The sequence below is a fragment of the Brachycentrus maculatus genome, unplaced genomic scaffold (assembly GCF_059751285.1).
Source record: "Brachycentrus maculatus isolate JH-2025_06_01 unplaced genomic scaffold, ASM5975128v1 h1tg000247l, whole genome shotgun sequence".
Taxonomy (NCBI): domain Eukaryota; kingdom Metazoa; phylum Arthropoda; class Insecta; order Trichoptera; family Brachycentridae; genus Brachycentrus; species Brachycentrus maculatus.
Genome location: NW_028280998.1, coordinates 421470 through 565648, shown reverse-complemented (window position 1 = coordinate 565648; position 144179 = coordinate 421470). Strand labels below are relative to the sequence as shown.

The 144179-nt window shown below is 35.4% G+C and overlaps 5 protein-coding genes across 7 annotated transcripts; 3 read left to right on the top strand and 2 right to left on the bottom strand.

Moving 5' to 3' along the window:
- Positions 1-9442: 9442 nt before the first annotated feature.
- Positions 9443-52518, top strand: LOC148306167 (uncharacterized). Its single transcript, XM_088265512.1, has 4 exons — positions 9443-10435; positions 14354-14626; positions 49414-49651; positions 50358-52518. The coding sequence occupies exons 1-4, from the start codon at positions 9865-9867 to the stop codon at positions 50593-50595; spliced, it is 1320 nt and encodes a 439-aa protein (XP_088121638.1). The 5' UTR covers positions 9443-9864; the 3' UTR covers positions 50596-52518.
- Positions 52519-58788: 6270 nt separating this feature from the next.
- LOC148306166 (acetylcholine receptor subunit alpha-like 1) lies at positions 58789-70560 on the bottom strand. Its single transcript, XM_088265503.1, has 8 exons — positions 70302-70560; positions 65759-65952; positions 64817-64926; positions 64062-64293; positions 62569-62670; positions 61495-61723; positions 60853-61031; positions 58789-59117 (listed from the first exon to the last, which is right to left on the bottom strand). The coding sequence occupies exons 1-8, from the start codon at positions 70381-70383 to the stop codon at positions 58944-58946; spliced, it is 1302 nt and encodes a 433-aa protein (XP_088121629.1). The 5' UTR covers positions 70384-70560; the 3' UTR covers positions 58789-58943.
- A 1404-nt stretch (positions 70561-71964) lies between these two features.
- Positions 71965-85605, top strand: Amnionless (amnion associated transmembrane protein). 2 transcript variants are annotated; one of them, XM_088265500.1, is made up of 8 exons: positions 71965-72219; positions 74872-75032; positions 78534-78723; positions 80768-80993; positions 81418-81657; positions 82115-82283; positions 84499-84628; positions 85356-85605. In XM_088265500.1, the coding sequence occupies exons 1-8, from the start codon at positions 72058-72060 to the stop codon at positions 85470-85472; spliced, it is 1395 nt and encodes a 464-aa protein (XP_088121626.1). In that variant the 5' UTR covers positions 71965-72057; the 3' UTR covers positions 85473-85605. The 2 variants fall into 2 exon arrangements, with proteins under 2 accessions (XP_088121626.1, XP_088121627.1); XM_088265501.1 differs by lacking the exon at positions 81418-81657 and having other exon boundaries at positions 71972-72219.
- A 651-nt stretch (positions 85606-86256) lies between these two features.
- Positions 86257-128193, bottom strand: LOC148306164 (cilia- and flagella-associated protein 44). Of its 2 annotated transcripts, none has more exons than XM_088265497.1 (37): positions 127252-128193; positions 126308-126470; positions 125585-125739; positions 125332-125495; positions 124923-125053; positions 124689-124826; positions 123446-123622; positions 122722-122967; positions 121966-122097; positions 121129-121323; positions 120054-120196; positions 119129-119250; positions 117929-118118; positions 116698-116961; positions 115744-115852; positions 114496-114665; positions 113260-113469; positions 111467-111577; positions 110289-110466; positions 108954-109151; positions 107113-107313; positions 106078-106186; positions 105456-105579; positions 104314-104536; positions 102234-102429; positions 100649-100814; positions 100057-100195; positions 98651-98862; positions 96823-96957; positions 95898-96030; positions 95712-95816; positions 94311-94418; positions 93365-93510; positions 89966-90088; positions 89012-89150; positions 86928-87198; positions 86257-86551 (listed from the first exon to the last, which is right to left on the bottom strand). In XM_088265497.1, the coding sequence occupies exons 1-37, from the start codon at positions 127947-127949 to the stop codon at positions 86265-86267; spliced, it is 6711 nt and encodes a 2236-aa protein (XP_088121623.1). In that variant the 5' UTR covers positions 127950-128193; the 3' UTR covers positions 86257-86264. The 2 variants fall into 2 exon arrangements, with proteins under 2 accessions (XP_088121623.1, XP_088121625.1); XM_088265499.1 differs by lacking the exon at positions 86257-86551 and adding an exon at positions 87993-88086 and having other exon boundaries at positions 87054-87198.
- A 135-nt stretch (positions 128194-128328) lies between these two features.
- LOC148306163 (histone H2A) lies at positions 128329-135394 on the top strand. The gene is made up of 3 exons (XM_088265502.1): positions 128329-128538; positions 131778-131985; positions 132694-135394. Exons 1-3 carry the CDS (start codon positions 128517-128519, stop codon positions 132872-132874), a joined length of 411 nt encoding a protein of 136 aa, XP_088121628.1. The 5' UTR covers positions 128329-128516; the 3' UTR covers positions 132875-135394.
- The last annotated feature ends 8785 nt before the right edge of the window (positions 135395-144179 follow it).

Genomic DNA, 144179 nt, shown 5'->3' with positions numbered 1-144179 from the left:
AGTGATCACTTAAACCAGCCTATGACGGTCGTCAGCCCCGTAAATGCCCAGACTTCCATATTCTTCTTCATCTTTGATGAGATGTCAAAAAATAATACATTATTTTAAATTACCGCAATCATTATCTTTCATTGAATGTCTCTGTTACACGTACACCTCTCAAACTATTTAAATCTACGTTTCAAAAGTTTAAAGATCGCTTTTAAAGACCACCAAAATATTAATGCATTGGAGGAAGATTTATGGTTTAAATGTTAAATGTTTAATAAATGTACATTTTAAAAAATTATTTCTATAATTGACTTCGGCCATAACTAAATAATGTAAATACACATGTATCCGAGTAGTTTTATTTTCATTTCACGTAAATTGAACTAGCTTGAAGAGATTTCCTTTTATTGTTTTTCTTTGGCAGCATTCCAAATGCTTCTATAAAAATATGTAAGCTTTTTGAACGCTGTAGAAGAAACAGGAAAACCCAACATAAAACTTTTTTCAAGATAGAGCTATACTTAACATTACCACTTTAAAATACCCAGTCTGTTATGTCTATGTACTTCATGCATACATATACACACACACACACACACATATATATATATATATATATATATATATATATATATATATATATATATATATATATATATATATATATGTATATATATAAAAAAAAAATATATATATATATATATATATATATATATATATAATATAAATATATATATATATATATATATATATATATATATATATATATATATATATATAAATATATATATATATATATATATATATATATATATATATATATATATATATATATATATATATATATATATATATATATATATATATATATATATATATATATATATATATATATATATATATAATATATATATATATATATATATATATATATATATATATATATATATATATATATATATATATATATATATATATATATATATATATATATATATATATATATATATATATACAAGCCTGACGATCAAGATAACACTGTGTTGATATGATGCAGTGTCCTATGCATTATTATTGCGTGCGGATAAGAAGAGAAGATTACAAATGATACAGCAAAAAATCAAATAATTGAAAAAGGATCATAAATTTACATATATATTATGTACATAATAATTACAATTCACCATAATGTGCCCCCAGTGAGTTTTCCCGTGCCGAGGGCACATTTTACTGCAATCAAATACGGCATGGCCGAATGATGCGATCAATTTCAGATCGACCCAACTCCATTATCCATCTATGAATAACTCTTTTATATTTAGTTTATATTTTTAATGGCTTAATGGATAATAAGTTTATATTTTTAATGACTTTATGGATAATGGGAGCAGGTTGTTCAACTTTATTTTATAATACTCTAAGTTCTTTTGACTAAAAGATGTGTGTGTTAGGTTTCATTTGATCTTGCAGTTCTTCTTTATGGTAACGCACTGCAATTCAGCAGTGCGTTACCATAAAGTGTGTTTGTTAATTGTGACTTGTGTGGTTCATATGTACGAGTATAAATATAGTATTAATAAGGTATCCAGGTATCCTATGCGTGCAGAGGCTGCTGGAATAATTATTTAATTTAATTCAAGATTTAGAGAAGCTTACGAGTTATAGAATTGGAGAAGGTATTAGGGAGTAATCAGTTGGAGGGGGCGGCGTGGGAACATTCCGCAGCCTCACATTCCTGCATACATTACGAGGATTGGACCAGAAACCCTACTGTATACACAATTAGCTAAAAGAAAAACCCACAGTTAATTTCTTTCATTTCATATTTTTTTAAATGAAGCGATGAGAATGTTAAAAATCTACTAAATAACAATGCAATCGAAAACATTGAAAATGATGGAAGATAGTATTTGTCAAGAAGCAGGCTGTCTGTCATGAGCAATGTTTAGTGTTGCGTATGTTGCTGTTACGTACAAAAAATGGCGTTACGTAAAACAGTAAAATAGTTTGATAACATGTAGTATAAATTAAGAAATATTTTAATAAAGTAAAATAAGAAAAATTAAAGAAAAAAGTGAAATAGTAGAGTGAGAGTAGGAGACCATTGAATATAAAATTCTTTGAGGAATTATTCATTCATACACAGGACGACTCATAGGACACATCGCTCAGTCCTTTCAGCAACGTCATAAATATCAAAGAAACTTGATTTTTCAGGAGATCGTTTTTAAAGTTTAAAAATATAATGAAATGTTTTAAAAATAAATATCAAGCAACTTGTTCAATTTTTTACTGTGCAAAAGATCTTTTTAGGTAAAACCAGAAGGTTTTTTCTCCATTTGAAAAATATTTAGTATATTTAAAAAAAATAATTAAACAATACCTTTTCTTCAAAATGCAAAACAACTGTAGCAAATAAATATTATGTTAAAAATATGCAGCTTTCGCTGGGATGTAGTACATTTTCTAGGCGTTCCGAAGACATGCACAACTGAAAATTTACGATTTTTTATATATGACGTTGTTGAAAGGAGTGAGCGATATGTCATATGAACCTTTGAGGCTGCAAACTTTACCCCAAGGTTTAGAAAAATAGTTAAATAAATGAATCAATCATCTCATCAGATTTCCAACTCATAATTTACGAGAAGATTTCACTCTGGTGTACAATTTAAAACGTAAACAAGTTTTATTTAATTGTTTTTCATGTTAAAAATAATCGTTAACCAATTTCATACAATAAACCCACGAATAGCTTAAGTGGAATCCTAAGACCATACTCACAAATACAGAATTCAACCAATGGCCGACCGCCGGAAAGGTAACACGTCTTTCCACGCTCGATTTTTTTAAAATAATGTATATTGGATATTGGTATGTTTTTTAGAATAAATTTATAAAGAAAAAAAAAATTAACTCCTTACTTTTCAATAGCTTTTTTCTTTTCAAAACCATATAATTTTTTCAAAGAAAAACTATTTTTTTTCAATACAAAAACGGAGTTTAATAAAATAAGAATTACCTACGTTAAATGTTTTCATTAATTGATTCGGTAGTCACTTTGTGGTAAAATCTATAAATTTTTAATTAATGTATTACTTAGAAAATGATGCTTACGGTGTTTGAAAATGATGCGGAATGCATCGAAATACGTGTCACAGTAGATTTGAAGAAAAAGTGGTATTTACGTAAAATGTTACCTGGGTTTAGAGAAAATTTAGTTGCTATTTAACGAATACATACATGCCTTAAGAAAAATAGAATTAGGAATATAGAAAAAATGAGAGAAGAACTCAACTAGTTACCAATAAAAATGAGACTTTTTTATATTATGCTAATTTTTAAACATATTTTTTTAAACGTTAAAATGCTTATATTCTTTAAGAATAAAATAGTTAGAAACAAAAAAAACATATAAATAAATAAGACTGCCATTAAAAAAAAACAAAATCACAAAATTGTGATATATTTAAGGGTTAAAAATGTATGATGAGATGCCAGAATATATGAAAAATGAAAAAAATCAGAAAGAATTTAAAAATAAATGCTTTGTGTACTGTAAGAAGATAATATATATATATAATGTAAATTAAATCTAAATAATAGTTTGTGTTAAATGTAATATAAGATAACTGCAGAAAAAAACAAATCCGTTTATATTAAAAAGGGTACCATCGATGAATGGGTCTCTGCGGTCAGATTTTAAGAATTAAATGTGTTATTAGGGCCCGTTTATATTTTCCCGATAATGTATTTCCTCCATCCGCTGGGAGCGTCGGATAGCGACCTCCTTTCTGGGAACGGGAAGGCAGCAAGCCGGAAGATGAGCTTTCTGATATCATTACCGATGGTCGAACAGTGATCACTGATCGCTGACCGCCAGCCTCACGCGGAGAGAGGAGAGATCACTTCAAGGAATCGCCGAACCAATTATAAGGTATGTACTGCCATTAATCTTATAGGAATTCCTAGAATCGTCCTGGCGGTATTAGATGAATTATAGGCTATGGCGATGCCTCGTATAACGCACGTAATTCGTTAGAGGAGAAAATTCGTTATGTGAAACGCGTTTTCCATAACAATAAATGTTAAAAAAATATTCGTTCTGTGGCATTAAATATGCTACTGTAACATAAAAAATATATGTATATAAGGTGTTTCAACTTAATATGAAACATCTATTGTTATTTTTTTTTGAAAGCAAAAAGTCTGAGCTCAAATAAATACCTTACTAATTTCTCAAATGGTAGCACCACTATCTGCTATAATTCCAAATGATGCATGTGGAAGGTAAGCGAGATCACTACATATATACAGGTTTCAAAAAATAATGTCATATTGATGATCAATAATAGGCAGAATCGTTAACATAAGTGTATAATGTGATCGCTTAAGCCAGCCAAATGCCACGTTATGACAGAACTTACGAGCTCTGATATGCTCAGACTTCCATCTTCTTCCATATAAAAAAACGATACATATTTCATATCAAGTTGAGACACCTATAATATTGATTTGTCATCCGTAGCGTAAAAAAACAATTTACTGATTTAATAAATAATAATAATATTCTTAAAAAAGATTCTCACTTTAAAAAAAAAAAAATTGTCATGTCAGATTTAGATGAGTTTACCGATGCTTACAGGTACAAATCCTTTTATTCCATCCTTTGCTTCTTGGTTGTTGGCTTCATGAAAAACCTTTCCAAGGTTGTCTATTTTCAAGAAATGTGCCTTAGCTGCCTAAGATTGTAGGCAGCTAAGGCACTCTTCAAGAAAAGTGCCTTAGCTGCCTACAATCTTGGAGCGTTCGAGTGACGAGATGAAGCCCGCCAATGTACATATTTTTTTTCTGTACATAAAGTTTAAATAAAATAAAAATAAATACGATACAGTCCGTTGTAGAAGAACAGAAAGTTCGCTGTGTCCAGCGTTCGTTACGCGAGGCATTCGTTATGCGAGGCATCACTCTTTTCAGAAATAGTAACCACTAACCCGATTTGATTGATCCGCTATTTATGTGTAGGAATCGCGAATTCTTTATACCACCTTGAAGTTTGTAGCGGGAAGATAAAATGTTGGATTTTATTAATTTACGTTAACAAGTTGACAATGACATAATCAGAAATTGGATTGCTTCTTAGTATTTGGTATAAATCACAGCAGGCTGTATTGAATCATCATTTTAACCTTTTATTATGTTGATTCGCCGCAGAGAATTACACAACTTTTGGCTATAACCTCTATAATCTTTTGCCATAAATGGTTATTATACATATGTATAATAATCCCTGAGAAGTGTCAGGGACACAGTAGCGGGAGTGGTATGTGTTGCTTCAGTACAGATACCACACTGGGATGGGCTAGAGGCATCGAGAGGCAGGCTTCCGGGAGAGGCTGATGAAGAAATCCAACCTAATCATAATACTGCTTGTGGAGCACATATGGGGACTGGACATGTGGCAGCACTGAAGCTTAATGCTGCGATTACAGCGAGCTGATTTTCTCACATTTTCTCACATTGATTTTCTCTGGTTTCTATTCCATATGTGGTAATTGGCCTTACACATGTCTTGTGTATTCTTATTTTGCTATCAATATTCATGCGCTTATACTCCCAGATTTTTTCTCCGTCTGGCACCCCGATATTGCAGCCGGTTTATTGACCTGTCGTAGAGTCTCATCATAGAGGTTGCCAGTGCTACCGAAATCATCTTCTAATCCTACTTATTATATACTAAATTACAAATTTATTTACTGATATATGATCTTTTAAAAACATTATTATAAGTGAGATGAGAGCTCTCCGATCTATAACCGGAAACACGTTGCTCGACCGCGTAAGAAACACCGATATCCGGTGCATGTATAAGTAAGACGGAAGATATCGTAAGGTGGAGACGACAACAAAGGCGACACTAGAATGAGCATGTAAAAAGAATGTCAGAAGACAGACTTTCACGTACCGCCCTTCAAGGTAACCCTGAAGGACGTAGACCCCCAGGCAGACCCTTGAAAAGGTGGAGAGATAGAGCTGGGAGTTAACATCCCAACAGGCGGCGGCACTGACAGGTCCTATGGATCTATAGAAAGAAGAAGAAGAAAAATAAGTACTTATATAATTTATATTTGAAGCATTAACTTTGTGATTTTCCATTTTACAATTAAAATGTAACTTTGTTTTTAAATCACCATAAATATTATATTACAACTTAATTATAATATCTACCGGTTCCGAAGCTTACCGCTTCTTTATCAAGACTGATTAATACTATATAAATCAGTCTTGATAATGAAGCGGTTAGCTTCAAAACCGGTAGACATTATAGTTACGTCATATTAAAATATTTAAAGTGATTTTAAAACAAAGTTATAATGAGTAATAATATATTATAAATGTTATTTTGTGATTGAATAAAACATATTTTGGCACATAGATCGACAGTGCAACACACCTGACTGAATCATTTCCCCTCTTCTCTCATTTGACAATTGGTTTAGTTGAACGACTCCAAATCCTAAGCTCTGGAGACAGCTGCTGATGAAAGAAAAAGAGCACTATACTTGCCTTCTCACTCATTGTCATTGAAGACACGTGACAACATATTATTTCGAAAATCACAAATAAATTCAGACAAAAGTAAATTAAACAAATATTATTGTAGTGAGTTAGTTATTTTACGTACTGGGCGACGCCTGAAATATGATTTTCATTTATTTTAACTCTTATAATTCGACCAGTTACTAAACCACAGGTCGGAAGTCATGTAAATACCATATTCTTCATCATCTTCAAAATGCAATGCCTCCGTTAGTAGGTACAGTCTGTTTACAGTTACCTCTAGTTTTTTATTATTATTTATTTGGCAGTATAAATAAAAAAAAACTAGAGGTAAAATCGCTGGGAACATTTTAAAAAATTATTTATTTGGCAGTATAAATAATATAAAAAAAACTCTAGGTAAAAAAATGTCATTATTATTTATTTGGCAGTATAAATAATAAAAAAAACTAGAGGTAAAATCGCTGGGAACATTTTAAAAAATTATTTATTTGGCAGTATAAATAATATAAAAAAAACTCTAGGTAAAAAAAATGTCAACATTTGTAATATAATTTATTTGGCGGTATAAATAATTAATAAAAGTGATTTTTACACTCTTATATTTATTCTATATTACCCTGGACTGGTGCCTGAAGCGGAGGGCTGAACACCTTTCGTTCATGTGTTTAGGATCAAGATAACACTGCGTTTATATGATGCAGTGCCCTATGCACCATTGGGTGTAGAAGAACAAATGCCAAATGTATAAATAAATATACTGCTATTTTAATTATTAATAGAGAATGGTGTACCACCACTGGTGACTGGAGATTCTCGCGGCCTGTAAGTGGGCTATGAGGAAAACCTCTCGATAAATGCGCCTCCCCTCTCCTATCCACTACCCCCCCTTCCCGCACTTCCTGGTACAGCGGAACCAGATCTGCACATGACACTAGCGAGCGTGTAGCCTACTAGAGCACTGAACCTCACACACTCTCACGCGCGCGTACCACGCGACGGCCGCATGGACGGGTTGATAGATGAACTAACCCTTAACCCAGATTCTCAGCCACCAAACGCCAGCCATTGACGTAATCATATGAGAGAAAGGGTTAATAATAAACAAGACTGGGTATTTACAGGGCTCATATATATATATATATATATATATATATATATATATATATATATATATATATATATATATATATATATATATATATATATATATATATATATATATATATATATATATATATATATATATATATATATATATATATATATATATATGTATATATATATATATATATATATATATATATATATATATATATATATATATATATATATAATAATAATAAAACCCTTATCCGCACCCCAATGGTGCATAGGGCACTGCGTCATATAAACGCAGTGTTAACTTGATCGTTTCCACATGAAGGAAAGGTGATCAGCCCTTCGCTTCAGGTACCAGTCCAGGGTAATATTGAATGTATATATATATATATATATATATATATATATATATATATTATATATATATATATATATATATATATATATATATATATATATATATATATATATATATATATATATATAAAACCCTTATCCGCACCCCAATGGTGCATAGGGCACTGCGTCATATAAACGCAGTGTTAACTTGATCGTTTACACATGAAGGAAATGTGATCAGCCCTCGGCTTCAGGTACCAGTCCAGGGTAATATTGAATAAATATGACAGTGAAAAAATCACTAATATCACATAATTCATATGTCACTTCGTGTGTAAGTTTTCGGCAGTATCTTTGGTGGGTTTGAGTAAGATTTTTACTTAGCAGAAACTTTCATTCATTGAAGTGAAATCTTAACGGTGAAAATACATAGTAAATTTTAAAATATATGAACAGTCTAAAGAAAATACAGGAACAATTATTAATATGGTGAAATTAAGGCTGAGTTCTAAAATTCAGAACGCGAACGGCCGTGCTAGGGGTCGGACGTATTTTACGCGCATTTTTTTTAGAATATACATTGGATTTAGATTTTTTAGAATATATATTTAAAAAAATATTTAAATAATTTTTTTAAACTTCTTACCTTTCAACAACTCTTATTCAACTATTATTTTCAAAATATTCTTATTTCGAAGAAAAACTAATTTTTACAATACTCAAACGGTATTTTAAGCAAAAAATTCAATCACGTCAGATTTAACCTGGGTTTAAAGAAAATTAAGTTATTTATCGTATATTTGACCTTAATGGAGCCAAAAAATTGTCTCCTAAAAGAATAATTTTTATGCAAATATTTGTACATACTCAATATATTAATGTTGAAAATATAGCTGAAATCATTGCAATAAAATTGGATGCGACACAAAATAAAAACAAAAGTAAATAAATATTAGTCATCGCACACACGTAGTCATGTGTAAATCCATCAATTAGACAAGACTCACGAATAAATTAGTAGAATGTAATGACCGCACATATTCTATGGAGATTGTTTAGCACGAAACTGCATTGCGGTCATCTAAAACAACATTCAAATTTCCCGGAAAAGGCCTCGGGCTTTCCCACCGCGCGAGACCAATACTAATGTTCCCCCCTTCACTCTATACGCCACTCTCTGCAGTCTCTTCCCGGGAGATCACACAGGTGTGTAGAATACACTCATTCACTCATTCATAACACCGCGTCACGACTTGCCTTTCGCGTTAATATTCTCACCAAACCCCGAAAAAAATAGGTTAAAAAGCTACAATAAGGTTAGTGTTTGTTTCTCTGCTGAAATATGTTTAGTCGGCGTATTATATAGGCGCCGGAGGCCGGACTAGAAGGAAATAATAATAGTTAGCAGCTGTCGATGAGGCTCGAGGAGCAGGTGCCTACCGCGAGCGTCCAGTACAGTCACACTAGCCGTGAGCTCCTTACGCTGTCCAATACGCAATGCCTATAAAAAAAAAACGTATCGTTTATGGACCATGGAGTAAAACGAGACTCGTGACTCGTATATGACGAGGTGCCGCGTAAAAGAGCGAAGAGAATACGCGGATGTTCGGTGTTCGGAAGCTCTCGAAGAATGAATCATATCTAGGTACTCGATATAGCGGAGGAAGTGATACGGGCAGAACGCACTCCTCTCCGGACGGTGATTAACTGTCTCTCGCGGCTCCGTCACTACCTCACCGCGAGGGATGAATCAGCCGCCGAGAGCCGAGTCGGTCGGCCATCAGGCAGTCGCGAAGCGATCAAGCGGCAGCGCGGTCATGTCGAGGCACTCGTCCCGCTACTGAGGGCCACACGGGCGGCAGCCATGGCAGGATGGAAGGCCGGGCCAGTCCTTGGGAGGGCGAGGAGGAGGAGCTGATGCTGCTCCGGGGCGTCTGGGGGGCCGGCGGGGCCCCCGCCCTGTTGCCGTCGCTCACGGGGCAGGACATCTTCGGGGACCGCCAGGACGTCTTCGGGGACCGCCAGGACGTCCTCGGGGACCATCTGGACGTCCTCGGAGACCGTCAGGACGTCTTCGGGGATCATCGAGACGTCTTCAGGGACCATCGGGACGTCTTGGGGGATCGGCAGGACCCGGAGACCTCCGAGCAGTGTTTCGGGAACATGAGCGCGTACTGTGATATGGACTTGGCCAGTGATAGTGTCAGATACTCGAGTGCTTCGGAGGCGTGTCCGCCGGCGTACCGGCGCAGCGTGTCCTCGCAGGAGACGCCGAGTCCGGGGGCGCCCAGCGCCGCCTCGTCCGGCTGCAGCCGGGAGCCGCCGGAGCCGCGGGCGGGCCCCTCGGGCTCCGGGGCCGCGGAAGAAGACGCGGACGATTCGAGTGGGAGCAGCTCGGACGAGGAAGAAGAGACCGCAGGAGAAAAGGTCATGGTGCCTACAGGTCAGTTCAATAAATTAAATTTATTATTTATCATAATTCTCTTACACCAAAGTTTTTTTGCAGATTAGGTGTTTGTTTCATTCATCTATTTGGCAATCGCTTTGTGGTGATGTCTATCCATTTTCAATTTTCAATTAAAACATATTAATTATTTTTTAATGTGCCCTCGGTACGGGAAAACTCAGTGAGGGCACATAATCGTAATCTGTAATCTGTAATTATGCATATGATGATATTAAATAAATAAATTAATCGTTACGATGCGGAATGCATCGCAACACGTGTCACAATAAATTTTAAGAGCCTATTTTATTTTTCGATTAAAATTTAACTTAATAATTGTTTGTTTTTTGATTTTTGTAATAACGAACAAACAATATAATATTAATATTATTGATTTTAATTATAATCTACTGATAATTTCACAAAAGTTTTTTTATAAAAAAATGATATGACTGGTAGTAATTTACGAAAATTGGGCTATGTAAATCAATAAAAATATTTTGAATTGCAAATATCTTGGAAATTATAAATGAAAAAAATTAGAGATTTTTTGATAATTTTTCCGATTTGAGTATTCGGTGACAAAAAGCTCTTATTATGAAAGATATATTTGTTTGAATGAAGTACTTGTTGTTTAATATGATATTTATTTTGGGTGACAAAGCTTAATTTATTACGTAAAAAATAACATAATTCATAATTTTAGTGTGTGTTAATAAAATTGGTACGTTATATTAAATGGTATCTTTAAAAAAAATTATAACAACCAAAATAAGTTCCGACGGACAAGTGTCAAAATCAAATAACTGAGGTATGCATTTGCTGAAAGGGAGATATTTAAATTCATAACATTTTTTTGGGTTGGATACACACATTTTCGAAAACTTTTTAAATATATACTCTTTTGTTTTTTATTGTTTTTTTTAATCTGTCATTTACACAGCTCATTATAATAAAACTTACATAAACATCAATTTATTTTGTTAATTTTTGAAATGTATACATAAAGAGATAATTATTGCCAATATTTTGATTGAATTCAAATAATTGATTCAGTTCTTATTAATTATATACGCAAATAATTAGTAAATATCTTACCTCTAAATGAGCCTGAAATCTAACTACAGCTTATGTGACATTGCTAATCATATTCCTATTTCATCTCCAACTTTATGGTAAAAGTTTAATAGCCTATACCTACTTGTGAGTGGGTTTACTATTTATGATTGAATTTACTATAGTTTCATGTAATTATAAGTGAAAATTACTGAATTTAACTCTTGAAGAATTCCTGAAAAAGCCCGGAGAGAATAAAGAGTAAAAAATTATTACTGAAAATTCCCGAAATCTTGAAAAATTGATTTCAGGATCTGATGACCTTATTTTTACATCACGATACCAAAATGTCCCGACGGGCCTCGGGGTAATATGGAAATTAATAGTTTACAATGAAAATTTGTCAAATTAGTGCTACTGCTGCGCCGATTTAAAAAAATATATATGAGAAACAGCTTTGTGATATTTTTATAATTATTTTTAAGTCTTTTCAATAAGCTATTATGTTTCATGGATATAAATTAATTTATCTCTTATTTAAATTAAATAAAATCCGGTCTGGATAAGCTTCCTTAGATTTGTGCAAGCGAGTCCCGTTTAAGTGTATTAGGTATTCTTTATATTTTTCCATTTTTTTTGCTTTGTGACTTTTTGATTGTTAAAACTGTTAAATGTGTAATTGAAAAGTTACATTTGAAACTCGTAACTGAAATAGATCCTTGAAAATCCACTGGATAAAATTCTAGAATACAAAGTGAAATTTTAATTATTTTTCTATGTATCTACAGTAAAATTTAAAAAAAATATATGGCACATCTGTAAAGTGATCAATTTGCCTGATTGTGACAGGTTGCAAGCCCTATAAATACCCAGCCTTTTTTATTCTTTTTCGTCAGTATTGAGATGTGAAAAATGTTAAACAAATATCCGCTGTGGGTAATTTAGAAGCAAGATCAGCCTGAAATCAACCCCTTTTTATAGATAGGAGTTGTATTTATTAGTTACCTTGCTTATTATGTTTTTATTTCTTCTTGCTAAGAACATGTTATATTTTAATGTGTTGGAAACAGGAAGGATAATCTAGTGTGGGCAATCAGGAACTTCACAGCATTTGCTTATTGCTAGGAGAAAACCACGTAATACAACTCCTTAGGAGAAGCCAGCTTATTGATTGTCGTCAACAGAGCTCTACTGCTTGCCCCAATTAAAATTTCAACGCTGCCATCATTCATAGTTTATAAAACTAAGTAACCAACCCCTACGCCTTCCATTCCACTAGAAAAGGGTTTAGAATTTTGTGTCCTAGCTAGGTTTATAGCCGATTGTTTTTTCCTAGAATTTTCACTCATGAATTACATGAACTTATAGTAACTTTAAGCATAAAGAGTAACTCCAGTCACGAGTAGGCATAGGCTATAAAAAGTTGAAACCTTAGTAGGGTCACGATAAGCGTTGTTACAGCCGTAGCTAGATTTCTGATTTACTTGGATAGGTATTTTTAAAAAAATGGTAAATTAAAAAAAATTAAACTTCATGTACAGAAAATAAATAAGTACCTACATTGGTGGGGTTATTGTAATATCTTGAACAAACCAAAAACAGGCTAGTAATATTGATCAAAACGTTTGATACCATATATAGCTTTTTGCAATAAGAGGGTAGATAGTGCTTGAACATTTAAAAAAACATAAATTACATATTGATGATAATAAGGAAGGCAAAAGAAAAATGGAGTTTAGGGAAGGAGGCAGAGGGAAAAACTAAGGGAGGAGGTTTGATGGATAGTTAGGATTCTTATGATAAATAGTTTTTTTTACGACATTTTGAGTGTGTCCAAATACTTGTTCACAAATCGGGATTATCTCCGATCAGGAGTTATTTTTTATATTATTTTTTGACATCTCAACATAGATTAAGAAGAATATAGAAGTCTGGGCATTTACGGGGCTTACGACCGTCATAAGCTGGTTTAAGTGGGCAATTAAATTTAAATGATCACTTAAACCAACATTGACGGTCGTAAGCCCCGTAAATGCCCAGACTTCTATAACCTTCTCCATCATGTTGAGATGTCAAAAAATAATGCGATAAATAGTTATGTCTCAGACGTTTCTTAAAAGTTAGGTTTACGGTAGCAATGTCTTTCACCATTTTTATCATGTATGATAGTACCTGATGATCCCGGGAACTCGCTCGAAGGTTTAGAGATAATAAACGAGTTCCAGTTCCTTGGATCTCAAATCAGCAATGAAGAAACTTGTGAAGGAGAGATTAGACGTCGTATCGCCATCGCCAAAAGTGCCATGTCTAAGCTAGACAAAATCTGGAAAGACCGGGGTGTGAGTAACAACACCAAGATGAAGCTGTCAGGAGCTTTTCTCTATGCTGCGGAAACATGGACCATAAAAGCAGCAGACAGGAGACAAATTGATGTCTTCGAAAAGTGGTGTTGGAGGCGCATGCTCCGAATTCCATAAACAGCTAGACGCACCAATGAGTCCATTCGCCAGGAACTACGCTTGGATGGCTTGTCTCTGGCCAATATCTGTACCCGACGGATTCTCCAGTTCTTTGGACACGTTGCGCGTGGCAACGAGGATAGCCTGGAACGACTAGTTGTGATCGGTAGCCTGGAGGGAAAGAGAGGGAGAGGAAGATCCCCCACACGATGGACCGATCAAATTAAGGCAGCAGCAGGCACCTCAGTAGTTGGAGCGCTACGTGCAGCGCAGTCAAGGGATAACTGGAGAAGAGTCATTGCTTGAGAGTCATTGAGAAGAGTCAACCCTCAGCAATGAGGAATAAGACGGAGAAGAAGAATAGTACCTGAAATCCACCATTGTAATCTCTCTGTTCCAGATCCTCGCGAGTGGGACGCGGCGCACGTGCGCTCGTGGGTGCGCTGGGCGGCGCGCCAGTGGGCGCTGCAGCCGCGCCCGCGCGCGCGCCGCTTCCCCACGGGCGGCGCGCTGCTGGCGCTGCGCGGGCCCGCCCTGCGGCGCGCCGCGCGCTCCGGGCGCGCCGCCCGCCTGCTGCGCCGCCATCTCGCGCTGCTGCGCCTGGCCGCCACGGGCGCGCCGCCCTCCGACACGGACGACGACGAGGAGGACCAGCCCGCTGCCGGCGACAAGGGTGAGTCCGCCCTTCCTATTATCCCACTCGTCTCTCTCAGCGCGGAAGTTTTTTTTTTAGGAAAACCAAAAGCTACATGACAGTAAACAAAAAAATTGACACAAAACCAGTTACAGGTTTTCACAAATATATCGCTGATTCCTTTCAAGAACGTCATAAATAAAAAAAACTTGATTTTTTTGGAGAACGTTTTTATAGTTTGAAAATATAATACAATGTATTAAAAAATATTTATTTAAAGCCACATATTGAACTTTTTACTGTACAACAGATCTTTTTAGGTAAAACCTAAAGGTTTTTTTCTCAATTTGAAAAATATTTAGTATATTTAAAAAAATAATTAAACAATACCTTTTCTTCAAAATGCAAAAACAACACTTTCTGTCCTGTAGCGAGTAAATAATAAATTAAAATTATGCCACTTTTGCTGGGATATAGTACATTTTCTAGGCATTCCGAAAACATGCACAACTGAAAATTGTCGATTTTCGATTTCTGACATTCTTGAAAGGAGTGAGCGATATACATGGTAAATAACAAACATTCATTTACAAACAAACACACTCACACACATACGCTCATATGGACGCACTACACACAGATAAAAAGATATTTAAAAAACAACAGTTTTTACCGAAATGGCAGCGCCATCTGTTGAAAGTACGCCATCAAAGTGGACACCATGCTTCTTGACAACAGCGGTCACCTAGCATTTTCAATGTTTCGCTTGCAGTGTTGCTTCAAAGATTTGAAGTATTTAATTGTTTGAAATTAAACATATTAGCAATTAATCCGTTCTCTTTCCTTCATTTCCATTTAATTACACTGAGCCTCAGCACTGCATGACTAAGAACAGGTGGTAGATAAATATTTAAACTTGCTTCAGCGGGCTTTGATCTCAGTTTTTGCAAAATAATATGTTTTGTAAAACATAAAATTTAATGTTTGATTTAAAAAAAGGGCATATGTTCAGAATAATTAAACAAGGCACGTGGCTTAAATTGGATAGTATTAACATAAATCCTTTAAGCAATTTTATATGTTTAAAGTGTATAATTACAGTGGGAAAATTTGATTTAATTAAGGTAGGTACAGGGTGGCGCAAAATTAATCACCCTATAGGAAGATGTTATACTTTTGCAAACGGCGTCGTACGTGAATAACATTTGAAATTTGTGAACTAGACAGCAGCAGTATACGAAAAATTGATAAAAGGGGCACAGACTTGTATCAACACTGGCGGCAGCCACTTGACGGATATCATATTTTCCACTCCTCAGTAGTAAAACGGAAAAAAGTAATTCATCAACAAAACTGGATGATTTATTTTGTGCCAACCTGAATCTGTTTGTATGCTGCAGCTGTCTAGTTCACAAACGTCAAATATGATTGAAAAATTGTCGTAAGAGACACCGTTTGCAACCATTTTGACATCTTCCGATAGGATGATAATTTTGCGCCATCTTTTATCAACCTAGTATATTTTACCTAGTTAAGTATTATACACGATTATGATTGACGTATGACGCAATTTGAACTTTTTTTAAAATGCTTCCGATAGGGTGATTATTTTTGCGCCACCTTGTGTTACCAATGTTAAGTATATTTTATTTGATTTAATTTGAAAATTTTACAGTACAGGTACATACATTCATTTACAACAATGAGTAACAAAGAAAAACAGATATTTGTAACATTCCATTTACAAAATTTCACATATCGCTCACTCCTTTCAACAACGTCATATATCAAAAAACTTGATTTTTCAACAGATTGTTTTTAATGTTTAAAAATATAATGCAGTGTATTAAAAATTAATATCAAGCCACTTTTTGAACTTATTTACTGTGCAACAGATCGGCTGTCCAAACTCAAAACACAGTAAGGGACATTTTTTTTGTCGTACGTTTTTTTGCATTTTTGGACTAAGTAGATTGTACCTAGTCGAAAAATGCAAAAAAAACGTCCTACAAAAAAAATGTCCCTTACTGTGTTTTAAGTTTGGACAGCCGAGGTCTTTTTAGGTAAAACCTGTTTTTCCTCCACTGGAAAAATATTAAGTATATTTAAGAAAAATAATTAAACAATACCTTTTCTTCAAAATGCAAAAACAACACCTTCTGCCCTGTAGCGGGTAAATATTAAGTTAAAAATATGCCGCTTTTTGCTGGGATATAGTAAATTTTCTGAGCATTCCGAAAACATGCATAACTAAAAATTGACGATTTTTGATATATGACGTTGTTGAAAGGAGTGAGCGACATGTCGTTAAATATAAATACTTGGAAAAGGGGCGGGAGGAAGAAAAAGGGGAAATGGGAAAGATCAAAGCTCACAAGACAAATAATGTTAAAATTGGGACACACCACGATATAAATATCGACAATGACAATGTCGAGTAGAACATCAAAATTCCCATATTTATCGTTGATCAATTTTGATGAACGATAAATATAGGAGCCTTGTTTAGAGTTTGTTCTACTCGTGGGAAGCGCTAAGGTGTCGGTTGTCCTGGTGATTTGACCTGGTACTCTAAAACTTATACCTAGTAAAGTATTATACATGATTACAGTGGCGGTACTTCCCAAAGCCCGCTTGCCTAAAAACTCGCTTGCCTAAAAACTCCAAATAAAAATGACTAAAGCTAGACCAAATGATTAAAAATATTTAATTAATGTGTGACTGTTTTTAAATTATCGTGCGCTCATATGATTATTAAACACTATGCATGCCATTATATGGTGATGGTACTTATTGGTAATGGTTGATATCTGAGGAAGGTATTTTATTATAGTGAACATTTTCTTTGTTTAAAGGTGATGGCTATACCTTACAAAAGTTACATGTATGCATATTTTTACAATGATTACAATACATTGTTTATATTTATAATACTTTCTGGGTGCTTACTATACTGGGAATGATATGAGGTGAAGAAATTATAGGTACATCATTTATTCACGTATGTGAAAATAAAGGGTTTGCCTTACTGGTAAACCCTAGGCACGCCACTGCATGATTATCATTGACGTATGACACTATTTGAATTTTTTTAAACATCTTTCGATAGTGTGATTTATTTTGCGCCACCTTGTATTACCAATATTAAGGATATTTTACCTAGTAAAGTATTACACAATCGGGATAGATTAAAAGTATTACAGGCTGAAGCCCCGATCTCCGCCTCTTCCTGTCCGATCTGTGGTCGATATCGCAATAAATATTGTATAAGTAATAATACCGCTTTTTTTAAGGCGCCACGTTTTTTCCTCTAATCCGTCGCGCGTCGGGCGCAAAAACAGCCACCCACCACACTAAGTAACCTACTGATTCAACATTGCATAATAAATACAGTGACTCATACTTCAGTAAGACTGAAATTGTCAGTCTATATTAATCTGTTTATTAATTTATTTTTGCATTTTGACATCTCAATAAAGATGAAGAAATCTATGGAAGTCTGGGTATTTTCAGGAGTTACGGCTTGTGATAGGCTGGTTTTAAGTAAACTGAGTTTTTATTTATAGGTTTGGCGTTTACTTTGTAGAACTCCATTTTAATTTTTTGTATTAAATGTAAAATCAAATTGTGATTTTTTGAGTCTACTAAGTATTTTACTGTTAAAAAATGCCATAACAGCGGTCTATGGCTGGATTGGGAAATATTTTATTTAGCAGATACCTTTTTAATTGGGTGTATGCAAGATTCTAATCCGATTAATTTTACATGATGGAAAACGTCTGAAAACATGATGGTAAATGTTACACGTGTGTAATGTGATCACTTAACTATTATATGACAAGTCATAAGCCCTGTAAATACCCAGACTACCATACTCTTTTTATCCATGTTAAGATGTCATAAATGTAAGAATAAGTATTTGGACACATTTAAAATATTGCGAACTGACAATTCATGTTGATATATATATATTTATGTATATATATATATATATATATATATATATATATATATATATATATATATATATATATACATATATATATATATATATATATATATATATATATATATATAAATATAGATATATATATATATATATATATATATATATATATATATATATATATATATATATATATATATATATAAATATATATTTATATATATATATATATATATATATATATATATATATATATATATATATATATATATATATATATATATATATATATAAATATACATATGTATATTACAATTAACATATATACGGATAAATCACTGTTTAGTAAGCCTTACGGTCTAATTTAACATCAACAATTTTTGTTTGATATCTTCCGCCCACCGCAGACTCATTATTCAAGTACTAGATAATATACTTTTAAGTATTTAGTGACCTTTGTGAAAACGTAGTTTCGCGAGTACTTACCTCACTCTTTCCTAGAACTGTGAACAAGGCATTAATATACGAACGGTGCCCGCCGCTTATTAAGTAACGCAAATTATATTAGTAATGCGAAATCACAACAGCTCATGCAAAAATAGTGTTTCAAAATACTATACTTAATAACTAGTTGAATTTTAAAACTAATGGGTTAACGACTTCCGGTCGCTTAGATTAAAACTATAATGGTTATTCTATAAATAAAACTATATGTTAACCTACTAAAGAAATAAAAAATAAATATTAAAATTATTTATTAATTTTTTCATTAACTATGTAGACTTAAATTATGATTAAAATATAGAAATAAAACGGTTTCGAATGTTGCATACAAATAAAAGGGTGTCTGTCTTTCTAAATTTAATCATAGATGACTGTTGTGAACTAAATCATGGAACGTCATGAGATTGACCATACGTGTATATGTATAACTTCCACAATTTGAGTAGTGTAGTTGTAAGTCATTGGTAGAATGGTAAATGTTACACGTGTGTAAAGTGATCACTTAACCAGCCTATGATGGGTCTTAAGCCCTGTAAATACCCAGACTTCCATATTATTCTTTATCTATTTTGAGATGTTGAAAATGTTAAAATAAAACACTTAAAATACAGTTTTTAAGTTTATTAATGTAAACACGACTAGTTTCGAGAACTACAGTCAATACTACAAAGATAAATTGTATGATAATGCTTGAAAATATATTATATAAACCATGTAGATACCTACTTCAATTATATCGAACTTTTTTTCATCCCAAAAAAAATTTCACGTATTAAAAAAAGGTTATACATATTATCGAGGCTAAAAAAAGGTCCGGTTGATTTTGAAAGTGAAAAAAAAAACTATCCGTGTAAAATGTTACCGGAACGCCGTTCCACCGCATTACGTGGAAAAAAAGCCCTGCATATTTTAAATAAATGTAAATAAAATACCTTCTAATTAGTAGAATTGAGTGTTATTTTTATTATTTAATTATTTTTATCATTGTATTATTTTTTGACATCTCATCAAAGATGAAGGAGAATATGGAAGTCTGGGCATTTACGGGGCTGCCGACCGTCATAGGCTGGTTTAAGTGATCACTTTACACACGTGTAACATTCACCAATTCTACCCATTATTGACAACCACACTACTGAAATTCTTGGAAGTTCTATATATAAACCAATTTAGAAACCTTGTTCTTGAATCACTAGAACTTCACTATTGGTGGACATCTATTGGTGAGATGTAAAGAAGCTTTTTATTAAGCAGAAACCCTTATAATGTCAAAAAATAATATAAAAATAACTCCTGTAATTAGAGATGATCCAGATTTTGTGAACAAGTATTTGGACACACTCGAAATTTTGTAAATTTTTATCATTGTTTTTATCATACATACTGTATATTTACAGTTTATATTTCCAATATTGTGTCCTCACTGGGATTTCCCGTGCCGAGGACACATTTGAACACACAATACTTATATACTATTTTTAGTAACTTGTCTGTTAACAGTCATGATTCATGCTATCACGAATGATTCGGCAAAGTGATTCTATTAACATCATCTCTCGCTACCTCCATTATACAATTATCGATAATTCTTTTATGTACATTTTCATTTTTTAATAAATCTTATGGACTATAAGACCTCAACCTTTTAAACGATTTAAAAAAAATAAAATATGTGTTTATTGTTATATGGCAAAGCCAGGCTAAAAAATACTTTAATATTTGTAAAACAGAACTGACCATTCATTAAGATCCCTGAAAATCATCAACTTAACATTCTTCTTTTTCCTCTTCATCGTCATAAAACATAATTTATTAATTGTTTCGGCATTAACTTTGTGGTAAGACATGTTACAATGATTAAAGAAAACACTTGTTTTTATACCACTTGAGTTTTATTAAAGACTACTAGTTTCAGAAGCTAAACTTCCATCATTCAGGTCTGAATAATAACAGTTATCATTCAGACCTGAATGATGGAAGTTTAGCTTCTGAAACTAGTAGTCTTTAATAAAATTCAAGTGGTATAAAACAAGTGTTTTCTTTAATCATTGTCATAAAATATCACATTAATAAATTGTAGTGTGTTATTTTGTACTAAAAATGCACGTTTGGTGGACTTTATTTTTTTATTGTACGACGATTTTTTTTAAAATCTTAGTTTAAATAAAGAATAAAAATAAAAATATATTTTTTGTTAAAATATATTTAGTTATGTGAATACAATCTTGAAATTCAAAATGCGCTCCCTCAGATGAATGTGTGAAAAATCATTGTATGACAGAATTAAAAAAAGAAGATATGAGAAAGGAATGTAAGGCTGAACAAGGGATAATTGAAAAGATTAAGAAGAGTTCTTTAAGGTGGTATGGACAGAACGAGGAAGGCCGAATAAGACTTGGCACGATCAGATCAATCAGAACCTAAAATTTGGTTGCGTCAAAAGTCTGCGTAATCGGATGGCATGTGTGACTAAATGTATGGATATGAAGGAGTGTATGTCAGGATAGAAGAGTGGGGCGTTCCATCCTCTCTACCTACCCCTGCGGGGAAACGGCGTGATGGTAGTAGTAGTAGTAGTATACATATACTAATGTGCAAACGCAAATAGCCGCAAGTTAAAAACAGTAGTTTTGAGATAAATACGTTTATAGTAGACTTAAAATGATGCTTTTCGCCAATACATGAATCAAATTCATACAATTTTGCGGCCACTTGGATAATGAATATTACAGAAAACTTGGCACAATCAGGTATGTCAAATACTTGAAAGTGGCCGGGTCAGGAGTCGTAATAATCGTCGGGTATGTATGAGAAGATGCATGAATGTAGAAGAGGCAAAGAATGTTTGCAAAGACAGAGCGGTGTAGCGTTCGAATCTCTCTGCCTACCCCTGCGGGGAAGTGGCGTGATGGTTAGTTAGTTAGTTATGAATGCTTTGAGCCGTATTACGCCAAACAGCCGCAGCTTGAGTTACGGCAAGTTGCCTTTACAAATAAGTATACATGAACGTGAACTGGAAGGCTTAAAACTTAATCAATAAAAAAATAATGACTACCTGCATATTCGTATCATAATACAATGATAATAATGAATTGGGTGATCAGTACTAGGCGTTGGGCGCTGGGCGCAGGGTATTGGGCACTGGGCACTGGGCCCAGGCCGGCACGTCTCTCCCCCCAGTAATTATTCAGGAATGCCAACACAAGACGGCATTCCAGTAGTGTGCGAATTCCAAACCAATAATGGGGGGCAGACTCAAATTCCATTCTCGAATCGTTACATTTTTATTTCGTGCTTAACTAAATCATACGTAGTTATTTAATTATTTTTTTGCGGTACGCATTCGAAATTGATGACGTCATAATGTACAGGATGGTACAAAAGTTGAATACATGACATATCAATGATTATTTTTAGAAAATAGAGAATTTTGATGGCGGAGAAAATACAAATACATTCGTGCACAAAAAGTGATCTTGATAATTAATATTTTAACAGTCATTTTTTATTTAATTGGTTCGGCAGTCACTTAGTGATATCTATCAATAATTGAAATATCTATCAATATTTTTACTAATAAATTATATTGTTAAATCTGTATTTTTTTATAATTTAAATTTCACCGGTAAATACCACTACTTCTCACATTTTTTCCAAATTACAACTCCTAAATTAAGACTTAACTTCACATACGGTGTTCGTAAATGATGCGGAATACATCGAAACACATGTCACAATAGATTCTAAGAAAAAGTGGTATTTACCCAGTGAAATTTAAATTAAATATATCTTTATTTTGGCGCGGTGATCAACTTTCTGAAAAACACCGAACGTGAATCGTTCCTAGAGTCATTGGTTCATTGTAGCTAAACATGCTTGCCAACAATAGTTAGTACATGAAATTCTCATGTAAGGTACAGATATATGTACATGCTACTAATTAAGCATGCTTAAGGCGAGTATGCCCTCTAGCTGTATGTATTTGCTTGAAATAAGCATCCTCGTTTACATACGTCGATACCAGCATGCTCATAAAGTAACCTGTTCAGACGCGCTCAGGGCGCGCTAATAAACGTACACATGCTACTAAGTAGAATTTGCGCAATAACAGCATGCTTTTTATTTGGGGATTTATAGAATAGTTACATAAATCAAGTCACTTACTTAAAATGAATTACACAAAGTACTTACTTATCCAGTTACAAAATACCACAATTGAAACTAACTAACTAGCTAACCATCACGCCGCTTCCCCGCAGGGGTAGGCAGAGAGAATCGAACGCCACACCTCTTTGTCTTTGAAAACATTATTTGCCTCTTCCGCATTCATGCATCTCCTCATACATACCCGACGATTATTACGACTCCTGACCCGGCCGCTTTCAAATATTTGACATACCTGATTTTGCCAAGTTTTCTTCGGTCTTCCTCTGCTTCTTTTTTCAACTACATTCGCCTCGTAAATTTGTTTGACCGTTCTTTCCTCACTCATACGTTCCACATGTCCAAACCATCTCAACACACCTTTCTTAATTTTATCAATAATGCGATAGTGAGAAATACATATATTTTTTCATTTATATTTATATTACTACAATAGTAAATTTGAGAAAATACCTGAAAGAGAGACGGAGAAACGGGAAAAGAGGAAGATCGAAGTTAAAAACCAAGACGAATTGTATGAAACTAGGAACACACCAAGATATAAATGTTGAGTTACAATGTAGGCGATCTCAGCGCTAACAATATTTGTGGTAATAATCAGCATGTGTATCTCGACTCTAGACCTTTACACCAGTCCAGTCTACAGACAAGTGCTTATAAGGAAGTAATTTGGATTGAGTCACACATGGCGACTTCCCCATCACCGTTCCCGGAACTCTGTTCGACAGACTCCGAAATAACATCATTTATCGGTCCATTCATACTTTGTATCACTCGTAACGCTTCCGAGAAGCCGCTACATCACGACATGGTTAATATTGAATATCTGACAACTGCTAAATTCTGCTCATTGTGAAACGTCTTCGAAATTTCTATGACGCACTTGTTGTATTTGTTGTTGCAATGATTCTTGGCAAGTGATCTGGTTCACCACATTACAAAATTAAAAAGAATTGAATTAACTAAGAATCGTAAATTTAAAACTTCATTAAAAGCTCAATAAAGATTAATGTTATTTATTGATTTGGCGTTTGATTGGCAAAACTCCATTTTATTTTATGTACTAATTTTTAATGATTAAAGAAAACACTTCGTTTTTTACCACTTGAGTTTTATTATAGACTACATGTTTCAGAAGTTAAACTTCCATCATTCAGTCTGTATAATAACATAATTATTATACAGTTATTATACAGACCTGAATGATGGAAGTTTAACTTCTGAAACATGTAGTCTATAATAAAACTCAAGTGGTAAAAAACGAAGTGTTTTCTTTAATCATTGTAACATGTCTTACCACAAAGTTAATGCCGAAACAATAAATAAAATAATAATTTTTATATCAAACACATATTTTTTGAGTCTACTAAGCTGTATTTTATTAAAAAACACATTTGAAAATGCCACAACTAGGCGAAACAATTGTCACAATATTAATTTTTATGTATATTTAAATAAAATACAACTTAGTAGACTTAAAAAATCTGTGTTTGATTTATAAGTTATTACTTAAGATTACTGTTGATGGGAATGTACAAGTGTCTCATTAGAATCTAGACAATCTGTCATTGGCATTCAAGTATTTTTTTTATTCATTTAATATATTTACATTTTTATTTATAACATAATACATTTGAATCATTTATACATATGGAGAACTTTTATATTTCGATTCGCTGTGCCTCTCCATAAAAGAGACTGTGCTCTTGTGCTTGGAGAGGGACTTACACTCGTGGTTTAATGTTATATAATAAAAGATATAATAGTTTTTTTTTTTATATTTTTTCAAGATTTAAATGTATAGAGCTTTAATTTTTTCTTAAGTATTTTTATATCATCTATTTCATTTATTATTCATATCAATATTTATTGATTTTTATTGCTTATTTCAATATTTTTTGTTTATTGAAGCATAATAATCTGAATATATTTTTATTGACATCTCAACATAGAAGAAGAATGTGGAAGTATGAATATTTACAGGGCTTACAACCTGTCATAAGCTGTTTAAATGATCACTTTACACACGTGCAATCTTCACCATTCTACCCATGATTGACAATCAATCACACTACTAAAAATTTTGGAACTCCTACATATATCATTAATCTTATGACGGTGTATATATGATTTTACAAGAACCATCTATGGAGAATTCTTAACATGAGCAAATCTTTAATTCATAGTACAAAAGTCGGGTTGTGGTCCCGTGGTTAGTGTCGCGGACTCTTCATTCAGAGATTCTCGGTTCGAATCCACTCTACCACAATTTGATACCTATTTATAATAATTAACCGCTCAGGTTCACAGAAATACATAGGATGTAATTGAAATATTTTTGAAAATAATAAAAACACAAATATATATTTCTCTTTTCAATTTCATAAAACATGGCACGATCAGGTATGCCAAATACTTGAAAGTGGTCAGGTTAGGAGTCGTAACAATCGGCGGGTATGTATGAGGAGATGCATGAACGTGGAAGAGGCGAAGAATGTTTGCAAGGACAGAGTGGTGTGGCGCTCTATTCTCTCTGCCTACCCCTGCGGGGAAGCGGCGTGATGGTTAGTTAGTTTTTTTTATTTTTTATTTTTTTAATTTCAATATAAATTTTAAAAAGTACACAAAATCGATATTTATTAATATCTCAATAAAGCTGAAGAAGTCAATTGAGTTGGGGCGTGGATGTCTTAGCATTTTAAAAGCTGCTTTAAATGATTACTTATTTATATTAAAAAACATGAATAAAATATTATTATAAATAACTCTGGGTAAAAAAAAATCAGCGCTGGCTAACAATAATTTGGACATATTCTCAATATTGTGAATGAACTGGTATAAACAAGTAAAATAAAATTTAAAATTATAATTTCATTTCAGACGGATAATTTATTATACAACACAGTATATATTTATTAATATAGTTATTATACAAAATGTGTAACAAAATATGGTTAATAAATCAATTGGAATGATTTACTCAGTAGGCACGAGCATATTAACGAGGAAAAAAATGAAATGGCCATATAATTAACTTTATTTATCGTTTTGTTTGTGATTACGCATATTTAAAGATGTACATGAACTTTAAAAATGTATATTTAATGTGTAATATACGTCTTAAAAGACTGCTTTGATTCCGTTTGCGTAAATAAAAGTAAGAAATATATAAACCGTTTTTAAAACACATGGCGCGCAGAACGTGTCTTGTCATCGTTATGATTATGGTGCTATTTCGGAGTAAAACAATTTCTAATGCCAGTGTGTAAATTACATTTAGTGAATGAATTTCTTGCGCAACTGACAAAATACAACTCACACACGCCGAAGGTCAACGCGAGAAGTCGTGAATAATGTTCGAATAAAAAGATATGAGCGTTTCACCTTCCGACAAACCATGAATGAACGATGCGAGATGACGTATCGCGCTTTCCCGCCAAAACTCGATGACGTTCCCGCGCTTGACGCACTATTTTCCAAGAAAAGCGAACGCAACCATTCCGGCCATGAACGATTAATTTGAAAAGTAAATACGAGATAACAAAAAAAACTTATCATCAGTTCGATGATTATATCTAATTATACTGCTAGTTAAAGCCTTTTGATAAAGTGACTTAATTTGCTTATACGCGTTGTGTGTTGCCTTTTAATGAATGGTTCGCGGCCTTCTTGCTTGAATGGTACAAGGCCATTGGAAAGCAAAAAGGTTCGGCGGTTAAGCGATGTTTTGTTGCTCTACCACCTGTCTACCTGTAATACCAGGAAGTGTGTTTTACTGCATTTTTTATGAAGTGCCGTAAATTTAGCATCCGTTAAAAATAGAATGTACTTAATCAGTCTTAACCGCGGCAAATATAGCTCTTGATTCATGGAAATTCATACATTTTTTTGATAATAATTATTACGTAGATAGTGTTTATTGTTTTTTTTTTTACTAACAATCGAACGGCTTTATTTATTATACTTGAAGTACATACAAGTAAATCAAAGAAATCCTATCTAATACCACTTTTGGTGAAAAGAACTTTAATTGTTATACATACATTGTTGTATAATAAAGTTGCTTTTATTCTATACCCATAAAGTCAAAGAGCTATGAAAAAATGGAAAATGCAGGTGGGTAGATCTGAAATAGATAGCTTCATTCGGCCATGTTGTTTTTGATTGTATGTTATAAACAATTTTTTTTTCATAAAATTTTGTATAGGTATACATAAGTGTTGTAAAATGTGCATAAGTAAACCCATTAAGGGCGCATTATTGTATTTGTAATTTGTAATTATGTATGTGATAAAAAGTAAATAAATAAATATATAACGTGTCACGAAGTCTGGGTATTTACTGGGCTTACGACCCGTCATAGGGTTTATTTATTTTTTTAATTTTTATTATTTACAACTTACATATAACAAATATAAGCTAAAAGTCATCTACTACTACTACTACTACCATCACGTTTTAACGTTACGTTACTACTACTACAACGTTCAAACCGTTTCGCCGCAGGGGTAGGCAAAAAGGATGGAGCGCCACACTCTTCTGCCCTGAAATACACTCCTCGCCTTCTTCACATCCATACATCTAGTCATACATGCCCTCCGATTACGCAGATTTTTGACACCAACAGATTGATCTGATCGTGCCAAGTCTCTTTCTTCAGTCCTCGTTCTGTTTTCCCTCTCACATTCGCCACATATATTTTGTAATTTATGTTTTTTAAATGTTCAAGTACTATCTACCCTCTGATTGCAAACGGCTATATATGGTATCAAACGTTTTGATCAATATCACTAGTCCGTCTTTGGTCGGTTGGAAGATATTGCTTTTTAGCAATAAGCCCGCCAATGTACTTTTTATTTTCTGTACATGAAGTTTAAAAAAAATTAAAAAATTAATATTTCCTTAGCCATTCTCTCGCTATCCATTCGCTCCACATGTCCATACCACATTAAAGCCGTCTATAAATTTTTTAATAATGAATATAATGGAATACAAAATAATCGGTTATATATCAAAATGTCTTGGGCACTTATGAATTTAGGGGTGTCAAATCATATGAAGGGGAAGTGTCTAAAGATATCCCATATAATTAAGTAGAAAATTATTCATGTGATGAAAATATGACATCCCCTTGTATCAGGTAATAAATCACTTCGTATACAACCACTGGTTGGGTCCACGTTTAATGCCCAGCAATAAATAAGATTCTTCAAACCCTTATCCGCATCCCAATGGTGCATAGGGCACTGCACCATATAAACGCAGTGTTGTCTTGATCGTTAACAAATGAAGGAAATGTGATCAGCCCTCCGCTTCAGGTACCAGTCCAGGGTAATATTGAATAAATATTCGAGTGAAAAAAAAACTTATATTTATTTAACCTCCCCGGGCATCGAACCCGGGACTTTCAGAACGGTATATATACAGTAATGTATGTATGTTGTCCGCCTCCATAGTGTAGTGGTTAGCGCGCTAGGCTACCATGCTGGAGGTCCCGAGTTCGATTTCCAAGAGGGTCAAAATAAATATTTGTGATTTTTCAGTCTAATATTTATTTAATATGACTTTGGACTGGTACCTGAAGCGGAAGGCTGATCTCCTTTCCTTCGTGTAATTAACGATCAAGATAACACTGCTTCTATACGATGCAGTGCCCTTTGCACCATTGGGGTGCAGATAGGGATAAGGAGAGAATGTATGTATAAATACATATGCATAATATATCTGACTTGGGACAGAAATCCGTTGGAAAATACTACAATATCCCCTGTACTGTATATATCTTTTAAAGGTATATGAACATGGTACCCGTTCGCTAAATTTAGTTACAATTTTGCAGTAATGACTATTTTCTAGGAATTTTCATCTACAAACATAAAAACTTGTGGCGCCACGTCTCTAAAAATAATGCATTCGATTAGAATATTAAATTACCTTCGCAGAATATTACATTCGTCATAGAGACTCCCACGTAGGTACCTAATGCCAACCTTAAAATAATTATTATGTAATATGTAAAATATGATGATGATGATTATTATAATATTATTACACCATATCAGCTCCCTATGTGGAGCATATGGAGTCCACAAATTGTCTCCAGGCTTTCTGTCTCCCTTGCATTTTAAGTTTTTAAGTTTTGACGCGAGCTGTCGACGAATTGTCGGCAGTGGTCGTCCTGGGCGGCGCGAACCTGATGCCTTGTAAAAGAGACAAGCTTGATGGCGGCTCTCGGGAGGCATGCGGAGGACATGCGCATAAGCATAAGCGGCTCATTATTAAAAATAGGTATCAAATTGTGGTAGAGTGGGTTCCAACCCAGAAATTCTGACTCAAGAGTCCGCGACACTACCCACGGGACCACAACCCGACACAATATATGTTATTTCTCTGGAACCACTCAACCAAATCGGCTGTCCAAATTTAAAACACAGTAAGAGACATTTTTTTGTAGTACGTTTTTTTTGCATTTTCGGACTAAGTAGAGTCTACTTAGTTCATAAATGCAAAAAAAACGTACTACAAAAAAAAAATCCTTTACTGTGTTTTAAATTTGGACAGCCGAAAAGGTCTTATGTTAGTTTGGTCCTAATACGATTTCCATTTTTTTTGGTAAGCCTACGACAGGTCGTAAGCCCTATAAATATCTAGTATTCTATATAATTCTTCTTCTTTGTTGAAATGTCAAAATATTGTATCATATTATACATGTGTAATCGCCCTTCAGGTAGTAAGGCCCTTCTCGTAAATTATCAGAATTTTTATGATTATTTTTATATTCGACAAAGTTAGGACACGCTGGATTGATAGCTCTTGTTTGATTCGACTTATCATCTCGTTACTGGAGACTAGTCACTGAATGATGTAAAGAAACTGTGGTAGGTACTTGAAGAAGTAGTCACTTGAGATATACTAGGAAGAACGGAAATGTATCATGTTTGATTGATAATGAATCAGCCAAAAGTGGAGATGAATCGTGCTCCGTCTCAGCATGTGCTACGAGTATTTGGCAATGTGCAGTGAGGTGAGAAGTGACGAGGATGCCATAAAAGTGACATTTCAAATTACTTGTGAATCGAATTAGTGAAGAAAGGACAGTTAAACAAATTTATGAGGTGAAATAAATTTAAAAATAAATAAATAATATGCCTTTTATACATGTTCATTGAAAATAAAAAACATAAAAAATAAATAAAAAGGAAAAAAAAACTATTATATCATCCATAAGAATAAGTCCCTCTCCAAGCACAAGAGTTTGGTCTCTTTATTGGAGAGGAACAGCGTAACTAGTATTACGATATGTTAAAAAGTAGAAATGTCTAGCAAATGAATTAAATTATTATATTTCTTGGAACTTTATTAAAAAATAATAATAATAATGTGGCTAGTAATAAAAGCAGAGGAAGACCGTGGAAAACTTGGTATGATCAAGTATTTCAAATACTTGTAAGTGGTCAGGAGTCGGAATAATCGGCGGGTAAGTATGTAAATATTAGTGATTTTACACTTTAATATTTATTTCATATTACTTTGGATTGGTCTCTGAAGCGTAGGAGTGATCGCCTTACCTTCATGTAAGTAATAAACAGGATAACAACGCAGTGCCCTATGCACCATTGGGTATTGTAAGGTATTATTTAATAGTTTTTTTTTAAATATACTAAATATTTTTCAAATGGAGAAAAACCCTTCAGGTTTTACCTAAAAAGATCTGTTGCACATTAAAAAGTTAAATAAGTGGCTTGATATTTATTTTTAATACGTTTTATTATATTTTTAAACATTAAAAACGTTCTCCTGAAAAATCATTTTTTTTGATTTATGACGTTCCTGAAAGGAGTGAGCGATATACATACTTGCCCTTTACACTTGATACTTATGACTGCTCCACGCTGGGCAGTTTTTATTAAAAATTGCTACATTTATTTTCCTGTGACTGTTTGTACATTTTTTTCAGAGTTGTTGATGTTTTGTCGAGTGTTCAACGTCTTTTAGCAACGGCTTTTCAGAAGCTGAGACATCCGGCAAATCGCATAAGAATTTAGCGCCACATTCTTGGCGGATGACTGGGTGTATTGTGGGCATACGGCATGCCTCTCGCTAGGCAAGGATACATTCGTTATAATTGTCTAGGTAGACCATTCTTTAATGTGTGGAGTATGGATAAAGATTAGATCGCATTCCTCCGTGTTGTGGAGGCTATGGGAACTGTGTGTGTGATTAGGCACGTATGTAATAAGTGGTTATGAGTATTTGAAACTAGGTTAGGTTAGTTTAGGTGTGCTTCTATATAAAAAGCTCATCAATTTTGATAGACGTTCAATTTTAAATTACATGAAATTTATATTACCATGTTAATGCTGAGATCTCGAATGTTCAAATTATAACGCGATCGGCTGTACTAGTGGTTAGACGTCTGTCTGCGCTCAATTTTTTAATCAAAAATATACATAGGTACATTGAAATTTAACTTTTTAAAAAATATATACAGAAAAAATACTTTAATAATTTTTAAAACTTCTTTCCTTTCAGTGACTCTTTTTTTTTCAAAACCATATATTTATTTCGAAGAAAAACTTTGTTTTTCAATACAAAAATGGTGTTTTAAACAAATACAATAATTCAATTGCGTCAAATGCTATCTGGATTTAAGGAAAACTAAGTTGCGATTTTTCGTAAGTTGGGCCTTATTCATTAGATATATAGCTGACGGTAAAAATAAATATAAATTGTTGAACGTAAAATTTGAAAATTATTTTTATATTACCGCAGATTTCAGAACTTTTACTTTATCGTCTGATACAAGCCAACTGTTTCCATTTAAAAATAAAAACAAAACAAACAAAAAAACTTGAAACACGCGTCACAATCTGTCGAAACAATACAAAGAAACTACCGTGTTAAAAAATGATGTGGAACGCATCGAAATACGTATCGCAATAGATTTTAAGATATAGTGGTAGTAAGCAATTAAAACAAATTATAAATTAAAAACAAAGAAAGTAATCGTTCGATCGTAAACATATCTCGATTATTAATAATTCAGTCCTCGAAATGCTTTGAATAAAATAATTTATATTTGAAGCACTAACTTTGTGCTTTTCCATTTTATAATTAAAACGTAACTTTGTTTTAAACGTAAAATCACTAAAAATATTTTATTATAGCTTAATTATAATGTCTACCGGTTTCGAAGCTAACCGCTTCTTTATCAAGACTGAGTAATACTTTAAGAAGCGGTTAGCTTCGAAACCGGTAGACATTATACTTAAGTGATTTTAAAACAAAGTTAGATTTTAATTATAAAATTCGAATAATCTTTAACGAATGTTTCATATTCCCGTGGTAATATTGCAGTTCAAGTCGCATCGTTGCTCTTAATGTCTCGTGTTCGCGGTATTCAAGTGTCATGATCTCTCCGAGTGTTGGCACAAGTAGAGGGAGGGAGGTATAATAATATGATTTGATGCCGTTTCCTGTGGAGCCCGGATTTCCCGTGTCGGGTCACCTCTCACATAAATATCATCCCCTACCCCCACCCTGGCCCCCTCCAGATACCACCGCCGACCCCCGCGGCGCGGAATAACTTATCCCGGTTTCACCATCAAAGTAAAAAAAACTGATAATTAAGTTTCGTAAAATCAATTACGAGCACTCAACCAGTATGCAAATTGATCAGATTATTTATATTTCAACATATCACTCACTCCTTTCAAGAACGTCATAAATAAAAAAATCGTCAATTTTCAGTTGTGCATGTTTTCGGAATGCCCAAAAAATGTACTATATCCCAGCAAAAAAGGCATATTTTAAATTTAATATTTGCCCGCTACAGATAATGTTGTTTTTGCATTTTGAAGAAAAGGTATTGTTTAATTATTTTTTTAAATATGCTAAATATTTTTCAAATGGAGAAAAAACCTCATAGTTTTACCTAAAAAGATCTGTTGCACAGTAAAAAGTTTAATAAATGGCTTGATATTTATTTTTAATATAATACATTGTGTTGTATTTTTAAACTTTAAAAACGTTCTCCTGAAAAATCAAGTTTTTTTTATTTATGACGTTCTTGAAAGGAGTGCGTGATATGTAGATGATGAAGAATATAGAAGTTTGTGTATTTACAGGGCGTTCGAACTGCCAAGGACTGGTTTAAGTGATCAAAAACGTGTAAATAAGTAAGAATAATATGGAAGTGTTCGTATTTACAGGGCTCACGGCCTGTCGTAGGCTGGTTAAGTGGTTACTTTATGCACAACATTCTACCTTTGATTGAAAACCACACATCTCAAATTTTGGAAGTCATACGTATATGATCAATCTTATGACGTTCCATAAGTTCACAACAACCATGTATGATTGGATTTAGAAAACTTTTATTTAGCCATTACACCTTTGCTTGTACGATAACTTAACTAGGTTGTAGCCCTTGTAAATACCCAGACTTCCATATTATTCTTCATTTGTGTTGAGATATCAGTATAAAAATAGCTTCTAAGTGGTGAAATCCAGATATATGAACAAGTATTCGGACACGCCAAATATGTTGTTGATCAGTCCATTTAAATTAAAGTATTTTCCCATTTCGATGCGTCTTTGTTGTCCAGACTGCCCGGCATTGGCAGTCCTGCAGAAACTGCATTTGAAAAACTGGCCCTTCGTCCTTGCGGGGGGTCAGGACCTTAAGCCCTTTGACTCGGAATTGACTCATTATACCCCATCATTCACTCACCCCCTCTCCTGCACCCTGAAGGGAGGTTCACTCCCCTCGCCATTCTAGAGTCAGTACCCACCTACAGACGAAGACGCCCCCATCTCCTCGTCTCCTGGTATTTTCACCCACACCGTTTGGAGTAGGCTAGCATTTCTTGAGCATTTAAACGCCTGTCCACGCCCAATGGTGCACAGGGCACTTCTTCTTCTTCTTTCTGTGCCACTTCTAACGAAGATCGGCGATCATCATGGCTATTTTCAATTTTGATGCTGCAGCTCGGAACAGAGATTTGGTGCTTCTGCCAAACCATTGTCTTAGGTTTTTCAGCCATGATGTCCTTCGGCATCGAGTGTGAGTTCTTCGCCCCTCAATCTTTCCTTGTACGATTAGGTGGAGAAGACGATATTTTTCATTTCTCATGACGTGTCCGAAGTACATCAGCTTTCTCTGCTTGATGGTTAGTTAATAATAATCTCGTTCTTCTTCATCTTTTTATAGATCCTCAGGATCTGTCTGTGCTTCTTGGGATGTTGACTGCCGGCTATCTCTCCACCTTTTTGGAGGTCTGCCTGGGTGTTTCGTCCTTCAGGGTTTCCTTGAAGGGCGATACGTGGAAGTCTGTCTTCTGACATTCTGTTAACATACTCATTCTAGTATCGCCTTCGTTGTCGTCCCCATCTTCCGTCATTATATTCTTATAAGAATAATGCAACACGAAATTGTTTTAACTGATTTATTATTGTTTTTTTTTGTGGGAGCATAACACGAGTATGTTAAAAATGACAAAGAAAACTGACAAAGAATACTTGGGGCAGGTTGAAATAATCGGCGAGTATGTGTGAAAAAATGAATGAATGTGGAAGCGGTGAAGAATGTTGAAGAACGGTTCCCTCCCTTGTGGGAAACCAACGTAATTAAGTCTCGAAGAACGTATTTTACAATTTTTTGTTGATATTTATAGCATTTAATTTGTGGTTAATTATTTTTACATTTTAACTTTTTTTTACAAATATGTAAATAATGTTAAAATATAACCAGACACCACGATTTTAGTCTACCGGTTTCGAGACGTACCCGTCTCTTCATCAGGACAATCGCTTCACCGCCATGCAAACAATACTACACGTTACTAGCATAGCACTATTAACACACTTACAACTACACAAAATATTGATCACATGCATCCTCGGGTCGACCAAAAAAAACATAGAATTAATATTTTGTGGACTTGTAGTATTGTTTGCATGCTGGTGTAATAATTATCCTGACGAAGAGACGGGTACGTCTCGAACCGCTAGATTAAAAGTGAGTGGTCATCATAACTAAAGATTTTGTAAAAAAAAATATATAATTTTTTTTTCAAAAGATTTCATTTGTTTTTTTTTTATTAACATTTTTTTTTCAATTTCATACTATTTCTGTAAGCCTACGCGGCTTATTATTAAAAATAGGTATAAAATTGTGGTAGAGCGGGTTAGAACCCTGAAACTCTGACTCATGAGTCCACAATACTAACCACGGGCCACAAAACGACACAAAATTTACTTTCCAGATATCATTGTATCAGTTTAATCAATACATGTTGAAGTTCCAAGAATTTGAGTAGTGTGGTTGTCAATCATGGGTAGAATTGGTGAATGTTACACGTGTGTAAAGTGATCACTTAAACCACCCTATGACGGTCGTAAGCCCTATAAATGCCCAGATTTCTATATCCTTCTTCATCTATCGATGAGAAGTCAAAAAATAATAGAAAATAATTTATGAGAATTGAAAATAATTTTATTATTATAAAATCAATTCAAGCACCCAACATGATCAGTCCATTGACATCTCAACATAGATGATGAAGAATATGGCAGTCTGGGTATTTACAAGACTTACGATCACTTTATACAGTGTAATATTCACCATTCTACTAATGATTGACAACCACTTTACTCAAATTTTTGGAACTCATGTATACATCATTAATCTCACGTCATTTAAATACTCTTATTAAAATGTATTAAGGATTCCCATATTCTTCTTCATCTTTGTTGAAATGTTCAAAAATAATATTCGCCTTGCTTGCTTTGTCTAGCAGGACAAATTTACTTGACTATTGCACTCATAGTGTTCAGTGACCACCACTTGAAGTGTGACCTTTAGAGTCATGTTAACTAATTTATGAGTGGAGTCTGACCGCAAGAGTTCTAGGAAGAGGCTGGGCGGGGCGAGGGCCTCCGGGGGCGGAGCGGGCGGGAGGGAAGTGGGCGTGCCGAGAGAGGCTCCGCCTTAAAGAAAAGCTCCCGTACCATGCGGAAAATGTGCTTTTAATGCACGTTCGCGTAGCTTTATTATTCAACATAAATAATATTTTTTAAAATTTTATTTATTTATCGTTTTAGTAGTGAGATTTTTTCTTACATGTATGCTAAAATTACCGAAGACTTTTTTGGAAAATTGTCCTTTTTATTAGGTTTGTACAAAAACAAATATATATCTTTCTCAAATATTGACCGATTTTAGTATTTCATTCATGAAACTACTCAAATAATAGTTTCACTGGGTAATATGCACACTTAAATATCGTGGGTATACTAGCAAAAAACGTTAACTCTAAAATCCGAGTGTGAATAATCCCTTTTATTTAAAGCTTTTAGCCTGGATAACATACTCGCTATAAAGCTTAAAGTTGAATTTTCTTTATAAACACACACATATATATATATATATATATATATATATATATATATATATATATATATATATATATATGTATATATATATATCTATATATATATATATGTATATATATATATATATATATATATATATATATATATATATATATATATATATATATATATATATATATATATATATATATATATATATATATATATATATTATAAATATATGACATTTTAAACTACTTTGCTTATATTGCCAGTTTATAGAACGTTAAAAACTTTATTATATGCTTCATTAAGTCAAAATTACATTCTTTCAATTTAACGTTTTTTACCTGGACACCCACGATATATTAAAAAATGATATTTGTGAAAAAAATATCCTTTATTATTTATAAGAATCAAACGTGTTTTTATATACCTGGTTCCAACACTGATGTATGGAAGTGAAGCACGAAGGTGGCAGAAGAAGGATGAAAGCAGAGGTGAATGCAGTCGAACTACGATCTCCCAGTGCGACAAAATGATGTGTGATGTTCGAATGGCGATATAAGAAATGGATGCAAGGCTGAGTTAAGCATTACCGATAAAATTAAGAATTGTTTAAGGCATGATATGAGATGGTTTGGGCATGTGGAACGAACGAGTGAAGAAAGAACAGTAAAAGAAATTTATCAGACGAATGTAGTTCGAAACAGGAACAGATAAAGACTTAGGAAAATTAGGCATGATAAAGTATTTCAAATATTTGAATGTGGTCAGCTCAAGAGTTGGAATAATCGGTGGTTATGTACGTACGAGGAGATGCACGAATATGGAAGAGGCGAAGATTGTTCGCAAAGACGGATTGGTGTGATGCTGTATTTTCTCTTCCTACCACTATTCCGTGTCTGTCTGCACTATTCCGTGTCTGTCTGCACTATTCCGTGTCTGTCTGCTGTGCTGGTCGGGGTTGTGGGCGTCTGTGTACCGGCCAACATCGGGTCGGAATTGGATCTAGCTGACTAACTTGACTAAATACTAATCCCTTTCACTGCCTACACCGGGGTAGGTACTTCTAGAAAATTTGGTGATGGATTTACAAACTTGTATTTATTTAGATTGGCAGTGACAGGGATATTGAAAGCTTTTAAATGTAAATCCACAGTAAAATCGGAAAACAAATTTATGTTGTTTCACATTTTCAATAAATTTCGCAACTTAGTTTAAAAAAAAATGCTTTGCAAGAGCAGATCTGTCAGGAAGCCTTGATGCTGCTGTATCAGATCTGGCCATGCGGTGGGACAGCTTTCTTCCTACCACAGCGGAGAAGCGGCGTGATGTTAAGTTAGGCGGTTAGTTTTTAAAGTGGTTAAAATATGAAAGAATATAAAATATACACCCCCGTCGGCTTAAAGTAAAGGCGGGAACATCATAATTGCTTCTTGACACTGTCTAATCCAAGTACAATATTGTAGAACCCCGTTCCACCCCTAACGAGGTCAATTTGCCCTCCCCGAATCACCCCACTCGACCCACCCTCCCAGCGGGACTTCGTCATATTGTTTTCCTGATGAGACAGAATCACATTGCTCTTCTAAACACTGAATAATAATTGATTACCCCCGCCGACGTGGAGACATCCAAAATACATTGTAAATAAACTTTCCGCCCTTAAATTTGGTTTTTAATTAAAACCCATACAACATTTTGAGCGTATCCAAATACTTGTTCACGAATCTTGATTATCTCCAATTATACGAGTTATTCTTTATATATTTTTTGAAATCTCAACAAAGATGAAGAATATAAAAGTCTGGGCATTTACGGGGCTTACGACCGTCATAGGTTGGTTTTAGCTTGTAAGCTTAAATAATAGAATGAAAGTGATTATCAATTATAATTTTACCAGTTAATTCATTTATAACATTTTGAGTGTGTCCAAATACTTGTTCGCAAATCTGGATTGTCTCTAACTATAGGAGTTATTCTTTGTATTTATTTTTGGTATCTCAACATAGATGAAGAAGAATATGGAAGTCTGGGTATAATAAGAAATGGAAGGATATGAAAAAGGCAGTATATGACAGAAGGCTGAAAAGAAGAAGAAGAAATGTTTTTTTTGTGGATGAACAGATCTGACTCATATGTGGATCGTTGAATGATTTGAATGTTTGATCACTTCTGAAGCCCCAAACATGCTGTGCTGTGATTAATTTATCTCTCTGCTTGCCTTACTAAGGGTTCGTTCTTCATTAATTGGCAACTTGCGCTGTTTGTTTATTTTAAATTTACATGAACGCTACAGCTAGAGCCAATAAAAGAGTATAAATGTATATATAATATAAATCTTATGAAAACAAAAACAACAAAATTACCTACGAAACACACAAACACACATATAACTATCTATTTCCATATATTATAAAAAATATTCTATTGTGTTAATTGACACGAAAAGTAATTGTTTAGTTAAATCGATGTAATTGTTAATGTTACTGTAAATTGTTAAACGCCTTCGTTGATTCCTCACGAAAAATTGCCATACAATTTGCCCAATAAATAAACTAATAAAACAAAGTTATGAAGTTTGTACACATGACGAGTTTATAAAAGTACGTACATATATTATAATAATACGCATATCGGAAAAATATTCATTTTTAATTTATTATTTAATTTTTACTTTTTACGAAACATACATTATTATTATTTGTGGAACGAGTGAAGAAGGTACGGTATTTTTTTTAGTTTGAGACTGATCTTGACATGATCAAGTATTTCAAATGCTTGAAAGTGGTCGGTTTAGGAGTCGGAATAATAGGCGGACATGAATGAGAAGATGCATGAATGTAAAAAAGGCAAATAATGTTTTGCAAATACACAGATTGGTGTGGGGGGTTGTAATTTATCTGCCTACCCCTGCAATGAAGCGGCATTATGGTTAGTTAGTAAGTTAAAATGGAATACAAGAAAGTTTAAAATATTTTTCAACAGAAACCAAACGAATTTCGAATTTTGAATGGTACTTACACCATGTGTTTGCATAGGTACACATTATGTAAGTACCATTCAAAATTCAACGTATAGAATACGTTGTTTTATTAAAAAAAATAATTGTCATTTTTAGATGCCGAAAGCCACAATTCAAATATCAACCGCGACGTTTTCAATTGTAGGCAAGTTGCGAGATTTGCGCTTTTTAATATTTCCATTTGAGCTCCGCTGCAGTACGAGGGGAGCGCTGGGACTTAGTCCGTGAGCTCGCGGAACCAATAAAATGGTAATTCAGCCCTCCGCGCCATCCACCCCTGGTCATAATAAAGTGTGCCGGATTAGGTCGACTTTTGATTGAGTGAATATCCAATCATAATACTTATATGGGATTTATTACGGTGACAACGTGCTTGTGAAATTATTGTCAGCTAAAATATTGTATATACTTCACAAATTTCACAACTGATGGCGCCACTATAGCGATTCTTCCATTTCTATTGGATAATTATTATAGAAAGGAAATCGAGACAATTGCATGTAACTTTAAGAAAATTAATGCAATATGGATGTTCAATAACAAGCATGGTGAACGTTAAGCCAGCCAAATGGCAGGTCGTAAACCCTGGCACACTAATAATCACCAATCAGAATAAACACCAAAATTATATACTTAACTTGAAAACAATTTTTCCTTAAATAATAATATTATATTGATTTGAAAAAAAAGGAATTTTAATTTGAAAATATTGTTGAACTTAATCATATTTATGGTAATATACTGATGCCTTCCTTGTTTTCGTCTTCTTTAGTAATTATAAACTATTGTTATTCCATCTGGATGTGGTTGGCAATAGAAGCAGAGGAAACACGAGGAAATCATAGCAGGAGATGTAAGAATGTGAAAGAGCCAAAGACTGTTTAGAAAGACTTTGTTAGTTAGTAAGCTTTATTTTTAAAGGTATGCAAATAAATTATTAAGCCGATTGGTGTGGCATTCTATTCTCTCTGCCTACCCCTGGAGTGAAAAGGCGTGATGATTAATTAGATTTTGTTTGATGTGTTTCTGTGTGATAATTCCGATGAGAACAGCTGTAGTTCTCGAAACTTGTCTTGTTTAAATTAATATACTTTTATACGTGTTAAATTGTTTTATTTTTATATTTGAATTTTCGTGTTTTTCGACGAACTTAAATTCAAATCAGTATATAAAATAGCTGTAAATTGTGATGTGTGTGCTTTACTGGAATGTGCTTTCTCGCGTTATGTGAGAGTAATTCTTACATAAATGCATTTGTAAGGATTGTTTTAGCATATATTCCTCTCTTTTTTGATTTCTCGTCTGTTACTAGAGGTGTGAGGGTAGCTGCCCGTTAGTTAATTGTCTTAGTGCAAGGGCGGGGCTGGTGGGCGACGGGGTGCGGCGCGGACGGAAGGGCGGGGGGGGGACCGGACGTGAGGCGCCGCCGGAACTTCCGACTCCTCACTAGTGAACTCCCCGCCGACCGGAAACCTCCTGCTTTGCTGACAATTCCGGCGCGCGAAAACGGAAAATCGGGAAAATCGCTCGTCGCGAAAACTCTAAAGTGTTAATGTGAGAATTGAGTTTGATTCAAAGTTTAAAAAAAAATTCATGGCATATATATTTGTTTCAATGATTGTATAGGTATTTTAACAAATATTTATTGAATTAATGACAATGTGAATTTTAGTGACATAAATATAAATTATAGCAGTAGTACGAGTTTTATCGTTTAGAAAATAGTGAATTGAAAAAACATACAAAAATATTATGAATCGTATCATTTAAAAATAAGAAGAATATAATAATTTCACTTATTGATTCGGCAGTCACTTTGTGGTAAAATCTATCCATTTTTAATATATGGTGTTTGAAAATGATGCGAAATGCATCGAAACACGTGTCACAGTATATTTTAAGAAATATTAGTATTTACTAAGTAAAACATTAATTAAAAAAGAATATAATATATAGGGCAGGATGAGAATCATTTTTATGTGAGACACAAAGTTTTCCTTCGTATAACATTGACTCAAAATTGGTGATTTTACTAAAGTTGACTATTATTTTATTGAAAATTAATGAAATAGAAATATTTATAAAAAAATCATATTTATAAATAAGACGTTTAAACAAATGTCTTCGTTCAAATTCTTGATTACTGTTTTTGACATCTAAATAACTGGTAAGTGGTGAATACCCAGATTTTGTGAACAAGTATTTAGACAAATTTAAACTAAAAATGTTGTGAATTCTTGTTCGATTTTTTGTGTTAAAATATATGCCTCTTTTATTTTTATGAAAATAGGATCATTAAAAAATAATACGACGATAAAAATATTATATTAATTAAATTTGAATTTTTATAACTAGTTCAAAGTTCAGAGAGAAAACAGAACGAGGACGACCGAAAAAGAACGATCAGATCAATCAGAACTTAAAATCTGCCGGTGTCAAAAGTCTGCGTAATCGGAGGGCATGTATGACTAGATGTATGGATGTGAAGGAGGCGAGGAGTGTGTCAGGAAAGAAGAGTGTGGCGTTCAATCCTTTCTGCCTGCCCTTGCGGGGAAACGGCGTGATGGTAGTAGTAGTAGTAGTAGTCAAAGTTCAAGTCAAAAAATAATTTAAGGAAGGATTTTTTTTGCTTAAATTTTTTATCTGTATCTAATATATACGTTTTGAGTGCGTCCAAATACTTGTTCACAAATCTGGGTTTCACCATTTAGGTAGGAGTTCTTTTTCATTTTTGACATCTCAAAGTAGATGAAGAAGAATGTGGAAGAATATGAAGTCATAAATTAATAAATTAAACCCTGAAGAGGGCAACACGTTGTCGCCGAAACTAGTTGGTTAATAAAAATGTGAGTGGATCAAAACACAAAGTATTTTTATTTCTCGAAATAGAAAATGAAGTCATTCAAACTATTGTGAATTTGCTTTAATTATATTTTGACATCTCAACATAAATGAAGAAGAATAAGGAAGTCTGGGTATTTACAGGACTTACAACCTATTATAGGCTGGTTAAGTGATCACTTTACATGTAAAGGTGTAATAAAAGGGTCAATGCTGTATAAAAGCTTTTTAAATCCAATCACGGATGGCTTTTGTGAACTTAATCATGGAATTTCATGAGATTGATCAAATATGTATGACTTCCAAAATTTGAGCTTTGTGTAGTTGTCGATCATGAGTAAAATATTGTGTAAAAATTGAACGATTCTGACGAAAACTAATTTTATAGTTTAAGAAAAATAAATTAAAAGTTTTTAAATGAGGATAAGTTGAAGTTTGTAATGAGGAAACGTTGAAATTTCTAGTAAGGATAAGTAGCACTTGCTACTGAGGATAAGTTGAAGTTTCTAATGAGGAAAAGTTGAAGTATCTAATGAGGACAAATTGAAATTTCTATTGAGGATAAGTTGAAGTATCTAATAAGGACAAATTGAAATTTGTAATGATGATAAATTGAAATTGCTAATGAGGATTACCGCAAGCCTTGTACCGTGCTATAGCGTGGACAGCGCGCCAGGTAGTCGTGCCGGGCCTCGCCCGCCGATGGAGTGAGGGCGGCTCGCGGTGGGCGGGCCATGCAGCTGGGGGCGGACAGCAGCGGGCGGCTGTGGCTGGCCGCGCGCCGCCTGCACCCCTCGCACCCTTTATACGGAAACCGCCCTTCGCACTTCTTCGGTAAATGAGCCAATTGTTTTCCGTATCTACCATCCACCTTCCGTTATGCTATAACATTTTTTGACATCTTAGTTTAGATGAAGAAGAAGGAAGTCTAGGTATTCAGCTGTCAAACACTGCTTTTTTTTATTTTTTGTTAAGCCTCCACTCGATTGCTTCAGTTATTTTAAAATATATATTTTTTCCACAACATTTTGAGTGTGTCCAAAAACTTGTATTTGGACAGAGTCAAAATGTTGCAAATAAATTATCTGGTCAAATTATAAGCTAAAATGATAAAATGTCATATATCAAAAATCGTAAATTTTCAGTTGTGCATGTTTTCGGAATGCCCAGAAAATGTACCATTTTTCAGCAAAAGTGGCATATTTTTAACTTAATATTTACCCGCTACAGGGCAGAAAGTGTTGTTTTTGCATTTTGAAGAAAAGGTATTGTTTAATTATTTTTTTAAATCTACTAAATATTTTTCAAGTGGAGAAAAAACCTTCAGGTTTTACCTAAAAAGATCTGTTGCACAGTAAAAAGTTCAATAAATGGCTCGATATTTATTTTTAATACATTTTAATATATTCTTAACCTTTACAAACTATCTCTTGAAAAATCATGTTTTTTGATATAAGACGTTGTTGAAAGGAATGAGCGAATTGTGATATGAAACCCACAACCACACAAATGTATATAAACTTACTTTTATTACTTTTATTTGACCCTTTTCTCAAATTCACTCCTCTTTTTGAGTTGTTTTCATTGATTTATTCTCATCTTTGAATCTCCTGAAAAATAAAGTTTTTTGAAATATGACGTTGTTGAAAGGAGTGAGCGAAATCTCGGATTAAGAAAGCTTTTACGTATTTAGTTGAGACCCTCTTATTTATATGGATCTAATATAATTTAATATAATTGCATGGATCTTGATCCAGATTATTAAGACGCTGGATTTTTTTTTCATATTGGTGAATGGTGAAGGTTGTTGAATGTTCAAGTAATGTCAAGATGGCGAATGTTACACAAGCATACAAAGTGATCACTTAAGCCAGTCAAATGCCTGGTCGTAAGACCTGGGATGCTCAGAGTTCCATCTCCTTTCACATAAACTATTATATAAACGTTTCATCTCAATTTGCGACACTTAAAATATTGATGATTAACAGTATTAATTATTTCCTTGATCGTTCATGACTGTTGCATTCTGCAGCTCTCTCTAGTAAACCTTACATATGCCGTAGGGCTCTCGGAGAAATGGCATTCTTTCTCACGTTGGTATCTGTGATTTGGTGACTCAGTCAGTATAACGGATCTCCTCATACTCCTGCATTCCTTTCTGCTCTCCGTTCTACGCAGTGCGTCACTTTATCCACCTTCTCCGACCGCTTAAACGCATAGCCAATATTTAATACTGTAATATTGGTAAGCACGCCTTCTTTTTTGCTGTAATTATAGCCATTTATATATGTGGCCAAATTGGATACTTATAAGTGCTTTCGTTTCGTGTCCGTCTGCAAACATTCTTTTCAAATGTGAATGTTTAAAGAATTTCTAAAGCCACATTTTGAGGTTGTCCAAATACTTGTTGACAAAATCTGGATTACCTCCAATTACAGGAGTTATTTTCATATTATTTTTTGACATCTCATCAAAGATGAAGAAGAATATGGAAGCCTGGGCATTTACGGGGCTGACGACTGTCATAGGATCATAAGTGATCACTTTAAAGCTTATAATTTGACCAGATAATTTATTTACAATATTTTGAGTGTGTCCAAATACTTGTTCACAAAATCTGGATTATTTCCAATTACAGGAGTTAATTACAGGAGAAAATAACTCCTGTAATTGGAGATAATCCAGATTTTGTGAACAAGTATTTGGACACACTCAAAATGTTGTAAATGATTAATATATATTTGACTTCTCTCGTGCGATTGTTGCTCTCCTACGGTTTTTTAAAACTTTTTTGGTCTATAAAACCTGTGTGGCGTTCTATTCTCTGTTAGTTAACAGGAAACCATATTTAGCGATGTCACATGGCACTAAAAATTAGTCATAGCACTCAATGTGGCGGACGAAAATCCATATTAATAAATAAACTTGTGGTTAAGAGAACATTTATGGTCGTAAATATCCCCGCCTACGCCGGGATACTTCGAGATTTCGTTACAATGCATTGCTTGGAAAACAAATTTGAGGTTGAACCCTCATATGGCCTCCTATTGGCGGATGGACCGTGTTCTATAAATGGATTTTTCTCTCTATGTGGGGGGAATCGCGGTCTGCCTTGTCGTGTGTGGTGTTAATCCGTTTTTTGCGCGTGTGATTAATAGCGTAAAGGCCCATGAGTGGGCGGTGAGTAGGTATAGGCATGCCTAGCCAGTACCTATTCTAGTCCTCGGGTACCTTTTTCATTTTTTAAATTCATTAATTGTTAAAAAAATACATGTATGTATGTACATGTATGTACATTAATTTATAAATTCACATATATAATAGTTAATTATGATTTGGAAAATTTATGTAACTCTATTTTCGTAAAATGTTACTTCAAGGGCGCCTATAAAGACGTGGGTAATGATAATGGTAGATAAAAAAACATTTTTTTCTTTATTTTAAATTCTTTTGCATTATACAAACATGACATAAATTCAAATACAAAAAAATATGAATAAAATATAAATACAAAAAAAGATCCCACAAAGGCATGGCCTGTGTGTGGGTAAACAATATAATTTAGGTCATAGTAAAAAACACTGGCAAGAATACAATAGGTTTTATAAGTAGAACTAGAATAATAGTGTTAATATAAAATAAGAAAAATACAAAATACTTGACTATCAGAAAGCAAAAATATTTTCAATTTTTTTTTCAAATAAATTAAAAACATAAAAAAGATGAAAAAGTAAAAAGTTAGCAAGCATGTATTACATGGGTGATACGTCTATAAGAAAAAGGAGTTTAAATCTGTCCCTTCAATGAACAATCTAAGCAAAATTTTAAATCTACACAAACTTAGGTAATTAACATCATACAAATAGTCTTTGTGGAATAAATTGAGTTTTGGAGCTATGAAAAATGAGTGTCTTTGCGCAAGTCTGGATTTACAAAAAGGGATTTCTAATAAATTATTAATTCTTTGGCTAGATGTATTATTATTTTTAGGAAGTAAATGTTGGCGCATGAAAACGTATTTTAGACACTGTTGGCAATAGATTTCTCGTAGCTCCAAAAGTTCAACTTCCTGAAATAATTGGTTGGAAGGAAAAGCTGAATTTTTTAAAGCCTGATTTTAAAAAGTTTTTGGACTGTTTCTAAAGGGTTGATACGTATTTTTTTCTCGCGGTGATCCAAACCACCTTACGTGAATGTGGTAGTGAAGTTCTTTTTACATACTTTTTTATTATTTTTATTTTAACATAATATGCACACAAAAATGAAAAACCTAAAAACTTAATTGTTTACCCATTCCCTTATTTCGCCTTTGCTCCATATTTTTGTTTACCTCCCCGGCAACAAATTGGAAATATTCGAAACTATGTATTGAAGTGTTCTACTACAAAATTATTTATTGTTCACTCTTGAGACCATCAACCCTTCGCTGTGGGTGAAGCGGGTATCATAGTTGTGTACTAGATGATATTTATACTTTTTACAAGTTTGTTGCTGAACTATGATATCCAACTTGAAGTGACTTGATATGGTCGTATAACAATTTTACATTATCCCTTTGATTAAACATTATCTTATAACAATATAACGAAATATTGCAGAATTTCACAATTTACAAATTTGTTTTCGTAGGATGACCCCATGACTTTATTCCATATATTAAATTGAAACTAACTAACTAATTAACCATCACGCCGCTTCCTCATTCTACGAATAGAACGCCACACCACTCTGTCTTTGCTAACATTCTTCGCCTCTTCCACGTTCTTGCATCTCCTCATACTTACCTGCCGATTGTTACCACTCCTAACCTAACCACTTTCAAGTATTTGGGCATACCCGATCGTGCCATGTTTTTCTCGATCTTCCTCTGCTTCTTTTCCCAATTACATTGGCCTCATAAATTTGTTTTACCGTTTATTCCTCAGTCATTCGTTCTACATGTCCAAACCATCTCAACGCACCTTTCTTAATTTTATCGATAATGCTTATCTCAGCTTTGCATTCCTTCCTTATTTCACTATTCGAACATCTATCATACATCGTTTTGTCGCACATTCTTCTGAGAGATCGCATTTTGACTGCATTTCGTCTACTTTCATCCTTTTTTTGCCAACTTCATGTTTCACTTCCATACATTAGAGTTGGAACCAGGACTCCGTTGTGCACTGCCAGTTTAGCTTCCGCTAAATCTGGATTTTACTAACGAAGAGTATAACCTATAATGAGTAGTTTGGTATGTCATTAATGAGTAGTTTGGTAGGTAATTAAAGAGTAGTTCTGTAGGTAATTAATGAGTAGTTGGGTAGGTATTTAATGAGTAAGCTTATCTCGACAGGATGTACTGCCGATAGTGTCTAGACGCCACCAGGAGACAGATCTAAAAATACCGGCTAAAATTTCGTCACTGACCGAAATATTTTCTTCTCAATTCGTTGGTGGTTGACGGTGATTAATTTGGATGTGCTTGAACTGGAACTATTGTCGGGTCGAGTTGCATTTATTGCTAAATATGGCACGAGAATTAAAAAAAAACTCTTCTTTCCAAAACACATGTGATACTGCTACGTGTAAGCGGATATATGATGCATTTATTATTATCTTATGAATAATCAGTGAATTGTGATGTAAATTCGCACAGAGAAGCTCAGAAAATGATATGTTTGCTTCAGCACACATACATAAAACTAACCAACTAACTAACCATCACGCCGCTTCCCCGCAGGGGTAGGCAGAGAGAATAGAGCGCCACACCACTCTGTCCTTGCAAACATTCTTCGCCTCTTCCACGTTCATGCATCTCCTCATACATACCCGCCGATTGTTACGACTCCTAACCTGACCACTTTCAAGTATTTGGCATACCTGATCGTGCCATGTTTTTCTCGGTCTTCCTCTGCTTCTTTTCCCACTAACATTCGCCTCGTAAATTTGTTTTACCGTTCTTTCGTCACTCATTCATTCCACATGTCCAAACCATCTCAACACACCTTTCTTAATTTTATCGATAATGCTTATCTCAGCTTTGCATTCCTTCCTTATTTCACTATTCGCACATCTATCATACATCGTTTTGTCGCACATTCTTCTGAGAGATCGCATTTCGACTGCATTCAGTCTACTTTCATCCTTCTTTTGCCAACTCCATGTTTCACTTCCATACATTAGAGTTACACACATACACACATACATGCAACGGATATTATGCAATAAAGCTGCAACCATTCTCAATAAAATTTAAAATAAAATATATTGCCTATACCCAAATTAACCAGCTGCCTGATATATTGCAAGTGGCGGGTATCGAACCCGCGACGCCAGTTTCGCAGTCAAGCCTCTACCCAACTACGCCACGGCGTCTATGGGTAAAAGTCATGTTAAAAAATTAGATTAAATTTGGTTAGTACGGATAAGAGATCCGGAATAGGATTCAGGATAGATCTCTGATTTGAGGGTAAGTTATTCTACGCTGCGAAGGCTCTATCACCAAAAATTGTATTGGCACAACATTTGTGTTATGATATATCGCTCATTCCTTTTAAGAACGTCATAAAACAAAAATTGTCGATTTTCAGTTGTGCATGTTTTTGGAATTTCCAGAAAATGTACTACATCCCAGCAAAAGACGCATATTTTTAACTTAATATTTACCCGCTACAGGGCAGAAAGTGTTGTTTTTGCTTTTTGAATAAAAGGTATCGTTTATTTTTATTTTTTTAATTTCCTAAATATTTTTCGAATGGAGAAAAAACATTCAGGTTTTACCTAAAAAGATCTGTTGCACAGTAAAATGTTCAATAAGTGGCTTGATATTTATTTTTCATACATTGTATTTTATTTTTAAACTTTAAAAACGCTCTCCTGAAAAATCAAGTTTTTTGATTAATGACGTTCTTGAAAGGAGTGAGCGATATGTAGATATGTACAATATATAGTAGTACACAAATTTTCAAATGATTGCTCTTGTTACAGACCCCTACCAAGCGCTGAATGCGGCGTCGCACCGCCTGGTGTCCGGGGGATCGGGGCAGATCCAGCTGTGGCAGTTCCTCCTGGAGCTGCTGGGGGATGCTGCCAACGGCGGCTGCATCGCGTGGGAGGGCTCCGAGGGCGAGTTCCGGCTGGCCGACCCTGACGAGGTGGCGCGCCGCTGGGGGGAGAGGAAGGCCAAGCCGAACATGAACTACGACAAACTCAGCAGGGCTCTCAGGTGAGTGTAATATAGGTCTTCCTCTATCTTCTGCACATCTCCGCTTAAAGCGTTGTTTTTTCCAGGCAATATCCCACACAAACACGCTACCACATCTTATAGAATTTTTTCTCTCCAAAACATACTCGATGGTGGATGACAATCTACAATAAACTCGTAGGGCTCTGAGATGATTGTGCCAACTCGTTCAGTCAATTTCATAATAAAGGTCTTTCTCTATCTTGTGCACATCTCTAGCGTATAGGATCCTTCCGGGTAATATCCCACACGAACCTCGACAAAATTTCCGCATTGCAAATACCTCGACGGTGGACGACTAACTACAACAAAATCCTAGGCTAAAGATAAGTGTGACGACTCGTTCAGTCATTTCCATAATATAGCTCTTCCTCTGTATTCTGCACATTTCTCGTTTATAGCGATCTTCTGGATAATCCCACACAAATACACTACCGCGTCTTGCCGATATTTTTCTCCCATTTTAGAATTGTAGATAAGCCTGGTGATTTGACTGGGAACTCTAAAACAAATTGGTTCTAGCAATTTCGGCAAGTCAATGTGCAAGTTAAGCAATTCATAAAATAGGATCACATTTGCTGATTTTTTGTGGGTATCCAGAGAGTTAAGAAGATCGCAGGGTCTACATTATCTGGCCTACAAAATCTGTAGTCAAGATTCTTTCGAAATAACGAGTTGACAATTTCAGGTACTACTATGACAAGAACATCATGAGCAAAGTGCACGGGAAGCGGTACGCCTACAAGTTCGACTTCCACGGGCTGATGGTGGCGTGCCAGGCGCAGGCGGCTGGCGGCGGCGCGGGGAGCGACGCGGCGCTGCTGGCGCTGCCGCCCCCGCCGCCCGGGGGGCCGCCGCTGCTGCCGCCTCCCTACTGGCCCTACCAGCCGCACAACTTCTCGCCGCACTCACACTCCTACAACTAGGGGATGGACAGAGACTGTGAATCTGCGGAGGGCGAACCTAGCCGAGACGGCTCGGGGAGTGACGAGGGGCTCTTGGCGCTGCTGCCCCCGTCACCCGGGGGGCCACTGCTGCTGCCCCTTTACTAGCCGCATAATTTCTTGCCGAACTCACATTGTTAAAACTAGTGGATGAGCAGACACTCTGAATTTGTGAAAGACTAACCAAGTAGTGACGGACATTGTCAAACAAATAAACTGATTTTTTAGTCAAAAAAAGAAATCAAAGTATCAAGTCGATAGCCCATTGCAAGAATGGGAAATATTACATAAAAAACATTGATTATGAAGGTTTATATGTGGTGTGAAACTCAATTTTATAATCATTTAACTTTATTTTGGCATTTTCAGTTCAAATTTCACTTGAAAAATTCCACTTTCTCTTAGAATCTATTATGACGCGTATTTCGATGCATTCCATGTCGTAAATAAAACATTTTCTCCACACTCAATTATATATACATACGCATACTTTTCCAATAATTTTTTTCAATAAACCTCGTATAATTCCGTCTCCGTAGTGTAGTGGTTAGAGAGAGTGGTTTGCTAGCATGCGGTTCTAGTTCGATTTCCAGGGGGGTTTGAATAATTATGAGTGATTTTCACTCTAATTTTGATTTATTACTACGCAGAACTGGTACCTGAAGCGCAGGACTGATCACTTTGCCTTCATGTAATTAACGATCAATATAGAACTGTGTAGATGTGTCGCAGTGCCCTATGCACCATTTGGTGTGGAATAAGGGTTATAAGATTAGAAGAAGTATTGGTAATTTTAATCTTTGATAATAGGAGTGTATCATTTCTATTGAATTAATGATATTTTAGCTGAGATATGACACTTTAGCTTGTTCATAAATATGGACGTGATTTAAAGTATACACATGTATTGATTAAATTAAATTACACGTTAAAAAGACATTTCTCCAATAACGTAATTTCTGAAAAACTTCAATATGGATGATTTTGATATATTTCATTTATATTTTAAACAAATTCCTCGATGAATATAATGTTGAAGATCATGTTTTTTCAATATTTAAAATTAAGTTACCAAATTTTAAATTCTATTTAAAAAAGTTATTTTTCAACCCAATAAAAAGTGGAGTTAAAAAAAGAGTTTAAATTAAAAGCGTATTCCTAATAATTAAACCATTTTAATATTATGCTGGTGTTTAGCTCGAAAAATCATCTAACTAAGGATTAAAAAAAAAGTTAAAATAAAAGTATATTGGTAATAATTTATCCTTTTAATATTATGCTGGTGTTTGCTGTGGTGCTGGCATGAAATAATCATTTAACTGGGGGTTAAAAAAAGAAAAAAAGAGTCAAAATTAAAAGCATATTGCTAATAATTTAGCCAGTTTCATTAAACATTTTTGACATCTCAACATAGATGAAGTATATGGAAGTCAGCGTATTTAAGTAATAATAAAAATAAATAACAATTTGGATGATTTATATAGCGCCATTTTCGTAAAAAAACTACCTCAATGGCGCTCATACAGGTATGAATTATGATATGAAAATTATAATGAGAGAAAATTAAAACAAATATATTAATGAAAACGTCGTCAATCGGCTGAGTCTGGAGGCAGGAAAGTGGAACCGCCGTATTGTTGCGCTTTCTTCTCGGTCTTCTTGGGCTGGAGCATGGCCAAGATGCTGGACAGGACGCCTCAATGTGTAATGGTAATGCCGAAGAGCAGCTTGTTTACAAATCTGGGTTTCTCCAGTTGCTCCTAACTGGAGAAACCCAGATTTGTGAACAAGGATTTGGGCACATCCTACAAATTGTTAATAATTATTAATATTATGCTAGTGTTTATTGGGCACGAAAGATCATTCAACTAGGGATTAAAAAAAAGAAACAAAGAGTCAAAATTGGTGTTTGCCACGAAAGAATCATTTAAATAGGGGGTTAAAAATAAAATAATAAAAGAACCAAAAATAAAAAGAATATTCCTAATAATTTATTATTGGTGTTTGCCACGAAAGAATCATTTAAATAGGGGGTTAAAAATAAAATAATAAAAGAGCCAAAAATAAAAAGAATATTCCTAATAATTTATTATTGGTGTTTGCCACGAAAGAATAATTTAAATAGGGGGTTAAAAATAAAATATTAAAAGAGCCGAAAATAAAAAGAATATTCCTAATAATTTATTATTGGTGTTTGCCACGAAAGAATCATTTAAATAGGGGGTTAAAAATAAAATAGTAAAAGAGCCAAAAATTAAAAGAATATTCCAAATAATTTATTATTGGTGTTTGCCACGAAAGAATCATTTAAATAGGGGGTTAAAAATAAAATAATAAAAGAGCCAAAAATAAAAAGAATATTCCTAATAATTTATTATTGGTGTTTGCCACGAAAGAATCATTTTAATAGGGGGTTAAAAATAAAATAATAAAAGAGCCAAAAACAAAAAGAATATTCCTAATAATTTATTATTGGTGTTTGCCACGAAAGAATCATTTAAATAGGGGGTTAAAAATAAAATAATAAAAGAGCCAAAAATAAAAAGAATATTCCTAATAATTTATTATTGGTGTTTGCCACGAAAGAATCATTTAAATAGGGGGTTAAAAATAAAATAATAAAAGAGCCAAAAATAAAAAGAATATTCCTAATAATTTATTATTGGTGTTTGCCACGAAAGAATAATTTAAATAGGGGGTTAAAAATAAAATAATAAAAGAGCCAAAATTAAAAGAATATTCCTAATAATTCAATCTTTCAATGTTATGCTTTTGTTTTATTTTTTAATTATCAAATTAGTTATACTAAAAGGTACTGAAATCAATTGCATTTAATGCTGGGCTGAAATTATGCTTGAAACATTTTCAGTTCAGATTCTTTGTTCCTTATTAAAATTATTTATTGAAACTTTTTACTTGTGATTATCTATTTAGTTTTAAGATAATTGTTTAGAAAATAGTACCTTCATAATATTATGTGCAAACCTGTAAGTTAAATTAAGTTTATAAATAGTGTAAAATCTAATAAAATATAATTGTAATTTAGTGTAATTTTTCATGTAATATATGTATATTTCGTCTGTTATATATCGAAGCATCTCTTCAAATTTATAAGTGGATTATATTGACTCTTGATATATCCGCATTCAAGGATTTTGTATACCTGATCATATCATCCCTTTTATGACCTTCCTAGAATTCTACATCCAAGAATAATAGCAAATCTGTTTTGCGAATCATTCATTCGCTTCACTCGTCTAAAATATTTTCCTAAATTTATATGCAATGCCACCGTGAAATATTTAACATTTGATGAAAAATTACACTGGCCAACAATTTGCAGCTTTTATTTTGTAACTGGCATGAAAACACCTGATCTTTATGCACTTTGCATAGCTGAATTAAAAAACAAAAGAAAAAAAAATGGAGCAAGTCAGATTTTTTACTTATGGATATTTTTAATTCTGATATTGACTAAAGTTTATCTTATTATTTATGTATAAATACATATATATATATATATATATATATATATATATATATATATATATATATATATATATATATATATATATATATATATATATATATATATATATATATATATATATATATATATATATATATATATACAAACATATATATATATATATATATATATATACATATAATGCTATCGTATTCAGTATAATTGAAAAAATATTTCCATTGTAACTCCATAATAATCAATACTTTTTTGAATCCCTTAGACTTTAGACTAAAACATATCTAGATACCAACCACTATTACGGTTTCAACGTATGGGGTCCATACAAACAATACTATGACTATAACATAACTTGACGTGATACAAGCTTTAGCCATATAATATAAGTAATAATTTAATAACTTTGAATAAGAACGATTAACTTAGTCCAAATCAGTCATCAAAATTTCAGTTACAAAATCATTGTTGACCAGTGTTATTACACATCGTTTAGACGCACATTTCAAAGTAAAGATAGCATTTCGAAAATATTTAATCAAATTCCATTTTTTTATAGCACCATGTTTTACTTCTGTATGTCGACATTTTTAATTCCAATCTCAATTATATATGTAAGAAATTAGTTTTAGAAATGCATTGTTTATATATTTTAATGATAATTATAGAAATTTTTAATAATTTTCCCTTGGTGGTATAGGATTACCTTCGTAAATATAAGAAAAAATATATTTGTATTATACGTTTGTACAATAAATTGTGAATTTTTTTGTATTTAGTTTTATTAATTATTTCATTAATTGATTGGCAGTCACGGGCATTTGTGGGAATACTCGTATCTATACATATTAAATTTAAGTTTTACTTGGTAAATATCATTATAAATAGTGGTAGTTTACCAGGTAAAACTTAAATAAATAAAAAAACACTTATTATATTGACACCCTTTTAATGACGGTGTTTGTATCCATAGACTACTAGAGTATAATATTATGGTGGATATTTAGATCCTTTTAGGTATTAAGTATAAATTTTATTGTAGAATAAACTTATTTTTGTTCATAAAAAGACTTTGATTTTCCTCCCAACTTTGAGAAACCACATAACATATCGAGAGGTAAGTACTTTTCTTCTTCAAACCCTTATCCGCACCTCAATGGTACATAGGGCACTGCATAATATAAACGCAGTGTTATCTTGATCTTTAACATATGAAGAAAAGGCGATCAGCCCTCCGCTTCAGGTACCAGCCCTGGGTAATATTGAATAAATATTTGAGTGAAAAAATCACTTATATTAATTTGATACCCTGGGAATCAAACCCGGGACCTCCAGAACGGTAGCCGAGCGTGCTGACCGGAAGTGGACAAGATAAGTACTACTAGGTAACTCTTGAAATAAGGTTTGTTGGAAAATTGAAGTACATAATCGCAGTTTATAAATCAGTTTTTGTATTTTTATAATAAATAAAACAAACACTGAATTTTTTCATGATTTCAATGCGTTTTGATATAAATTTAACGCATATATAGACCAGGTAATAGTTATATGATTTCGATAATACCTATTTGTAAATAACCCTACAATACGCTAATAGATTACTCCTTATTATTTCTAATACAATTCGTGAAACAAGTCGTGATGATAAAATTTTCAATTACGTAAATAACCTGAAACTCATAAATTAATAATCGGGATATCAATCCTTATTTACTCGCACTGCATTTGACTGCGAGCAGCCGCTAGACTTATGAATTGGAGATTTTGAATGAGTAAAAAGGTAGCAAGGTCGATACCATGCAACACATAAAGTATAACAACACTTATATCGTAGTCATACAGGAGAAAGTGACCAAGTGCATTTCTTCCAAAAACGTAATCATTGACTATTTCATATATTACTAGCTTAATATTACCCTGAAAAAAATCCCTAAGGATTTTAAACTATTTAAAGTATAATATATTGACTTGTTAAAAATGACTAACTGCGTAGATGTTTATTTTCTTGCCAAGCAAAAGTGACTTAAATGGCCCTCCTGAACATTTTACGTTTTGTTAGTTGGTCACTTTTTCCTGTACGATAACCATATTAACTTTATCCTTTGAGTATATTTCTACTAAATATTATTTAATGATGATGATGATATATTGAACATTTTTTTCAAACACTTTATTAATGTTCTGACGCACTTAATACGTCTGCAATAATAATTTAGTAATTATATTTTTTATTTAATTTATTTTTAAACTTTAATGATTGTTTGAGAGTATCAGGAGCCCAAAACAAGGGATGGATGAAGCTCAACGAAGGCCCCGAACAATCCATACTGAATAAAGCACCTCTCACTTATCTAAGCGATTCTTTTACTGTTCTCATTTTGTTATCAGATATCGCCATGTATTGCTCCAGAGGCGGCAAACAATTTCAATTTCAATCTTTAAAATAATATATTTATATATGTATATATATATATATATATATATATATATATATATATATATATTTATATATACATATATATATATATATATATATATATATATATATATATATATATATATATATATATATATATATATATATATATATATATATATATATATATATATATATATATATATATAATGGAAGAAGAGAAAGAGACATGGCTACATTTTCAAAAAGAGTAAACAGAGTGTTGAGAGACTTTTACCAGAGAAATATTTTTTTAATGTTATGTATTAGAAAGCTGTCAGAAGATTATAAATAAGATAAAGAATAATTCTTATAAAATCTACTAGTCAGTTTCAATTTTTAAACAGGAAACAATATAAAAATAAAAACGGTGATTTTTTAAATTCATTTGTAAGTATGTACGTACATTTATTCACTATTCGTACTGTTTTAAAACATATGTAAAATCGTTATATTATTGGCCACTTAAACCAGCCTATGATAGGTGTAAGACCCGTGAATACCCAGATATCCATATTCTTCATTTACATTAAGATGAAAATTAGAAAAAATATTAAAGGTTCCATACAACTGGTGTATTCTATCAAGTGAAGGAAAAGTATTGTATTCCAAGTTAGTTTTCACATACATATCTCAGATCTTGATCTTTCATCCCCTCCTAGTACTTAAGCCGTATCTCCTGCAGCCCGGGTAGAAATAATAATTGTTTCCCGCCCTTAACAGCTTGACCGCTCTCCCCCTCAGATCTCTGAGCTCCTGATAACGTTATTTTCCTGAATCTACGAACTGCGAAGAGAGGGAATGAAAAAAATGCAGAAAAAGTGACTAGAATACCTATGAGGCATGAAACTGTTAAATATCTGGACATTTGATGGGATTGAAATTGGGCGGTAAAAGGTGATCACCTTAAACGTGTATTTACTCACCATTCAGCGATGATTGACCAATCATATTATGTACGTTTCAGAGATTGTTATGTAACGCATCTTCGATTTGTCATTGTGACATTATTTCTGTATGGGTATCGCTTTTAAAAAAATAGATTTAAGTTTTGAACGGAGGTTTCTGGGTAGAACCGCAGTTAATATAATAAAATATCGACTATATAGTACAGTATAAAATTTTATATTTGTCATTTTTGGAATGAAAAAATAAGTAAAACTTTATTAGACATCCAACACAAGAATTATAAAAAAGTATAAAGTTACAACGAAAATAACTATTCTTTTTTTTTCAAATGTATTAATTATAACGAATTGATTTACGTTTAAATTGATTTTCAAATAAAATACATAGAGTGTCGGTAATTTACTAAAAAGAGGAAGATTTAAACGCATAAAAAAACTAAAACTCCTTTCTTTGTGTGGAGTATTCATCATTCTCTTTTCTTTTTATCCTCATTCAAACCCAATGAAGTCACTTAAGTGTGTGATTTTAGTTGTATGATTTTAGTTGTGAGTTTATACAGGATATGCGTTTCCCAGGATATCTCTAGAGTAATAGAGTGATAAGCGTAATGTAGGGGACAGTCCCAAGGGAGCGAGGTGTGAGGGGGCATGAAGGAGGCAATAAATAACCCCCTGACCCTCTACCAACGCCTGTTGCTTTGCTGACCCCACTGGTCACAGTAACTGGCTTTCGGCTACTTTGTCCACCAAGATTTACGGAGGATTGCATTTGTATGAGGAGATTAAGTGCTAAAAATTAAGGAAGTCAGTAACTGAAGGGGTTGGTGAATTTATTTCATACATTTCACCCTTTATGCGAGTAAATGGGGTGAAATTTTCCTCTTTTTTCAGTGTTTGCCTTAGACATTTTATGAATTTCAGGGGCGTGCATTCTATATAGGCAGAAAAACAGTGACTAAATCACCATACTACGTAGCTTTACAGCTTTCAAAAATATCTCATGATAGTTGCCTTTATTATTCACCTCGCTTTTAATACATATATCCGCCTCCGTAGTATAATGGTCCGCTCTCGGTTACCATACTGCAGATCTCGGGTTCGATTCCCAGGGGGGGGGGGGTCAAATAAATACATGTGATATTTTCAATCATTTATTCAATATTACCCTGGACTGGTAATAGAAGCGGAGGGCTGATCACATTTCCTTCATATGTTAACGATTAAGATAACACTGCGTTTAAATGCTGTAGTGCCATATGCACCCAATGGGGTGCGGATAGAGCTTAGAAATAGTAGCCTTGGTGCATGACAGAATAAAAAGCAAAACCTTCTTGTATTGAAATTTTATTTTAGAATTTTCAAAAGAATAAAAATGGCTTCACCTAAAATGTAATAATGATGTGTATGGAAGAGTTAATAACTTGGCGACGCTTCAATGGTCGCTGGTCTGTTGAAGGGAGGAGTTGCCATCCGTGTGCAAGGTTCAGCAGCCGTAGATGATGATCAGCAGGATGAAGACCAGGAGCAGCACGAGGCCGACTATCCTGTCCACGAAGGTGGCGAGCGCGAACCAGGCGCGGGAGGGGGGCGGGGAGCTCCCGGCACCCCCGTCGCCCTCCGCCCCTCCACCGGAAGCCTGCAGCTCTTCACTGGTAGACTAATAAAGTTCAAAATAATTTACATTTCGACATCTCAACATAGATGAAGAAGAATTTTGGGGGTTAGGGGTCCCTTAGTAGGGTTACTAACTTTTCTAACTAACTTAGTAGGGTATGGAACATTTCTTCTAACCCTTATCACAAACACTGCATAATACTACGTCAATACTGACGCAGTGTTATCTTGATCGTTACTTAAATGAAGGTAAGGTGATCACTCCTGCCCTTCAGGGACCAGTCCAGGGTAATATCAAATAAATATTAGAGTGTAGAGGTACTAATATTTATTTTCCCCACCCCTGGGAATCGAACCCAAGACCTCCAGAATGGTAGCCTAGCGTGCTAACCATTACAATACGGATGCGGACGCACACTAGTTAGTATTAATATACATGCCCCGCTGACAGAAAAGGGACTTTGAAATCATTTTTATCTTTGGCCACTAAAAACTGCATGATTGAATTACCATACAAAGTTGACAAGTCGAATAGACTTTACCGATAGAAGATTAAAGAAACAAATAAAAAAAAGTTTTTATATGGATAGGTCCAAATAGAAAATAGTTTATATAGTCGATCTGGGAATGAAGCAGGATCTTTCGTGAAAATGAAAGAAGAAGAAAAAGCATACTATGCAGGAGAATTTCATTGATACAGCTACCTACTGATAGTACTCAACTGTTACGGGACTACTGCCCAAACCCTTAGTGACAGTTTTTTATTAAGTTTTTATTTTTAATTTTTAAATTTAAAAACATATTTCATACATAAGTCATATATCGCTCACTCCTTTCAAGAACGTCATAAATCAAAAAACTTGATTTTTCAGGAGATCGTTTTTAAAGTTTAAAAATATAATACTATGTATTAAAAATAAATATCAAGCCACTTTTTGAACTTTCTACTGTGCAACAGATCTTTTAAGGTAAAACCTGAAGGTTTTTTCTCCATTTGAAAAATATTTAGTATATTTAAAAAAATAATTAAACAATACCTTTTCTTCAAAATGCAAAAACGACACTTTCTGCCCTGTAGCTGGTAAATATTAAGTTAAAAATATGCCTCTTTTGCTGGGATATAGTACATTTTCTGGACTTTCCGAAAACATGCACAACTTAAAATTGACGATTTTTGATTTATGACGTTCTTGAAAGGAGTGGGCGATATATAATATTCCCGATGAGTAATTTCTATTTCTCATTTTGGGACATGGGATCAAGGTTAACAAAACTGGAACACAAATAATAAAGTTAAAAAAGTAAAGAAGAATATGGAAGTCTGGGCATTTTCGGAGCTGACGGCCGTCATAGGCTGGTTTAAGTGATCACTTTACACACGTGTAACATTCACCAATTCTACCCATGATTGACAACCACACTACTCAAATTCTTGGAAGTTCTATATATATGAACCAATTTCGAAACATTGTTCTTGAAAACTAGAACTTCACTAGAGACATCTATTGGTGAGATGAAAAGAAGCTTTTTATTAAGCAGAAACCCTTATATAAGTATGTGAGATCTGAATCCTGGATTATATTTATCACATAATATGACGGTCGTCAGCCCTGTAAATGCCCAGACTTCCATATTCTTCTTCATCTTTGATGAGATGTCAAAAATAATATTATTACATATATCCTGCAATGTTGCATATTAAAAAAAAACATATAAAAGGACAGACAAGGTTTAGAGGAAATAGAGGGTTTCCCATCCTTAGATATCAAGCAGCTTACGTCATGTCCGGTGTGCGAGGCGTGCAGGGAGGGCGCCCCCATGAGGCGCGCGGCTCGGCACGCGAGGGCCCGCTTGAGGGGCCACGGCAGCGCGCGGCGCCCGCGAGCCAGGTTCAGCACCAGCACAGAGGTCACGGCCGACACGAGCACCAGGTACAAGCTGCCGCAGTACAGGGTCACTGAAACCGCAACCAATATTTTATTTTATTTGAAAAATTACAGAGCAGTTACATAAATACATTTATATTAACAAGTAACAAAAACAGGTATTTGTACCGTTCCGGTTACAAAATTTCACATTTGTAAGTTAGTGAAATTACCTGGAGGAGGGTCGGGAGGCGTTATAATCAGCCATATTTCCAAATATATCGAAATTTTTTACCTATATGTGAATGAACCTGAGACCATTGCATATATACAGGTTCCAAGAATTAGTGCAAAAGTGCATGTTCAATAATGGGAAGAATGGTGAACGTTACACAAGTGTATAGAGTGATCGCTAAGCCAGCCATAATTTGTGTTCCAGTCTTGTTAACCTTAATCCCATGTCCCAGAATGAGAAATAGAAATTACTCATCAGGAATATTATATATATGACTTATGTATGTAATATGTTTTGAAAAAAATATATATATATATTACCTATGTCCGGGGAGTACTGCGTGGACGGCAGCCGGTGGCCGAGGTAGAAGAGTGCCAGCGCGAGCAGCGCGGGCGGCGCGGCGGCCAGCAGCGCGCGCGGCGCGGCGGCGCCCGGGGACGCGGGCAGCGCGTGCGCCAGCAACGCCAGCAGCACCGCGGCGCCCGCCTGCGCGCGCAGCACGGCCGCGCGCACGCCGCCGCGACGCCTCACGCGCACGGCGTAGTCCACCTGGAAAACGAAACATACGTAAACATACACAAACGGGAAAGGGGAACAGGCCTCCAGATGGAGACAAATCTGCGGTCGAATTGCGTTCCAACGCCTACTAACTAAATTTTATGCAGTCAACTGTGTCGGGCATTGTGTCGGGTCGCATAAAATTTACAGACGCGTCGTCTCAAGTTGAGACACATGTAATATGATAAAAGTTTAGTTAGTTTGGTTAGTGTCAGATTGTGGTCCAGTGGTTAGTGTCGCGGACTCATAAGTCAGAGTTACTCGGTTCGAACCCACTCTTTAACAATTTGATACATATTTCTAATAACGAGCCGCTTAGGCTCGCATAAATAGTATGAAAAATAAAATATTTATGCAAATAGTAAAAACACAAATATTTCTCTTTTTAATTAAAAAAAACTATGCAGTCAAAATGCGATTTATGCGACATTGATATATATATTGTGATGTGTCTCTTGTTTCGTACAATTTGTGTTTGACTTGAGTTTTGATCTTTTCTCTTTCCTCCCAGCTGACAGATGCCGTGGCGTAGTTGGATAGAAATTCGATTGCAAAACTATCGTCACGGGTTCAAATCCCGCCAAATGCAAAATAAATTCAAGATTTATTTTCAATTGGTTAGCGTTAGTGATGTATTTTTCACATTTACCTTCCCTATCCTTACGTGGACTTTTTGTTGTTGTTAAGGAATAATCCGCAAAGGATCTACTTTTAGAGGCTTGTAGGTAGATACATATCTAAGAAGAGATTTTGCGGGTTTTTTCCTTTAAAAAGTCCACTTCACAAGAGATGGATAGTGGAACAGACAGAAACGAAGACATCAATGGGTCACTTACCTGAACATATGGAGCGTCTTCACAGCAGGCGTACATCTTCTCCTGGCGCTCGAAAGTAACTTTCAGCAGATCCCACTCGGTATTATCAACAAAGTAATCACTCTGAAATGAATGAATGAATAAGATAAAATACATCAATTTAAATCTGGTTAAAAAACGCAATTAAACGAAAAAATGACACGGAAATAAAAATTCAAGAAGGCACGAAGCGTTAAAATTTAACAAACGCAAGTTTACAATACTTTGTGAGTAAATTATTTGTAATATTAAAAATATTATCAACTTTGTGGTATGGTAATATAACACCCTCCTGTATATTTTGAGTGTCTTGATAGTAAGGCCCAATAAACGATAAATCGCAACTTAATTTTTTTAAAACCGGGTGGACAACAGTTGAATTATTTTTCTTAAAACACTGTTTTTGTTAATAGATTTATATTATCCACTGACACTTCGTGATGGAATTGCATTTTTAATTTATTATTAGATTAAAACCAATATTTTAATCTAATAATACCAGTCTGATGATGTCGGTAACGATGAAACCCGGTCGCTGGTCAAATAAAAAAACTGTTTTTGTATTGAAAAAACAAGTTTTTCTTTGAAATAAACATATGGTTTAGAAAAGAAAATAGCTATCGAAAGGTAAGGAGTTAAAAAATGAAAATATTTTCTTTTCAATATAAATTTTAAAATTCTAATATACGAGTATACGGGTGGCGCAAAATTAATTACCCTATCGGAAGATGTTATCTTTTTTGCAAATGGCAAAGTACCTCAATTTGAAATTTGTGAATTACATTACATTGGCAGCTGTAGTAAACAAAAAAAAACTTAAGGTGGCGCAAAATTGATCATCCAATTTTGGTTTTTAAATAACTTTTATACCAAATAAAAAAATGAGTAGGATGATAATGGAATTTTTTAATTGGACCTTTTCAATTTTTTCTGTTGAGTGGAAAAGATGATATCCTTCATATGGGTGCCGTTCGTATTGATTCACATTTGTGCCCGTTTGATCAATCTGTTTGTATACTGCAACTGTCTAGTTCACAAATGTCAAATATGATTGACGTACGACGCTATTTGCAAAATTATGACATCTTCCAATAGGGTGATTAATTTTGTGCCACCCTGTATTCTAAAATAAAAATTGTGCGCAGTCTGGTCGCCTTCTGAATATGTAGGTTTGAGATCTCACCTGTAGAGCGTTTGTGCACAACAGGAATTTATCGTCCGGTAGTCTGGTTAGCATAATAAAACGGAAGATTGGCTTGTGCTTTTGGCCGTCTTTCTTCGGATCGGTGCGCTTGATCGGTGCGTGATCACGGTACGTGTGAACACGATCACGCTAAACTGCGTAGTTGCTTTTATTTGAAAAAAAACCGGACTGCCGGACAGTAAAATTCCGTGTAGTGCACAAGCGCTCTTACGGGTTAAACACTTTTGTGTTTAAGTGTCGTTGTACAAGCGTGAGTGTAGCAGCTACTCACGTTGACAGTGTCGTCGTCCCCGTAGAAGTTGCCCGAGAGCAGGTTGACCTGGATGCCGTCGTAGGTCCAGGAGCCGAAGGTGAAGTAGCAGACGTGCTCGTCCTGCGGCCAGCGCGTGAGGTCGAGGTGGCAGAAAGCCGTGAGCCGGCTGGGCGGCACCCACAGCACGGACCCGTCCCAGCTCACCAGGCAGTGCGTGTTGCCGTACTGGTCCATCGTGTTGCCCGACGCGCTGGACAAAACAAGGACCAGCTTCAAGAGATATAAATGAACATAAGTCGCAGAGAAGCGGAGTTGCCGTACTTGTCTATTGTGTTGCCCGACTCGCTGGACAGAACAAGGACCAACTTCGAGATATATAAATTAATTTACAATATTTTAAGTCTGTCCAAATACTTGTTCATAATATATTTACATCTCACCAATAGATGTCTCTAGTGAAGTTCTAGTGATTCAAGAACAAGGTTTTTAAATTGGTTCATATATAAAGAGCTTCCGAGAATTTGAGTAGTGTGGTTGTCAATAATGGGTAGAATTGATGAATTGGTTATTACACGTGTGTAAATTGATCACTTAAACCAGCCTATGACGGTCGTCAGCCCCGTAAATGCCCAGACTTCCATATTCTTCTTCATCTTTGATGAGATGTCAAAAAATAATATGTAATCTAGAAATATTATGAAGATATATAACAAAAATTGTAAAAAAATATTTACTATGTTACGATAATAAAAATAAAATAAAATCTCCATTACCTGTTGTATTGCACGACATCCGGTTGCCAGATTTCGTGATCAGCCACGTGCAGACTATGGAGACCCCCATAGTCGGAAGCGTTCCACTGCAATTTATCATCGTTCCAGGCCTGCAACGTTTCAATTTACATTTATTATCATTTCACATACAAATGAGATATTTTCACGTATAAAAATCACGATTAAATCAAAATAATTACAATAAATTAATATTTCACTGCCAAAAGACGAAAAGCCACATACTTTGGCCATATATTCCGTGGAGAAAAATATGCCCCTCTGCAGCTTTTAGTGGCAGACGAGGCTTGGGGCGTAAAAGAAAGTCATGGCTCAAAAATCTTCGACAGTTCGCTCACTCCTTTCAACAACGTCATATATTAAAAAACATGATTTTTCAGGAGATCGTTTTTAAATTTTAAATATATAATGAAATGTATTAAAAATAAATACCAAGCCACTTATTGAACTTTTTACTGTGCAACACATCTTTTTAGGCAAAACCTGAAGGTTTTTTCCCCATTTAAAAATATTTAGTGTAAAAAGTGTTTAGTGTTTCAAAAAAATAATTAAACAATACCCTTTCTTCAAAATGCAAAAACAACACTTTCTGCCCTGTAGCGGGTAAACATTAAGTTAAAAATATGCCGCTTTTGCTGAGATATAGTACATTTTCTGGGCATTCCGAAAACAAGCACAAATGAATATTGACGATTTTTGAAATATGACGTTGTTGAAAGGAGTGAGCGAACTTTGGCAACTTCATAAAAGTTCAAAGTTCATAAAGCAAACACAACAAAAATGCTTTGCAAGACTTCTCTTCAGACCTTCGTTTGTTCGGAAGCCTAGATGCTTCTGTATCAGATCCGGGAATGCTGTGGGACAGTTTTCAATGCTTTGTGAGATTCCCAAATACAAAAACAATGGGAAAGGATGAAAGATTACCATTTTAATCCATCCGTGAATGGTCATAACCGCGTTGGCGTCATCCAGTTCCACGTGGTAGATGGCCAGGCCGAAGGACACGTTGGTGGCGACCTTGTGGTGCGACGGCCTCGCGAACTTGTCGTATCCCGCCAGGATGGTCCTCTTCAGGGAGTCTGTGTACGTGGAGTTCCAGGGGGCCCGAACCGCCGGGTCTGTTGGGGAACAACGGCTACAGAATCAGATGGAAGAACCACTACTTGCCTTGGATTGGACGAGACATTTTTTAAAATAGAATTTACAATATAATATAATTATAATTACCACACAAGTACGGCAAAACGATGTATGATAGATGTTAGAATGGTGAAATAAGGAAGAAATGCAAAGCTGAGATAAGGATCATCAATAACATTAAAAAAGGTGTGTTGAGATGATTTGGACAAGTGGAACGAATGAAATAACGGCAAAACAAATTTAGGAGGAAACAAAACAAAAAAAGAAGCGGACGAAATTAGAGAAAAACTTACTCAGGAATACTTGAAAGTGGTCAGGTTAGGAGTCGAAATAATCGACGGGTATATGTGAGGATATGCATGAATGTGGAAGAGGTGAAATTTGCAAAGACAGAGTGGTGTGGCATACTATTCTCTCTGCCTACCGCTGCGGCGTGATGGTTAGTTAGTTAGTGTTATTTTTATAGCAATGGACATGCAATTAAATTATTTAACATGTCGCTCACTCCTTTCAATAACGTCAAATATCAAAAAACTTGATTTTTCAAATTTATTAAAAATAAATATCAAGCCACTTACTGAACTTTTTACTGTGCAACAGAGCTTTTTAGGTAAAACCTGAATGTTTTTTCTCCATTTGAAAAATATTTAGTAATTAAAAAAAATAATTAAACAATACCTTTTCTTTAAAATGCAAAAACAAAACTTTCTGCCCTGTAGCGGGTAAATATTAAGTAAAAACTATGCCGTTTTTGCTGGGATATAATACATTTTTTGGGCATTCCGAAAACATGCACAACTGAAAGTTGTCGATTTTTGATATATGACGTTGTTGAAAGGAGTGAGCGATATGTGCATACATCAGTGCTCTCTCATTTTCGTGCTTTATCTTCTGTCATGCGATTGTTATTCTCCCACGCTTTCATAATGTTTCTCTAACGAAGACGACAGTGGTATGCACATGCGAGGATAATGAAACCTTTCAGACTCCCCCAAGGTAGAGGACTTCTGCGCAGACCACCAAAGAGTTGGATTGACATCTGGAAATCGACATCGCAGGAGGCTAGTTCCTCTTAAAAACAGGCCACAAGGCCTACACCAAGAAAGAGAATACAGATTTTTGACTGATCATTCTTCTGCAATACTTAGTTCCATTGTCCTGAGAAGGTGTCGGTGATTGTTGGAACCTTGTGTTGTATAATATTTAGTGGCAAGGCAAGCGTCGCCTGGCGATGAGACGTATTGTAAGTTGGTTAGCTCTAATAGGACACATCCTGTCTAGCTCGACTCCTTCTGGCTGTTTATCCACTCCTAGAGCCCTCCCGCTCCTCGCTCCTCGTCCTCAGCTACTGCTTTGTCAATATTGTATCACCCGTGAAATATTATGATCAGATCCTTGAGAATGGACGATGACAGACATAAATCTCAAACCATTTCAAGCTAGCTTTTTATTGATATTGCAACATAGATGTCTATCAAGATGAATATAAGGATGTCTTGGTATTTAGAGAGATAACTTAGATTATTATTGATAATTCAACACACTTATATTAAGAATTCAATAAGAAAAAGACTTGGAAGTTAAGGTAAAGTATATAAATGTATGTATGTAGGTACGTATCATAAAATATGTAAAGAATAAATCTATTATTTTATTATTTATTTTATTCACAAATATTTCAATTTCATACTATTTCTGTGAGCCTAAGCCGTTCATTATTAGAAATAGGTATCAAATTGTGGTAGGATGGGTTCGAACCGAACAAAGAGCTTTGGCTTAAGAGTCCGCGACACTAACTACATCACACATCGCTCAATCCTTTCACCAACGTCATATATAAATAAAAATAAAAATTTTCAGGGCATCGTTTTTAAAGTTTAAAAATAGAATAAAATGTATTAAAAATAAATATCAAGCCACTTATTGAACTTTTTATTGTGCAACAGATCTTTTTAGGTAAAACCTTAATGTTTTTTCTGCATTTGAAACATATTTAGCATATTAAAAAAATAATTATAAAACACCTTTTCTTAAAAATGCAAGAACAATACTTTCTTCCCCGTAGCGGGAAAATATTACCTTAAAAACATGCCAATTTTGCTGGGATATAGTACATTTTCTGAGCATTCTGAAAACATGCACAACTAAAAATTTACGATTTTTGATATATGACGTTGTTGAAAGGAGTGAGCGACAGGTGATTTCATTTGATTCGTTTCTGCGTTTTAATTTTGTGGTTCTATGAATGTTTATATTGGTGATTTTCAAAAATATTTTGGTGTTATTAAAACGTTATACACAAGCCATATACAAAACGTACATTGTGTACAGTTGGAAGATAGTATGTTTTGAAATCCCACTAAATTGTAATAATTACTATGTTTTTTATATGTACCAGAATGTGGGAGATATAAATTATTGCTGATAGGTCCTTATCAGCAGGACGGAAACAGATCCTCACACTAAATAGGTATAATGTCATATTTATATTGTGCTATGATTATCAATATAATTAAGCTTGACTCTGTGTGCATTTTTTGCGATACATTCTACTGTCACAAAATTTTCGATGAATACCCACCCATAAAATTTTAGAAATACTATTATCTTTACAATTCCATAGGATTTTTTTGAAGGATAAAGTAATTTTAAGCGAAAATTGAAGTCTGGTTACTTATAGGTCTTATAGCCTGTCATTGCCTTGTTTTAAGTGATCACCAAATAAATATGGGAGAAAAACACTTCTATACATTATTCTTATTCTTCTTTATGTTCGCTACCTACATAGGTGGAGCATATGGCCAACACGAGACGTCTCCAAGTCACTCTGTCACGCGCCATCTCCTTGGCTTCCTCCCAGGTCAGTCGGCGTCTCGATGTTCCGCTGAGTATAGTCGGTGAATGGTCGTCAGCGGCCTTCCGGGGCGTCGGAATCCTCGGGGTTGGAAGAAGAGTCATGAGGGGTTAATGTTCTCAGTTGGCATTCTGAGGACATGTCCCTACCATGTCCACCTTCTCCTCTTTAGGACTTTCAGTATGAGGGGCTGTTGGGTTCTTCTCCACCCATCGTCATTCCTGACGAAGTCATACCACTTTACACCCAGTATTCGCCTCAGGCACTTATTTTCAAAACTTGCTAGTTTCTTGCTTTGAGCTTTGGTGAGGTGCCACGACTCATACTTGTACAGCAGCACTGTTAAGATGCAGGCGTTAAAGAATCGTCAAAACATAGTTCCTTCTATTTTTATTTTGTTGCCGGCGGAGGTTAGAGGTTAAATAAAAATATGGCCCGAAGGCAACATAAAAGTATAGGTAATCAAGACCAAGAGTTAATATTGTAATTTTTGTATGATTAGTAATTAATTGTATAATTCAGGAAGGTGTCTTGAGATGGTTTGGGCGTGTGAATTGAATGAGTGAAGATAGAATAGTAAAACAAATTAAAAGAGGTAAATGTGATTGGTAATAGAAGCAGAGAAAGACTGAGGAAAACTAGGCATGATGAAGTATTTTAAGTTATTGAAAATGGTCAGGTCTGGAGTCGGTATAATCGGCGGGTTTGTATGAGAAGGTATATGAATGTGAAGAGACAAAGATTGTTTTAAAAGACGGATTGAGATGGCGTTCTATTCATTTAGGAATTAATCTCACATAACACAAGAAAGCGCTTCTTAGCAAAGCACACAAATCGCAATTAACACACTTTATGGTAACGTACATAGAACTGCAAGACACATCAAACAAAATCTACACATTCCTGTTTTGGTAGAAAGAACTTAGATTATTTTGCATTAAAGTTGTAAAACCTGCTTCATTATCCACAAAGTCATTGATTACCGAAACTAAGCATAAAAGAGCTATTCATTAATAGATCATTCGGTCATGGCGTAGTTGATTTACACAAATGATGTCGTCACAAATAATTTTCTTTAATTTTTAATGAAACTTTCCTTAATAAATAAAGCTTATTCTTAAAAATCTGGTGTGACACGTGTTTCAATGCATTCCACATCATTTTCAAACATCGTGGAATTGCGGAATCCATCGAAACACGTGTCACAATAGATTTAAAGAAATAGTGGTATTAGCTAAGTAAATTTTAAATTAAAAATGGATAGATATTACCACAAAGTGACTGCCGAATCGATGATCAAATGAAATAATTTTCTTTAATTTAGTTATATGAATCAATATTGTAAAATGTGCCCTAGACATGGAAAACTCAGTGAAGGCACATTATTGTAATTTGTCATTTTATATATATGATGGAATTTTAATAAATAACTAAATGTGTTAGATGAAAAATAAATAATAAAAAAACGGGTACCTGATTTGTCATCACTAAGAGCTGCTTTTGCCTGATAAGCCAAGGAAAAGAGTATCAAAACTCCAAGAAGCGAGAACTCCATCCTGTGAATATCCGAATGCAGGATCGTACACTCCAACTCGAAGAAAAACGTCTTAAATAATACCCATTAACCTAGAATCTACGTCCAATTTTAATAATTATATTTATGGATAGTGAATAAGTTAGTTTTGGGAACACTCCAGCGAGGTCCTGCTCAATCCTATGGAATGAAAGGACTAAATGAATAAAATGGCAGGACTATTATCTGGAGTGGGCAGTGTGGGACGTATGAGAGCGTTAATACGCCCGACTCGACAGTTTATTGTCATCAGACATAGATGTTTGTAAACAATTTGGATCAGAAAATAGCTCGTTTATTAAATAAATGGGTACATATGAAAATGTGATTTATTAGCGCTGAGAGGGGAGGAATACAGAGTAACTAATCATACAATAATAATAAACTAACTAACTAACTTACCATCACGCCGCTTCCCCGCAGGGGTAGGCAGAGAGAATCGAACGCCACACCACTCTGTCTTTGCAAACATTCTTCGCCTCTCCTACATTCATGCATCTCCTCATACATACCCGACGATTATTACGACTCCTGACCCGGCCGCTTTCAAGTATTTGATATACCTGATTGTGCCAAGTTTTAAGTTATAATGTATATCGCTCACTCCTTTCAAGAACGTCATAAATCAAAAATCGTCAATTTTCAGTTGTGCATGTTTTCGGAATGCCCAGAAAATGTACTATATCATAGCCAGAGCCATATTTTTAACTTAATATTTACCCGATACAGGGCAGAAAGTGTTGTTCTTGCATTTTGAAGAAAAGGTATTGTTTAATTATTTTTTTTTAAAATACTAAATATTTTTCAAATGGAGAAAAAAACCTTCAGGTTTTACCTAAAAAGATTTTATGCACAGTAAAAAGTTCGATGAGTGGCTTGATATTTATTTTTAATACATTGTATTCTATTTTACAACTTTAAAAAGGCTCTCCTGAAAAATCAAGTTTTTTGATTTATGACGTTCTTGAAAGGAGTGAGCGATATACTTATGTACATTTGAGTTATCATGTACAATAATATATAAGTTTTAAGTTATGTGCAATAATAATACTTAAAGTAATAATAATAATAATAAAAAATAAGTAAATAAATAAAAATAATAATTTTGAATCATTTATATAGCGCCATTTTCGTAAAATACCGGGTAGTATGTATTTTACGCAGACGTGAATAATTACATTTTTCGCATCTCAACATGGCCGATCACCTTTCTTTCGTGTGTTGATGATCAAGATAACACTGCGTTTATATGATGCAGTGCCTTATGCACCATTGGAGTGCGGATAGAGGTTTGAAGGAGAAGAGATCCGACCTTACTTATTTGTTATTTTCAGAATATTTTGAGTACTTCGGAATTTAAGCGGAGCAAATCCAGAACTTGTGGACAAAAATTTGTACATACTTAAAAATATTGTGTGATTGAAACCTTATCAACGCATTATTTTCCGCCCATTGGGCATCTGTTTTCATAATCACGTTATTAAATTTGATTTCATACGATGGATGTATGTATCAGTTATCATAATTTAGACTTGCGATTGAATTGATTGGAATTTAGTGATCAGTTGAAATTATTCAGTCGCAAATGAAGGAATTCAGTTTTTGGTCTGAATAAATTTGCCATTTTTGATATTGTGTTGAGATTTTTTTCAAAACATGTTGGTGATTTTGTTGATGTTGCTATGTGCTACAGGATCTCACCAGTTGAAGAAGATTTGGATGCAGAATTTGAACTTTGACAATCCTGCAAATTGGAGCCCTCGAAGGATTCCATGTTCGGCTGATCGCATTGTATACCCCAAAGACACGGTGTCACATGTATGTCAGTGTGCCTATATATTTTTGGAATTTTCCAACTAGTGGAAAGTACATCTAAAGATATAAAACAACGATGAAACTGTTCGGCTGTCCAAACTCAAAACACAGTAAGGGACATTTTTTTTGTAGAACGTCTTTTTTGCATTTTTGGGCTAAGTAGATTCTACATAGCAAAAATGCAAAAAAAAATTACTATAAAAAAATGTCCCTTACTGTGTTTTCAGTTCGGACAGCCGTGTTATTATAACTATTTAAATAACTGTTACGACTACTCGGCTATCCAAACTCAAAACACAGTAAGGGACATTTTTTGAGGTACAATTTTTTTGCATTTTTGGACTAAGTAGATTCTACTTAGTCCAAAAATGCAAAAAAACGTACTACAAAAAATGTCCCTTACAGTGTTTTAAGTTTGGACAGCCGTACTGTTTGAATAACATTCTATTTTAACTTTTAAAAGAACTATTTATTTGACTGTTTAAATAACTGTTGAAATATTTTCTCTCGATCTTTATCCGCACCCAATGGTGCATGGGGAACTGCATCGTATAGCAGCAGTGTTATCTTGATCTTTAAGAACACGAATGAGAGGTGATCAGCCCTGCGTTTCAGATACCAGTCTAGGGTGATATTAAATAAAATTTTGAGTAATATAAATTCTTTTACGTTTATTTTGATATTTATTTAATGTTATATAAATTACGAGGCAGGGGTTGAAAACCATGATTTCAGTTTTTTTTTGACAAAATGAATTTAAGCAGTGTTTCATGATAATATTTACATTATTTATTGTAACTGCAGACAGCTGGTAGAATTCCAAATTGAATTGTTGGATAATATATCCAAAATGAAACAAGGTTTATTAGATTTGAATTCTACATTTATTTATGTATATGTTTACAACATTTTGAGTGTGTCCAAATACTTGTTCACAAAATCTGGAATGTTACACGTGTGTAAAGTGATCACTTAAACCAGCCTATGACGGTCGTCAGCCCCGTAAATGCCCAGACTTCCATATTCTTCTTCATCTTTGATGAGATGTCAAAAAATAATATGTATATGTTAATACGTGAAGCGTTTCGTCATATAAAGACATTATCAAACACTGATAATGGAGTGGAATAACACGGAGTGTTTGATATTGTCTTAATAAGACGAAACGCGTTACGTATTAACATATACAAAAATAAATGTACAATTCAAATCCAATAAACCTTGTTTAATTTTGGATATATTACCCAACAATAATATTTACATGTAAAATATGGTGACGATTTTCAGCAGCTTTTTTTTATTTGCTATAGATATGGATTACCAAGCTATATTTAAATAATATATGGGAGAATCTGAAACCTATCAGCGGAAGCTAAACTGGCAGTGCACAACGGAGTCCTGGTTCCAACTCTAATGTATGGAAGTGAAACATGGAGTTGGCAAACGAAGGATGAAAGTAGACTGAATGCAGTCGAAATGCGATCTCTCAGAAGATTGTGCGACACAACGATGTATGATAGATGTGCGAATAGTGAAATAAGGAAGGAATACAAAGCTGAGATAAGCTTTATCGATAAAATTAAGAAAGGTGTGTTGAGATGGTTTGGACACGTAGAACGAATGAGTGAGGAAAGAACGGTAAAACAGATTTATGAGGCGAATGTAAGTGGAAAAAAGAGCAGAGTAAGACCGAGAAAAATATGGCACGATCAGGTATGCCAAATACTTGAAAGTGGTCAGGTTAGGAGTCGTAACAATCGGCGGGTATGTATGAGGAGATGCATGAACGTGGAAGAGGCGAAAAATGTTTGCAAAGACAGAGTGGTGTGGCGTTCTATTCTCTCTGCCTACCCCTGCGGGGAAGCGGTGTGATGGTTAGTTAGTTAGTAAGTTTAATTTTGGATATAAATCCCAACAATAATAATTTACATGTAAGATATGGTAACGATTTTCAGCAGATTTTTTTATTTGCTATAGAAATGGATTATCAAGCTATATTCCAATAATATATGGGAGAATCTGAAACCGTTGGTTGACAACTTCTACCGCACATTTGTAAGGGGACGTCCGGTATTCTCTGAAATATAAAGTATTCAAAACATCTAAATATTTAAGTATTCTAAATCTAAATATCTAAGTTTCTACGTATTCTAAGTATGTAAGTATACAAACTATTTAAGTATTTAGTATTTTAATGTCCGCCTCCGTAGTGTAATGGTCAGCATGCTCGGCTACCGTTCTGGAGGTCCCGGGTTCGATTCCCAGGGGGGGGTCAAATAAATATAAGTGATTTTTTCTCTCTAATATTTATACAATATTACCCTGGACTGGTACCTGATCACCTTTCCTTTATGTGTTAACGATCAAGATAACACTGTGTTTATATGATGCAGTGCCCTATGCACCATTGGGGTGCGGATAAGGGTTTAAAAAAAGTATTCTAAGTATCTAATTATTTAAAAAAAACTTTTATTTGTTAACTATATACATACATATAAATACATTCATACATACATTCATTTTAAAATCTATAAAGGTAATTAACATTTATTTTTTTTAAACGTTCACCTAGTCACTTTGTGTGCCTTGTCGGTGGAGTTCTTCAAATATACGTTTTTTTCTAAGTATCTAAGTGTTCTTAGTACCGTTTGCCAGGTATACCTCCCTGATCGTGAGGTGCCGCTGGAAGGAGTGGAGCTCCCGTGGGATGGGGAGCTGCAGTTCGCGCCTCACGGGGGTCTCCTGTTCGGGGGCCGCATTCCAGGAGACGACTGTCCAGGGGAACGTGTCCTCTTCACTGACAAGATCCTACTATCGTAAGAGCTGAGACATACTGTTTCATAACGATACTATAATACAGTGAAACCTCTATCTATCGTTCCTCGAATAATCGTTTTCCCGGATGTGTCGTTTAATTCTTCTATCCCGAATTCATTTCATACAAGATAGATCGCATCAATCGTTTCTATCTACCATTTTACCGCATTCATCGTTTGAATCAGGCTGCACATTTGACATATTTTGTCTGTTTTTTTTTACATTCTTCTTAATTTTGTTACAATCGATGACAATATTCCAACGTGTGGGATAGAAACTATAAAAAAAAAACTTGTGGGACTTAAGGTTGACAGATACAGCAGAGGTCGATATTGATGAAGAGGAACCGCTGCCTGTACTTTTATTTTCAAAAGCATGCACACTCTTTTAAAAATTAAAAGCTTTCTACTTAGCACATTCAATAACTGATGCCTAAAAAACATATATTTGCAAAGACCAAAATATACTGTTGATTTACGGAAATAAAACAGTCAAAAAACAAATGTCCATCAAAGATTATTTACAATGCAAGAAACTTTAATATTTTTTTGGTTATGTAAAATAAATACATTTATTTGCATCTAAAATTTGTATTCTGCTTAGAATTTGAACCTAGCCATTGTTATGCAGATTGGGAGGACGGTATCTTTACTCGATTGTATCTTCTTGTGTATTGACTTCTTAATCCCGCATTCATTGTTTTCCCGCATTCATGGTTTATTTTAATAGGTCCCTTTAGAAACGATAGATTCCATATTCCATATTGAATTGTTGGGTAATAAATCCAAAATAAAACAAGGTTTGTTGGATTAAATTCTACTTTTATATGGATATGTTAATACGTGACGCGTTTCGTCTTCTTAGGACATTATCAATTAATTAATTAATTAATAACCATATCCGCTCCCTAGGTGGAGCATATGGAGTCCACAAACTGTCTCCAGGCTTTTCTGTCGGCTGCCAGCTCCCTTGCATCCTCCCAAGTCAGATCCGCGTCGCGAAGTTCTGACGAGAACTGCCGACGAATTGTCAGCAATGGTCGTCCTGGGCGGCGCGAACCTGATGCCTTGTAAAAGAGGCAAGCTTGATTAAGGCTCTCAGGAGGCATGCGGAGTACGTGGCCAAGCCAACTGAATCGCCTTTTTTTGACGACAGTTGTGACCAAGATTTGCTGCGTCCTACGCCGTATCTCTTCATTCCTCACAAAGTCAAACCACCGCACGCCTAAGATTCTCCGCAAACACCTGTTCTCAAAGCTTAGTACACGGCTGCTTTGGGCCCTTGTAAGGTGCCATGTTTCACAGCCGTATAAGAGAACAGGAGCAATGCAGGCATTGTATAGGCGGCATTTGGTTTTCACCGAGTATAAATCCGATCTCCAGACAGCCTTCATACTGTTGAATGCGGACCCAGCGAGTCCTAATCGCACTCCCAGTTCCTTTTGAAGGCTGCCATTTTCAGTCGCGTACACTCCCAAGTACTTGAAACTCTCGACCCTTTCGATGCGCTGGTTACTCAACGTCAAGGGTTGTTGGGCATCTAGGCATGAGCTGTTGCACAACACATGGGTTTTTGCAACATTTATTGTAAGCCCCATGTGCGTAGAGTACCTATTTACCCTGTCGACGATCAATTGAGGACCCTCGACGGAGTCATCAATTAAAACAGCATCATCTGCGTACTCTAGGTCGCAGAGTTTCCGGGAGGGGGAGATGGATATACCTCGGTCAGATGGTAATGACTTTCGAAGAATGAAATCCATGAGGATAATGAAGAGAAACGGTGCAAGGACGCAGCCTTGTCTGACTCCGGTAGAGACCCCAAACCAATCCGTGACAACATCGTCAACTCTCATTCGACATTCACTATTGAGGTGAAGGGACTTAATTAGCTCCACTAATTTCGCAGGCACCCCATAAGCTTCCAGTACTTTCCAGAGTGTGGGCCTGTGCGGACTATCAAACGCTTTCTCATAGTCTACAAAACACATCGCCAGAGAACTGTTAAATTCCTGGCTCTGCTGTAGAATGTGGCGAATATTATGGATTTGATCCGCACAGGACCTGCCAGGCAGAAACCCTGCCTGGTTTTCTCTGAGCACCTGCATAATGGGGGCTCGGATTCTCTGCAAGATTACGTGGGCAAGCACCTTCCCAGGTACGCTGAGTAGCGTAATGCCGCGGTAGTTGTCACAGTTGAGTGGATCACCCTTCTTATGTAACACGGTAATCTCCCCATTTACCCAGTCTCTAGGGCATCGCTCTTCTTCCCACACACTGGACATTAATTGGTGTAAAGGGCCAATAATGCCAGTAACGCTGCATTTCAAGAATTCCGGGTGGATACCATCAACACCAGGGGCAGTCCCATTTTTCAATTTCGACACGGCAGCTATAATTTCTGCCTGTGTCGGTGGACCATCAGGTATGGCGACCGCCCGCGGAATGCTTGACGCAGCCTCCGTGGGAATATCGAGGATGATTGGAGGAGGAGGGCGATTCAAGACCCTGTGGAAATGATCACGCCATATTTCCTTTATACGATCCGCGTCAGATTCGGTAACTCCATTTGTGTTTTTCACAGCTCCAGGGGTTACCGAATTCTTTCCGCAGATCTTCCTTGTTATTTGGAATAATTTCCGCGTGTCATTTCCTTGGGCAGCATGTTCCGCCGTTACAATAAGAGAATCGAGATGACGGCGCTTATCGAGTCTGCATGATCGTTTGACTATACGATCTTGGCGCTTGTAGTCATCTCTGAGGGTGTCCAGTTGGTAGGGGTCACTTTCACTGTCCCTCAGTGCTTTTAAGTGAGCGCGCTCAGCCATCTTTCCCCAGGTCTCATCTGACATCCAATGGGGTCTTTCTCCTATCCTGGGGCCAAGAACCTCATTGGCGGAAGAGTTGAGAGCCGATTTGAGACTAGCCCACTGTGCCTCAATCGAGTCAACATTAATGGGCTGAGGATCGGTGTCTTGCTGGACACGTTGTCCGACCGTTTCCTCGAATCTCAATCTTATTTCGGCACTCTTCAACTTGTCTAAGTTGATTCTCTTCCGCCGAGGACATCTCGGCAGACGTTTGAGCTGCAGACAGATTCTTCCGACGAGTAACTCGTGATCACTATGAATGTCGGCCCCTCTGTAGGACCTGACATCGAGGACATTATCAAACACTGACTAAAAACATTTACAAAATGTTCTTATATACTAACTTAATATTCACAGAAATCCACATTATCCACCGAAATACCCACCATTATATGTACCTACTCCTGGACCTAATAATAGCAATTATTGTTAGCATATAAGGACATTTTGTAAATATATTTAGTCAGTTTTTGATAATGTCTTAAGAAAACGAAACGCGTCACGTATTAACATATACATAAATAAATGTAGAATTCAATCCAACAAACCTTGTTTTATTTTGGATATATTACCCAACAATGATTTAAATATGGTTGGCCCAGTCCAACAATGCGTTTGTTTCTCTTTTCAGTTGGGAAGATCCAGAGAGCTGGATAAGTTTCGACGAGCAGAACCTTCTGGTGCAGTGGGGGCCCTCAGTACCCCACATGCAGCGCCTGCCCTGCGAGCGAGATGACGTCATCTTCCCCATAAGCCACGCCATAGCTGTGGAACTGCCCAGCGTGGAGCAGAGAGTCAGAAGCATCAAGTACGAAGGAGAGGTACATATGAACAGAACAGCATTTATAGCAAGGGTGGCTAACCCGCGGCCCGCGGGTCGCATGCGGCCCGCCGGGTGTCTACTTGAGACCCGCGGAGCAAATCACACATTTTTTCCTTTAGTGTACACAAAACCACCAAAAGAACATTCCATCGTGCGTAATTCGTATAATATCCCATATATGGGAGTATTTCACTATCCTGGCAATTTCAAGACCCATAATGGCGTCAAGTAGTAAAGACGTTGGACTAAAGAAGAGAAGAGTAACAGAAGAACTGAGTTCTTAAGACAGACGGATTATAAACTATTTTTTTGTGGAATTAAAAAAAAATGATATGCAATAACTGGTATGCAATAATTCCGTTTCTATCTTGAAAAAGTATAACATTAAACGGCATTAAGAGGCTAAACATGCATTTATATATATATATATATATATATATATATATATATATATATATATATATATATATATATATATATATATATATATATATATATATATATATATATATATATACATACATTTGTATGTATATCTTGTTTGCTTTGAGAAATAAAATTGAGTTTTTTTTATGGCCCAGTAGGAAATCTCATTTCTAAAATCTGGCCCGGCTACTGAAAATGTTGGCCACCCATGATTTATAGTAAATAAAAAATATATGTGATACTAATTAACTAACTAACTAACCATCACGCCGCTTCCCGCCGAGATAGGCAGAGAGCCACACCAATCTATCATTGCAAACAATCTTCGAATCTTCCAAGTTCATGGATCTCCTCATACATACCCGCTGATTATCAAACTATTGATCTAAGTATTTCAATACTTAATCATGCAAAGTTTTCCTGTATCTTCCTCCGCTTCTATTACCAACCACATTCGCCTCATAAATTTGTTTTACTGTTTTTTCTTCACACATTTGATTCACATGTCCAAAACCATCTCAACACACCTTACATAATTTTATCGATAATGCTTATCCTCAGTCCCGCATTCTCTCCTAATAACAGCATTCAAACATCTGTCATACACCGTTTTGACGCACTTTTGTCTGAGAGATGGATGTCTGAGCATTTCGACTGCATTCAGTTTACTTTCAACATTCTTTTGCCAACTTCATGCTTTATTTCTATACATTAGGGTTGGAACCAGGACTCCATTTTGCACTGATAGTTTAGCTTTCGCTGAAAGGTTTTCATTGTTACACACATAATATATATTTATGTATGTGATAAAACGTGTGTAAAAAAGGGGTGGAGTTTGACTAGCAAAATAATGTACTAGAATTCGTTTACCTCTTAAGGTTACTAATAAACCATATGATGCAGTGCAGCATCGGGCGCGGATAAGTGTTTGAAGATGAACCTTCAAGGTTACCAACGAACACCCAGGAGTAGGCCGAGGAGAATAGAACGCCACACCACTCTGTCTTCGCAAACATTCTTCGACTCTTCCAAATTCATACAACTACATACATGAAGATACATACATACATAAACTAACTAACTAACCATCACGCCGCTTCCCCGCAGGGGAAGGCAGAGAGAATAGAACGCCACACCACTCTGTCCTTGCAAACATTCTTCGCCTCTTTCACGTTCATGCATCTCCTTATACATACCCGCCGATTGTTTCGACTCCTAACCTGACCACTTTCAAGTATTTGGCATAATTGATCGTGCCAAGTATTTCTCGGTCTTCCTCTGCTCCTTTTTCCAATTACATTCGCCTCGTAAATTTGTTTAACCGTTCTTTCCTCACTCATTCGTTCTACATGCCCAAACCATCTCAACACCTTTCCTAATATTATCGATAATGCTTGTCTCAGCTTTGCATTCCTTCCTTATTTCACAATTCGAACATCTATCATACATCGTTTTATCGCACATTCTTCTGAGAGATCGCATTTCGACTATATTTCGAGATTCATACATACATACCGGCCAATTGTTCCTTCTCCTGACGTTATTTTATATTCCTGTACGTTATTTTCGGTATTTTTATAAGGATTTGTTTCCTCCTTGTTTGACGCGTGTTACAGCTCATCGGAAACAGCGAATGGCAGCAACTGCTGGCCAGCGAGTCGTCGCTGTCGGCCTTCCACCCGGGCATGTACTCGCCCTCGCCCTCCGTGGTGGTGGGGCCCCCGGGCGGCTCGGGGCTCTGCCAGGCCAGGACTCCCGAGTGGATGTGCTCCCACGTGACCTGCCCCCCTCCGGACTGCTTGAGCCCCATTCGCCCCATCGATCACTGCTGCGATATATGCGGTAGTGGAATTAATTTAAATATATTTATAAATATATATATATATATATATATATATATATATAAAGTCGCAGTTATTTACACATTTTTAGGTCACGTATGCCGAGATATGATTTTTTATTTACAACATTTTGAGTGTGTCCAAATACTTGATCACAAATCTTGATTATTTCCAATTAGCAGTTATTTTTAAATTATTAATTTAATATTTATTTTACCTCCCTTGGGAATCGAACCCGGGACCTCCAGAATGGTAGCCGAGCGTGCTGACCATTACACTATGGAGGCGGATAAAATAATAAATGTAATATAATATAACAACGATCAATATAAAAATATCCTCAATCCATATTTATTTATAAATGATGAATTTAACACCGATTCGGTGCTTTTTACATCGTTTGGGTGTATTTTTTTACTGCGCAGGTGCCGTGATAGTTCTGGAGACCGAAGATCCCGTCGGGCGGGATCTCGTCTCGCGGGCTCTGGCCAGCACAGGCGAGCCGGTCGAGGACATGGACTGGTGGGTGGGCAAGGTGGCGCGATGGGGGCCCGACGTGTCGCGGGGGGCCGAGCTGGTGACGCAGCTGGTGCTCATGGACGGCGCGGAGTACGAGGGCACCAGCTCCCGCCTGGCCCCACTCGTCAGGGACTACTTACGAAAAGGTAGAGCGCATTTCTTACCACTTACTGCGTACAGCACATTCTGTTAATAATAATAATAATAACACCCTTATCCGCACCCCAATGGTGCATAGGGCACTGCGTCATATAAACGCAGTGTTATCTTGATCGTTTACACATGAAGGAAAGGTGATCAGCCCTTCGCTTCAGGTACCAGTCCAGGGTAATATTGAATAAATATTACAGTGAAAAAATCACTCATATTTATTTTTACCCTCCCCTGGGAATCGAACCCGGGTCCTCCAGATTCACCTGGGTCATCCCTTCGAATCATGTTATCTTCTGCAGCATTTGTGAACAAATATTTAGACACACTCAAAATATTAAAACATATTATATACCTATATTATTTTTGGTTGACAAAATTTTCTTATTAACGAGTTTCAATGTATTTTGTATACCTTAATGTATCAACAAATTGTATTTTTGCTTTATTCAGAGTTGAAGCTGCAGAATGATCTCAAGCTGCAAGTGGCAGGAATGGCCTGGCGAGGGGAGGGTGCCACCCAGGGGGGGTGGGAGGCGGCCGTCATGCTGCTTGCCATACTGGCAGCACTCGCAGCCGTCTTGCTCTACTATTACCCTCCGAGGCGTTCATTCCCATTCGGGTAATGTTGCATATACATATATATATATATATATATATATATATATATATATATATATATATATATATATATATATATATATATATATATATATATATATATATATATATATATATATATATATATATATATATATATATATATATATATATATATATATATATATATATATATATATATATATATATATATATCGTAGTAATACAGGGAAAATGACCAAGTGCATTGTTTTACAAAAAAGTGATCATTGACTATTTGACATCTTACTAGCTTAATATTGCCGTGAAAAATTCTCAAAGGAATTTAAACTTGGAAGCATAATACTTGTTTAAAATGACTAACTGCATTGGTGTTTATTTTCTTGGCAAGCAAAAGTGAGTTAAATGGCCCTCCTGAACATTTTACGTTTTGGTAGTTGGTCACTTTCTCCTGTACGACTACGATATATATACTATTTTATTTTTTAAAGGAATAACCCACAAAGCCCCTACTTTAAGAGGCTTGTCTGCAGGTAGCATAGCAAGGGTGGGGAAGGTAAATGTGAAAACTACATCATAAACACCCAGACCACTTGAAAATAAATCTTTCCTGAATTCATTTTGCAATTCGCAGTCGAGCTTGTACCTAACTACGCCACGGCACTTCATAATTTCGTCACGATAGCGTGAATATAGTCACAGTTATGCTGCAGAAGGGGTTGCCAGTAAGAAAAGACAAATGATGCCTTATCGATTATAATTAAGTACCTACTCATAATCTTGCCATGACAGCATGAATATGGTGCGTTTTAGAACGAAAAAGATTGCCAGTAAGAAAAGACACATAATGCCTAATTTATTACTTTTAATCTTGTTAAGACAGCGAGAATACAATTGCCTTTATACTGCAAAAAAGTTTGCCAGTAACAAAAGACAAATAATGCCTATTCGATTCTAATTAAGTACCTACTTAGGGAAAACACACGCAGTTTTTCAGTATGACCATAAGTGCAATGCACTATTAAATTTACTAACATCTACGTTTCAGATTTAATATCGAGTATTTTTTTGTACAATGGAAATTTCCCGCTAAAACTATCTCCAAACAATCTTCTATGCTTCCGCGCATGCGCAGATGAGTTACCCTGCATATAAGTTTGCAAATAAATCTGTTCCATTCCTTGGAACGGTGACACGAGCAAGACAGACTACAGACTCGTAGGGCCAAATCATGCGTTAGAACAGTACGGATAATACATTTCTCGCGCATGCGTAAAAGTGACAAGTTATATTATATAACTTTAAATATGCGTAATATAATCTGTGATGCAATAAATTCATAATATAATTTAATAAAATTAATGTACAATGTTAGCGCTACTGATACCGACAGTACGCACACCCCCTCACACCAATATGACAAGTTAACGCGGCTTTATTAAGCAATTTAAAAGTAAACAGTTATTTTGAAAATGGTGGAAATATTTTTTTGCAATAAATGTTGCAATAGCTTTAAGAGGATAAAATAAAGCAGAAGATTGAGTATTTTCAAAAATTTAATTGTTTTTTAAAATATTTTTTAAAAGAATTTCCTTCGGCTTAATTTATTGTCTCGGAAACTTCTTAGACCATCCAAAATAATTAGTTGAATGCAATTTTAGACGTTTGTCACGAGAAAATTTAACAATTTTTTTTTGAAGTACTTATTTAACGCTCTCCTTATCATTAATCGTTCATTTTGTGTAATAATAAAAGTAATAATAATGAATTTGGATAATTTATACAGCGCCATTTTCGTAAAATACTATATTAAGGGCGCTTCAGTGTAATACTACTTAAAAACACTACTTCATGGCTACCAGTTTCGGAATATTCATTCCATCATCAGGTCAAATATAAACTAAAGTTATATTGTCATGGTCTCCTATTTATATAAAACAAAAATTATTACCATTATCTTTGAAATAGTCATATGGAATGATTATTCCGGAACCGGCAGTCATGTTTTTAAGTGGTATTACAAAAAGTGAATGATGAATGATGAATGATAAGGAGGGTGTTTTATTACCATACCACAAAGTCAACAATACTTTTAATATACAAAATACAGACCGATTTACATACCACCATTTTGAAATGAAATGCACTGCCGTAATTTCGGTCACTGGCCACCTGATGTAAAGCAAAATGATGCACAATCACCACTCTCCATTGCAAGAAAGGACATCTGCTTTCAGGTCGTCCAGTTTCGCTCGATTCGACAATCGTTCGAGAGAGGGTAGCCTGGTCATTGGCATTTCCCAATTGTCGCTGGACAAGGCTTTTGACAATCCCATGTATGCAGCGACAACGAGTTACAAACAAGATGTAAGTATGTGATTCAAGCAATATTTTTCTCTCATTAGCAATAATGTAATTCACCCTGAGGTCCCTCCCTTAAGACATTTGCATCCTACCCAAACATATTTCACTCCTATGTCCATGAATCTGGAGCGCACGACTGATCACCCTGCCTTCTTATAATCACAATGAAGTTAACACCGATCCTTTTTGACGCAGTGCCCTATGCACTAGAACATGACGGAATCTTGGTAGGTAATACTGGCTTCAGGAGTCAAATGGGCAATAATAGATTGTTGAAACCAAATAGCAAATGTTTTTTACACATAATGCATTTAAGGGGATGTTGAAATAGCCGCTTCAAACATTTTTCCCGGTATGGGTACTTTAATAATTATTCCACAGTTCCAAAAGATTTTATTATTTAATTACAAAAATACTTCAATTTCATACTGTTTCTGTGAGCCTAAACGGCTCATTATTAGAAATAGGTATCAAATTGTGGTAGAGCGGGTTTGAACCAAGAAACTCTGACTCAAGAGTCCGCGCACTAACTGCGAGACCACAACCCGACACATAATTATTATCACACACTGTTTATAAATGTATATGTACATTTTTATTTTTATTGAATAGCTTTAAAAATTTATTTCTAAATCCTTTTTAAAAATCTGATATCATTTTATGATCCATGCACAAAAGTAAATATAAACATATTGTTCTATATTCGATAATGTTTGCATCAAATTTTCAGTTGCGGAAAAAGCCGGAACATTTTGAAGAGGCCCTCGAGGTGAACGAAACTAATCCAGATTTAGCCGATTCAACTGAAGAAGAAGACTTGCAAGAAGAAACTGTATTTGAAGAATAATTCACTTATTTTATAATAAATAAGACTGGAAATTGTAAAAAATCTTTAATAAATAATCAAATATCATTTATGTTTCAAGTAGCAGGTACCTCAGAGGACCCACGCAACCCATTCGGTTGCGGTGGTGGCTGAAATGGTCAGAAAGAAGATATTTGGTACTTTCTGACCACATTCAACTGCCACCGTGACCAGAATTATCATATGGGGAGATCCTACTTTAACCCGATCATTGCATCTCAAATCGGATGTAACCACTGACTTTTTATTACAGTAACAGGTATGTAAAGGTGGAGACTGACCGGAGAATTTCGTCGTAACGTAACATCGTAACGTCGCTAGCGGCGAGCGCTCCGACTATGGATGGAGCGCTCGGCTCGCTGTACTGACTAAACGAATGCTCGAATCATAGCGTGTTACGTTACGACGAAACGGCTCCGGTCAGTCCCCACCATAAGATATGAACTAGAGATGTGACCAATGTGTAACTGTTATTTTTTCAATTATCTGATTGGGATTGTATTCATGACTTTTTCTCTGTTCATATTTCTTTCCAGCTTCAATGTACAATGTATAAATTATATTTTCATGTAAGTAGTATAAATAATTAAGTACGTATAAGATTTAATCATACTAATCATTATAATGTCACAGTTCTGGCACAATATCAAAGGTGTCATCAGTAAAAAGTTAAATGTAGTAGAAACTGAATAACTTATTAATGAGTAATTTAATGAATACACTAAGACCCTTCCTTAAGTTGCGTGAGTTAATAATAACTTATAAATGAATCCACTAAGACCCTCCCTTCTGGGAAGACCGGGAACCCTTAGCCGGAGCAGACAGTGAGGAGTCACTCTTGGCGTCCTGCAAGGACACCCTCTTGTTGGTACTGCGCACCGAGGAAGTCTTCCTGAGGGCGGATCCAGTGGTGCTGGTGGTAGACGCAGTCTTCTGCAGCTCCTTGACTTCCTCTGCCACAGCTGCATCCTCTCCCGGCTCTATGGCCTGCGCTATGATGCAGTCTATCACAGAACGGGCCAAATTGGACACTAACACTTCATCAGCATCCTCCAATTGATCTTATAAATATGAAACAATAAAATTATTATAATTCTTGTCTCTCTTATGAGGTGCCCTTACACAAACTGTCAACTTAATTTAGACTAACACAATACAAATATATATGAAAATGGTTTAGTAAAATTCTAATTATATAGATGTCAGGCAAAATCGTAGAAGAAAATTATTAATGAACTTTTTTGTGTTTTTGCAGACTTCAGAAGACTTCACAAAATCAGAAGTATGTACATATTTTTTGTGATTGTATAAATCAAATACAACTCATTAGTGACATCTTTGGGTGAATAGCACAAGAGTACAATGTGTATGTTACTGCCATCTCTAGTTGAGTAGATTTATTATTGGCAATATATTGTACAAATTAAATATACTGACCTTGTACAGCAATGGTCAGTGTTCCCGAGTCTAATTTCTGCCCCGTCACCTCCGGATGCATCTCCAACAGGGAGGCCACGGCGGCGTCGATCAGTTGCGAATGTCGAGGACTTGCCCCCATCTCAACGAGGCTGACAACAGCGTTCTGCAGTGCCTCCTGGATCTCTTCCTGGGTGGATGAGCGCCGCACAGCTTGGGAAGCCTTGGTCTCATCAAGCGGTGACTGCTTCTTGATGACGTGGATGAAGGGACTCATTTCACCGAGTAATAACTGCGAAAATTAAAGAAATTTATCAAAAAAAGGTTTTCAAAAAGTGATGTGGAAGCTGACAATGTTTTTTAGACATATTTTTTAAATACAGTAATTACAGTGTGAAATATCTGCAATAAGTGGAATAAAACACACCACACAATAGCAATGATGAGAGGTTCACTCGCTCTTTATAAACGTCCGCACAGCAGAATAATTTCTTTAGGATATCCACTTATATATTATAATGTGCCAAAAATTCTTTCTTTAAACTAGTATATCAAACAGAAGCAGCAATCCATGTTTAAAATTGTAAATGATTAGAATAAAACTGTGATTGTATGTGTATGTGAATGTTTATGAATAAATAAATAATATCACAGAAAATAGACTCCATTTACATAGGTGATGATATGTCCCATTATGTTAGAGTTAAAGGGAAATACATTCGGGCCTCGTATAACACAGTTATATGGTTCCACAAAAACCTCGTGTAATACAAATCCGTGTTATACAAGGTTTGAAGTTCATACAAAATTAAGGTTTGCGTTCCAAAAAAAATCTTAGATAGTTTATATGAATATGTACTGTATTTTTTTAGTAAAAATATAAAAACTTACATATTTATTGAAAAAAAACTTTAATCATACATATTATATAATTTCTCTTAATCGCAATAAAGTATTTTATATTTGGATATTTGTTTAGTCTTCATTATTATTCTTTTTAGTACAGTCTTCTTTTTTTCGTATCAACAAATGTTCATATTAAGTTTATTGATGAAAAAAATAAAAATTAATGTAGTATTCATTCACCTTCGCTATCACTTCCATATGTTTTACTTTTTTTTGAGATCGGTTGTAAAATTTCATCTTCGGACGAGGGCTCTGAATTTCTTGTGGTTTTAGCCTTCAAAAATTTGTTAATAAGTGACTGTTTGCCACACTGCGGCACTATATACACTGCCGTGTCTGCTGGCCCATTCGCTACGTTTTCTCCTAAAAGCTCGATTCAGATTGATGAGCTGATGTTGGTAGAGATCAGAAGTAAGCTTTACACCAGGTTTCAAAATCTCAAAATACACAGTAACCCAATATTTTTTGTGTTTTCCTGACATTTGTTTGCCAAATCATTTTCAAAATCACCTTTTCAGTCAGTAGTCAGTAGCTATGGTGACCTCTATGGTGAGACCCAGAAACAAATTAATAAGGCTGCGGTTATATCCGGATGCCTCAGAAACTCAGTATGGAGGAACAAACACATGAGAATAGAAAGTAAAATAAAAATATACAAAACATGTTTTCGACCAATAACCACTTATGGGATTGAGGCAAGAGCCGATACTTCTAGAACAAAATCTCGACTTTGAACCATCATCTTGGAAGATGAAGACTCTCCGATCCATAACCGGAAACACATTGCGAGACCGAGTAAGAAATACCGACATCCGGAGCATGTGTAAGACAGAGGATATCGTGAGATGGGGACGACAACGGAGGCGATACTGGAATGATCATGTAAATAGAATGTCAGATGCCAGACTTCCACGTATCGCCCTTCAAGGAACCCCTGAAGGACGCAGACCCCCAGGCAGACCTCCAAAAAGGTGGAATGACAGCTGGGAGTCAACATCCCAAGAGCTACAAGCGGAGGCACAAACAGATCCTTAGGGTCTAGAAAAAGAAGAAGAAGAAGAAGTAGAACCTTTTCCCCAGTTAAATCACAGTGAAGTGCCCTTAAGGTAGTATTTTACATAAATGGCGTTTCATAAATTACCCAAAATTATTATTTTAAGATATAAATATGAATTTGTATTTGAAAAAAAAAATAATACATTTTCTTTGACGATTTCTTGAAGGACATCAGAAATGCACCGTTTGCAATGATCAGCTTTGATAATGTTTTCTTCTGTAGTGCAAGAGAGAGACAACTTCTTCAGAATCCTGTTTGCAGCTTCAGTTACATTTAGTTTTCTGCAAAAAACAAACAAATAAACCACACCAACAATTAAACGAAGTAAAGAATTTGTTTGATTTGAGAGAATGGATAGTTACAGGGCTTACGACGTGTCATGAGCTTGTTTCAGTGATCACTCTATACTACTACTACTACTACCATCATGGCATTTCCCTGCCAAAATGGGCAGAGAGTATAGAACGCTATACTCCCCTATCCTGACATACAATCCTAGCATCCGTAGGAGACGCCTAGAAATATCATTTAAAAATTTTATGAAACTTATATTTTGACCAGTCATTTTTCATTCATAATATTTTGTCAATCATGGATAGAATGGTGAATGTTACACGCGTATAAAGTGATTACTCAAACTACCATATGACAGGTTGTAAGCCCTGTAGATGCCCAGCTTGCGTATTCTCTTCATACATGTTGAGATATCAAAAAAAAAAACTGAATAGAAATAACTCTTAAGTGGAGCTGAATCCAGAATTTGTGAAAAAATATAATATTGAAAAATTTGATGCTGAATTTTAAACTGAAAGTTCTGTGAATAATAAATACAGTATTTAACTACCGTGCTGGAAGTCTCAGGTTCGATTCTCGAGGGGGGGTGGGTGAAAATACACATAAGTGATTTTATGCTTGAATGTTTATTTAATATCATCCATGACTGGTCCCTGAAGCGCAGGAGTGATAACCTTTCCTTTTTGTAAGTAACCATCAAGATAACAATTTGTTAATACGATGCAGTGCGGATAAGGGTTAGACGAAGAAGAAGAAGATGAATATGGTGTTTAAAAAGTAAAAGATCACATTGAAATGTTACCCGATGATTAAGTGCGGTAGGATGTTTGCAATCTCATCCAATAGGCATCGGTCCCTATTCACATCTGGCAATATTTCCAGTCCTGATTCATTCAAACAGTTTGCCAGAGTTGTTGCGATAAGGCTGGAATAATAAAGAAATAGAGGCTGTTAAAAACTGTATGTAAATAAAACACGTCATTCATATACTAAATGATTTTCTTGAGTTTGAATTTTGGCACTATACTGACAACTTTATAAAAAATTACGCAAGATGTCACTCCGACGGCTGTCAGGCTTATCGACATTGGAACAATACCACGAGAGTAGCGTGTTATATATTGATAGAAAGAACCTTGAAATAAGGACTTTTTTACTATAGAGAAGGGGATCAAACCTCTCAAGGTGGAGTTGGTTTCCTTATCAACAAGGAAATTGCCAACAACGTCACCGAAGTTAATAGTATATCCCCCCGAGTATCATACTTGACGCTTAAGCTATCAAATCGATACTCCTTACGAGTGGTGCAAGTTTATGCCCCAACGTCTAGCCATACCGACGAAGAAGTAGAAGCTCTTTATGAAGATATCGAAAAAGCCCTACAATACAATAAGACACATTACTGCATAGTTATGGGAGACTTTAATGCTAAGATTGGAAAGTGCTGTGGAAACGAGAAATTTATAGGACAATTTGGAACCGGACTCCGGAATAACAGAGGTCAGATGCTGGTAAACTTTCTACATGCTAACAAAATGTTTTGCATGAACACATTTTTCAAGAAAAAACCAAAACGCAAATGGACCTGGAGAAGCCCGGATGGTAACATAAAAAACGAAATTGATTTTATTATGGCCAATAAGATGAGCATAGTCACTGATGTCTCAGCGATGCAATGTTTTAGTACCGGAAGTGACCACCGTCTCGTTCGAAGTACTGTGCACTTAGACATCAAACTAGAAAGGAAAAAGCTGATAAAACAAAAAGTAATACGTCCGTTAAATGTTCAGAGCAAGCTTGAGGAAATTTTTCAGCTTGAACTACAAAATCGATTCGCAGCACTGGAAGAGATTGATGACACTGACAACGTCAATAAACTTAACGACAGAATCGTTAATAGCATTAAAGAAACTGCCAAAAAAGTCATAAAGCAGTGCAAAAAGAAAAAAGGGTCAAAACTCTCAGACAAAACGATAGCTCTCATGGACGAACGTCGTAAAAGCAGAAGCATCCAAGACTACAATACCCTGAACAAAAAAGTGAAAAAATCCATGAGATTTGACATTCGTCGTTCAAACACACAGTATATCATGGAGATTGTTGCACAAGGCCGAGGGTCAAATGCATTTAGCAGACACACCTCTATAGGACAGGCCCAACTTTCCAAACTAAAGACACACGATGGGAAGATAACAACAAATCTTAATGATATACTGAAGGAAATAGAACATTTCTATGGGTTATTGTATTCATCTACGATACCAAGTCCTATTGACAGAGCTGCGGACGACAAGAGGGCTACTCTCACAAAGCACTGGTCTGAAGACATCCCAGATATAAGTATATTCGAAATTAAATCGGCCCTAAAACAACTTAAAAACAACAAAGCCCCTGGAGAAGACGGAATTACATCTGAGCTCCTGAAAGTAGGAGGAACCCCTCTGTTGAAAGAGCTTAAAAAACTATTCAACAAGGTAATAGAACATGGAGAAACCCCGGCGACATGGAGTACGAGTATTGTGATATTGTTCCACAAAAAAGGGGATAAATCACTACTCAAAAACTACCGACCCATTTCCCTTCTTTCCCATGTATATAAAGTATTCTCCAGAATTTTAACAAATAGGCTTACGGGTCGATTTGATGAATTCCAACCTCGAGAGCAAGCCGGATTTAGGAAAGGCTTTAGTACTATCGATCATATCCACACGCTAAGACAGATCATACAGAAAACCGAAGAATATAATCAGCCACTCTGCCTTGCCTTTGTAGACTATGAAAAGGCATTTGACTCAATCGAGACATGGGCAGTACTAGATTCACTACAACGCTGCAAAATAGATTATCGGTATATAGAGATAATAAAATCTCTATACAAATCTGCAACAATGATGGTCCAGCTCCATGATAGCACCAACAATATATCTATAAACAAAGGTGTTAGACAAGGAGATGTCATATCTCCAAAACTCTTTACAAACGCCCTAGAAGATATCTTTAAACTGCTGTCCTGGACGAAACGTGGAATAAATATTAACGGAGAGTACATTTCTCACCTCCGATTTGCAGATGACATAGTGCTAATAGCCGAATCACCCGACAAGCTTCAAGACATGCTCTACGACCTTAATGAAGTATCGAATAAAATTGGTCTGAAAATGAACATGGATAAAACAAAAGCCATGATCAATAGTCATATTTCCCAGACCTTTGACCCTATTTCCATTGGAGGAACACAAATAGAGGTTGTAAACGACTATACCTATCTGGGACAAGTAATACAACTTGGGCGAAATAACTTCTCAAAAGAAATCGACAGGCGCATACAACTGGGATGGGCAGCATTTGGAAAACTAAAGTACATTTTTAAAGCGAAAATTCCGCAATGTCTAAAAACTAAGGCATTTAACCAATGCATCCTCCCTGTATTAACTTACGGCGCAGAGACGTGGAACCTAACAGCAAGTCTTACTCATAAAATAAAAGTCACCCAGCGTGCTATGGAGAGATCCATGCTCGGAATATCGCTAAAAGATAGAATCCGAAACGAGGAAATACGCAGAAGAACTCAAGTAGTGGATGCTACCCAACGAATAGGCACACTCAAGTGGCAATGGGCAGGACATATCTGTCGAAGAGACGACGGTCGATGGGGAAGAAAAGTATTGGAATGGCGCCCAAGAACTGGCAAACGAAGCATCGGCCGACCCCCTACAAGATGGACTGACGATATAAGAAGAATAGCGGGAGTGACCTGGATGCGAAAGGCGGAGGATCGAAGAAGATGGAGACTCATGCGGGAGGCCTACGTTCAACAGTGGACGGACACAGGCTGATGATGATGAATGTTGTATCGTTTGTTTTTACAGAAATGCAATTTAGTCTTTGTTTTGGTTACCAAGTACATATAAACCATTGTATGTATATAAATATCACATCATGCAGAAAATTACTGAATAACTAACCATCAAGCCGCTTCCCAGCGAGGGTAGGCACAGAAAATAAAGCCGCACATCACTCTGTCTTTGCAAACATTCTTTGCATCTTCCACGTTCATGCATCATCTCATACGTAATGGCCGACAATTCCTGACGACTCACTCCTGACTTGACTAGATTGACCAACTTGATCGTGCCAAGTTTTTCTCGTATGCAGGCATGGAACCCTAAGAAAATGAAGAGCGATGTTTTGGTCTACGTACTTAGTAGTGGGGTGATAGGAGGGCGGGGAGACCCTCTCGCTGGTGGGGGCGGAGAGGGCGGAGGTGGCGGGGGTGGCGGCGGGAGGAGTGCTGCTGTCAGTGCAGAGGGGCTTCAACTTCAAGCGGTGGATTTCAGACTTGAGATCCTGCAATGCACATCAATGTTTGCTACTTATTTTAGGATATATTTTATTTTAGGTTATAAAGGGCACTGGCACTGGCAAAAATACAATAGATATCAGAAATAAAAATAGATAAAAAGTGCTAATATAAAGTACAAATATTTAATTTTAACAGAAAAAAAACTTCTACTCAAATGCCTCTTAAGTGGAGCTTAACTTATTAAAAAAGTTCTATTGAAATGCCTGAAGAGTAATAAGTAATGGCTCAATCTGTAGTTAAATGCCTAAAGAGTTTAACATTCTGCTCAAATACCTGAAGAGTAACAAGTTATGGGTCAATCAGTAGTTAAATGTCTAGAGTCTAACATACTGTTCAAATGCCTGAAGAGTAACGAGTCATGGCTCAATCTGTATTTAAATGTCTAAAGAGTCTAATGTTCTACTCAAATACCTGAAGAGTAACGAGTTTTGGGTCAATCAGTAGTTAAATGTCTAAAGAGTTTAACATTCTGCTCAAATACCTGAAGAGTAAAGAGTTATGGGTCAATCAGTAGTTAAATATCTAAAGTGTTTAACATTCTGCTCAAATACCTGAAAAGTAACGAGTCATTGCTCAATCTGTAGTTAAATGTCTAAAGAGTGTAACGTTCTACTCAAATATCTGAAGAGTAACGAGTTATGGGTCATTCAGTAGTTAAATATCTAAAGAGTTTAACATTCTGCTCAAATACCTGAAAAGTAATGAGTTATGGGTCAATCAGTAGTTAAATGTCTACTGAGTCTAACATACTATTCAAATGCCTGAAGGGTAACACGAGTCATACCTCAATCTGGAGTTTTTGTTCCTTTCGGAGCCTCTTCAACCGAACTATATCCTGACGATACTCTTCTTCCGTTCTCCCTCCGAGCATTTCTTTGATTGTTTTTGAGGACTGAAAACAGAAAATGGAAAAATTGTAAAAATGTCATCAATTATCTCCTCGTTAAAACTGAACATTGATCTTATTTATCCATAAATATTTTGTTCACCTCCAGAGCGTAGTGGTTAGCGCATGTGGCTACTATACTGAAGGTCCTGGATTTGATTCCTAGGAGTAGTTATATAAATATAAGAGATTTAACGATAGAAATTCATATAAAATAAAAATAATAATAAACACTGAACAATATGACAATGACTAAAGCCTCCTCCCTATTGTCCATGTTCCCACTGATAAAAAAAAGAAACAGCTTCTACCCCATCTTTGTTCTTCGATATCCCAAGGGAACAACTGTTTACAGTTTCATATTTTAATATAGACTTGGCTTCACATACGGTGTTTGATAATGATGCAGAATGCATTGAAATACTTGTTGTAATAGATTGTAAGAAATAGTGTTATTTACCAAGTAAATTTTTTAATTAAAAGTATAGATATTACAATACAAAGTGACTGTGTGATCCTGAGCTGGTAGCAGGTAGCAGTGCAAGAATGATCATCTTGCTTTCATATAGTAAAATATCAAGTTGACATTGCATTGACCTGTGATGCAGTGCCCTTTGCACTGTTGGGTATCAACATTAGGATTTGTTTTAGAGAATATCAAGATGTAGCGTTGGTAGGCGTTGTTAACAGTTGCAGTAAGTTAAACAAAATAGTTATGAAGTCAGAACTTTCCCCAATTGTGTATATACCCGCATAGTCTGGTAAGCGCCATTCTAGATTTGTCTCTCCTAGGGGTCAGTCACTCACTTAGAGCTACCTAGTAACTCATATAAGAGATCTGGTCCAACAGCTAAGGGATGAAACAAGCAAAGAAACTGATCATGGGGTACTCGCGGAATTTCACCACAGAAGCTCTAAAGCTTAGCAAAAAACAAATAAGGATCGTAACCAAGACCTTGACAGGACCCTGCAGACTGAGAAAACACATGACAAAAATTGGATTACATGACTCCCCAGTATGCAGATTTTGTATAGAGGATAACAAAACGCCAATCCACATTCTCTATATTTGTGACGCACGCTCCTACCACCAAGACAGGTCGTGAGTTACATGACACACATAGGTCTTGGGAGTGAGCTGTGGTACAGAGGGAGGTCACAATAAACCTAATATGGTCGCAGTGACATAAGGGATGCAAGATCCCTTGACCTCACAAAAGTCAAAGACCTAGCAATCTTTTATCGATAATCTTCCAATACCTTACCACACGAAAGAACTGAATAAAAATTACAACATACCGTTTTGGAAATGGCTTCAGCTTGAAGAGCAGAAGCTACCCTCAGCTTCTGCGTGTGTTCCTGAAGGACAGCGCAGTATTCTCGTTCAAGTTCCACTTCTCTATGCTAAACCAAAGTCAAAGTACAATTATTCCATTTATACAATATTTAGGTATCTTGTATCCCAACAAATGGATGCGGGTATACCTTCCAGTCAGCCAGCTGCTTTTGCATGTCCACTGTGAATCCGGTTGCAGCTGCTATTTTAAATGCTTGCGTTATACTGATCAGCACAGCATCTTGTAATTGGGCTGACCGACTGGCCTCGGTTACCGCGTCCCTGTCAAGGATTGTATTAGAAAATTTCCAAAGTGTCATATTTGAGGGATGTCATAAAGCCGGTGTGGTGCCTAGACCCAGTATTCTATGAATGATGACATATAATATATATAATGAGTCTTTAGCTGATTCTTCCATTGCTGGCATTAATTAAGAGAGTTATTAAGGAAAGCAATTGTCTTAAGGACTAAATTGGAGACTGACCGGAGCATTTCGTCGTAAAGTAACACGTTACAATGTGATTACGATCAGGCAGTCAGTACACCGAGCCGAGCACTCCATCCATAGTTTCGGGTGCTCGCCGCGAGCGATGTTACGACGTGATGTAACGACAAAATGCTCCATTCAGTCTCCACCTTTAAATGTCTCGTACATATTTTTAAAAAAACGACCAAAAGTGAGGAATTTATGTAGATTTTGTATTTTTTTTTGGGATTTCAGAAGGGCCTTATATGAGGCTTATATGTATATGAGGGATCATAATTTGGGTTTATAACATTTTTATGATAATGTTAATAAATGATAATAAACTACATGTACCTACATATATGTAGATAGAATAAAATGTATTTCTTTCAATTTATGATAGCTAGTTACTGTCTTGGCAGCCATATTGAACATCTGTGATTATTTTTAATTACTTGAGTAAATGAACGTTTACTAGAGAAAATTATGATTTTTAGTGCGAGTAGATCAGTATAAAATACAGGAGGTGAGAATTCATTTAACATCTTTTATTTTGTATGACCTTTTTCGTAAAATGTTAAATGTTTTAAAATAATGAGAGCAATACTTTTGCTTCCCCTTGAGCGGTGGCAGTCCCAGTTTGTTGGTTAGGATCTGTTGACATTGGGCTCTCAACTCCGCCAGGCGTTTCTCCATGTGCTTGCAGTCAACCTTCATGTGGCGAAGATGTTGTTGATTGATGCTAAACACGAACAAGGATAAATAAATAAAACACAAATGTTAACTTCGATTCTTTTTTTTGTAATTCGACATTCGGGAAGGTTTACCAAAACTCCCGAGAGCCATATATCAAGATGACTCCACAGATACAAAGCATTATTGAAATTTAATAAAAAAAAGGTATTTACTAACTAACTAACTAACTAACCATCACGCCGCTTCTCCGCAGGGGTAGGCAGAGAGAATAGAGGCCACACCACTCTGTCCTTGCAAACATTCTTCCCCTCTTTCACGTTCACGCATCTCCTCATACATACCTGCCGATTGTTACGACTCCTAACCTGACCACTTTCAAGTATTTGGCATACCTGATCGTGCCAAGTTTTTCTCGGTCTTCCTCTGCTCTTTTTTCCACTTACGTTCGCCTCATAAATTTGTTTTACCGTTCTTACATATTCGCCGGTTGTTTCGACTCCTAACCTGACCATTTTCAAGTATTTAACATACTTAATCGAATTTACAACGCATGTAAAGTAAAAAAAAAATGTAAACATTTGTGGAGGGCACTTTCCCCAGACATTGCAATATCGTACAGTCAATGCCTGAAACTGCTGACAGTGGAAAGCATTTACCGGCCTCCTGACTTTGATCTCAGTCTTCCTGGATAATCTATGTTTAAATAATTATACTACCCCTTGTAAACTTCAACAAACATAATATCTACAACAGGACAAGGTTGTTAATCAATGGTTCCAGATTTATACATACATACATTATTAAAACATTCTTCAAACCCTTATCCGCATCCCAATGGTGCATAGGGCACTGCATAATATAAACGCAATGTTATCTTGATCTTTAACACATGAAGGAAAGGTGATCAGCCCTCTGCTTTAGGTAGCAGTCCAGGGTAATATTGAGTAAATATTAGTGTGAAAAATATTTGCTTATTTAAATAAAGCTGCAAAAATCCATCTCTATAAATAAATTTACATAAAATCCCGTTTTAAACCCTTAATATATTTAATATGTAATTATTCTTATCATACACTACTAAAATTCATTCATTTTGATAGAAATATTACATATAATCATGGTTTTTAACCCCTATATATCATGGTTTTTAACCCCTATATATCATGGTTTTTAACCCCTGCGTTGCTGTATATACGAGTAAAACATCGAATTTTGTCTAGACCCCCACCAACCCAATTATGCCGGTAACAATGAAACTCGATCAGTGGTAAAATAGAATAAAATTGGAGAAAAATAGTTGTTGCCTAATTACATAAAATGTGAAGGTCCTCACCAAAAAGTAACATTGCACAAAAATACTTTGAATGCAAATCTATTCGGTTTACTGTATTCTATCGAAATCTTAATTAAAGTTGTGACAAAACGTGACCAATCCTATGTTAAAGTAATATGAAATCATTAAATCGGACCAAAATGTAACAATTATACAAGCTAAAATTCCTGATTCCTTATAAACATTTACTATGGAAATGTAACGTTTCGTTGAGGACCTTCACAAATCGTTCAGCTAAGAAATGTAAGTACAAAACTTAAATCTGATCTATTATAGAACTCCATTCGGGTTTCCATCACAATCTTCCACTCTTGTAATCTGATGCTCAAGGCCCATCGCTTATTGCTCCTCATCCACATGTTGATTTGAAGGCCAACCAGATATGTATGATGCACATAACACGTACCTGTGTCTCAGTTTTTGCTCAAGGGCTTCGGCGTTGAGTTGGGCGATTCTGTCCTTGAGTTGTTTGATGAGGGGCGCGGGGAACAGGAGGGTGTCGGACTGCTGACAGGCGTGGCCCCCCTTCAGGACGGCCTCCAGCGCCTGCGAGGCGCAGCAGCTGGCCAACACCACCACCGTGCACTCGATGTCATTCAACAGGCCCTGCTTGGTTTGCTGGTGGCGGAAACATGAAAGATCAATTCTTTATTTTAGTGCTTTCACACAAACATCACGGTTAGATTAACGCAGAAAACGTCATAGTCTGAGCTTAACTCGAAGGATCTTCTGAGATCATTTTTTGTTCACTTTGTATAATACCATTTAAAAAATCTACTTCACGACTACTAGGAGTCATAAAGTAGAGTTTTTAAGTGGTATTACACAAAGTGAACAATGAATTATAAGGAAAGTGCCACACCACAATGCTAACAATACTTTTAAAATATAACAAATCATTGATTAAATTACAAAGCTAGCTTACTAAGTAACCATCACACCACTTCTGCAGGGGTAGGCAGAGAGAATAGAATTCCATACAACTCTGCCTGTGCAAACAATCTTTGCCTCTTCCCCATATTCATGCATCTCCTTATACATACACCCGCCCATTATTCTGACTTCTGACCTGACCACTTTCTAAGTATTTGAAATACTTGTTTATGCTAATTTTTCCTCTGCTCCTATTTCCAACTAGATTTGCCTTCTCTACTCATTCATTCCACATGTCCAAACTATCTCAAAACACCTTTCTTAATTTTATCCATAATGTTTATCTCAACCATTCCTTATTTCACCATTCAAACATCGATAATACATGGTTTTGCTGCACATTTGTGTAAAAGACATTATTTTGATTCCATTCCTTCTACTTTCATCCTTATTTCGCCTAGTACATGTTTTATTTCCATATATTAGGGCTGCTACTAAAAGTTTATTGTGTAAAGCCAGATTAGCTTTTACTGGTTTTTATTAACTCTAATAGATTTCAGTGCAACATTCACTCTGCTCCCAGCATTCACTTTCTTTTCTGTATCCTAATCAATCTGTATTCTAATTATACAAAATCACACACCTTTTCTAAAATTTCCCCACTTATACTTAGGGCGCTTGTGCTTCTACGGTCCGGCAGTCCGGTTTTGAAAAATTAAAGTGAATACGACAGTTTAGCGTGATAGAATTCACTCACCGATCAAGAGCACCGGTCTGAAGAAAGATGGACAAAAGCACAAGCTAATCCATGCCAATCATCGTTTTAAAACGCTAACTGACGTGCCGGACGGTAAAATTCTGTGTTATTTCGTGTAGTGGACAAACACCCTTAGATCTACATATATTTCTTAAAACCATGACTTTTACAAAACATCTTACCAAAAGGTCGTATAACACTTTCTGTTTCTCTTCCAACTTTCTGACTAGGACTCTTGACTCTTTCGTGTTGGATTCGACACTTTTTTTTGCCATATCTATTAGTCTTTCTTGTTCTTTAGTGTCGTTTTCTAAATCATATCTGTAAAAGAACAACTGCAGTATAAAATGGATGATCATCAAGGGACATCTGAAATATAACTATCTATTCACAATATTTTAAGTTTGTCCAAATCTGGGTTGTGTACAATTAGCAGTTATACTTTTAATTATGATATCTCAACAAAGATGAAGAAGAATATAGATGTCAGGGTATTTACAGGGCTTGCAACCTGTTATAGGCTGGTACAATTGATTCCAGTGCACCATTTACTTTGTTCCCACCACTCACTCTCCGTTGTATATATCTTACTATCCTACCTACAGACAAGACTCTTAAAATGGCTTTGCGGGTTATTCCATTAAAAAAAAAGAAAAAAAAATACCTAGACTTCCATATTCTTCTTCATCTATGTTGAAATATCAATAAAAGTGTTGATGTAAATATTGTATTTTTCTAATAACCTGTCACACTTATTTATATAGCAATTATAACCTCATTTTGCGGAATTCTATAATTTCCTCATATATCTGTGGGTCACAGCCGGGCGGGCAAACGGTAGAGTCGAGTCTCAGTCGAATGTTGTCCATTCCTTCTTCACTCTCTTCACTGTCTTCATCTTCTGAATCTGATTCACTTTCACTGTCACTCTCCGAACTATCTGCAAATAAAATATTCCACATAAGGGTCATCCCAAAGTAACGGACACATCTTAGACTATTTTTATGACTCACATGGAAATTTGAATATGTTGAAGTGATGAGCAGATGACAAAAAAAAAACATTTTGATGTGTTTTGTTAATTTATGAGAATAATGTGGTGTTAAATCTCGACACATTGTTTGCAGGAAAAGTTTAAAAGCATCATTTAGTTGGTAGAGAGCGGGAGACGCTTATAAGCGTTCAATTTCCTTACTTTTGGTAGAGTGCGAGAGATGCCAAAAAACATTATACAGATCAGATCAGGGTTTGCGGTTACTTGTGATTAGTATACTGAGGGTCAGGCGGCAGACTGTCTTGAGTATATAATAGTTAGATTAGGGGTTGATGAAAAAACCGCCCAACAGGAATGTGTTAAGATCAATGACTGTAACGAATGCTACAGAGATAACACAGTGAATCTGAGGTGTGGTTGTACAGAAAAAAAATGCAAAAAATATAGTACTTTTATATAGTACTAACTTCAATGTATTGAATATCAATATGACAAATCTCAAAATAACTTTTTTATTTATATTTTATTAAATATCGCTCACTCCTTTCAACAACGTCAAATATCAAAAAACTTGACTTTTCAAGAGATTGTTTTTAAAGTTTAATTAAATGTATTAAAAATATATACCAAGCCACTTATTAAACTTTTACTGTGCAACAGATCATTTAAGGTAAAACCTGAGTGTTTTTTCTCCACTTGAAAAATATTTAGTACCTATATTTAAAAAAAAATAATTAAACAATACCTGAAAAGGTGTTTACCTGTTTTTGCATTTTGAAGAAATTCAAAATGCAAAAACAACACTTTCTGCCCTGTAGCAGGTAAATATTAAGTTAAAAATATGCTGCTTTTGCTGGGATATAGTACATTTTCTGGGCATTCCGAAAACATGCACAACTGAAAATTGACGATTTTTGATATATATATGATGTTGTTGAAAGGAGTGAGCGATATGTAATTACAATTAAAGCTATAGCTATAGGTATATATACCTGCACTGAGTTTTCCCGTGCTGAGGGCACATTTAACAATACTTATTTATAAAACTATATGAAAGAAAATTGTTTATGACATGCAATTAAATACGACATGGCTGAATGATGCTATCTATTTCAGATCTATCCACTTCCATTATCCATTTTTCAATAGGTATTTTATATTTAGTTTCATTATTTAATGACTTTATGATTAATGGAAGCAGGTTGTACAATTTTATTGCATAATAATCTTTTTTTTTTACGAAAAGAGGTATGTGTTTAGGTATGGTAAGTTTTATTTGATGTGCATCACTAGATATATTGAATTTATTAAAAACCCATTAAGATTTGTTATACAATATTTAATTATTTGTTATGTTGAACTCACCATCGTCAAGTTTGGGCGGCTTCTGTTTCTTTTTATAAACAGTTCGGAGGAACTTGGTATACTTGGGAGCCTCTGCGGCGACTCTCTTCTGTTCCACTTCTAGATGTTTGATCTGGTCGAGATTTGATGATATCACTAACTTCAGGCCTTCTATGCTCTTCTGGAGGGCCTTCAGCTGGTCTTGCACCACTTTTAGCTGGAAATATACAAAGATATGTTTCGTTGAGTGGTGGTCCTTTGTGGCTATTTCACTAGATAGGGTAAGAATTGCAAATTGGACCCTTAACTACATACATGAATGATTTTGAAGATAAATTTGAAAAATGGGTAAAAGTTACAATGAAATAACGGACACATATATCGCTCACTCCTTTCAAGAACGTCATAAATAAAAAATCTTCAATTTTCAGTTGTGCATGTTTTTGGAATGCCCAGAAGATGTACTATATCCAGCGAAAGAGGCATATTTTTAACTTAATATTTACCCGCTACAGGGCAGAAAGTGTTGTTTTTGCATTTTGAAGAAAAGGTGTTGTTTAATTATTTTTTTTAAATTTACAATTTTTTTTCAAATGGAGGAAAAACCTTCAGGTTTTACCTAAAAAGATCTGTAGCACAATAAAAAGTTCAATAAGTGGCTTGATATTTATTTTTAATACATTCTATTTTATTTTTAAACTTTAAATACATTCTCCTGAAAAATCAAGTTTTTTGATTTATGACGTTCCTGAAAGGAGTGGGCGATATGTATTGAATAGTTTTTCAGCTGCCATCTATAGCCATAATGTGAAAGCTTCACTAAGGACTGATTAAGGTAAACATATTATTAGAATATCGTTAGAGCGTTTAACTACCATGCTGGAGGTTCTGTGTTTGATTCCCAGGGGTTTAACCCTTACCCCGATTTGCCTGTACTACAAACGGGCAGATAAAACGAGCTTTTGAAGATTTGCCCGTACCTGGTACGGACATTCTGGCGAAGAAATAGCTGAAACTGATTTTACCATATTACTTTATAAGCTTGCAGGTTGGCTCTATGTGTATGGACTGTAATGAACTATGTCACCCAATGTCAGTATTATATTATTATATCTTAAAATAAAACTTGCACTTTTTCCGAATAAAATCTTCATTAAATCATCAGCCAAATGGTTAACCCTTTACGGTCCATAAAAAAAAAAAATTCCACCAGGTCCACAATAGATTAACAGCATTACAGGGTTAAACAATACATCCAAGTTTTTTTAAAATAAAACTACACTTGTGTTAAAAAATTATTTTTATTTTGAGTGTATACAATCTTGTCTCTTATTATTACATTTTACACTAAATACGTGTGAGAAAAAATATGTTTGCTTGTATTTTAAAACTAAACTGATGAAGAAAAAAATGTCAAATGACATTCGACATTGGAGTCACCGGAATAAAGTCGATGTCGAATGACATTCCACATAGGACCGGAAAGGGTTAATATAAATGTAAGGGGTTTTTGACACTAATATTTATTTAATACTACCCTGGATTGCTACCTGAAGCACAGGACTGATATATCCTCATATATTTTGTTTAACCTGAAGTTGCTTAATTCACTATGCTATATTTTGGGTTGTTATGCCTTTGTCTTCAACACTTTTTGGCAAATTTTGCGGTCACATTCCATGCTCCAATAATATGGGCAGATCTTCTTCTTCTTCTTTTTCTTTTTAGGACTAAGTCCTGTCATTCTCCGGTCCGCTCCTGGGAGGTTGAAGACCAGCTATCCTTCCATCGTTTAGGTGGTCTTCCTGGGGGCCTGATCCCGCTTATGCTGCTGTCCGCTGCTATCCTCACCACTCGATCTGAACTCGCTCTTCTCCAGAAACGTCTTCTTTCTCTTCCCCATCGCACAACATCTTCAACATTGCAGATTTTTCTTATTTCTGAGTTTTTAACTCTGTCGCGAAGTGTTAGGCCTGCAATGGGTCATAGAGTCTTCATTTCCGATGTCCTAAGAAGGCTTTTTGTTCTCGCGGTGTCGGCTGGGCAGATACAAAGTACAATTATCTAGACACTTTGAAACTGTAAACAAAAAAGGCATTACCTCTGCTTGTTGCACCCTGACGTGGTCTCCCATCTCGTCCTCGCGCAGCTGAAAGGAGTCCAGCACGAGGTGGCGCTGCGTCAGGTACAGCAGGTGCAGCCGGAGGAACTGCGCCCGGAGCTGCACCCTCTCCCTCTCCCGGCTGAGGCCCTTCAGCCGCGCCTCCCACTCCTCCACCGACTCCCGCATCTCGTGGATTATCTGCTCTTGCTCCACAAGGAGGCTGGAATAGCCAAGGAACTTAAAAATGAGTCCTTAAAGTGGGAAAGACAACACTATCAGGTAGGTACTCCAAAGCCTTTTTTTTAGATGAAAGTGCATTTATTGTTTACTTTGCTTTTCATATACAAGGTTTATATATCAATTAGTGAACTTTTGTTTCTTCTAGCTTAGAACATGTTTTATTTGAATGTGTGTTGGGAACAAGCGGGATAATCTAGCGGGATAATTTAGTGTGAAGAAGTAGTAAAAATTGAAAGCTGATATATTGAATGAATGAGTACAGAAACAAAAGTAAAATAAATTTATGAGGCAAATGTGGCTGGTTGGTAAGCAGAGAAAGACAGAGTAGGAATAATTGGTCGGTGTGTATGAGGAGACGCATGAAGGAGACAAAGATTATTTGTTAAGATATATTGGTGTGGCGCTCTATTCTCTCTGCCTACCCTTGCCGAAGAGGAGTGATGGTTAGGTAGTTAGATGGCTAGATAGTTAGGTAAAAAAAAGTGAAAAGTATTGTATCCTCTTTGATGAGCGTCTTCCATCTGTCATAAATTTTTGGTATATTGCAGTTATTGCACGGGGTTTCAATATTTTTCCAATACCTTTCTCCAATTGTCTTCTTTTTCAGACCCTTATCCGCACCATAATGGTGCATAGGGCACTACACCATGAAACGCAATATTATCTTGTTTGTTAATACATGAAGGAAAGGTAATAAGCCCTCCGATTCAAGTACCAGTCCAGGGTAATATTAAATAAATATTAGAGTGAAAATATCACTTATATTTATATCATTCACTTATATTTATATTAATCTCCTATCGACGGGAGTATAACTCTCTTCTAGATGCCGGTTGAGGAGCCTGTGCAACCGTGTGAAATTTATAATTTTGATATTTCAACAACTTTTCTTAATTCACCTTTGAATATGTCGGTGTCCAAAATACTGTTCTAATGGAGTTCCAGTAGGAGCGGCCGGGGCAGTCTTCAATTCTTTCTGTTCCGATTTCTTCATTTCCCAGTAAGAAACTTTCGGATCTGTGTCTGGAGAATACAACAAGCTTTATTTAAATGTAGAGTATAATGGAATATATATATATATATATATATATATATATATATATATATATATATATATATATATATATATATATATATATATATATATATATATATATATATATATACATATATATATATATATATATATTTCATTCTTTATACCTCAAACGATTATTTTAACAATTTATAGTCAACGTCGGGGGGACCCGACATGATACGTAAAAAAGATATAAGGTTAAAGAAACACATTAATTTTAATTCTATACAAGTAAATGAAGTAGAAATTTTCAAATACACAAAAAAAAACAAAACTTAAACTAATCAACTAAACTTAGTACTAAATAAAAAGCTAAAAAACCAAATGAGCTGCGTCCAGTAAAATAAAAAATTCACTGTCAGAACACTCGAGTGGTGTGAAAAAATATTGCTTTAAATTTGTACCGTGATGTGTTTTACCATAGTTCAAGTAAAATTGAATACCAGTAACATCTCTTGTAAGCGAGCTGTCCACAGAGACTTTGGTCGGAACGAAGAAAACTGATCGCCGTCTCGCTATCATTGTAGAACGTCTTGCTTCTGGCATTTTTATCTGCAAAAATATAATATTTCCAATTACAATTTTATAAATTTTTATTTATCGTACATTCGTTAAAGTGTTTACATTTTAAAATGGCCTATTAATTTGCCTGTTCTAAAATTTCCCCATTTACTACTATTATATTTAAAATTCATCTCTTTAAAAAACCACGACCTTGGATTTCGCAATATTCCCAGCAAATCACTTTCCTTGCACACATTATACACCTTTGACACCAGTACCTGCAGGTCTTCTCTACTATCGGCAAGAAACACAGCATCGTCAGCATACAGAAGACAGCATGGAGTCAAATCAATTATTTTAACTCCAATATTAAAACAATTTAGTTCTTTTAATTATCCATGTATACATTAAACAGCCACGGTGACATTACACATCCCTGTTTAGTACTTTTAGAGATGCCAAACCAAGATGAAAATGATAGAATTAAGATAGGTGTGTAGGGATGGTTCGGGCATGTGAATCGATTAAGTGAAGAAAGAATAGTAAAACAAATGTGTGAGGCAAATGTGGTTGGTAACAGAAGCAGAGGAATACCGAGAAAAACTTAGCATTATCAAGTAGGTACTTAAAAAAAACTTGCAAGTGATCAGGTCAGGAATCGTAATAATCGGTGGGTATGTATGAAGAGATGCATGAATATGGGAGAGGCGAAGATTGTTTGCAAAGACAGATTAGTGTGGCGTTCTATTTTCTTTGCCTACCCCTGCGGGAAGCGGCGTGATGGTTAGTTAGTCAGGTAGTTTGTGACACCTTTGTATTGCTAGTAACAAAACACTTATTTTAAAAGCATTATGAATCTCACTTGAACAAATGTGGCTACATGCAGCAAAGTCAAGGGATAACTGGAGAAGAGTCATGGCTTCTACAAGGCTCACAACCCTTAGTAATGAGAAGTAAGAGAGGTTTCAAATTACCGTAATATTAGTGGCAGGATTCTCGACTTCTTCATCCATGGAAAACGGCAGTAGCGGCGCAGACTGCCTCATGTTCTTGGGAATCTCTACAGCAATTTCAGCCAGCCTCTTCGTGAGAACATTGTATCGGTGAACCAGAGCTACTTTATCGTCCCGAAGACTGAGTAGGGATTTGTTGAATCCATTTTGAATTTCATAAATCTATAAAAGAAGAACAAAGGTATATCATACAAATATTTCTTATCCCTACCTCGATATGAAAAAAAATATACGTGAGACTCTCACGCGTCTGAAAAAGTAAGTCTTTTTAGGTCCTAGGCAACAGTTGATTTTATGCATTACTCTCTTTGCATTTGACCGTTATATTATTTCAGGATTAGAAAATGTTTATGTGGAATTTGATTGGAGAAAATATCTCTTTATCAAATGAAAATTTCTTTTATTTATCTATTTCCATAAGTTTATACTCTAAGAAAGGAATTATGGGTTTATGACAGCTATAATTTGTCCGCCTCTGTAGTGTAATGGTCAGCACGCTCGGATACCGTACTGGAGGTCCTGGGTTTGATTCCCAGGGGGGGTTAAATAAATATTAGTGATTTTTTCACTCTAATATTTAATCAATATAAGCCTGGACTGGTACCTGAAGCGGAGGGCTGATCACCTTTCCTTCATGTGCTAATGATCAAAATAACACTGCGTTTATATGATGCAGTGTCTTTTGCACCATAGGGTGCGGATAAGGGTTTGAATGAATAATTTACTGACTGCAAATTTTCTAAATAAGAAGAGAATATCGTGTCAATGATAATGTTTGATCTGGCTGTAGATTAACCTTTGTCAGTGTTTAATTTTAAAATTCTGAATAAGAAAAGGCCAATTATTTAATATGAATAGACATCCGTACCCATTTTACAAAACTGATTAAAGCAGGAATGAGCGAACAAAAGAATGAACAAAGAACAGTAGTGAAGAGAGTGCCATGAAAGTGACACTTTATATAACTTGTAAAGAAAGGATAGTAAAACAAATTTATGAGACAAATGTGGTTGGTAATAGAAGAAGAGAAGGATCAAGAAAAACTTAACATAATCAAGTATTTCAAAAAACGGTCAGGTTTTTTCAGGTCAGTCGGAATAATCGGCAGGTTTGAGTGTCTGCCTCCATAGTGTAATGGTCAGCATACTCTGTTACCGTACTGGAGGTCGTGGGTTTGATTCCCAGGGGGAAGTAAAATAAATACAAGTGATTTTTCACTCTAATATTTATTCAATATTACCCTGGACTGGTACCTGAAGCGGAGGGCTTACCTTTCCTCAATTTGTTGACGATCGAGATAATACTGCGTCAATACGATGCAGTGCCCTATGGGTGCAAAAAAGGGTTTTGAATCAAATTGATGTTTGAGGAAATACATAAATGTGACAGAGGCGAAGATTGATTACAAGGACGGAGTGGTGTGGCACTCTATTATCTCTGCCTACCCTAATGGGAAGACCCTAAAAGAGATGGTCCGACGACATAGTCGCTGTGAGGGGTAAAAACTGTCTGCAAGCAGCAACCGACCGGAGGAAATGGAAAGAAGGGGAAGAAGCCTTTATCTAGCAGCGGAGGCCAGAGGGCTCATGAAGAAGAAGAATATCTTATGGGAAGCGGCGTGGTGTTAGGTTAGGTTAGGTTAGGTTAGGTTAGGTTAGATATTTAGGTATGTTCCCTGCCTCTATAGTGAGGGTGGAATATATTGTGTTTTTATTTGCAGTCAAAAGAGACAGAAAGAGAAGGAGTAATCAAATGTTTTTACAAGTCTTAGCTTGTTCACTGTTAGTTGGTATTCTATTGACCTCCTGCCTGGTGATGAAGAGCTGCAGATGAGCTTGCTGCAAGGGTGCGGGATCAGCGTGCGTCGTGGAGGGGCCTTGCTCCCCGGCCGGCCGGGACTTGAGGTGGAACTCCCCAATGCTGGACTCCGCCTCCGCCAGCGCGATGGCCCCCGCACGCTCCACGCTCCCAAACGAGCGATGGGCGAGGTGATCTTGCCACTGCAAATGAACGCATCATCAAATTTATTTATTTATTTTTAATTTTAAAGTTTTACTCGGTAAATACCACTATTTCTTAATATCTATTGTGACACATGTTTTGATGCCTTCCGCATCATTTCCAAACAGAATATGTGCAATAGATTTAAGAAATAGTGGTATTTACCAAGTAAATTGGTAAATTAAAAATGGATAGATTTTACCACAAATTGACTGTCGAATAAATTAATATTTATTTTATTTTATCATACACATAATTACAAATTATGATAATGTACCCTCACTGAGTTTTTTCACATATTGAGGGCATTTTTCAATATACTAAAACAGTACCTAGTTGTACTTTGATAATAAAGCTTTAATGAAAATCCAACAGATGTCACTATAAACCTTTAGTATCACAATATCATAAACTAATAAGCAAGAAAAAGTCTCTTGTTACAATCACAAGTGGCGATTGGCGGACTGAGGACTTTAAAAGTCGCCTCTTGTGTAAGAAGTGGTAAAACATTGTTGTCAGGTGGTTTTTTATTTTTTATTTTTTATAATCATTATAATTTTTTAGTCCGCCTCCGTGGTGTAATGGTCAGCGTGTTTAGCTACCGTGCTGGAGGTCCCGGGCTCGATTCTCAGGGGGGGTGAAAATAAATATTAGTGATTTTACACTGTAATATTTATTTATTATTACCCTTGACTGGTTCCTGAAGCGCAAGAGTGATCACTTTGCCTTCATGTAAGTAATGACCAAGATAACACTGAGTCAATTCGATGCAGTGCCCTATGCACCATTGGGTGCGGATAAGGGTTATAAGTAATAATCAACCCCAACCCTAATTAGTCTACTAATAAGGGTCATATACTAATATCACAAGTAATCTACTCAAAAGTAACTGCAAACCCAATAAGGATGTGTACAATGATTTTCGGCATCTGGCGCTCTACCAAAAGTAAGCAAATAGAATGCTTATATGCGTCTCCCGCTCTAAAAAATCAAAATCTAATCTCTAAAATCATTATGTAAAAGATGCTTTTAAGTGTTTCCCGCAAACAATGTCTTAAAACTTATCAGTCAAAGGTTAGCAGAAATCCTTCATCCACCATAATTGAAATAAAACAAATATTAAAACAAAAGTTTACCTCCATTTCTTGCTTGTGGTGGACATTGATTCTGTGCAGGTAGTTGCGCAGGGCCCGGACCAGGGCTCTTGGGGGCGGGGGCGCAGGGGGGACCCCCTGCATGAGCGGGGCGGGCGGGCCTCCTAGTCCCCAAGGCACGGTTTCCTTCTCATCCCCATCATCCTTGTCTACTGACATCCTAACGGAGTTTATATTAAACACTTGAAATGCTTTTAAATTTATTATGAAATGATTACCATATTTTACAGACTATAAGACACACTTTAATTTTAAAGTCATAATTTTCTTAAAATATTATTATTATTTTATTACAAACTAGACTATTTTTTTTCTTATTAGTTTATAAATCCGCCTCCATAGTGTAGTGGTTAGCGCGCTAGGCTACAATGCTGGAGGTCCTGGGTTTGATTCCCCAAAATAAATATTAGTAATTTTTCAGTCTAATATTTATTTAATATGACCCTGGAAAGGTACCTGAAGCGGAAGGCTGATCACCTTTCCTTCGTGTATTTAACGATCAAGATAACACTGCTTCTATACGATGCAGTGCCCTATGCACCATTGGCGTGCGGATAAGGGTTAGAATAGTTTGTAAAAACGTACTGACTACTGACTTTTGAAATCCCTGATAGTCATCATCTGAACTTATAAAATGATGATTCACAAAAATGTGCTCAAGTGCAATGCATTCCAAATCCGTGTACCAGCTATTGTGCAAGAATGGTGAAGGCTAAATTTAAGAAATATTAGGTGGTATAGCTTCCATAAAGCGGATGCCATTACTTACTGTGGAATGAAGAATAGATTCTCATTCCTTTGCAGCGGAGAAACAAGATAAAAATATTATTATACATAATATGAATCAAAAACATGAAAAAGATATAATTAACTTCTTCTTCTTCTTCTCTTTCTAGATCCTAAAGATCTGTTTGTGCCTCCGCTTGTAGCTCTTAGGATGTTGACTCCCAGCTATCTTTCCACCTTTTTGGAGGTCTGCCTGGGGGTCTGCGTCCTTTAGGGATTCCTTGAAGGGCGATACGTGGAAGTCTGTCATCTGACATTCTGTTTACATAATTATTCCAGTATCGCCTACGTTGTCGTCCCCACCTCACAATATCCTCCGTCTTACACATACATATAATTACCGATACATATAATTTACAATAAAAGAAACTCACATCGCTTTTAAAAGAGCTTCATTTAATTTTTCTTTAGTTGCTTCGAGATCATCAAAGAATTGCGCCGGAAGCTTCTTTTGCCTTATAGTCTTCACATTGAAATCTTTATTCCTGTAAATCATCATTAATTGTTAAAATTTGCAGTGAAAATCAAATACCACCTATATAATGCCTGCATTAATCCTTTTTTACTATCTCCTTCGTGGGTTACAATCTGTGAGATAATTGGTTTGCTCCTTTCATGGTCTCCAACCGTCTCTATCCGCCCCTCTTCTCTTCAGCTCGGCGTACCAGCTACTACATGCATGTGAGATGATTTAGTCCATGTAGGTTAAGCGGGATTGTCGTGTAGTTTGTGCCTTCGGACATGCCCTCCGCAATCGTAAGAAGCAGGTTTTATATTATGGCCTATCCATTTGGCTCACTGTTATGTTATTTTATTTAATAATAAGCATTTATTTATTTAAACTTCATGTACAGAAAATAAAAAGTACATTGGCGGGCTTATTGCTAAAAAGCAATATCTTCCAACCGACCAAAGACGGACTAGTGATATTGATCAAAACGTTTGATACCATATATAGCCGTTTGCAATCAGAGGGTAGATAGTACTTGAACATTTAAAAAACATATATTACAAATTGACATTTAAAAAAAACATAAATTACATATTAATATACCAATTACCAATTAACAAAAGACGATAATAAGGAGGGCAAAGGAAGAAGGGAGTTTAGGGAAGGAGGTAGAGGGAGGAGGTTTGATGGACAGTTAGGATTCTAATGACAGATAGTAATGTCTCAGACGTTTTTAAAAGTTAATACATATTATTGTCTGATGTAATAGATTTTATCAAAAAACTAAAAAACAAAAAGGTGAAAATGAAAAAAAAAAAAAATAACAAAAAAGTATTCTAGGATTCTAATGACTCCCCAGCCCTGCTTGATACCTCGTTGTTCCCTACATGTTCCAAACTATTGATCTCCAACATGCACCTGTAGCAACACATCTCAAACAGGAGTATATTTCTCCTCTAGACATCGGTTAACCTTTTAACTGCCGGCAGGTACATGTATGGCGGTACCCAGCACGCCGCGAATTTTACCACAAAAATAAAACCTTCTAAACATATCGTTATTGAAAGTGTAATAACGTTTATTTATAAAACTTACCAAATAAATGAAGAGCACGCCAGTCGTGCAGTCATTTATCCATAATCATAAAATTAATTGTTCATGGTGCAGGGTTGTCACAAAATTTGTCATAGAAAATATGAAAACTAAATTATATGTCAAAAGTAATTGTTTATGTTAGTTTGATATTAAAAGTATACACACACACAAACACCATAATTTAAAAAAATTAAAAATCATTAGAATCGACACTAAAATCACTGTCATCAGATTCAGCAGTGACGGCAACTCGGGGAATTTTGGGCAACCCTGAGCGCCATTAGTTGTTTCGATGACAAAGCTCTCTTTAATTTACGTTTAAAGCGGTAAAAACAAATTCTGTTTCAATTATAAGTATGCAAAGATATTCTCAATAGATGTCACTATGCATTCAATATATTTGTACATTTTAAATAATTGATTTTCTTAAGATTTTCCCATTTAAAACGGCGCGTCTTAAGACGTAATTTTTGTATGAGCGGCGCTCCGTTCACAGAAAATTATGCGTCTTAAGACGCTTTTGGCAGTTAACCTGTTAAAGCGCCTGTGCAAAACCATGTGAGCGTTGTGTGGCATTTGATTCTCTCCGCAGGGGTATAGTAAGTGGCTTAGTTTAGTTACTTGATGGAGTTGAGCTGGAAGGGGAACATGTCGAGCGGCGTGATGTTTCTCCGCATCATCTTGTGCAGCTTGAGGGAGGACACGGCCAGCGGGAAGGCGATGCGGCGCCGCACCAGCGCCATCTTCTCCTCGGCGGCGCGCCTCTCCTCCTGCAGCACCCGGGGGTCCATCGTCACGCTGACCTGCTGGCGGGCAGGCATGCTGTTGTTCCTGAAATCCAAAACAACTCGAGATAAGTCGAGATGTATGTAATATATTTTGAAAAATAAATAAATAAACATCTCAAAATCGGTGAACAAGAATGCAAAAGTCTGAATGTTTACAAGGCATACAAACTGTCATAAGCTGGTTTAAGTGTTCACTTTACACAAATGCAACATTCACCATACTACCCATGATTGACAACCACACTACTTAATTTTAAATGTTTGAAAGTGTATGAAATCTTAAATCTTCTTAAGTTATTTGCTTTGAAATTTTAATTGTTTGAAATTTTGGGTTTTAAAGAACAGATTTTTTATCGCAATGGCACTGTCATCTGTTGAATGTCCCAAAACATGTCTTTTGAAACAATTTTAATGAAATTGAAACAATATTAAATAAATATTAGAGTGGGTACAACCAGTTTTTAATAAATCTTTACATCGTTTATTTTTGTTGATATATCATTTAAAAAGCATATTTTACATTGATTTTTTGAGATATTTATTGAGGTGTCAATTTAAAAAAATAGATTACATAATAAAACAAGTATGTAGTTTGTTCCACTATTATTATATATAGTTCCACCAAGAAAAAGTCAGTACAAAACATAAATCTTAAAAAAATACATATATCGCTCACTCCTTTCAAGAACGTCATAAATCAAAAAACTTGATTTTTCAGGAGAATGTTTTTAAAGTTTAAAAATATAATACAATTTATTTAAAATAAATATCAAGCCACTTATTGAAGTTTTTACTGCGCAACATATCTTTTTGGGTCAAAAAGTTCAAAAAGGCAAAAATAACACTTTCTGCCCCATATCGGGTAAATATTAAGCTAAAAATATGCCTCTTTTGCTGGGATATAGTACATTTTCTGGGCATTCCGAAAACATGCGCAACTGAAAATTGATGATTTTTGATTTATGACGTTCTTGAAAGGAGGGAGCGATACATGAGTCCAAAATAAATTCCATCTTCCGAAATGGAAGACGGCAGAATTGTAAGCCTTTAGGTACCCCTAGTAGCTTACTTTTTGAGCAACTCCTTGAACTCTAACGTCAACTCGACAATTTGGTCCCGGACTCTCTGTTTGTACTCATTAGCTGCTCTCAACAGGCTCTGGCGTTCCTTCTCTCGAGCTAGTTCCTCATGAGAAAGCTCTAACTCCTCTTCTGTCAGCTGTGCTCCTACCATCGGAGGCTGTAACAAGTGAATATTCACATTTTAATATCTAAACACAGATATAGAAGAACGAGGAAGTCTGGGTATTTACAGGGCATTTATTTATAGGCTGTATTTATAGGTTGGTAAAGTGATCACTCTATACACATGTAACATTCACTATGCCGTCCGCCTCCGTAGTGTAATGGCAGCACGCTAGGCTACCATGCTGGAGGTCCCGGGTTCGATTCCCAAGAGGGTCAAAATAAATATTAGTAATTTTTCAGTCTACGAGTAATATTTATTTCATATAACCCGTGTATTTAACGATCAAGATAAAACCGCTTCTATTCGTATGCAGTGCCCTATGCACCATTGGGTGCAGATAAGGGTTAGAAGAAGAAGAAGAACATTCAATATTGTACCCATGATAGACAACCACACTGTTCAAGATTTTGGATCTCATACATATATAATAAATCTCATGTCCTTTCAGATTTGAGTTCGCGATAGCATCTATGATTGATTTGAGTAAGCTTTTATTTAGCAGAGACACTTTTATTTATATGTATGCAAGGTCCTAACCGGATTGTTATACATACTGAGAGACGCCTGAAAACATAATTAAAAAAAATTTATTCAGCTTATAATTTGACCAGTTATTTTATTCAAAACATTCTGAGTGGGTCCAAATTCATGTTCACAAATCTGGGTTTCTCTGCTGAAGAGCTATTTTTACATTTTCACATCCTTTGTGTCGGATTGTGGTCCCGTGGTTAGTGTCGCGGACTCTTAAGTCAGAGTTTCTCGGTTCGAATCCACTCTACGACAATTTGATACCTATTTCTAATAATGAGCCGCTTAGGTTCACAGAAATAGTATGAAATTGAAATATTTGTGTAAATAATAAAATTACAAATATTTCTTTTTTATAAAAAATAAATAAAATAAAGATGAAGAAAAATATGAAAGTCTGGACAAGAACTTTGGAAATCTGTAAAGGAATTTTTGAAAACAAGGATTTGGACACATCCAAAATGTTGTGAATAAATATTCAATCAAAAAACATTTGAACTACGATCAATGTACAAAAATTAAATTGTAGAATAATAGTCACCATTATCTGTTTACCAAAATCAAATGAAGATGGCTCTTGTAAAAGATCCGGAAAGAGATTGTACTCGTAGGAAAATACATTTCCATCATCTCCAGCAGTAAAGAAGTATCTAAAAGAAATGCAAATGTTATTTTAAGTACAACATTTTGAGTGTGTCCAAATACTTGTTCACAAAATCTGGATTATCTCCAATTACAGGAGTTATTTTCATATAATTTTTTCACATCTCATCAAAGATGAAGAAGAATATGGAAGTCTGGGCATTTACGGGGCTGAAGACCGTCATAGGCTGGTTTAAGTGATCACTTTACACACGTGTAACATTCACCAATTCTACCCATTATTGACAACCACACTACTCAAATTCTTGGAAGTTTTATATATATATATATGAACCAATTTAGAAACCTTGTTCTTGAATCACTAGAACTTCACTAGAGACATCTATTGGTGAGATGTAAAATTAATGTATTTTAAGTAATGAAAAATCTAAACCCATGGTTTTTAAAAGAGATGACTGTAGATTTAAGCTTTTGATAAAGTAAATGGGATTTTTAAAAAAAGATAGATGATTTTGTACATTTGGGAAGTATGTTTATCGACCTCTGTATAGTAGTAGTCAGCGCGTTTGGCTACCGTGCTGGAAGTCCCAGGTTCGATCCCCTGGGGGGAAAGGGTTGTGGTTCGAACCCACTCTACCACAATTTGATACCTATTTCTAATAATGAGCCGCTTAGGCTCACAGAAATAGTATGTAATTGAAATATTTGTGTAAATAATAAAAACACTAATATTTCTCTTTTAATTAAAAAAAGAATGTGGGTGATTTCAACTCTCATATAATGATAATTTTTTTTCTATTATACATAGTAAACAATGCTTCTTAATGGAAATATTAAAACAAACCTAACAATCGCCATTTAACAAAGTGACAAGTAAGTAACTTTATCATACTTTCCACAAGGACTAAACGTCATATGCGTGATGCGTCCCGACAGATTATTATGCATGGGGAGTCGAAGGAAGTCGGTGAAGTCCAATCTAGGGATGAGTTCCGGTTCGTCCTTTGGCTTCCCGAGCATCCTTTTCAGTTTCTTCTGTCTCTTGAACATCCTGATGTCGAACTCCTCTCCAGACTTGTCCAAGTCTCCGACCGGGAAACGGATCACACGAATCTCCCCGTCTTCCATTCCCAGGACCAGGTGATTATTTTCATTTCTTAAACAAGAGTTAGAGATTATAAAGTATAAATATATGGTATTACGCACGAACAATATTCAAAGGGAACAATTTAATACATTGGATGTGGCGTACGCACCAGGCGCATACTTCTAGCTTTTCTTCTGGTGCAAAATACACAATATGGTATGGTTGATAATGAGTCAAATGACTTAAAAGTATCATATTTTTTTATTTGGCACACACCCAGTAAGAAGATGTTTCTGCCAGTGTCAAGTCTTATTTTTATTTACAAACAAAATAATAATTAAAAATAATATTAACAATAAAAAAAATTATAATTAAAATGCATTTAACAATTCATTTTAGAAATTATGACCACGATTATAGAATTAGGTTCAGAAAGAAGAATGGATACTTGGGTGAGAAGTTGGATTTCTGATAAGCTAATTAGAAAGTTCTTACAGTCTTGACACAGTATTTTATGTCAGTGTATAATGAATTAAATTTCATGTATGAATGTAAATATATTTTGCGAGCGTAAAATCAAATTTAATCCCCTCGACGACTCATGTTTATACTCGCTTGCCTCAAATACGAGCCGCGTGTGAATGCTACACACAAATAAAACAGTGTGTACTAGCACTTAGAAAGAGAAATTTCAAATTATTTAATTTTTTAAGTATTGTTTTAACATTTTTAAAGTTGCTATTTTGTGAGCATCTTATGATTATTCACAATATATTGAAAACAATGCCAAAAGAGGCGCAGGAAGACCTCGAATTAGATGGTCCGACGACATAGCCGCTGTGGGGAAAATGGCTGCAAACAGTAACCGATCAAAGGGAATAGATAGATACAAAAGAGGTCTATATCCAGCAGTGGAGGACAGAAGGCTAGGAAAGAAGAACAAGAAGAAGAAGAAGGTGAAATTATTACTAGGGTGTCACAAAAAATTAAACTGTTTCTAAAGTACAAAGTACAATTGAAAGTTATGGATAGTTACATAAACTTGAGTGACACAATGCTGATCTCCCAGGAGTCTTCCAAGGGCGCGAACTTGTTGGGTCCGAGGGCCTTCATCTGCAGGCGCACCAAGCAGCCCAGTCCTTGCTGCGCCACCAGTATATGCCCTTTTTCCAGGGGGTCGTAGATGGCCCACAGGATGGGCTTCTTGCATGAAGACTGAAGGGCCACTGAACAGTAAAAGTACAGTAAGTAAAGTAAGTAAAAGAACGCTGAAAATTAACACTTATTTTTATTTATTTAGTATAGTTACATTTTTAAGTACAATATAATACATTTTCTAAACATTTAAACATATGGCAAACTTTAGTTTCAGATTCGCTGTGCCTCTCCAAAACATGCATCAAAACCTTCAATCTAAAAGCTCCCGTCACATTCCTAGGTCCTTGTTAGAAACCTTTGGGTTGTGTTTTTACTCACACATGCAAAAACTTGTTAAAAAATCTAATGTATTATATTTCGAAGATAAAAATAACTACTGGAGTCCCTTTTACTGTCATAAAAAGTATTACTGAAAAGAATAACGAAGAAGTATATTTTTCATATAGTATAATTTTTCTTCTTCTTCAAGCCCTTATCCGAACTCGATGGTGCATAGGGCATAGCATCATATAAAACCAGTGTTATCTTGATCGTATAGTAACATTAATTAAGTGATACTTCATCAATGAAATGATAAGCTCCATGAAGTAGTTGGGTAGACGCTCAGTGGCGAAACTGGCATTGCGGGTTCGATTCTCGCAAACTGCAAAATAAATTAAAGAATTTCAATTGGTCTACGCGTTTGTGATGTATTTTTCACATTTGCCTTACCTATCCTACCTGCAGATAAGCCACTAAAAGTAGAGGGTTTGCGGGTTATTCCTTGCTTAAAAGAATGTAATCCACCACTATGTTATGATGCCCAGAGTGACAGAAATAAGTGGTTTAATAACCCTATTGGAGGATTCTAGCCCTGACTGTCTCCGAAACTACCCTCAAATCCAAAGCCCTAAGAAGGAACACTAGGCAGAATCTACTACACTAACGATCTTATATTCCAAGAGACCTAAATAAAACCTCTGTCATGTACCTATCAACTATTTTCTAAACTAAAAGTTCCATCAAATTAGGGCAGGGCAAGACTTCGGACAATTGGACCACTGATAGAGATAGTCTCATCTATTTGACTGCAACATACTTAATTCAACTTCTGGTTCATCTTCATCCTTTTCTTCTTCTTCATCTTTCTTCTCCTCCTCCTCTTCATCTGACCCGACAAATGGGAGTTCTTCTTCTTCATCTGGCGGCGTGTAGCGCAAGCTGGATGGGAGTAAATAAACAATATGTGTTACATTGTGAATGGAGAAGGAATAGAATTTTTTTTATCATTTTAAACACTAAAATATTATCATAAACAAATCAAATTGGAATAGTGGTTGAAGGAAAAATCAATAGTTTTAAATCAAAAAAGTTTAAAAGACTGAAATGAAATTTGACCAAGAGGAGTGTTTTTTAATATCACCCTAACTTAACATCTAACCTAACCTACATTTATGATATTTTACCAACCGGAGCCATATATTTTACATCGCTGAAATCTCCAGATGTTCTAGTCCATTCAATGACCCGAGCACAATTTCTCAGGTAATTTGGTTACTTTCTCTTCTTTAACCCTTATTCACACTTAAAGGTGCAAAGGGCACTAGATAGCATCAACACAGTGTTATCTTGGTCGTTAATTGATTGAAGGCATCGGGTACCAGCCCAGGGTGATATAATCGATATTATTATAATAAACTACTTGGTTTCGTACATATTTGTTGACACTCCCCGGAGAATAGAACTTGGGACCTCTAGCATGTTAGCCAAACACTCCAATCACTACACTACAAAGATTAGTTACTTAATCAATTTTTATTTTTGTTTACTATAAGTGTCCTTATAATTTGAAATATATACAATAGCCATGCAATCGACGTGGCTGAATGACCAGTATTCTAGTAAAATCTCCCCCTGATTATTTATTTTAGTAACTATGCCTTGTGGCATTTACACATTTTGTTTATCAAACAATACATGGCATGAGAATCCAGAAAAAGTGTATTTTCATGAGCTTTACTCACATGTACTCTTTGTAAAGGAAGATGTTGGTAGTCACAAAGTAATTCTCAAATGTGATTGCGTCTGGAGAGGGCGGATCTACAATTTTAGGCAGATCGGCTTCCATTATCAGACCTTCATTTCCTGCCAGCAGTACTGTCAAGTCCTTTAAGATAAAACACACAAAAAAGGGTATTAAATTCTAAAAAAATACATTTCGGCAGTAAAACAAATTTATGAGGCGAATGTAGTTGGTAATATAGAAACAGAGGAAGACCGCTGAAAACTCAGCATGATTACCTGACGCTCTTTAAGTATTTCAAATACTTGAAAGTGGTCAGGTCAGGAGGAGAATAATCGTGGGGCATGTATGATGCATTAATTAATTTATTTATTAAAAGCAATTAAAACAATTCGTCGGCAGTTCTCGTCAGAACTTCGGGACGGGGATCTGACTTGGGAGGATGCAAGGGAGCTGGCAGCCGACAGAAAAGCCTGGAGACAGTTTGTGGACTCCATATGCTCCACCTAGGGAGCGGATATGGTTTATTATTTTATTATTATTATTAAAAGCTAAAGCCTTTAACATAATACATATAAACAGTATCTAATATGAAAATACACTAATGAATACACTAATAGAGAAACAAAAAGTCTTAAACATAAAATAATAATAAAATAACAAATAGTAAGCACTGGTAAATACACGTCACCTTCACACATTATCAGCGAGCAGAAGATTAATGCGGAAGAGGCGAAGATTGACAAAGAGAGGGTGGAGTTCTATTCTCTCTATGTACACCTTCGGAAAGCGACGTGACAGTTAGTTAGTAATAAGTAATTATCTGCATGAACAAGTATGAGTTGGAATAATCGGCGGGTATGTATGAGGATTTATGAATGTAGAGGAAGCGAAGATTGTTTGCAGACAGATTGGCATAGCATTCTATTCTCTCTGCATACCCTTGCGGAGAAGCGGCGTGATGGCCAATGATCTAATTTATTAAAGACCTGAGACTTTAATATGTTTTTACAACCATTCACCAAATTCTTGATTAAATTGACAAAATAACTAAATATGCCTCACAATTTACGTACATAATTTGGTTTCCATGCGACGTGGTTCACTATTTTTGGTGTTTTGATGTAGCACAAAGGAAGGAGTTCCGGAACGTTCTTTACAGACGTGACTCGATACATGAAGATGGTGCAGTCGGTGGAAGCAGTGATCAGAACGCTGGACTCCTCGTTGATGCTGATCAGGTTCACCCTATTATTGTGCGGTTTCACTTGCTAGAAAATCATAATTGTCTATTTTCAATGTCATTCAGAAAAAAACACATCTCCTAACGTTTCCGGGAGTACAATAATTGATATCCGATTTTCTCTGGGGATTAGGTTCTTTTCACATGATTATTTTTTTCACGTAATGTATGTATTATGAAAATATGTAAAAATAGTAAAAAATAATTAATTCACCAACTCTATGTTTTATTTTATGACAAAACTACATATAAATATCCACAGATGTCATTGCTCTACAAGTTACATAATACCAACTGACAGACGGACTTTGACATTCATTAACATCAATACTCCTTTGAGGAAAATTTGGACCAATGTTCATTTACGTCCATACTCCTGGAAAGGCTAATCCTTATCTAGATCCAATGGTTTGTAGGGCACTGCATTGTATCAACACAGTGTTTTCTTGATTGTTAATAACATGAAGACAAGGCGATCAGTCCTAGTCTTCAGGTACCAATCTACTATAATTTTAAACAAATTTTAAAGTTAAAATTAATTTTGACTCCTTTGAGAATCGAATCCAGATCATAGAAGCAGGCCCGGGTGTCTTATATTATGACCCATCTATTCGGTGAGCTGTTGGAAAACTTTATTAATAACAATATTTTAATGAGAGAGATATATTACTTGCAGAAGTCCAACGCATCTATCATCAAAAATAGTTTCCTCATCCTCTTTCAGCAAGTGAGTGAAGAGAATTATCAGGCGACATGTTCCGTCAGCATAGCCGATTAATAGAGTCCTACCGGTACGGTCAATCTATAAAAAAAACATGTTTATTAAAAAGTAAACTTTAATGAACATTATTTTACTAAACAATGTTTATTAAAATACTGTTTATTAAAAGTTAAGTTTAGATGGAAGATATCTAAGACATGTTTTAATTATTTATCCATAGTATTTTAATTATTCTCTCAGTGATCCAGAGACTGACTATGTGTCAAAGAGCCAGCTCGCGGGATTCCAGGAACAAGCAAAGTGAAGCAGAGGAAACAAGTTCGTTCAAGGTTGTAGGACCTACAACCTGAGGATGAAGAGAGCTGACCCCAATAGTCTACAATGGCAATAAGTTGGGATGGAGCCAGGCAAAATTAGTAATTTTATCATTTAAAAATTTAAAGAACTGTCTTGTAAATTGTACTTTTTCTTAAAAACAAAAGCTCTAATATAAGTTATAGATACAAAAAAAACAGTTTTAGTGTAAACAGAATACTTTCATTTGATGGGAGTATATACTGTTAGACAAACATTAAAAATCACAAGTGGTAATACGAAGAGAGAGCTTCGTATTTTTAAACTATTCATCCAAAGATGACATTCCCAAAGATTCAAAATAGATAAATTTTCTCTGATATTCCAACCCAATAATGATTTTATCATTACCTCTTTGGGGAAATACAGCATGGTAGTGGCCTCGCCTTGCGAGGGGCCCAGGTAGAGCAGGGGCCCTGCCGGTATCCCGCAGAGACCCAGGCGCCCATCGCAGCCCAACGTGAGCAGGTAGGGCTCTCCGCGGAGCACAGCCATTCCTGCAAGAGCGCCCCCGTGCCACGTCACTTCGCGCTCTGGCGGGATGAAGTCATTTGAGTCCACGTCCAGATCTATGGACCAGATGGCGCCGCACGCATCCTTAGGAACAAATACTAAATTTATATTCCCCGAATTATCATATTATAGTCTTTCATTCGGTATTCACAGTGAGGTGCTAAATACTCTATGTGTGGTGTGATGTACGAATACCTAGCTCTCTTAGAATCGTGAAAAAAAATGTACTTACTCGATCACAGGTCACAGTTTATAAATTTAAAGTTATAAAATAAAATACAAGTAAGGACTCTAAGGCAATTTTTTCGAAATACTAAACGTCACTGATTTTAAGTGACAAATAATTTCGTTACACAAAGGTTGTGGTTGTTGGCAGCAAGCGTCTAAAGCGGTGATCGTGTAAGAAGAGAAAAATTGTACATGCACATGGGTTTTTATGGACGCAGATCTAACAACCTGGTAGGTTTATTAGTGCAGGCAACCTGCTGGGTTTGCTTGTTTGTTCAGGTACCTACAGGTTTGTGAGTAACGAGTCGCCGCAAGAGGGTAGCATCTGACTGACCTGTGCGAACCACTCATTCCTCCTGCGATGGCATATGCCCATAATCTGAGCTCCTTCCACCTTCAGTTCTGCAACGGGGTTCAGTTCGATGGTGGGGTCATTCTCCGGGGGGTCAGCTTGCTCCACTGTGTCCCAGTACCAGGAGCGGATACACCCGTCCAAACCAATTGTCGTCACCTATACAAGTATAATATGAGCTTCCCACATTCTCATCCCAAAACATTATATGTATTTGTTGTTATTACTGTTTGGGCTTGGAGAGCCAGACATGATATGACCAATATTATATATCTGTACATACAACCATGGATTGTGAATTTGAGCTTCGATCCATAGCAATCCATGAAAAGATCCATGGTTGGTTTAAGCCCGAGATAACCAAAATAATGGATATCATGGATCATGTGGCAAAAGTCTAGTGGCAATGGGGGGGATATGTTGCCAGACGGGACCTCACAAGATGGATGCCAAATTTTTCGAGATGGAGACCTTGGGAGAATAAAAGAGGCACTGAATACCTCAAAAAAGACTACTGTGGGGGGTAGAACTGGTTGTAAACAGCAACTGACCGAAGGGAATGGAAGGATACGGAAGAGGCCTATATCTAGCAATGGAGGACAAAAGGCTAGAGAGGAAAAAGTACACACAACCTAGGACCATATTGTGTGAACATAAATGATAATATCCTAACATGTTTTTTTTTATTTAAATATAAATTTGTTTGATAAGCCGTACAATTAAGACATCTTCAGTCTGTGGTACCTTTTGATAGTAAATTATTCAAATGGAAAAAGGAAAGTATATTGTACATGTATTTAATTTTGATTATTGGAAATGTTTAGGTGTGGACTGTATTTGATTTCTACTTATTAAAATAATGAATAAACAATTTGCTGTTTCACCCAACATATTGTTAAAATTACTATTCGATTAAAGTAGCACAATTATCCAGAGATCTAGCTGTTAAGTGATTGAATAAACATTACAAGAAAGAAAGAGAATCCATGTCGTTAAACATCTTAATACATACCATTATCATGGTAACATATAAGTCGCAGTTATACTTCTACAAAAAAAGTTTATCCAGTAATAAAGGCAGATAGTACATACTTAATTAATTATGTTGAAGTACTTAAGGAAAGTAAAAATTACTAACCAGCAAAAAATCTCAATAATGTTTTGATTTCAATCATTAAATAAATTGTTAAAAAATGTAAATGCAGTTTTGTTATTTTGTTAGTACCTCTGCCGTCTCCGCACTTCTCAAGAATTGTGTTATGGGAGCCGAGTGACATGTGCTTCTGCCTCTTTTACACACTTCCAACTTCACCAATCCATTCTCCCACACCAGGATGTTGCCCCACGCTGACCCGGAGAGAACCTTTCAACATACATGACAAAACATTAAAAACATTCTTTAAAATGTCCTTTATTAAGGTATGTTACCTTATATTAATAAGATTCTTATGTTACCCACCTTTTCATCAGGCATTGGCATAACGCCCAAAATATCACAAATTTCAGTTTTCCCAAATCTTCCAAGGTCTCCTTTCAGTTTTAGACCAGTAAATGTAGGACACATTTTCCAAAACTTGATGTGGCTAGCACCTAAAACAATTTAACATGCTTATTAGCATGTACCATCCGTTGTGGACATATAAAATTAATGTTCTGTAATCTGGACACGGCTAATTTAAATAAATAATTCTGAATTCTGATAACTATCACGGTCTTTCTTTGTATATTGATCTAATAATACTTGCATAATTCATCAATAATAGCTTTGTATGTAAGTACGAACCATTATTAAATACTCTAGAATGTAAATGAAAAGTGAAGTGAATGTTTTATATGAAATAATAAACAAGAAGTACATAGTACTTTACCACTGGTAGTGAGTTGCCCAGGAATATAAGGAGAGAACTGTACGTTGTTGACAGTGTAGGAGAAAGCACTAGTTTGCAGCATTACTCTGTGCTTCTTCCAATCCCAGATGGTCAAATTATAGTCAGGAGCACCTCCCACTGAAGCCAGTAAACTTCCATCAGGACTGCAATAATCAAAACGATGAAACCAATGTCATTCAAGTGCAAATCATTGTCATTCAAATGGAAAATATTTGCAGTGGAGATGACAAACCTATAATCCAAATTGGCATAAGAATGATTGGTTCCCATCCGAAGAGCTGCTACCATGGACATGGAAGGCCATTCGTATATAATGATGATAGGTTCAACCCAATGTAGACCTCCTTCACCCACTGCTATATGATTAAAATTTCGGTCAGGGTTCCTCTGTTTTAACAAAAGAATTGTGTTTTAGCTATTTTTGTTTGACAATTGAATATTTCCCCAGTGAATATTTATCTTCAAGCTTAAAAATAAATTATTATTGTTGATTTTTGAACAACATTGACTCCTTTTAACAGTGCATCATCATATCATAATAATCAAATACTCTAGAATCTTCATTCTTCAAACTCTTATCCACACCCCAATGGTGCATAGGGCATTACTTCAAATACACAGTATTATCTTGATCGTTGACATATGAAGAAAGGTGATCAGCCCTCCGCTTCAGGTACCAGTCCAGCGTAATATTGAATAAATATTAGAGTGAAAAAATCACATATATTTATTTGATCCCCTCCGGAATCAAATCCGTGGGAATCGAACCCGGGACCTCCAGAACGGTAGCCGAGCATGCTGACAATTATGGAGGCGGACAAACTGTCAAATAGATTGACATAAAGTGTAGTAAATTTTAACCAATTCTTTAATATTTAGGGTGGAATAACTGTGTTGTGAAATAATCTAGAGAGTATGATTATTTTTATGCTTGATATGTAAATTGAAAGCATACTGTTATGTGACCGATGGAACCACCAGTTGAACTCCGCCTGAAGTAAATATCTTTAGTAATAACATTGTAGAATGTGATATAGGAGCCGGCTGCCCATGCAACTACATTCTCATCGCAGGCACACAAGTTGTAATGGTGCTGGCAGTCATATCCAAAGGAATGGCTGCATGTGTTGAAGTCAAGGAATAAAATATATTATTAAAACAGAATGCTTACGCCAACCTACATAAACTAACATACATGAGGGTATGTTTTTTTGTGCATTTTTGAATGGAAAACAGATTACAATATAATATCTTTAAAAAATATCAAAACGGTCTATTATGCGTTAATAGAATCGATTCTGCAAAGAATATCATTCTGTTTTTGCATTTCAACTTTTCTTCATCTATGAATGGATATATAGAAGAAGAAAACTTTGCATGGGCATCTTTTTTATATACCTACACTTACGGCGTTTGTCCACTACTCGGAATTACATGGAATTTTACCATCTGGCACGTCAGTTAGCGTTTTAAAATGATGACTGGCTTGGATTGGCTTGTGCTTTGTCCATCTTTCTTCGGATCGGAGCTCTTGATCGGTGCGTGAGCACGTAGCGTGTAATTTTGATCACGTAGTTAACTGTCGTAGTTGTTTCATTTTTCAAAACCGGATTGCCAGATGGTGAAATTCCGGGTAGTGGACAAGCGCCCTTATTGTTCCAACTCTCATCGGACATGTTCTCTTTTCATAATTTTCATATTCCTGATCAATTAATGCTTTTGTCTGCTTTTCTCGGTTTCTAACTCCAAACATTACTCTTTTATCCCTTGGTATATCTTTGGTTTTAATGGCGGCTAATATGGTGACAAAGCGCATTTCCTGTGCTTTGTGACTATATAATTATTTTTACGTAAATTACTTTCACAATTTGTTTCAAGTATAAACGGTGAAAAGGATACATGGGAACAAATATGTCAATTGGAATGGAAGAATTTGGACTTCGGACTGCAGTCGATTTGAAGTCATTTTCGTCATATTCTGTCAAAACACTGATTTCATCTTCACTTTTTTCGCGTTCAACAGAAATTTCGGGATGGACAATAGTGACGTCTTCTTCTTCTTCCTCATCATCATCTGCCAAAGGATCTTTGGTTTTCACAATACCTCCAACATCGGTGGATACATCGGTGGATACATCGGTTTCCATAGTCAGATCTTTTTTTGCTTCATCTTCAACATTTTTCGCTTCATCACTTTTTACTTCTTTGAATTCATCAGCTTCTTTTTTGGTTTCATCTATTTTAGTTTCATCTGCTACTCCACTCTCATCTATTTTAATTTCATCTGCTGCAACATTTTTGGTTTCACCATTTTCAACTTTTTCTGTATCACCAGCTTCAATAATTTCAGTTGTGTCTCTTGTAGCTTCTTCCGTCGGTTCAGATTTTTCTATTACTTTTTCAACTTTTTCAGTTTCTCCTTCTTGATTTTCTTCCGTAGGTTGCGATCTGTCTACTGTCCCATCATCTTCAGGTGTTGATTTTACATTATTTTCTTGAACAACGTCTTCTTCCGTCTTCGTTTGATTGTCCTTATTATTTTGATTATCCTCTTCTTTGGTAACATTTTCCACGTCATCTTGATTTTCGATTTCCATTTTTCGAGAAAACAAAGAAAATGAATAGGAATCTCAAATAAATACAATTCATTTAAAATATCACTAAGCAACGCATATAATAATTTTGTGTCTACCCATAGTTACCAAACAATTCAGAAATACTACATTTATTTTTATTCTATAAAGTACATACTTATTTATCAAGATTCAACCTACAGTACTTTTAAATCAGGTCATGTTTTATTTTTTTTTTATCAACATAAAGAGGAAACAGACTTCGGAGGGAAGTAAAAATTACAGAAAAATTAAGTTAATTAAGAACTAAGTTTTTTTTAAAATATGACCATTCAAAATAATAATACTAGCAATACTAAATCAAAAGGCGCGAAAGTTTCTGTGTGGCGTGTTCAGCCGTTGTCATTCTTTTACTGTCAAACGTAAGATCGGGAAGGTCCGCCGGTCTTTTTGTAAATCATTTCCTACAATTATTTTATTGTGTCTATACTTGTACTGATCTTACATATCTTTTACTGAAGCTTTAAAAGTGTAAATAATACTAAATACTCTTTAAAATATTTTAATTTTTACTCTCCATTTATATACAAAATGTCTGGACGCGGTGGTGGCGGTAAGTTTTTTCGAGCCTTTAAAATAATCCACTTAATGTAAAACCAATATATTAATTTTCTAATGTATAAATCATGATCTATTCTTACTAAAATATTTAGTTTTACCGAGTGGTTGTGTTAGTTTTGCACTTAATCACTCGATGCCGGCATATAGATTTTATGGTTAAGAAAATTGATACACGTAACGAAACAAATGAATAACGCTTTTTGTTTTTTTTTTAAATTTATTTATTTTGTAAGTTTGTAATTATTTACCCTATATTATTCTCGTTTCTTGTCAATAGTTTGAGATTATTTCCGTTTTATTTGATTTCTCAACCCGTCATGTAGAATTTGGACAATTTTGTCCGCGTGAAAATAATGTCATTTTCGAAGTTAGTTCTGGTACAAGGGACTTAAAATATTGAAAAAAATAATAATAAAAGAGAACAAGCATTTATGTGTATATCTGAGAAAAATCTATTTGTTTAGATTCCTTTAGTTAAGTCAATATAGATTTTAATAAATATTGGTATTTACCAAATAAAAATAAAAATTTAAATGGATTGATATTACCATAAAGTGACTGCCGAATCACCAATGAAGTTTTTTTTAATTTTTCATGTAACTTGACTAACTAACCATCACACCGCCTCACTGTAGGGGTAGGCAGAGAGAATAGAACGCCATACCACCCTGTCTGCAAACATTCTTCGCCTCTTTCGCATTCATGCATCACCTCATATGTACCCGCCGATTATTTCGACTCATGACCTGGCCGCTTTCAAGTATACAACATACACGATTGTGTCAGGTTTCCTCGGTCTTTCTCTGCTTCTTTGTAACTTTACAGATAAGTTTAATTTACAAAATAATTAGGGTTATTTTATGGCATATCAATGTGGATATGAATATCGCTCACTCCTTTCAAGAATGTCATAAATAAAAAAAAACTTGATTTTTCAGGAGAACGTTTTTAAAGTGTAAAAATATAATACAATGTATTAAAAATAAATATCAAGCCACTTATTGAACTTTTTACTGTGCAACAGATCTTTTTAGGTAAAACCTGAAGGATTTTCTCCATTTGAAAAATATTTAGTATATTTAAAACAATATTTAAACAATACCTTTTCTTGAAAATGCAAAAACAACACTTTCTGCCCTGTAGCGGGTAAATATTGAGTTAAAAATAAGCCTCATTTGCTGGCATATAATACATTTTCCGGGCATTCCGAAAACATGCACAACTGAAAATTGATGATTTTTGATTTATGATGTTCTTGAAAGGAGTGAGCGATAAGTTAACTCTTTACCTCGTTGGCAGTCAATCTGGTTCACCCTTGATAATGCCCAACGTGTGTTTGGTACACAATTTGTACTGAGCACGGTACCGAGATTAAAAACTTAAATTTCTTTGGACCTGGTGTTGATATCGTAGTGAAATTTTACCCAAACATAGGTAATTCTTCATTCTTATACGCGGCGTCTTCGTTCGCACAAGACTGTAGAAAATTGCACTGGGGTTGGTTTCTTCTGCGGCGCGGGGAGGGCAAGTCCGGACGGTAGCGATGTTGTAAGTACTGTGGGGTCAGTCAACTTGAGGATCGAATAATAGCAATCGCCGATACTTACAGAACATTTCTCAGAACGCGCAACTAAGCAAAATGCATTATACACGTGGAACGATGGCATAACGTAGGCATTTCAGCAGATGTGCTGAAATTCGGAATTTGCATTCAGACAATGAAACAATGGAACAATGCCTTCCCGAATCATATATTTCAATTTCAATTTTCAATTTTTCAATTTTTCAATTTATTCAATAATTAATATATACATTACAAACAAACATTTAAGGCGTATACATTAAAAAAACAAATTAAAAATTACGCAAGAAGACTCTTGTTAAATGTGTAGAAGAATCTCGCTTCGGAAAACTCCTTCGGACACATGGAACAGATCAATATCCAATGTGATATTGTTCAACATAGCGGTAGCTCTTCCTACAGGCATAACCATCGGCAGGTTGTATAGGTGTATAGGAATGTGAAACAATCTATGCCGACGCTGTCTTAGGTAACTATCGGGAACATACAGACCAATGCTCTGGATAATTTCAGGATTATTGATCATACCGCGCAACAATCGATAAAAATGCGTAATCAAATACACATTCCTTCTAGTCTCTAAACTATTGTAGCCAAGCATACCCTGGAGAAACTGGGTCGGGTAGAGCCAAGGATAAGAGCCAAGGATAATATAAATAGGATAATATAAAAGGGGTATAGCCCATGCATCCACATCTCATTCCTCCACCGGGAGCAAGACTAGCGATATCTCATTTCCCCCTTGAGAGAGCGACCAGCATCATCACACAGCTCTTCCGACGACATCACGAGACTTCCACCTCAGTTCTATACTAGCAATGTGACTACTACGATCCCCCGTTATAACCTCGTTGTAGACCTCTACGAACAGCCCCTTCCTCGGCCTCGGAACTCTTATACTCCGTGAACTCGGGAACAATACACAACCACACTGGTTTCTCTGTCCTCACCACACTCATCATCCGGAGCTGAAGTACCATTGAAAGCTCTCCCAACCGCGTTCCTGGATCTGATACAGAAGCATCTAGGCTTCCTGACAGACTTCCCTTGCAAAGCAATTTTATTTTATGGACTAAGTTGCGCAAATTATTAGATAATTCAAACAAAATTTTATCCCGATTGTACTGTGAATTCAGATTTAATAGCTTTTAATGTTCCTGTCACTGCCAATCTAAATATGTAAATACAAGTTTGTAAAACCACTAAGTTTCTAGAAGTACCCCTGTAGGCAGTTTATTTATTTAATTAGAGGAATACCCTGCAAAGCCTCTATTTTTAGAGGCTTGTCTGCAGGTAGGATAGTAAGGATAGGGAAGGTAAATGTAAAAAAATATGTCACAAACACCAAAACCAATTGAAAATAAATCTTTTTTGAATTAGTCTTTACTTGGCTTGATCGAACTCTCAATGTCAGTTCCGCATTCGAGCGTCTACCCAACTACGCCATAGCGCCCATCGTGAAAGGGATTAGTAGTTAGTTTGTTCAGTTAGTCAGGTAGATTTGATTCCAACCCGACGTTGGCCGGTACACAGACGCCTCCACAACCCCGATAACAAGTAGAATGCGTAGGTTAGACCCTGTTGGAGGGTCTTTGAAATGTGGGTTAAATAAATGTGAATTGAAGAGTGGATTGTTGGTTAACTTGCAGGTAAATCGAAGGCCAAGGCGAAGTCTCGCAGCAACCGCGCGGGGCTGCAGTTCCCGGTGGGGCGCATCCACCGCCTGCTGCGGAAGGGCAACTACGCGGAGCGCGTGGGGGCCGGCGCGCCCGTGTACCTGGGCGCCGTGCTGGAGTACCTGGTGGCCGAGGTGCTGGAGCTGGCCGGGAACGCCGCCAGGGATAATAAAAAGTCTAGGTTTGTGCGCTTCTCCCAGTGACCTTGGGTTTTTAACATATCAACATGGTTAAAGAAGAATATGGAAGTCTGGTTTTACTAATAAGGCTTACGATCTGTCATAGACTGGTTAAGTGATCCTGTCCTGACATACACTCCTCGCCTTCATATCCAGACATCTAGTCATACATGCCCTCTGATTACGCAGATTTTTGACACCACCAGATTTTAGGTTCTTATTGATCTGATTGTGACTGTGAATTCTTTTTTGGTCGTCCTCGTTCTGTTTTCTTGCTCACATTCGCCACATATATTTTCATTGTAATTCCCTCGTTATCCATTCGCTCCACATGTCCATACCACCGTAAAGAACTCTTCCTGATCTTTTCAATTACTCCTTGTTCAGCCTTACATTCCTTTTTTATATCTTATAAGATATAAGTAAATAATATAAAATACAAAAAAGGTAGGTAAGTGTAAGTACATAACTCTGCTCACCCAGAACACGTCTACCACTCTCAAAAGCAAAATGATTCTGATTCCCTCCGTGTCTTAAATTCATGTCCCGACATGTACGGATGATTAATTACCTTTGTTGTTGGAAAATATAGGGCGCAACACATATTTGAAGGACGTATTCATATGTCCTATCCGTACCCGATATTGTTAACGTTTAACGTATTTATACGTCTTGCCCAGTTAACAGGTTAATGATTTTTTTTCTTCCAGGATTTGCCCGCGCCACGTGCAGTTGGCCGTGAGGAACGACGAGGAACTAAACAAGCTGCTGACGGGAGTCACCATAGCGGAGGGCGGCGTCCTTCCCAACATCAACGCCATCCTGTTGCCCAAGAAGACTAACACGAAAACCACCACGGCGTCAGGGAAGCCCCTTTCCCAAGAATATTAAATCATATAATCACCGCAATTATGCAAGTGCACTCTGACCTCACTCTGCGACCAACTTACATTGCACTAACTTGGCCATAATAGTGATAGGTCTCGATAAAAATATGTAGGTACCCATAGACTTACTGCCTTGATCCGTATAAGGGTCTATTCTCAAAGCCTTCCGTTTAATTATAATGTACGATGAAAGTTTAAAGTTTTTTAAGTTCACGGAGAAATGTGTACGTACCCAAAAACTCACTGCCTTGATCCGTATATGGGTCTATTCTCAAAGCCTTCCGTTAAATTCTGAAGTACGATGAATGTTTGAAGTTTTTTTTTCCGACATTTTTGAGCCAAACTGCACTTTATATAAGAATGAAACAACAACTAAATAGCTTTATAGTTTTTTTTTCTTATTTATTTATTTATTTAATCAGGGGCAGAGTTTTGCCATTACCAACATTGTGAGGTTGGTGATGATGTCAGTCTGATGATCAAATAAGGTAAAACTTTAAATAAGGTTCACTAGAGACATCTATTGGTGAGATGAAAATAAGCTTTTTACTAAGCAGAAACTCTTTTATTAGTATGTGAGGTACCTTACATACTAATAAAAGAGTTTCCGTTCCATAAAATGTTTCTTTTCATCTCACCAATAGATGTCTCTAGTGAAGTTCTAGTGATTCAAGAATAATGTTTTAAAATTGGTTCATATATATAGAACTTCCAAGAATTTGAGTAGTGTGGTTGTCAATAATGGGTAGAATTGGTGCATTGTACACGTGTGTAAAGTGATCACTTAAAACAGCCTATGACGGTCGTCAGCCCCGTAAATGCCCCAGACTTCCATATTCTTCTTCATCTTTGATGAGATGTCAAAAAATAATATGAAAATAACTCCTGTATTTGGAGATAATCCAGATTTTGGACACACTCAAAATGTTGCTTTTAAAAGGTAATTAGTTTTTGTTTTATAGTTATGATCAAAGTTGAATAAATCGGATACTTTTATCTTGTGTTTTTTCCTAGCTAAAATCACACTTTTCTCTAGCTTGTTGGCGCGTGGATAGGATTTAAAATCTGTGGCAAAAAACAGCGACCTTCTTCTGTTCATCATCTTGTAGAAACAACATTCTTTCTAGACATATTTCACAAAACTGCTCTTTTATGAGGAATTGTCCTTCAAAAAAATAAATAGAAATCTATCCGCACTCAAATACATTTCACGTGTCATGTTGTATTTGTGTATTTTCATCACCGTCATATTAGAACGAAACAACAAACCATTGCACCCCTATTAGAGTAAGCGAAACATGACATTGTCACTTCCATATTTTCTGTTTTAATATAGTAAACTTTGCATCGTTAACATTGTGGTATGGTAATATAACACTTACCTTACCATTCATCGTTCACTTTGGTATTACGCAAAGTGAAGGATGAATGACAAGGAGAGTGTTTGTTTCAAATCACTATTGTTACTTAATCTTAAATATTTTTGTCACTTAATTATAATGTTGACCGGTTTCAAAGTCAAAGAGCCTCTTCCTTAAGACTAATTAATGTATAGTGATTTTAAGCAAACTCGTTTTGTATATCAGTTATAAAATCGAAAATACAAACTTACTGCTTCTAATATTGTGTATATATAATAAAGAATTTAATATTTTTTTAATTCAATTAAGGATTTTTTAAAACAAAATACATCTTCTAACATTTATCTGCGCCCAATGGTGCATAGGGCACTGTTGTCATAATCATGAATTCATGAAGGTGAGGTGATCGGTCCTGCGCTTTAGATACCTCTTCAGGGTAAATTTAAATAAATATTACAATAAAAATCACTGGTATTTGTTGCGAATCACACCTGGGACCACCAGCTCGGTAGCCTAACATGTTAATCACCACACTACGGAGGCGGACAGACACATTGGCCGAAATTAGTTTAAATTTGGATGAATTATTGTGACTAGAGAAAGAAAAATCCAATTTGTCGTTTCGTTTTTAAAGGTAATATTCCTCAATTTCTTTATTTTTCTGTTTTTTTTTGTATTTTATATTATAAGGGGGATGTATATAAAAAATAAATGTGCCTGATTTTTATAATTATAATATTTTTTTGCTGTTTTTTTTTGTTTTTCATTTTAGCGTTATTATTATATTACTACACTTTGGATAATTTAAATAGCGCCATTTTCTTAAAATACTAACTCAAGAGCTATTCCCTGTGATACGTACATTACTCGGTCAAAAGAAATTTTTATTTCAGCTTGACATAGAAAAAAAAGTCTGCCGTGTTTTGACATAGAAAAAATTTCTATGTTGTAAATGCGTAAAGTATTTTTTGGCGCACATTGGAGGTAGCGTGTTGTTGACTTTGTGAGTTCACTACACGTTGAGTTTATAAAAAAAAACTAACTAACCATCACGCCGCTTCCCCGCAGGGGTAGGCAGAGAGAATAGAGCGCCACACCACTCTGTCCTTGCAAACATTCTTCGCCTCTTCCACGTTCATTCATCATGTTCACGTTGAGTTTATGCTAAATTCAATCATAAATTTAGATTTTTAAAAAGACTAACTAAACGAGCAATTAATAATGATAAGAAAATGTATATCTAACATACTTAAAATGATGTGTTTTGAATTTGTCGGTTAGAATGTTGCTTTTAAGCGAAGTTGCCTTTCGTAAGTCGATAATGTTGAGATAAAGCAAATTGGTTGTGTCAGAAGTAATAAAGTAAACATCGTAAGTTTAAGTGGTCGTAAAATAAAGTAATTATCAAGTGATGACTGCACCCGTTTCCTTTTGTTTTAGCCACAAGTCAAGATAAATGTGTACATTTTTTTCATTAATTGATTGGCAGTCACTGGCTTTATCTATTCATTTTTAATTTAAGTTTTACTTGGTAAATGCCACTATTTCTTAAAATCCATTGTGACACGTGTTTCGATGCGTTCTGCATCATTTTTAATTACCGTATGTGAAGCTAAGTCAAAATTTTAGAGTTGTGTCCTTGGGACATTGAAGGATAAAGATGGAGATGTTTTTATTTTATTTTTATTTATTTATCTTTTATCAGTGAGAACTTAGACAATATGGGGGATGACTCTAAAATTTTGACCTAGCTTCACGTACAGTGTTTAAAAATGATGCGGAATGCATCGAAACTGGTGTCACAATAGATTTTAAGAAATATGTAGTGGTATTTACCAAGTACATAAAACTTAAATTGAAAATGCGTACATTTTTGTTTGAATTGAATTTTGTGGCTTGGTCAATATCTCATAATTCTGACGAGATTGAGCAAAACGATTGCTGAGGCCATTTATGCTGAATGGGCGCTCCTAAACTTGAGGCCAGCTGCCTTTACAAATTTATTGTTTGTGTTATTTTCTGTAGATGGCCTTAATTTATGTGAATGAATTGTTTTCTTGCAATGTGGATGCATTTGCAACACCGTGCTGAATATTTTATTCTAAATGGTTAATTTTGTTTATATAATTAAAATATAACTTTGTTTTAAAATCACTAAATATTTTATTATAACTTAATTATAATGTCTACCGGTTAGCTTCGAAACCGGTAGACATTATAAATCAGTTACATTAAAATATTTATAGTGATTTTAAAACAAAGTTTTATTTTAATTATAAAATGGAAAATCACAAAGTTAGTGCTTCAAAGAACTTTTTGTTGTTGTTTATGTTTCATGTTTAAAATATTATGAATATTCAATTTTAAACATTTAACTTGCCTCAATGATAAATGTAGGTTTAAAATGGTGTATCTTATTATGTAATAAAATAAACTTTTAATATCCAAACATGTTTCATTTTTTCCCAAACATATTTTTTTACAACATTTTGAGTGTGTCTGAATACGTGTTTGCAAATCTGAATTTCTCTGCTTAGGAGTTATTCTAGCATCTTAACTAACATAAATGAAGAAGAATATGGAAGTCTGACAGACCATATCGCTCACTCCTTTCAACGTCATAAATAAAAAAAAACTTGATTTTTCAGGAGATCGTTTTCAAAGTTTAAAAATGTATTAAAAATAAATATCAAGCCACTTATTGAACTTTTTACTGTGCAACAGATCTTTTTAGGTAAAACCTGAATGTTTTTTCTACATTTGAAAAATATTAAGTTTATTTTTAAAAATAATTAAACAATACCTTTTCTTCAAAATGCAAAAACAACACTTTCTGCCCTGTAGCGGGTAAATATTAAGTTAAAAATATGCCGCTTTTGCTGGGATAATACATTTTCTGGGCATTCTGAAAGCATGCATAACTGAAAATTGACGATTTTTGATATATGACGTTCTCGAAAGGAGTAAGCGATATGTTGTAAAGACAACAGGTGGAGCCGTGTTGCAGGAGCCTGGGAGTTATTTTTACAACTTAACATAAATGAAGAAGAATATGGAAGTCTGACAGATTATATGTTGTAAAGACAACAGCTGGGGGCGTGTTGCAGGAGCCTGGGTGAGGACCTATCCAACATCGGATCCGTGATAGTTCATAAGGAACTCTCACGAGAGGTGGTATCATACGTTATAAAACTAGTGAAGGATATTGGTACCATAAACCAAGCTAGGACACAGAATGCAGAACCCTCTTCTAGTGGAACGGAAGGTCTGTTGATGAGAGTCAACATTCCGGCTTCTCCTGAGGAGATTTACGTGGTTTCGTCCCAGCAATGAACAAGTGCTGAGAAGTTCCTGATCGGCCCATACTAGATTATCCTTCCTGTTCCCAACACAGATTGATCCAATAATGGTCACAAAAATCCAATAATTGATCTATAAACCTTGTGCATAAAAAGAAAGGTAAATAATAAATACAGTTCTCATTTAAAAAAAAAATACCCTGGTACCTGAAGCGTAGGACTGGTCATCTTGCCTTCATGTAATAGACAATCAAATTAATATTGCATTAATTTTATGCAGTGCCCTATGCAACATTGCGTGAGGATAAGAGTCAGTAGTAGTATATTTTTGTGGGAACACTGCTATGTATTATATATTTATAGTCGATTTACACACTTGTTAAAAAGCTTTAAAGGAAATCGCAAAGCCTTTATTTTTAGAGGTATTTTTGCTGAATCCGAGAGTTCTAGGGGGATGTTGCGTAAGGGAACATTAAAATAAAAAATCACCGCCCCGAATACACTAAGAATGTGGACAAAATGTGTAAAACACCTATGTTATAATAAAAACAAGCCTATAATATTTATTATCGATCTAGAATTATAAAACAACATGTAGATCACGCAAATACGATGTTTCAATTCGTAAATGTCATCAATATTAAAAATCGCTTTCTGAATCTGAAGGGTCCACGGGGAAACTGTTGTCATAGGTACATTAAAGAGAAAAATCACCGACCTCAATATACTAAAAATGGGGACATAATGCATAAAATACCTATATAATAATCAAAATGAGGCAATAATATTTATTACAGATCTATAATATTAAAACAAATTGCAGATCTCGTTAAATGTAATGTTTAAATTTGTAAATGTCAATATTAAAAATCGTTTTCTACATCCAAAAGTTTCATGGGGAAATTGTTGTATAAGAATGTTGACGGGAATAGGGAAGGATGCAAAGAGAACAAAGATTAACTTTTAATTGAGTTTATTTAATAACAATATACGTGTTTTTCTAATCGACCGACCACTGTCGTAGATCCTATTATTCGCTCTGCGCCGCTCTCTTGCGCACCTCTGCTTGCTTACATTCGACGCCCACAGATGGCGCAATACAATTTTTTTCATTGCTTAAATCTAACAAAGAAGATAATTAAGTAAAAAATTGACCTAAATATACTAAAAATGGAGATAATATGCGTAAAATACCTAGATAATAATCAAAACAATCCTGTAATATTTATTATCGATCCATAATTATAAAACAAAATGTAGGTCACGCCAAATACGACGTTTAAATTTGTAAATGTCATCAATATCAAAAATCGTTTTGTAAATCCGAAAGTTCCAGGGGAAAGTTGTTTTTCAAGATGGCATAAAATAAGTATAAAAGTAAAAAATCACCTACCTGGGAATTGAACCCAGGAGCTCTATGACAGAAGACAAACCGGATAAAATGCGTCAAATATTTTCATATATAATAATTAAAACAAGCCTAAAATATTTGTTATCGATCTAGAATTATAAAACAAAATGTGGGTCACGCCAAATACATTGTTTAAATTTGTAAATGTCATCAATATTAAAAATCGCTTTCTGAATCCGAGAGTTCCGAAAGCTGTTTGTCTCCGAGGGCATCGGGTCCCTTCACAAAGGTGCCCGAAGCACCCTACACTCGTCGAGGGCTGTTCACGAAGGGCTCCATCTTGGGCTTTGATCTCCGATACGAGAGGCGGCGCGATGGCGCGAGACGATGGAAATTGTTACTCTTATTTGGAAACTTTACAAATTTGATAAAGCGCGTTCCGGAAGGACCGAAAGCTGAAAAATGTCAATAAAACACTTAATATTAAATTATTAGATTTTAAAATAAAGGCAAACATACGGATGTAAAGCATGTCGTCTAAAGAAAGATGAAAGTAGACTGAATGCAGTCTAAATAAGACTGTACGAGTCTAATCACATAAATGTTCGAATGGTGATATAAGGAAATAATGCGCATTATCGATAAAATTAAGAAAGGTTGATGAAATGGTTTGGGCATGTGAATCGAATGTGTGAAAAAAGAACGTCAAAACTAATTTTTGAGACGAATGTGGTTGGTAATATAAGCAGAGGAAGATCGAGGAAAACTTGTCATGATCAGGTATTTCAAATACTTGAAAGTGGTCAGGTCAGTCGGAATAGTCGGCGGGTATAAGAGGAAACGCATTAATATGGAAGATTGTTTACAAAGACAGCTTGGTGTGGCATTCTATTCTCTCTGTCTACCTCTGAAAAAGGTGTTTATGTACAGACTAAAACATCTATGCGTAAAAATTATTAAATATGTACGTTACATAATATTGCGTTATTATTTTTTAACGAAAATACATGCACAGTAAAGCCATTTGAAATCCTGTGTTGGGTCTAGAGTCTTGAGAGATCTGAAGTGTCCGAGGTCAAGTTCAAAAGTGGGGAGTGTTTCTCCCTTTGATTAAAACGTTGAAAGGTCAATCGATGGGGTAAAAGGGAGGTGAAAAAGGTTCTCCATCCCGTCCTACATAAATCAAACCACTCGTCTTGGCAACATGGGAGGTTCAAAACAGTCTCAGCTGGATACAGGGAGAGACGAGACTCGGGAGAGATATATACGTACAGATGAGGTTAAGACGAAATAAACACGAGATAAAGATAGGTTGTAAGGTACGACAGAGCATAATTCGTAGGTAAACGAAATAAAGATGATATTTAAATTTGTTTCAAAAACGCAAAAATAAACAAAAAACGTTAGAGTGTCAGAAATGAAGACTCTAAGAAGCATATCTGACACAAGTTTACGAGGTAAAATAAAAACACCAGATAAATATGAGTCGTGAGTCACACGTCCTTGCAGCATTAGCGATAATTCCTCAAATTTAATTTTTGGTGGCACTGAAATTTTCAAAAAGCATATCTACGAAATATACCTTATAAGAAACACCAGGATAAGAGAAATATGCGAGATCGAAGAAGTCATTAGGTGGGGAAGGCAACGAAGAAGACAATGGTATGCGCATGTGAGGAGAATGGACTCCTCCACACTACACTGTACAGCCAATTCAAGGTTGATGACTCCCGGGCAGGCTACTAAAGAGATGGATCGACAGCTGGGAATCGACATCGCAGGAGGCTAATCCCTCTAAATAACAGGGCACAAGGTCTAACCAAGAAGAAGTAGAATAATTAATTTTAATCAACGAGATTTTAGTCTACCGGTCTCGAGGCGTATCCGTCTCTTCGTCAGGACAATTACTACACCAGTATGCAAACAATACTACACGTTAGATGTTCAAATAGCGATATAAGGAAAAAATGCAAGGCTGAGATATAAGCATATCTTATTTTTATATGGATTTAGAGAAAATTAATTTGCTACTTAATGAAAACTGGGCCTTAAAAACAGACCACAAGACATACATCAAGAAGAAGAAGTGTCGGGTTGTGGTCCCGTGGTTAGTGTCGCAGACTCTTGAGTCAGAGTTTCTCGGCTCGAACCCACTCTACCAGAACCTGATATCTATTTCTTATAATGAGCCGCTTCGGCTCACACAAATAGTATATAATTGAAGTATTTTTTAAAAGAATAAAAACACAAATATTTTGATTGGAATTTAAAAAAAGAAGAAGCAGAAAAAGAATTTTCCCATTTACTCTTAGCAAGTTACAGTCGCTGTTGTATGTAGTTACAGGGGCTACAAGTTCGGATTATTAAATAAAATAGTTTTTACAGCCAAAGTTGGTTTTTATTACGCGTGCTTCTTCGCGCTCACCTCTCACCCTAATCTCTATCCCCCAACATTTCGGCTGGCGGATTTAGGGGGTAGATAAAGCCTTAATATTAAATTGATGGCTTGTACTTGGAGAAACTTCTTTTCTCTACATATTGGCACTTGATATGACAGCCTTTTCTTTTATTGCGAAAACTCTCTCATAGAGGGTGGGGAGCACCTATATATTGAATATAACGTACATACTGTTTTTGATATTATCAGAGAATAACGCGATATTTTGACTCTAATATAATTACAATTTCTAGGCATGTATTGGCTGAATTTAACAGATCAGTAACATTATGTTATACACATATACGAGTAATACAAAACAAGCCCGGAAGAAAGACGGGAGGGAGGAAAATGGGTAAGGTAAAGATCAAATATCAAATCGATGACAAATTGTACGAAACGAGGGACACATTACGAAATCAATGTCGGCGGACAATGTTGAATGATCTCAACGCTGTCGAGTTAAACGTTTCAAAATTGTGGACCCGTAATTAGTGTCGCGGACTCTTAAGTCAGAGTTTCTCGGTCAATGTGCGAGTTGAATAATTTATAAAACAGCATCACATCTGCTGATTTTCAGCGTTCATCCAGAGAGTAAATTTTTAAGAAGATCGGAAAGTCTGCACAATCTATCTGTGGTCTGAAAAAATATGGCCAAGGTACCTACTTCAACAACCTTTTCTTTGAAAATAAACAGGCTTTTAAAACATTTAATATATCGCTCACTCCTTTCAACAACGTCATATATTTTTTTAAAAAAAAACTTGATTTTTCAGGGGATCGTTTTTAAAGTTTAAGAATAAAATGAAATCTATTAAAAATAAATATCAAGCCACTTATTGAACTTTTTACCATGCAACAGATCTTTTTAGGTAAAATCTGAAGATTTTTTCTCCATTTGAAAAATATTTAGTACCTACGTAAAAAAAAATAATTAAACAATACGTTTTCTTCAAAATGAAAAAAACACTTTCTGCCCTGTAGCGGGTAAATATTAAGTTAAAAACATGCCGCTTTTGCTGGGATATAGTACATTTTCTGGGCATTCCGAAAACATGCATAACTGGAATATGACGATTTTCCATATATGACGTTGTTGAAAAGGAGTGAGCGATATATCCGAATAGCCGATCGACGTTTTAGTGATATAAAAGAGGTAAAAAATTAACATTAAGTCTCGCTACTAAGAAAAATAAAGTACATAGGTTATTAGCGACTTTTTTTAAAAATACTTCCTCAAGGGCGCTTTGTATTTGTCTTTTCTTTTATTCGCCCATTAATATATTTTTCATACAATAATTCAACAGTAATGCGTGATGTGTTACGCTCTTTGATGTTGCTGCAAAGTTTCGTCAAAATAGAAAACCAATGTTTGCCATGTCGACACTGCTGCTCCACTCCGTCTGTATGCAATTCGAACGGGCCAACTTCTCAGTTTGCAAGCGAGCCGCCGTAACACGTACCAACTCCACTTGGATTGCGAACTTAGTTCATCATTATTTGTTAGCGTAATATCATAACTTTCTGATATTTACGTGCCATCAGCAATGGTAGCCCGCATTACCGTAACGTTAAACATATTATAATAATACCTGCATGCTGGGGTTGGTAAATTTTAGACAAAGTTTACCACATTTTGAGTTTGTCAAAATACTTGTTGAGCTTTATTTTTATTTTTTTATTATAGAATGGCGTTTCACATGTAATACAATGCATTTGCCAATGTCAAGTTAATTGAATTCTTAAATATAAAATATGATAGACTATAAATTATAAAGAAAAACTATAAATTTATTCCATTTAATTTCAGAAAAACAACTAACAGTCTGTACATAATTGGGTTCCTGCTCGCCAGGATGAGATGGATATCTGTAGGGAGGGTAATAAGCGTACCAGAGATTTAAAAAAAATGGCATTTGGTCAACTTGTTGAGCTTATGAAAGGACGAAAAACCTGTAAATACCCATATTTTTTAAATCTATGTTGAGATGTCAAAAATATACAATAACTCCTAAGTGACGTATTGAAAACACTTTAAAAAAAAAAAATTATTATGTTAATTTTTTTTTATTAACATAAATTGTAAACATTTATATCACAATTTTAAACACAATTTTTTCGGTATTTACAGACCTTATGACGGGTCGTAAGGTCTGTAAATACCATGGCTTTCATATTTTTCTTAATCTATGTTGAGATGTCAACATGTATGAAAAAGCTTATCATAAATTAATAACGGGGGTGGGTAGATCTGTCTTATTTGATTGCATGTCATAAATAATTTACTTTTCATATAATTTCTAATTCAGTATTGTAATATGTGCCCTCCGTGAAAAATTCACTGAAGGTGTTATTGCAAATTATAATTTATGTTTATAAGTATGATGAAAAAAAAAAGTATTAAGAATTTCATTAATTGATTCGGCAGTCACTTAGCGGTAAAATCTATGAATTTTTAATTAAATTTTTACTTGGTAAGTACCACTATTTCGGATGCGGAATGCATCGATGCCACAGTGGATTTTAATAAATAGTGATGTTTACCTAGTAAAACTTAAATTAAACATATTTAGAAACTTCTTTTGAAACTTAATAAAATGAAATCGAGTACAGGGATACCAATAAATATAGGGATAAAGCTTTCTGTCAACAAAAGAGCTTTTTCGCAGTACGAGTATACCCAATACACGGAGCTTCGAATCGCTTTAGGCGGAAGCGTTCATCAACTTTATCGTCCTATCGCGGGGTCGAAGAAAATCCTCTGTGCGATCCTTTCCCCCCTTTCCGTACACTTCATATCCTGTATTCGATATCCTCACAAGAGGAAAATCGAATAATCTGTATGAGAAAATTTCTATTGC

Bases quoted from the DNA above. Each gene is read 5' to 3' on its own strand.
- LOC148306167 (XM_088265512.1), top strand. From the start codon at position 9,865: ATGGAAGGCCGGGCCAGTCCTTGGGAGGGCGAGGAGGAGGAGCTGATG. The intron at 10,436-14,353 runs GTCAGTTCAATA...TCTCTGTTCCAG, and splicing joins AAAGGTCATGGTGCCTACAG to ATCCTCGCGAGTGGGACGCG. The intron at 14,627-49,413 runs GTGAGTCCGCCC...CTCTTGTTACAG, and splicing joins GCCCGCTGCCGGCGACAAGG to ACCCCTACCAAGCGCTGAAT.
- LOC148306166 (XM_088265503.1), bottom strand. From the start codon at position 70,383: ATGGAGTTCTCGCTTCTTGGAGTTTTGATACTCTTTTCCTTGGCTTAT. The intron at 64,294-64,816 runs GTAATGGAGATT...TGTTTTGTCCAG, and splicing joins GATGTCGTGCAATACAACAG to CGCGTCGGGCAACACGATGG. The intron at 61,724-62,568 runs GTAAGTGACCCA...TTCGTTTTCCAG, and splicing joins AAGACGCTCCATATGTTCAG to GTGGACTACGCCGTGCGCGT.
- Amnionless (XM_088265500.1), top strand. From the start codon at position 72,058: ATGTTGGTGATTTTGTTGATGTTGCTATGTGCTACAGGATCTCACCAG. The intron at 72,220-74,871 runs GTATGTCAGTGT...ACCGTTTGCCAG, and splicing joins CCAAAGACACGGTGTCACAT to GTATACCTCCCTGATCGTGA. The intron at 75,033-78,533 runs GTAAGAGCTGAG...TTCTCTTTTCAG, and splicing joins ACTGACAAGATCCTACTATC to TTGGGAAGATCCAGAGAGCT.
- LOC148306164 (XM_088265497.1), bottom strand. From the start codon at position 127,949: ATGGAAATCGAAAATCAAGATGACGTGGAAAATGTTACCAAAGAAGAG. The intron at 125,054-125,331 runs GTAAAGTACTAT...AAATTGTTTTAG, and splicing joins TGGGCAACTCACTACCAGTG to GTGCTAGCCACATCAAGTTT. The intron at 100,196-100,648 runs GTTATAATTGCT...GTTCTTTTACAG, and splicing joins ATAGAATTCCGCAAAATGAG to ATATGATTTAGAAAACGACA.
- LOC148306163 (XM_088265502.1), top strand. From the start codon at position 128,517: ATGTCTGGACGCGGTGGTGGCG. The intron at 128,539-131,777 runs GTAAGTTTTTTC...GTTAACTTGCAG, and splicing joins GTCTGGACGCGGTGGTGGCG to GTAAATCGAAGGCCAAGGCG. The intron at 131,986-132,693 runs GTTTGTGCGCTT...TTTTTCTTCCAG, and splicing joins AGGGATAATAAAAAGTCTAG to GATTTGCCCGCGCCACGTGC.